The sequence below is a fragment of the Micropterus salmoides genome, unplaced genomic scaffold, assembly GCF_014851395.1.
Source record: "Micropterus salmoides isolate LMB-PRFRI ecotype aquatic unplaced genomic scaffold, ASM1485139v1 Ms_hic_scaffold_20, whole genome shotgun sequence".
NCBI classification, from domain to species: domain Eukaryota; kingdom Metazoa; phylum Chordata; class Actinopteri; order Centrarchiformes; family Centrarchidae; genus Micropterus; species Micropterus salmoides.
The window spans coordinates 17,371,087-17,513,447 of NW_024041151.1; the positions used below are offsets into that span (position 1 = coordinate 17,371,087).

General features: G+C 40.8%; 8 protein-coding genes, 2 long non-coding RNA genes and 2 pseudogenes across 17 annotated transcripts; 10 read left to right on the forward strand and 2 right to left on the reverse strand.

The window, feature by feature from the left end:
- Window positions 1–247: 247 nt before the first annotated feature.
- nfkbil1 (nuclear factor of kappa light polypeptide gene enhancer in B-cells inhibitor-like 1) lies at window positions 248–4,284 on the forward strand. The gene is made up of 4 exons (XM_038734378.1): window positions 248–764; window positions 847–959; window positions 2,774–2,885; window positions 2,969–4,284. Exons 1-4 carry the CDS (start codon window positions 491–493, stop codon window positions 3,556–3,558), a joined length of 1,089 nt encoding a protein of 362 aa, XP_038590306.1. The 5' UTR covers window positions 248–490; the 3' UTR covers window positions 3,559–4,284.
- A 689-nt stretch (window positions 4,285–4,973) lies between these two features.
- On the forward strand, window positions 4,974–14,391 carry atp6v0a2a (ATPase H+ transporting V0 subunit a2a). 2 transcript variants are annotated; one of them, XM_038734561.1, is made up of 20 exons: window positions 4,974–5,632; window positions 6,111–6,189; window positions 6,365–6,462; window positions 7,094–7,231; window positions 7,601–7,698; window positions 7,797–7,923; window positions 8,596–8,678; window positions 8,768–8,861; window positions 8,958–9,170; window positions 9,891–10,041; window positions 10,146–10,285; window positions 10,376–10,533; window positions 10,637–10,727; window positions 10,829–10,947; window positions 11,425–11,635; window positions 11,730–11,849; window positions 11,942–12,058; window positions 12,573–12,690; window positions 12,821–12,992; window positions 13,352–14,391. In XM_038734561.1, exons 1-20 carry the CDS (start codon window positions 5,522–5,524, stop codon window positions 13,452–13,454), a joined length of 2,541 nt encoding a protein of 846 aa, XP_038590489.1. In that variant the 5' UTR covers window positions 4,974–5,521; the 3' UTR covers window positions 13,455–14,391. The 2 variants fall into 2 exon arrangements, with proteins under 2 accessions (XP_038590489.1, XP_038590490.1); XM_038734562.1 differs by having other exon boundaries at window positions 7,622–7,698.
- Window positions 14,392–15,718: 1,327 nt separating this feature from the next.
- LOC119914474 (oxysterol-binding protein 2-like) lies at window positions 15,719–27,858 on the forward strand. Of its 2 annotated transcripts, XR_005446781.1 has the most exons (15): window positions 15,719–16,220; window positions 17,279–17,484; window positions 20,964–21,214; window positions 21,357–21,525; window positions 22,027–22,138; window positions 22,239–22,305; window positions 22,479–22,616; window positions 22,720–22,965; window positions 23,072–23,192; window positions 23,366–23,469; window positions 23,780–23,875; window positions 24,409–24,593; window positions 24,720–24,940; window positions 25,724–25,934; window positions 27,634–27,858. XR_005446781.1 is itself a non-coding variant. In XM_038733788.1 (14 exons), exons 1-14 carry the CDS (start codon window positions 16,060–16,062, stop codon window positions 25,864–25,866), a joined length of 2,220 nt encoding a protein of 739 aa, XP_038589716.1. In that variant the 5' UTR covers window positions 15,719–16,059; the 3' UTR covers window positions 25,867–27,858. The 2 variants fall into 2 exon arrangements, 1 of the variants encoding a protein (XP_038589716.1); XM_038733788.1 differs by having other exon boundaries at window positions 25,724–27,858.
- A 1,082-nt stretch (window positions 27,859–28,940) lies between these two features.
- Window positions 28,941–36,273, forward strand: slc35e4 (solute carrier family 35 member E4). Of its 4 annotated transcripts, XM_038733792.1 has the most exons (4): window positions 29,436–29,651; window positions 29,783–29,969; window positions 30,108–30,718; window positions 32,725–33,257. In XM_038733792.1, the coding sequence occupies exons 3-4, from the start codon at window positions 30,127–30,129 to the stop codon at window positions 33,255–33,257; spliced, it is 1,125 nt and encodes a 374-aa protein (XP_038589720.1). In that variant the 5' UTR covers window positions 29,436–29,651; window positions 29,783–29,969; window positions 30,108–30,126. The 4 variants fall into 4 exon arrangements, with proteins under 4 accessions (XP_038589718.1, XP_038589719.1, XP_038589717.1 ...); XM_038733790.1 differs by having other exon boundaries at window positions 28,941–29,969; XM_038733791.1 differs by lacking the exons at window positions 29,436–29,651; window positions 29,783–29,969 and adding an exon at window positions 28,941–29,203.
- A 1,481-nt stretch (window positions 36,274–37,754) lies between these two features.
- Window positions 37,755–41,158, forward strand: smtna (smoothelin a). The gene is made up of 8 exons (XM_038734758.1): window positions 37,755–38,002; window positions 38,586–38,671; window positions 39,091–39,166; window positions 39,265–39,393; window positions 39,496–39,553; window positions 39,964–40,081; window positions 40,192–40,343; window positions 40,538–41,158. The coding sequence occupies exons 2-8, from the start codon at window positions 38,588–38,590 to the stop codon at window positions 40,683–40,685; spliced, it is 765 nt and encodes a 254-aa protein (XP_038590686.1). The 5' UTR covers window positions 37,755–38,002; window positions 38,586–38,587; the 3' UTR covers window positions 40,686–41,158.
- Window positions 41,159–41,882: 724 nt separating this feature from the next.
- LOC119915144 (inositol polyphosphate 5-phosphatase K) lies at window positions 41,883–55,593 on the forward strand. The gene is made up of 13 exons (XM_038734742.1): window positions 41,883–42,676; window positions 44,137–44,745; window positions 46,029–46,136; window positions 46,307–46,415; window positions 46,529–46,645; window positions 47,074–47,249; window positions 47,582–47,693; window positions 47,889–47,998; window positions 48,118–48,328; window positions 48,443–48,580; window positions 48,663–48,728; window positions 48,814–48,918; window positions 54,953–55,593. The coding sequence occupies exons 2-13, from the start codon at window positions 44,141–44,143 to the stop codon at window positions 55,391–55,393; spliced, it is 2,298 nt and encodes a 765-aa protein (XP_038590670.1). The 5' UTR covers window positions 41,883–42,676; window positions 44,137–44,140; the 3' UTR covers window positions 55,394–55,593.
- A 1,818-nt stretch (window positions 55,594–57,411) lies between these two features.
- On the forward strand, window positions 57,412–69,897 carry mat2aa (methionine adenosyltransferase II, alpha a). Its single transcript, XM_038733255.1, has 9 exons — window positions 57,412–57,715; window positions 62,013–62,090; window positions 62,731–62,853; window positions 63,144–63,256; window positions 63,390–63,533; window positions 64,591–64,809; window positions 65,431–65,613; window positions 67,318–67,451; window positions 67,560–69,897. Exons 1-9 carry the CDS (start codon window positions 57,622–57,624, stop codon window positions 67,660–67,662), a joined length of 1,191 nt encoding a protein of 396 aa, XP_038589183.1. The 5' UTR covers window positions 57,412–57,621; the 3' UTR covers window positions 67,663–69,897.
- Window positions 69,898–77,680: 7,783 nt separating this feature from the next.
- Window positions 77,681–97,466, forward strand: LOC119914169 (annotated as a pseudogene).
- A 6,458-nt stretch (window positions 97,467–103,924) lies between these two features.
- On the reverse strand, window positions 103,925–109,364 carry LOC119914170 (prosaposin-like). 3 transcript variants are annotated; one of them, XM_038733258.1, is made up of 10 exons: window positions 109,210–109,364; window positions 109,020–109,078; window positions 108,275–108,349; window positions 105,596–105,718; window positions 105,346–105,459; window positions 105,174–105,209; window positions 104,833–105,016; window positions 104,627–104,685; window positions 104,479–104,544; window positions 103,925–104,368 (listed from the first exon to the last, which is right to left on the reverse strand). In XM_038733258.1, exons 1-9 carry the CDS (start codon window positions 109,259–109,261, stop codon window positions 104,488–104,490), a joined length of 759 nt encoding a protein of 252 aa, XP_038589186.1. In that variant the 5' UTR covers window positions 109,262–109,364; the 3' UTR covers window positions 103,925–104,368; window positions 104,479–104,487. The 3 variants fall into 3 exon arrangements, with proteins under 3 accessions (XP_038589186.1, XP_038589185.1, XP_038589184.1); XM_038733257.1 differs by having other exon boundaries at window positions 105,174–105,248; XM_038733256.1 differs by having other exon boundaries at window positions 105,174–105,254.
- Window positions 109,365–115,586: 6,222 nt separating this feature from the next.
- On the forward strand, window positions 115,587–119,648 carry LOC119914171. Its single transcript, XR_005446736.1, has 3 exons — window positions 115,587–116,786; window positions 117,041–117,280; window positions 117,471–119,648. It is a non-coding gene; the product is annotated as an uncharacterized LOC119914171 (long non-coding RNA).
- An 8,251-nt stretch (window positions 119,649–127,899) lies between these two features.
- Window positions 127,900–130,093, forward strand: LOC119914987 (annotated as a pseudogene).
- A 6,295-nt stretch (window positions 130,094–136,388) lies between these two features.
- On the reverse strand, window positions 136,389–137,292 carry LOC119914172. The gene is made up of 2 exons (XR_005446738.1): window positions 136,832–137,292; window positions 136,389–136,612 (listed from the first exon to the last, which is right to left on the reverse strand). It is a non-coding gene; the product is annotated as an uncharacterized LOC119914172 (long non-coding RNA).
- Between the last annotated feature and the right edge of the window lie 5,069 nt (window positions 137,293–142,361).

Sequence of the window (142,361 nt, forward strand, 5' to 3'; positions counted from 1 at the left end):
ATGTGCACCTCCTCCTGACAGGTGGGATGTTGAAAGGAAGCTGAGGCACAGTAACCCACAGAGAGCGGGGAGGGTTTATGAATTCTGAATTATAAGCCATGTAGAAGATGGCAACAGAGTCCTGAAAGTATGAAGAACATCACTGTATTGCCAAAATCTCTCTGTAAGACAAATTACATAGAATGAATAGGTGGCTTTGTTTTCCCATCACAAAGACAAGGAAGGAACTCAAGTTGGATTTCAGTGTGCTGTTCAGTCGGTTGTAGTAGCATGCAACTGATTTAGAAAGATAGTCGATACTGACACCTAGTGGCAACACCGGAACCATTATGTCCCCGGAAGTTTGTTGTGAGAGCTGTTGTTAGCTTCGGAGTTATAAGGAGGAAGGACCGGATTAGCCGATGCAAAGGCCTTTGGAAATTAACACAACCTACCCAACCAATTAAAATTAACCGCGTCAGTCTCACAGTCTGGTCCGGTTTGACTCAGCATGGCGTCTCACAAACAGAAGCGGGTGTGGAGGTACGTGGAGGAGGGCAGTCTGCTGAAGCTGAAGTCGTACCTCCGGAAGCACCGGGACCTGGATGTAAACTTCTCCCTGGGCCGGAGGGAGCGGAGCCCGCTTCACCTGGCCTGCTGCCTGGGAGACGACGCTGTGCTGCGGCTGCTGCTCAAACACGGAGCCGATGTTCTCCAGAAGGACCGTAAAGGAGACACCGCGTTACACACCGCGGTCAACAGGGCCCTCAAACACGGGAAAACAGGTGAGGTGGGAGAGACAAAGAGGCTGCTGTTGACTTACAAACGTCAACTGTCATTTGCCATAACTTGGCTTTTGTTTCCCAGCGTACGGTGACCTGGTTGTGCCTCTCAAAAAGAGCTGTCCACAAGCTATGAGTGCTCCTAACAGTGCTGGAGTCACACCTGAAGACCTGCTGCAGTGGATGAAGCATACAGAGGTAATTACACATTTAGATCAATGTTATAATCAGGAGCTGATAGCTTTGATAGCTAAACATTGTACAGCTGCAGCTCATGGTGATCTTCATTGTAGATAATCGGTTTGTGATCTTTTCGAGTCTATACAATGTATGAAAATGTGGAAAATGCACATTCCTATTCCAAACAAACGCAAATATACAGTATATGTTTATGATAATGTAATTGATCGAGCTGAGATGAGGATTTGATTAATCACCAGCCAGCTGTTTATTAGATTATTGATTATAGATTATTGATTTATTGTTTAATTTGTATTCCAAACAAACATTCACATCAGCATCAACATCTTTGGGGTTTTGGGCTGTTGGTGGGACAAAACAAGACTTTTGAAGACATAACCTTGGGATTTCTTGTAGACAAAGTGATTTATCAGAAACAGGTTTATTGCAAAACAGGTTTTTCACATACAAAGAGTTGGCCATGGTATTTGGGTGCACAATAAACATAGTAAGAGAAAAGTACTGCAAAACTCGAGATTCAGAATATTGTTTAAAATGCAGAAGATGTAATGTACAACATAATGACTAAGTGGCATCACAATATGAAGCGATAATATGTGCAGTGTGCGAAAATAACAACTGAAGATTGCAAAATGTGCTTTTAATGTTACGCATTGAGTGGGAGAATATCGACAGATTAATCAATATTGAAAATAATTCTTATGTGTGAGAAGCTTGAAATGGGGAATGTTTGGCCATTTTGTCGCATGACAAATAGCCCAATTTCCTCATAAATTAGCAAAGGCTTACTTATTATTTTTCTGTCGATGGACAAATTGAAAAATCTTTTCAGATCTAAACCATCCATCACAGCCCTTTAAATTGTAATCCCAGAATAATTAGTATCTAGCCCTAATTTTCTAAACTGTTGGGCAGGAGTGTGTGAGGTTTCTATCAGTCAATAACCTGTATGACTGGTATATTATCTACTGATTTTATCCCAGATATTGATACAGTTTGTATTTTAGCCATTAAGTAACAAGAAATTGCAGAACAAAAATTCCAATTATATCTTGTACATATTGTGGTCACAATTCCTTAATGACGACATTTAAGAGACCTCATTAAACATGTTAGCCTATTTATGGGAAAAATTAATATAGGCCAATACATCATCCATATATCAGTCTATTTCCCATAGTTGTCCTACATGTCACAGATGACAGGTTCACGTTGTATTGTTCATAACTGATAAAAGCTGAACTTTAACGAAACATTATCTGAGACAGGATCTGAAGTAACACACAAACACAAAGACACAGTGAGTGAAACCAAAGTTGTGATTTAGCATGTGTTTTTTTTTTTAACCTTATGTCACCACTATTCTGAAAATCCCGCAGTATTTGAGATGTTGTTTTAGTACTTTCCAGGTGCTTGAGAAAAGTAGTGAACATGTTTTGAGGTGTTGAAAGACAGATGTAAATATGTGTCTATTTGTATGGTATTTTTTGGGCTGGCTGTCTTTCAGTGTTGATTCTATGAAAGAAAGTTTGTGAGTACTATTGTTAGAAAATTAAACATTAGAAAGTTTGACGTCAGATTCAGTGACATAAATCTTTCTGCAAGTTTCAGTTGTCTGTAAGTAGATTTTCACACCATATACAAATGTATCAAAATCACCTGATACCTTTTGATGTGTATGTGATTTGTTTGTAAAAATAATAAAAAGACTAAGCCATTTTAAAATGTGGTTCTTTAGCATCATATGTAAGCAGAACACATGCAGTGTCAGTTAGCGTTGGATCATAATAATTTCCTTATATTCTTCACAGACTGCAGAAAACATGAGCCGTCCATCTGAAAAAGACCCTGAGAGGGAGTGGCTGGAAAAGCTGTTTGGTGAATGTGAGGATGAGTTCTGTGAAACCTTTGGAGTATATGATGGTAAATTTAAACCCCATTCTTTAGAGCTGAATTTTATTTGACTTTCTTCACTTGACAGTAACGCGGATGTATTTGTTTCACAGCGGATGATTTTCTTCCTGTTGATGACGATGATGAAGACTTCGGAGACTGGGCTGATCGCATTAGAAGACAATATTTCGATAAAAAGCACGCCGAAGCCCAAAGACTGGCAGCGTCGTCTTCTGGATGGAAAAGGAGAAAGAGTAAACAAGAGAGGGAGCAGGAAGAGCAAAGCAACAAAGAACTGCACGAGAGGCTGCAGAGGGAACATGAAGAGTATCTGGCACGAGCAGCACGTAAAGAGGAAGAGACCCGGCAGGGTAAGAAGCGCAGGTACGAGGAGGGATGTGCGGCCACTTTTAATGCTGGCTCTTCGGCTGCGAGCACGAAGTTGAGCTACAGTGACATCCCCTGGCCAGCTCCTCGAGGCACAGTGCAGGAGATGGTGGACGTGATGCTGCACGGTGTGGACCGAAAGGACGTGCCGGTGTTTCGTAAAATGCTCCGGAAGCAGCAAACACTGTGGCATCCGGATAAATTCGCTCAGCGATGTGAAGCTCGGCTAGAGGAGATGGACAAGAAGCGGATCCTGGATACAGTTACAGCTCTGTCACAGGAGCTTAACAGACTGGCCCAGAGTCTGAGGACTTAAAATTTAGCAAATAAAATGTTGTGCTTTTCTGGAAATGTGTGTATGTAAAACTGTTCCATTAAGGCAAAAGAACCAAACAGTCCAGCACACTGTTGATCACTTGTAATCACTTTATTGACAATGTTACAGGCCTTAAATCTTTGTCAGGTGAAATTCATACTGGCAAAAAGCCAAGTACCATATATGTTAATGTAAACAAATCAGAGGGAATGGAAACCTTAACAGTAGGCGAACGAAATAATAAAAAAATACAATTATTCATGTCGCCTCACAAACAGTATCACCCCAAGACAGAAGTCCTCATTGAGACCGTCTCCCATAAATAAAGTGAGTGCTCGTGATTGATTAGTGTGCGGGACACACGTGCCCATAAGAGCGTCTGGAGTGCAACAACTGTGTAGTTTTCGTTCCACTATGCACAGATGTAACAGGAGCACATGCGTGTTCCACGGGTGAGTGCTGCACCTGTATCATTATTATCAGGGGGCTTTTTGTAGCCCAGTCTAATCAGTGATCAGAGGGCACAACAGTGGTTATCTGAGTAATGTGAATATTTGCAGTCGACCTCAATCTCATCTGATTGACATTTTGCAGAAGTGTGTGTGTGTGTGTGTGTACGTACGTGTACTTGCAGGATTTAAAAGGCATAGCTGGTACCCACTGAGCATAAACATGTTTTTGTTAAATTCCTGATTAAAAACAATAAAAGTAACAACAACATCCAGATTTCTCCAACCACGAGTAACATTTGTGTTGAAACGTGGGCCTATCTGATTTTTACTCCTAAAGTAGGCTACAACAGCATGCAGTCAAAGAGTCTCATCAAAAAGATGCTCGTGCCAGTGCAGGCCACTTAAAACACACATTGGTAATATATAATAAGGGAAAGTTTGCTCTTAAAACGCCAAATTTAACATATGACCCAAAAGCACCTTAAATAATGGATTTCACACAAAGAGGAGCAGATGTCGGCCCGCTTTCAGGGATGCGCTGGTTGCCAGGTTTGTGAACGACCTCCCTTCCCCCCCACCAATTCACGAGCATAATTTAAAACGAGACAAAGGAATTAACCGAATTATTTACACCCAAAGTTTATTATAGCCTATCGCTAATTTAATCACCCCCCCGAAAAGCAAAATGTGAATTAATTCAACACTGATAGTCGGTTAGAGGGTAAGTTTGTTAACAAAATTACAGTAGGCCTAGCCTACAAAATAGACGTTTAGGCCATTATTCTTATAGGCTATGTTAGTGGTTGTTGTACTCGACAAATCAATGTCAGTCACGCCATATTTGTGTACAGCTATAATGTAGTTTGTTGTCATCTTCACTGTCAAACCAAACCTTTTCTAAAACAAGAAAAAATACGATTATTTCAGCGGATGCGACGATATCTGGCAACCCGGAGACGCAATCTGTGTCAATTGCCTGGCGACGTAGCGCGAATAAAGGCCGTAGTCTATTTCTGACTGTGGCTTCTTTCTTTTTTTAACACGCGGGTCTGCCTTTAGCCCCGTTTGTCTACAAGTCGTGTAGGTGATTTGTCTTGTAGTTTGCCTGTTGCTGCTCTTTGTCCCGCTTGCTCTGCGTCGTCGCCGCGTTTTTGCGCTGTAATGACAGGTGTCCAAGGTAAAGTGCCTACAGCATGACGCCTTTCTCTGGGAACGCTCGATGCAAAAGGTGCATAAGGGAGGTTTCTGTCTTTGTTTTCATATTGTTTATCTAATAGGCCTAGACATCAGACGGATCTAAAGGGAGGCGAAACGATGCGACACCCAGACTCAGAATGAGAACAACCCCCCTTCAGAAAATCGTCATTGTTAATAGACAATAATTAATCCTCTGGAGGGATGTTAATTGGTTAAGGGGTTTTGTGATGTCCTATTTTCGCTTGTAGCAAACGTTGTGCAGGTTGAGTAGGCAGATTATAAGGCGGCGGAGGAGCTCTGTCTGGAGGGTAAAGATGGTGTTTCGGAGTGAGGAGATGTGCTTGGCGCAATTGTTTCTGCAGTCCGGGTCTGAATATGACTGCATCAGTGAGCTCGGAGAGCTGGGGCTGGTTGAGTTTCGAGATGTAAGTAGAGAGGCTGCACATACACTCGTTTTTTGAAAAGAATTAACACAATAGATTGATTTACCTTACATGTATGTCTGAGGGATGCATGGGAATAACTTCCTCCTATAAATAGACCTAAATGCTGCGCACTTCAGCTTGTTATAGGCTAAAGATCTATCTATCTATCTATCTATCTATCTATCTATCTATCTATCTATCTATATGTCTATCTATATGTCTATCTATCTATTTATTTCTGCATTATTACTGATTGTAAAGTCATAGGTCTATGTCTAATTTCTCTAAAGATTTTTTTCTAATTGTCCAGCATAGGACCTACATTACATCCACATTGCACTTGATTTTGGGGGAGGAGGATGTAGATTAATTCAAGTTTTTAACAATAATTATACAATAATTAACAATATAGCCAGACAAGATGAACCTTGTTATTGCACATGCATTGTCTGATGCAGTGATGCTCCTCTGGTTTCAGCTTAACCCAAGTGTCAGCTCATTCCAGCGGCGCTTCGTCAGCGAAATCAAGAGATGTGAGGAGATGGAGAGAATTCTGGGTAGGAGAGCACCTGGGATGGTTTATTTATGTGTAACCTGGACAATATATATTGTCAGGGTAGTGAACACCTCACGGCTGATTGCGTTTTGTTAACTGGTCCCTCAGAGATTTAGATTTCACTCCAGCAGTTATTGCCATTAAACAGACCAAATTCTTTTTTTATCTATGGACAGGCTACCTTCTTAGGGAAATCCAAAAGGCTAACATCGCAGTTCCAGAGGAGGATGAGAGTCCACTTGCTCCTCCCCCCAGACAGGTCCTTGAGATCATGGTAAGTGTCATTTCATCCACATTTTTTAGACCTACAGCTTCCTTTAATTTCCCCTTCAAGTAGCTTTACAATGTCTGACAGGATCATGTATAGGCTTACTGTATCATCTAGTTTCAGCTCTTCATTGAAGCTGCATGATGACTGCATTTTTATGGCTGCACTGATCCATCCAATGGAAATATTGACAAATTTGGACAAATCTTTGGAAACATTGGGATATACTGGATAATACCTCTCAGTTTTTGGTTGCCTGGGCTTTGCTAGATTAGCATCTTCATGCAATTGTCAGCAATAAGTAAGATGAGAGAGACAATAGAATTGGGCCTCTGCATTGCTGATTCTCTTTCACTTCAGCATGTCAAATCTCTGTTTTTCTGACCCACTGCTGCATAACCTGAGTTGACGAGTCGCCTGTACAAATGGTGCAGAAAGATTAGAAAACTGGATGAGTTGTTTACATGCCATAATATCCTGCTTTTGGCCCTTCATTTAACATAGGTCAGGTTCGTTACTTGTCACTGCTGTCAGTCAGTTTCAGTGTTGATTATTGGCTATTAAAATAACTGAACAAATAATCTCACCTCTGAATTCAGACTTTGACTGACAGTGTTCACTTTGTGGTGATGTTCAGGAGCAGCTTCAGAGGCTGGAGATGGAGCTCAGCGAGGTGGCCCGAAACAAGGAAAAGCTGCGAAGGAACCTGCTGGAGCTCACCGAGTACACACACATGCTGAAGATCACGCGGACCTTCATACACAGCCGCTCCAGAGTGAGTGTGTTTCTGTTCAGCTGCTCATTTGTGACACACAACCAACCGTCTGTCGTGTGCGGTTTTGCATCTCGAGCAAGATGCTTCCCCTCACCTCGCTCGCAGCATTTTGTTTTCTTGTCACTGACGCGTCTTGTTTCCCCGGGTGACAGAGTTGGAACTAGTGCTGACGTTAATTAAGCAAGCAGCGTTTGACTCATCCAGGTGTTAAAAAGGGAGACAGCAAAGAGCAACAATGGGAATATGTGGAGACAGGCATTTGTGAGAATAAACATCACATTTCCAGTGTGTCAACATCGCTTTGTGTAGAACCATATGAGGAGCAGTTAATGTAACATGTCATGAATGAAACGTGCTCCTTTTTATTAGCATGAGGCTCTTGGTCCCCAGTATGAAGAATTCCCCACTATGGAGACAGACTCGGTGACAGGATGCACCAGTATGCAAAGACTTGGAGCCAAGTTGGGGTGAGCTGCAAGATATGTCATTTACTCCCACACAACAGGATGTCATAAACTCATTAAGAAATGAACCTCAAACATACTCTGATCCCTCCTGGCTGCAGCTTTATTTCAGGTCTTATCCAGCGGGTGAAGGTGGAGGCCTTTGAGCGCATGTTGTGGAGAGTGTGTAAGGGTTACACCATCCTCAGCTACGCAGAAGTGGACGAGAACCTCACGGATCTCGACACTGTGAGTTAAATTACGTACTTCATGATGGATGCCAAGAGAAGTATTGTAACGATCCTTCTGCCTGTCGCAGTCTAAGAGGAATTCCTGGGTTTCGTTTTGGTTATTTCACATGAGAGATTTCTGCATTGGTGTTTCTGTCATTGCTTTTCTCTCTGGTTGGAAAAAGGTGATGCCACATATTTCCGTGCACCAATCACAGTTCAGAAACTTTTGAATCAAATTGTGATGGTATTTGTGAGGTTAAGATTGCTTATGTAAATCTGATCAAACCACATCCATAGGGATGGGTTTGAATAGCCGGTTTCATTTAGGATCCAGTCTGCGGTGGCAGAATATCCAGAGTCATGAAGCTAACAAATCTCCTAATTCTTTTTATATGCAAAGAGCAATGGAAAACAAATAGGTAGATATTTTTAGCAGACTGCCCCTGATTAAAATTACAGACATCACCGGGGCAGATTAGAGCTGCTGTAACTAATTAAAAGCGGCATGCCTTTTATTCTGTAAATATTTAAAGTTACAGAGAAATAGTGAGATAATTTGAAACCAACTTTTGCAGGACCAGGATTTAACAGGCATGCCAACAAAATGATTGAAGTACATGTGTACCAGTAAAAGGAAGTTAAAAAGTTTTTTGGAAGGGTAAAAGTCAAACGATCTGTGTCGTTTCAGGGTGAGATAAGCAAAAGCGTTGTGTTTCTCATCTCTTTCTGGGGAGACCAGATCGGACAGAAAGTTCAGAAAATCTGCGATTGGTAAGAGTGCCATCATCACGTGACTTTACCTTCCATATCCGTTGTGTTCTCCTTCATTATCAGCATGCATCTGCCTTTGTTGTCCTCAGTTACCACTGCCACCTTTATCCGCACCCTGAGAACGATGAGGAGCGGGCAGACGTGTTGGACAGCTTAAAGACACGCATCCAAGACCTCAACAATGTAGGACTGAAAAAGCCTCGAGGCTTTTGATTCAGACAGGAACATTGAAAATGTACACACACTCTCAGTGAGTTTGTAACTGTCGTGCTCCCCCAGGTGCTGCACCGCACGGAGGACTACCTGAGGCAGGTTCTGCAGAAGGCCTCGGAGTCAGCCTACACCTGGGTTGTGCAGGTGAAAAAGATGAAGGCAATCTACCACATCCTGAACCTCTGCAGCTTCGATGTCACCAACAAGTGTCTGATTGCGGAGGTGTGGTGTCCCGTCAGTGACCTGGCAAACCTGCGGGGGGCGCTAGAAGAGGGCGCGGTGAGTGAAAAAGGCTGATTTACGGCTAATTATTTTCTGTTCATGGTTATTTAACACTGTTATACTTGCTTAATAAATCTTTAAATAACACTAAAAATGTCTGAATTGTACATTTGATTTAACACACCAAAGCAGCCTCCCTAAACACAAAGCACTGATATCACAGTGCAATTTTATTTAATTGTATTTAATGTTTCATTAGTCTTACTAATTGCATAGCCTTAATAGTTCATTCGTGTTAGGGAGAATAAACCTTTTGCTCTCTTGAGCTGGTTATATCATTTTTGGTCTCTGAATTGAGTTGGCACTGCTTATCAGCTGTTAAACACTCAAATTGTATCACTAAGATGTATTTTTAATTCTTTCCCATTAACACTGGCAGGAGGCCTTTTGGATGACTCCCTGTCCTGAACCACTCCATCTGTCATGTTTTTACTGGCTGTGTCATTTGTTGTTGCTGTAGTTTGTTTCGCTTAGCATTTTCTTCTCTTGCTGTACAGGATGTGCCAGCAATTCCCTCTGCTCCAGGCTGCATATTTAGTTGTTTTCAGATCAAATGTGTCACCTGCAATGCATTAGAGAAAAACATTCTGGTCAGAGAATCACTCAAACCTGTGAAAATGTGACATGAGACGTCGGTGTTTCTTTTCTTTCTTTTTAAGGCTTTTTCAAATTTCAGAGTCAGCCTTCACGCTTTTGCCTTTTTTATTCTTCTAACAGAGAAAAGGCGATGCCACTGTACCCTCATTTGTGAACCGCATCCCAAGTACTGACACTCCACCCACCCTGTTAAGAACCAACAAGTTCACATCTGGCTTTCAGAGCATTGTGGAGGCTTATGGGGTGGGGGACTATCGCGAGGTAAGCCCAGGTAAGAACTCACGCTGTGTCTTGTGAAGAATGCATGTCTCTTTGTTAGGTGCAGCTTTGGAGAATTCAGAGTAAGTACACTGAATGTGTTTCTCTCATTGGCAGCTCCCTACACTATTATCACATTCCCCTTTCTGTTTGCTGTGATGTTTGGCGACCTCGGCCACGGGATGGTAATGAGTCTCTTCGCCTTGTGGATGGTGCTGACAGAAAAAAAGCAGAAGAAAAAGCCTTCCAGTAATGAGGTAGGAACCAGTTGCTCCTCTCATCCATAATGCAGAGCCTGATTATTGTCAATTACTCTCAGCTGATAGCTGCCTTTCTGCTGCGCTCAGATATGGGCGACGTTCTTCAACGGGCGTTACATTATCCTGATGATGGGGCTTTTCTCTATCTACACTGGGCTGATTTACAATGACTGTTTCTCCAAGTCTCTCAACATATTTGGCTCTGGCTGGAGCGTTAAGGCCATGTTCGCAAATCAGCAGTGGACGTGAGTTATCAGTAAAATACACACTTGTTACATACATACATACATATCGTTTTTGCACATCAGAGCATGTGGTGTTTTTCTAATTCTTGTTTTTATAATGCAGAAACAAAACCCTCCAAACAAACGCTTTGCTCACGTTAGACCCTAATGTCAGTGGCGTTTTCAGTGGACCGTACCCATTTGGCATTGACCCTGTGAGTATGTCCACTCAGACGCTACAATCAGAATGTAACTGACTCGTTTTACAATTTCCTGTATCATTTTCGCTGAGTTGCTTTTTTCAATATCCCATCAGATATGGAACATGGCGGTGAACCGGCTGTCCTTCCTCAACTCCTACAAGATGAAGATGTCAGTTGTCATTGGGGTCATCCACATGAGCTTCGGAGTAGTGCTGAGTGTCTTCAATCACTTGTAAGTGACTCAAGATATAAGGACCCTGGCAGTGACCTCACCTTTGTTCGTGTACTTACAGCATGGACGTCCATCTGTGTCAGGCATCAACATGCGCAGATAAAATTGAAAATGAGAGTGTTTGATGGATAGACATATGTCTACCCAAGACATCTGCAAGATATGGCACTAGTAGAGTGCCATATCTTGCAGATGTCTTGGCTTTGAATGTTTGTGTGAGTCTTTGTGCCATAGACCTCCATTATTGTTAAAACTATTAACAAGACCTAGTCTAACAAGACCTAGTCTACAACCATGCTAGCAGCTCCATGAGGTTGTGCTTTGATTTAATTGCAAGCATACTCATAATAACATGCTAACATGCTCATGTTTTGTATTGTCCATTAGTGTATTCATGCTTAAAACTACTTCTCCTTCATTCAATCATTAAAATCATTGTCACTTTCTTTATTCCCACACTTTGTTCTCTCCCTTCAGGCACTTCCGACAGAAATTTAATGTCTATCTGCTATTTCTTCCTGAGCTGCTCTTCCTGCTCTGTCTCTTTGGTTACCTGGTCTTCATGATTTTGTATAAGTGGTTGGCATTTGGTGCAAGAGATTCCAGCCAGGCTCCCAGCATCCTCATCCACTTCATTAACATGTTCGTCATGCAGGGGAAGGATATCACTCCTCTCTTCCCAGGACAGGTACGTGTTGACGGCATCATCTGAAACATTGTCTGTTTGTCTCTGGATGAATTTCAGTCTTTGTTAATGCATGTTTGTTATCTTGATTCCACAGACTGGGCTGCAAATTTTCTTAGTTGCGATAGCCATGCTGTCAGTTCCTGTGCTGCTGTTAGGAAAACCTCTTTACTTGTATTGGCTGTACCGTGGAGGCAAAGGCCTGCGCAGACGCAGAGTATGTGTGATCTAATACATTTAAAATGTATTCATACATTTATTCATTCAGGTTTTGGTTCATTTGTCAGTAATGCTGTTGTCCCACCTCAGGGTTATGAGAGGGTGAGGCGTGCAAGCGAGGACGACAATTCCACAATACCATCCTATGAAGATGATGAAGAGGAGGGTCTTGATGAAATGACCAGCAAAGAAGCTCTTCCCAAAGAGGTCAGAGATCCCAGCATTCTGCCTTTGTATGTGAAATGTTGCATTTCAAGGTGCAATATGTCACTTTAAATGACCTCACATTATACACTGTCAGTCTGTCTGTCTGTGATCCAGTGGTCGCAGGTCTAGACTTTCTTATTTGCTGACATTGTCAGTATTTATAACATTTATTCAACCTGTTTACTGCTTTGCAAGGCTGCACGTACTTTAGTGGATGTGGTGAGTGTATCGTTGCATCAGTGTTTTGCTTCTTCCTGTCAATCTGCAGGTCTCGTGTTCACTGACTTTGTTGCTTTTGTTGTTGTTTTGGCATCTTATTGTCTTATGTTTGCATTTCTTAACCTGTCACGTCTTTGGTTTTTGAACATCTTGCCAATGAGCTGCAGTTGAAAATAAGCCATGTGAACACAAGCGTTGTCTTTCTGTAAATTTACAGAAATGACATATGCTGCATTAACTTTTCATCAATATGAATTAAGTGTAATATCATATATGTTTTTTAACTGTTTTGCAGTTTAACTTTGCGGATGTGCTCCTGTACCAGGCCATTCACACCATAGAGTACTGCCTGGGCTGCATTTCCAACACTGCATCGTACCTGCGTCTCTGGGCGCTCAGCCTGGCTCATGCCCGTAAGTGCGGTGATAAAAATAAGCGCACACGGAGCTGCCCGTACTTATTCTTTTTTCACCTCAGATATGATTTGTGTGTCTCTATTTGTAAATTGTGCATCTTCATGGGCTTTGTTTTAACTGGTTTCAGAGCTGTCAGAGGTGTTGTGGGGCATGGTGATGCGCTTGGGTCTGAGGATCACCACGAGAGTCGGGGTGGTGCTTTTGGTCCCCGTGTTCGGCCTCTTCGCCATGCTCACCGTGTCCATCCTACTAGTCATGGAAGGCTTATCAGCGTTCCTCCATGCTCTCCGACTTCACTGGTGAGTCTCATTGTACCAACTGACCAGCAAGGCTGGGAGGATGTTGTTGTTGCTTTAAAGAATTACTCAAACAATTGATCGATTATCAGAACAACACAACATCTATTAATGGATTTACCGTATCATCATCATAACATTATCAAATTGCTTAAAAGATATTTTCCTTTAAGGGAGTGATATCTAGATTTATCTGACTTTTATAGATGAAGCAAAAAGACCAAATACTGACGCTACAATAATGTGCTTTTAAAATATAATATATATATATACAAAGATGCAGTGATCTTTGCATTCACTGTCCTCATCGTTTATTCTGCCTTCATTAATGTTCCCATGCTTGCTTGAACATTTGATTTCAGGGTGGAGTTTCAGAACAAATTCTACCACGGCACCGGTGTCAAGTTTGTGCCCTTCGACTTCTCCCTCCTGCCCTCCGTTTTTGAACAAGATGGCTTGCTTTAAAAACTCTGAAGGTACTGCATATGAGTGGAAGCAGACTTTATAATTGGGATGGATGCTGGAAGTTGGAACAATTCACACTGTGATAATGACAACAAACCTTCAAGACAATGGATTGAAACTCACTCTTGTAGCAACATTTTTCACCACAACGATTTTTAAAATGTTATCGGCTGTGCTGACTGCCTTACTACTGTTCCCAGCAAACCTCTGAACATACAGAGGCTCAAAATTCTTTGTGTTCGGTTAAGGATTTCATTTTGTAGGTGAGACATCGCTCAACACTCTTTGTCACAGCAGTTTGGGTGAACTTAAATGTTTTATTTTCATTGTGCTGAGTAGACTGGTTTTGTATTATTAAAACATGGTATTTAAAGTAAACAGTTATACAGTGCAATGTATAGTTCAAATATGTTACAACAATATCAGTGGAAGTCCATATCAAGCATCCTGCTGTAGTGCCATAGAGATTTATTTCAGATGGTGATATGGGGATGCCTTTGGGTTTTTAAAAAAACTGCCTCTCCATGTGATGAGAGAAAACCTGTCGGCATCGAAATCTAAAGAAAGAGCAAAACCATTTCAACCCTTTTTGTGAGGCATATTGTCACAAAGCACTTTGCAGAAATGATTGTACGATGAAAAGTTTTCACTAAGACTGTGATGATGCCAAATGAAAATAATCTTCAAGCTGTTTGCTTATTTACTTATTAATGCATTTATTTATTATTTATTAAGCGTAACCTCCCTTGTAATCGATAAAAAAAGATCAAGTACTCCAGGAAAAGTCAAGAAGCCTTGGGTCCTTTCTTTGATGATACTGCTTGTTACGTTTGTTAAGGGTAATTAATCATGGTATTTATTTAAATTATTGTCTGTACAAGAATCTAATATTTTACCATTCTGATGTGTTGAATAAAGGTTTCAAGAAATGCAAGCAAATAAAGCGTTTTTGTGTTCAGTGCGATTTCATTAGCTCCCTTATTTATTAATTTTTTTGTGGGAAGTTGTACCAAGAAATCCCTTCGATAATCATCATCTATCTATTAACTTCCACTTACAGAGCTCTTGTCTTGCCCTCAATTCTGGTGTGTGTTACTTTTGAGAGACAGTTTAGGAGGCTGGTGTCAGTAATTGAAATAACAGAACCTTGCAGATTAAGTTCTGGGAAAAATCTTTCAATTCAAAATAATGTTGTTTTAAATAATTTTAAAATGGCATTTAAATCAAACGTGAGAATAAAACTAGTATAAAAGCATTTTTTTTTTGTGTGAAATGTAACCCATCTTTGGAGAAATGGACAAGAGAAGGAGAGGGCATAATACCGCCATGTACAAAACATATACATCCTTATCCTCTTAAGGGCACAATTATCTGTAAGAATTTTCATTTGGTAGTTGCAATCACCTATACTCATGCCATTGTTTGAAGAAATAGCCTAGTTTCTATTTCTATGGAGGAGTTGGGGTTGTGGTAGCACTGATTTGCAATGAGGTGGTGAGGCTGTATTCTCGTTTGGGTGGATCAGCTTGTATTATTGTGTGCCTGCCTCTCTGGTATATTAACCTTAAATATGGTAATATGGATGGTGATGGTAATTATATAAAATATAAGAAATAACCATATACTCACTCACTCCATCAACAGCACTGCACACTCAAACTGTTACAGTAGGCATAGCAAAAGAAGCAAGATGCCCTCTGGTGGCTTTAACCTCACAGTGCAACTGAGTGCTACATACTTTACATTGTATGTTACATTTTATGTCCCACATAAATGTATGTGATTAAAACTTCTGACTTTAGTCTCAAAATTGGGTCTAATCTCTGACAATAATCTCAAAATTTTCAGAATTTCCTTATGTTTTATCTGCATTGTTTTTTTGTTTGTTTTTTTGCTGCTTCTTTGACTTGCTGTTATCCTGTAACGAATTTCCCACATTTTTTTTTATCTCAGCTCTTTTGATTTCTTTGAGAATTCTGCCTTTTTCTCAGAGCTCTAACTTTCATCTCTTAACTGTTTTCTGAAATTCAATTTCATAATTCCTACTTTTCTGAAAATTCAATCAATTTCTTGACTTTGTTTCTTTTTGTCACGGCCTGCTATCGAAATGGATTTTTTTTGCTATTTTAGGTAGTATTCTCCCTCCAACAGAGTCTTGCAGTGATGTAGAAAATCACAGTGAATACCATATGTGCGTGTCTCTCTCTTTCTCTCTCTCACACACACACACACACACAATCCTGCACCCATATGCTACAGTCCTGTGATAAGGACGTCATCATGATCTCCCCTCTCTCTCTCACATCCACACGCTTCATTATTACACGCTCACCCGCTGTATACTTATATGTAATAATGGATGCATTATCTGTCTCGTCCATGCTAAATCATTTAGCGTAACTAGATATTTTTAAAACAATCTCTTGTGGTAAAAGAGCTGACATAGCTTCACCAAACAGCTGCAAGCTAACAGTAGCTTCTAGCGGAGGATACAGTGCGGTGCAGCTAGCTAACGGTCCAGCTGTTGACAAGCTACAACTCTCTAGAAACTGCACCGGCTCTCCGTCCTTCCCGCTGGAGTAACGGTAGCGGCCAGGAGGAGCAAATGAACGAACTGGTGAAGAGTTTGCCCTCCCCGACCTTTCCGGGGCTCCACCTGCCGTGTTTGGATGCCCACAAAGGCTGGCTCTTTAAATGGACCAACTACCTGAAGGGCTACCAGCGGCGGTGGTTCGTCCTTAGTAACGGCCTGCTGTCCTACTACAGGTAACGGCAACTAACGGTCCTGCGACCAGACACCGTTTAAAGCTGCTTATTCGGTTAACATGGGAAGTTTGTAATGATTACATTTGTTAGCCGCATGTTGGCAGAGGTGGTCTGAGGAAAAAAGGGTTTTTTTAAATGGGGAAATAAAACTTTTTAACGTTAACGTTACCCTGACGGGTCGAAGAGGGAGTGCCCTAAATGACGACTAGCAACAACAACAAAAAAAACACCTGAGTCATTGCAATAAGATAACAATTTGCCATTGATGACTTGTGAATAATAATTACATATATTACTTTAACAACTAACCTAGATTACAAAGCATCCTTAAGTAATATTTCATGCGGATTACATACAGTGTAATACTAAGTTAACTATATATTTTATGTCAACTAGCTAGTTTAAGCTAACTAAAGTTAGTTGAGTTTGAGTTTTATTAGCTTCTACAATTTTAAATCAAACGACAAAGAAATTATATAGTGTTAACTGTAACCTTTATAAAACAATGATAAATTAACGTTATGGATGGAGATACATGCAAAATAAAGACATAAATAGGTTATGAAATAAAATGCAAAACAGAGGTTTGCTTCCAGTAACCTGACACAGCTTAAATGGCATGCAATGTGATACAATGTATGTCCTCTCTATATGTCTTGTATGTTATATGTCAGATACAAAACATGCCAAACAACAATGCTAACCTGCTTGTAAAAAAAAAACAGTACAACAGTATATTAAATCTGTATGAAAGAGCCACAGTCATGTAAGACAAAAAGGTCAAAGCTACAGTACATAGTGTCCAAAGCCTCTACAGAAATGTAGGCTACAAATTGTCCAAAGCTTGGCTTCACCATTGAGTCTTGATTGTTTGACTTATTGACTTATTGAATTATAGACTTATTGGTGATGCTATTTTAACTAAACTACTTTGAAATCATTCAAAAACGGATCTGCCCCGTTTTGTAAATGGGGCACAACAACATGGAAGCCGAGCAGAGTGTTCTGCGACCACATGCCACCATAAATAACTCACCTGCTTTGTTTGTTCCCCTCAGGACTCAGGCAGAGATGGCACACACCTGCCGGGGAACCATTCCTTTGGCAAAAGCGCACATTGAGGTGGGTGACACCTGCCACCTGGTGTTAACTAGTGGAGGCCGAAGCTACCACCTGAAGGCTACCTCTGAGGGAGAGTGTCAGCGATGGGTGTCAGCCCTGCAGCAAGCTAAGGCCAATGCTACTCTTCTGATGCATCACTCAGGTGAGATGGTCATTTTGTGTTCTGTGACCTGCATGTCTCACACAGTGTGTTTGCTTTCACTTGTTTTTTTTGTTGTTCTGATGTTTAACTGGTTTCTAGCTCTACTAATGTTTAGTGAATGTTCACACAGTACTGCCCCGGTGCAAAGAAATGTCTCAGAAATAATATGTACTTCAAAGGATCAAAATTGTTCACCTGAGAAAGCCTGAGGTAGACAAACTGTTTTTTTAACTAGAGCCTGAATGCAGACTCATTCAACCGAGACCCGCTTACCTAAATACATATTTCATTTATGTACAGCCTTTAGTGTTATGTAAACAATAAGCCACAAGAGGGCAGTGTTGTTCAATATTTTCTGATGGAAATGCAAAGTGTGTGACATGTGTAATCATGTGATTTTAAATTACATATTCCCTCAGCTATAATTCTTCAACATTCTCTACCTTGCGACCTTTTCATATAATATAATATGATATAATATAATAATAATAATAAATTACTGGATGTTTAAAAGAAAAAAACAGGAGAAAAGATGCACAGTGGGAATTTTCTCTCTCTCTTTCTTTCCCTCTCTGCTGCTCAAATGTGCAAAACACACATGCAGCTACCACCTCCCTCCCTCCCTCCCACTCTGTCTCCTTTCTCCCTCCCTGTCTCCTTCAGTATGACGACAGTGAGAGCTGAATGAAGTGACCTTCCTTTAGACTCCTCCTCCCGTTCTGGTAGCAGGACGAGTAAGAGAGAGAGGGTGTGAGCATTTTCATTGAAATATATTTTTCACAATACACTCTGTGGACAATAGGGAGGCACGGGTGCAGCCTTTTCAATGAGTGTTCCCTTGTAAGTAACCTGTTAATTATTTTACTATGAGCAGAATAAGGAAGGATTAATATAGAAGCTGTGTGCTTGCATGCGTGTGTATGTGTGTCTGTTTGTAATTGTTGCAGAGGCTGTGTGTTTGTGGAGTCCAGTGAGTTTGGCAGTAAATATGCTGATAGGATTTCTCACAGGACAGAATTCACAACAAAATGGGACCGTAATTTCAATCAGTCAAATGTGCCGTATGTTTCTCATTTGATTCGAACTGAATCCCACCTTTTCTCAGGATTATTACTGTAAACACAGCTGCTGGACGAATCCTTCCTAAGAGGTGTGTGCCTTTAAGCACACGTTAATGCTGAGTAAAAGGTTTGCAGCTGCAAGATGCAAATCATTGTTTTCTGTTGCTCTGACCATATTAGCATACGGAGACCATGACTGATGAGTGAGGTGTTAACACTGTATCTACCTTTTTTATAATAATGGACTTTGCCATAGTAGTGATTACAGTTAAAATACAAAACAGGATTTAAGGAGCCAAGCCCATTTATAAAATTGTACACATTTTTCCTGAGGTTTACCGCAGTTCTTAAATTGTGTTAAACAACTATTGTATATTTTGTCTTGATTGTTTTTCAATTCATTATTTTAATCAAAATTTATTATCTGACCACAGCTGTGCATGGTAATATCCTACTAATCTAATGTTTTATTCTTGAACAAACATTGGCAATACTGTTTGCGTCACACATTTTTAGAAAGTATAACTTGTGTTGTTATGTAGTCACAAACCTTTGTGTGTTTTGGTGAAGGGTGTGTGTGATGTGATTACAGATTATTATTGCATTAACCTTTGGTTATGGGTTTAGTTGCAACAATAGCAGGGCAAATGAATTGGCCTAATGTGTATTATAACAGCAGTAATTAAGTGGATGCTGCAACCACTGCATGTGTGCCATTTTTTAGAATATGCATAAATAAGTATTTGTTGTGAACCAAAATTCTAACCCCTCCGACAACCATTAAATCCAGGGTGAAAGTTTAACATGTGAGCGTGACAGTGAATCATATTAACTGTTTACAAGGAGGAAATGGGGTAGCTCAGGTTGTGCTGCAGCCAGATTTGAGCATATTACAGTCAGGCTTTGATTGCTTCATCTGTACTGCAGACGCTTACAGTTCATCCCTGATTTCTAACTCAGATTCTGTCTTCCCACTCTCTGTCCATATTGGTGCTCCCTCTTTCACATGTGGGTGTGTTTTCATGATTCAACGATGAGTCACCAGTTTATCTCAGATACTCCTATGTGAAAAAATAACCTGTTAGTATACAGACGAGACCAGTAAGCCTCCCCCCTACATGTATGTTGGTGGTCCATGGATGGTTTGTTATGGCTGTAAGAAGAAGTGTATGTAAACAGGTTGGATAGCATCTGGAGCAAATTCAGAATATAGTGTTTTAATGTAATGTAGTTTAACACCATGAGAACATAATTACTGCTACGAGAAAAAAAACACTATAAGTCAAGTGAGATCCTTTCCTCCCTACTGTATATGGGTCAAGAAACCATTACAGATGCCTGAAGGATTTTTAATCTTCTCCTCCTGAGACTTTGCTAATCCAGTTTGCCCTGATTGTTTTTATTTCTTTCCCCCTCTAATAGAGTGTAGTAGTTCATCTGCCTGCTTTGGTACTCACAGGCAATGCAGACACTGGCCTAGATTCAGTCAACATGATCGCGAGTTTTCAGATTACACACAAAATCAGTTTCTTTTAGCTGAGAAGAAATGTTTTGACCTAGAAAAGTTCCATTACATATGATGGAGGCAGTTGTTGGGTGTTTTAAAGTTGGATTATTTGTGTTGACGTTTATAACTGTCCAGAGTATGGTATGACACAAGCTGTGACAGAAGAGCTTTTTTAGGTGTCCTTTTAGGGTAAGAGGGTACAATGTACCCTCTCTAGCCTACAACATTTTGTGTGAACAAGGACTATTCAAAGCCTCAGAATTTATTTCATTCGATGTTGTGGTGCAGCCATACAAAATAGGGCATTTTTTATTCAAAAGTTGTACTTTTAATAGTGATTTAGTAGATAATGTTTTCTCTATCTTTTTCCTGAATTTTAAATTCAATATAAGGGGAATACCGACGACTGTAGGGTTCAAATAGTAAAGGAATTTTAAAGTTGATGTCATAATTGTTTCTTTTATGATGCCTAGTAATCAGTCCAGTCTCCCTGCTCTCCTTCTAAAATCCCTGAGACTGACGGTCCAGCTCATGTCAACCAAGGGGTAGAGAGAGAAAGAGAGGAGGGAAAGGGTAGTGCGTCATCTTTTTTTCTCCCTTTTCTTCTAAAAATAGCCTAGCCTCCTGATTGCACAGGCCTACGTTTCCAGGGCAACACTGTTCATTCACAGCTTTCCGATCCGAAGAAGGGGTGTGGGGGATCAGGGTGTGAAGTGTTATTATCTTCTTCCATCCGTTCCCCTCAAAACATTTCTCAATCTCAGTCTAAATTTAGAGTATTTAAAATGTTTTCATTTCATCACCACAAACACCCAAATTGCTCTGACACAATAAGCTATAATTATACCCTAGAATCTTTGGTTAATTATACAGTTTGTGCTCTCCCTTTACTTTTTTGTCTTTGTGTTTAGATGACTCAGGAGATGAAGGCCCTGTACCTCAGGAGGACCGAGCCCTAACCCAAGGGGTGCTCAAGACTCTGGCCAGCAAGCTAGATGACCTGAGCACCTGTAATGAGCTGATAGGAAAGCACGGTGCCGCCCTCCAGCGCTCCCTCAGCGAACTTGAGGAACTCCGCGGATCCACTGACAGCACAGACAAAGTGAAAGCTGTTAACGAGCGAGCCACCCTTTTCCGCATCACCTCCAATGCTATGATCAATGTGAGTTCACACAGGGCAAGTCTCAGCTGCTCTAACTACTGTAACTGGGAGGCTGATCCGTTGCAAGTGTCTCTTTTAATGAGAGAGTGCGGCTTGAGGGCTCTGCCGGCATCTTTTGATGTGTGTTGTGTTCACACCTCAGGCTTGTCGTGACTTTCTGGACGTAGCGGATTCTCACAGCCGGAGGTGGCAAAAGGCCCTGCAGCATGAGAGAGAGCAGCGCCACCATCTGGAGGAGACCATCGAACAGTTAGCCAAACAGCACAACAGCTTAGAGAGAGCCTGGAGGGAGAATCCCACCTCATATACAGGTGAGACATAACACTCTCTCTGTCTCTTAAGTATAGTTTCACAGAATAAGAGAACGGCCCTCTTCTGGCCAGTATTAGTGATGCACGTCTATCACAGAAAAGTGGCTCAGTCAGACATATATCTCAATTTTTAGTGCATTTTTCAACGTGGGAAGACAACGTAAAATAAACACCTAACGACAAAATAGCCCCCCTAAACTATCAGTTTAGTATAATGTTTGTTTGATTGTCAGATGTACAAATGTTGATGCCATAGTTTGAGTGTGTGAAGCAAAATATCTTAGTAAATGTCTACCAATTAATGGTGGCAAGTTGTTTTTTTTGACTTTTTTGAGCCACATTACATCATTTTACAGTGGTTCCAACTTGTAATCAGGACAGCAACTACTGTAAATCCCAGTTAAAAAGGCTAATACGGAAGTGATTTGTATATTGTATTGAATATTGTATATATATATATATATGATGTGTGTAAACCATCCCCTTGTCCTGTGTTTGTAGGTGTGGAGCGTTCTCAGGAGGGGGACGAGAGTGATGAGAATGACGAGTTCTTTGATGCCATGGAGGACTCCGCATTCATAACTGTGACTGCTAGTAGCGACATACAGCACAAGTGAGACATGATCTCTGTAGTAATCTCAGAGCTGTGGTCTAGAGCTGCCACAAGGACATTTACTTACTCACTGTATTTTAATTATGTTGCTTCCTCTCAGGCGCTCAGGGAGTAATCAGAGTGTGATGAGTGGAGGGATGTCCAATGACTGGACTCACAATGAGAACGTAGGTCCCGAGCAGTCTGATATCAATAAAATAAATGTATTTAAGGTGCCATACGCAACCATATGCACTTACACACACATTAAAAATATAATATCTTATCTGGCCTTTTCTTTGTGTGTCTCACTTTTTACATAAACTAAACCTTGGTGTTTTTTGTGTCTTATGTTTTTCAGGACACCTCAGGCACAAACCACATGCAGCTACAAAGAACAAGACGCACTCGTATTCCGGACAAACCAAACTACTCCCTTAACCTGTGGAGCATCATGAAGAACTGTATTGGCAAAGACCTGTCCAAGATACCCATGCCTGTAAATGAAAACTATATAGTATAAAACTGACTGTTAATATAGTTCTATAAATATATATACACACCACTTACAAGCAACATCTTCTATTTGCATGAGAATGCAGGTAAACTTCAATGAGCCGCTGTCGATGCTGCAGCGTCTGACTGAGGATCTGGAGTACAGCGAGCTTCTGGACCGGGCAGCTCGCTGTGACTCCTCTCTGGAGCAGATGTGTCTGGTGGCTGCCTTTTCTGTCTCCTCTTACTCCACCACAGTCCATCGCACAGCCAAGCCCTTCAACCCTCTGCTGGGGGAGACTTACGAGCTGGACCGATTGGAGGAGTATGGTTATCGCTCCATCTCTGAGCAGGTGAGACAAAGACTCATATCCATACAGGTATATTTCACACAAAGATACTTGTGGTTTCACCTGTATAGAGATAAGATTACCCCACTGTGAACATATTCTCTCTCAGGTCAGTCATCATCCACCAGCTGCTGCCCACCATGTGACGTCACAGCGAGGATGGACCTTGTGGCAGCATATCACTATTGATAGCAAGTTTCGTGGGAAATATATTTCTGTCATGCCATTAGGTAAAAAAGAAATAAAAGTCAGGAATTTACCTTGATGCGGTTCAGTGTATGGTATAATATATACCACTACAAGCCAGATATGTTCTGTAAAGACACAAAATATTTGATAGAACATGAATAATTTACCATCATCAGGTAATTATACAAGTATGTCTTTCTTCACTTCACTGCAGGAAACATTCACCTGCAGTTCCACTCAAGCGGAAACCATTATGTTTGGAGCAAAGTGACCTCAACAGTGCACAACATTATTGTGGGGAAACTTTGGATTGATCAGGTGTGTCCCTCTCAAGCGTCTTCCTACTTTTACTGTCAAAAACGCAACCCGTCTCTGACTTTGTGTGTGGGTTTGTGCTTATTTTTAGACCAATACAAACTGAAATTAACGTATAAGCTAGAATTAAAGACTAAAGACCTTCTACAAACTGTTCACTCCAACCAAAAAAAAAACAAAATTAGGGAACAGAAAGGTAATTATTATTCAGAAAGACAAAAACGGCATCAATGAGTAAGTGGGAGTGTGTGTATGTATGTGTTGTGTTACTGAGGGAAGTCACATCTGTTTTCCTGTCTGTTTCCGTTGGCAGTCTGGGGACATTGACATTGTAAACATCACTACCAAGGACACCTGCCGCCTCAAATTCTCCCCCTACAGCTACTTCTCCAGAGAAGTCCCACGTAAAGTAAGTCTGTTGTACAAAACAGCTAGCGTCTTTGTTGGCTGTCTTTGTTCAGATTTCACAGCATTACATATTTACATTTGCACAGTTGTATACTTGCCATGAGGCAAATGTCTACAGCCACACAGTCTGTGTCAAGAAGCAGATCTAACGTAGCTCTTGCCTAATATTGGTTCTTAATATATTCAACAAATCTTGTGTCCTCTATACTTAAGTGTTTATAACCTTCTAGAGATGTCCTATTCCTGAAATATGTGTTTGTCCGCATCTACTTACTGTAGAAAGAACTTGAAGTTACAGACTCATCAGCTAGTGAGGAGCAGGAGCCTAACTGAATATAAGATCCCTTAAACTTTTGTTATGTTTTTTATAGTGTTGTGGGCAAATTTGATAAATGATTCAAACATAAACTCTGAAGGAGCTGGTCAGAATAAAAATGTAAAGTAGTGCTCAGCTATAAAAATGTCAGTGCCTGGCAGTCAGAGCGTGCATGTAACTGATCTCTTCCTGTGTGTCATCGTCTCTGGTGTCTCTAGGTGACCGGAGTCATAGAGGACAAAGAGGGCACAGCCCATTACATCCTGTCAGGAACCTGGGACGACAAGATGGAGAGTGCCAAAATAGTGGACAGCAGCCAGGGATGCGGAGGCTCTGAAGGCAAACAAAAGACAGTTTATCAGACTCTTAAGCCCAAACTGTTGTGGAAGAAATATCCTCTCCCGTATGTTTATCTAATCGAACACCTTACTACCTCACCTTTATGATCTGTCCTCTCCTATTTCTCTTCCCTCTCTGGCTTACTGTTTGTCCTAATGTATGTGTGTCTCTACTATCTTTCCATCTCCAGAGATAACGCAGAGAACATGCACTTTTTCTCCTCCTTGGCCCTGACTCTCAATGAGCCAGAAGAGGGTGTCGCGCCCACTGACAGTCGCCTGCGGCCAGACCAGCGGCTGATGGAAGCCGGCCTGTGGGATGAAGCAAACAGCCAGAAGCAGCGTCTGGAGGAGTGTCAGAGGCTAGAGAGGAAAAGAAGGGAGGTGCAAGCCAATCAGGCCCTGGAGGAAGGTGAGAACAAGGAAAACAACAAGAACAATAAGGATTAATGTCTCCCTTCACTCAAAAATGGCTTTCGCTTATTGTAACTTCAGTTGGATGTTTGAGCTTCACTGTGCAGAATGATTTACATGCAGTATGACACTAGAAGGCTGTTTTCAAATTCTTGTGTTGAAGGGGGAAGGTTTCTCTGCTCCTTTTAAATCAGATTTTAACACATCAAAGTACGAGCATGATTATGTGACATCACAACTAGTTTGAAAGGTCCAATGTGCAATTACAGTGGAGTGTAAGATATTAATCTACAGCCTTAAATTTGATTTAATTAAAGGCAGTGGTAAAAAGAAGTCTTCAGTCTTGATCAGCAAACCTGCAGAGTAACTTTATATCTTAAAACATGTGTATCTTCATGATAGAGATTCTGCCTTTTACTACTTGAGATGTATTGCGGGTGGTGTTGAACTGCCTGTCTTTGGTCATTTTTAGTCTTGAAGTGAATCAAATAACGTTTTTGTCTATTTCTTGGAACATGTACATTCAAAAGCTAAAATGCAACTCTGCCACTAATTGCTAAGACTACTGCTTCAATTGGTGTTTATATGGAATTAATTGAAAAATCTTTTGGACAAACGAAATATCTTTAATCAAAACTTAAGTCCAGTAATCAGGATTCAGCTTTCTACTGGCAGTCTGGTTATTTTCAACAAAGAGTACAATAGCTCGCGTGGAAGCAGAAAGTAAGACAGAATAGCACAAATTCAAGTGCCTTAAGAAAACATGATTCTGTGTCATTAGGGCAAGACATCGAGGGTTACCAGCCACTGTGGTTTGAGAAGAGGACAGATGACACAACAAGAGAAAGCACCTATGTGTATAGGGGCGGCTACTGGGAGTCCAAAGAAAGGCAGGACTGGAGCCAATGTCCGGAGATCTTCTAGGACAAAAGTTCCGCTTACCCCTTGGCAACAGACAGGCTGAGTGGTTCCTCCTGATGAAAGGATATGCTGTGAGTTATGGACAGTGTGTGTGTGTGTGTTTGTTGTGTGTGTGTGTGTGTGTCAAAGAATTTCAAGCACAAAACAAGCTCCTGCTCCCTCAAGCTTCCTCCTCTACTAGAACTTGTGTTTTTTTAGAATGCATGGCCTCAGTTTGTGTCCGCTTACTGCAGAGAGGTAGTTTATGAGAGTACATAGAGTTCTCGTGTGTGTGGGGCTGAAATATTGACATATGCTTAATAGAAAAATGATTTCTGCACCACACCATGCCAATGCGTGTGTAAAGGGATAACTTGTGGGCAAGGAGTGCCGCGGATGTTTTAGTACAAGCATTGAATGTCTCATTCTCCTCAAAGCTGGAACAACATGTTCCTCATGCTGGGCTCTGACTGAGACGCCAGGCTTTAAAAAGGACCGTAGCAGGACAAAGCATTCATCTGCTAAAAAGCTTCACTTCAGAACTTTATTTATTGGTTTCCTTTGTTCTTGGGGACTTTTACTGTTCTGCTTCTTGAAATTAAACTATCTTGAAGGATTCACAGTTACTGTCCAGTCTTGGACACATTTTTAACAGACAGCCTGTGTTACAATCTGGGGATATGGAGTTTGAAAAGTTTACCAAGCTAACTAAAGACACTATTGAGTATGGGAAATGTAGGATCCGGCATTTTTGGAGCTTGAACCATACTAAGGACTAAAAGTCAGATGATCTCGACCTCTCCTGCATCTTTTTGACCACTCACTTTTAAAATTGACCCCAAACTATGGAGATACAACAGTAAGTTGCCACTACAAATATCTTAAGACTGAAGTCCCACTGAAGTATAAATCTGCTAAACCTCTGGGATTTTCTTCACCAAGGAATTATATCGGTGCTCGATGGTAATTTTAGCCTTATTTATATAATGAAGTAGTAAGTCCCTAGTAACCTGGCAGACTATTTTTTTTTTTTGAGGGGACTTGTATACTTCAGGGTGAATTTAATTAAATATCAAAATATCAGGGTTTATCATCTTGGTAAGTAGAAACAGACTTGTTTCCCCTTGTTAAAACAGTAGAAATGGCTAGCTCTATGAGTGGTTTCTATATTGAAAACTATGTTGCATTATTTGAACATGTCAGCAATAACACAACTCGCAGTCACTTAAGAAGAAAATACTCCCAAGTCAGAAAGATGTGTTTTAGTATCAGTATTCTATAAACCGAATGATAGTTATGTACAGAAGTCTGATTTATACACATCAGTCAATGACTGGAAAACAAGTATTATATTACAAATAAAAGGCTTAGCAATACATTTGCTAAGGCTTTTGTGTGAAAGCAAGGACTGATGTACATTAGTAGTAAATATACATTATATAACCAATATTAACCTATTTATTTATAGTTTTAAGCTTACTGTTTATTATAACATGTATGACTGCCTGGCTGGTTTTGGCCTGTATATAGCAAGAATATAATAGATATAGAATCAGCTGATTTAAATCACTGTAAGAAAATATTGTTTCACGTTACTTGAACGTTCACACTTTGATCACTACTTAAACTCTATTTGTGTATACATAATCTTAAATGGAGTCAAGATTGTATACCATTTAATGAGATCCTGGGGTAATTAAAATATGAACAAGTTTATAAGATACAGTATATAATACTGATGATGCAAATAAGTGTTGTTCAAATAAAGCACAATGTTTTGTTTTCCTGCAGGTAACGATACATGCTACATAAACTCCATGGCAGCGTATAGCTATGCATGATTTTAGAGTGCTGAAGCACTTCTGTATTGAAAAACCTCTTCACCCAGCTAACTGTTTGTGGACTTTCTGAAACATGATGTGAACTCACCTTTTGTGCCCAATGACCTCAAAAATTATCATTTTTGAGCTCAAATAAAAACATAAAGCTGTCACCGTGCTGTTGTTTACTGTCAAACCAATGTTGTTTCAATCTTTTACTCACGAGGGACAGATGATACAGAAGACGTCCCGAGAAACAGTGTCTGTCACGATGCCTCAAGGCCAACAACAAACAATGTCTCCTGGGACACTGTCTCTGGTCTGAGGTTGAATACCAGCTGCTGTCACAAGTACAAAATAACAAACCAGATGCCAGAAATGTCAATAAATAAAAGACTTGCTAAAGGATATTTGGATATTTAAACATCCCATAAACTTTATCTCATGATAGTACTCCATTATGTGTCACAGCGTATTTCCCAGAACTATGTAATAACATAATAACATTATTGTGGTTCCTTTAAAAACTAATTCCACAAAGTTCTTAACAAAATCAAGAAAAACTGAGACTGATTTCTGATGTCTAGTGTCTGAACTTCATGGAAAAAGGTTTTGTAAGCCTGCCTGGGTTTTTGCAGGAATTAAAGGGTCAAAGATGTAGCCAGTTAACTTAATTATAAATTCTACAAACAGATGCAAAACAAGCATGTGGATCACTAACTTCTTTGAATGGCCAACCTTCTAGGATGCCAACATGTATGTGAATTGTGAACAGTGTTGGGTTTTTTCGGTACAATTGTGGCTTATTTTTTAAAATGGTTTGCATTCATTTCAACGGGGCTTTCCTGCAGACTGAAAACTGTTGGTGCATCTGAAGCTGATTGTTGTTCAAATCCACAGTAGTACAGCATGATGAAATTGTGTGTCTGGTGTTTGTCCCAAGGAAAGCTCCTGTCCTGATGTGCCAAAGAAAAATCAGTAACTAAGTTGTTTAATTGCTGTAATTCCCTCGATGGTGAAGAAAAGGTAAAGACATTGCATGTACTTTCACCTGAACTCAACTGTCATTCAGTCACAAACCCCCATCATGATTTTCACGGTGGATATTTCAATAAAGTTTACTGCATGCCCTTAAATAGCATTATTAACCAACCCACCTCCTTATTTCCTTGGTGTACTTGGTGTACTATACTTACTTTAAACCAAACAAAGAACATATTTATTGGTTACGTCAATTATTTGCATTTTGAAAATTAAAGCCGGATGTTGCCACCTGTATGTTTCATTTATTCATCCTGTCATAGAACACGAGTACATCATTGTCATTGGATGGCTCATGATCATGTGAGGCTCCAACACTTCGAAACCTGCACACAGAGATGTTGCGTCCAGCTTGCACCATATGGTCTGAATACTCCTCCTGTAAATGAGTGGCATCGCCCTTTAAACTAAACCATCCAGTAACAATCGCTTCGGCCTGGCTGGCAACGCGGTGGACCGACTGGCGGAGATTTGGGGGGTGCTGCCAGTGTAATAACAAGGTAGAAACGATGAAAACTCATCTTTTCAGAAAACGTCAGTGACCGCAGTCGTGTTGTAGCTAACATTCATTGTACTGTAAGCTGACGCCGCGTCCAGCCACGAGCAGCGGCTGCTGCCTTGTTATGTAGCTGACCTAACGTTAGCTAACGAGCGTTAGCATGACAGCATATAAACCGAGAGCAGAGAGACATGCAGCTGTTTGGTGTCGAGTGACAGCTCAGCGAAGTTAACCCACCTTGCCCTTCCGGCAAGCTAACGTACTAACGTTTAGTGTGTTAACGGTTACAAAGCCGCCCTGCTGTGCGACAGAAAGAGCCGTTAATTCAAAGCCGCCGTCCAACGCCACACGGTGCGAGCTTGTGTTTGGGAACAACAGTTTGATTTGTCAGGCTTTCCCTCTGCTCCGGTGCCTGTCAAGAGAATCGCAAGATCTCCTCGGGCAATTAGGTAAGCTGCTATTTAAAGCCAGCCAAAACATAACTCATGTGAGCTGCTGCTGTCTGATATTACAACATTTAGACACAGACGTATCCAGTGCGTTACCTAACTTTGCTCATGATGTTTACTACGCTGCTGAGGTTTTTGGTGCATCACACCGAGTCGTCACCGTCAGTCCATTACTGCATGTCGGGATCATAACCAATCCCATCAGTCCTGTCGTGAGGAAGGCGCGTACTGTTTTCCAGCCCGCCCCGAGCGGCTCTCTTCATCCCTCCCTTCTTGCCAGTCCTCTTGGTCCGGCGTATGTCATTTCGCCTGCGCAGGGTAAGTTACACAACCAAAATAGAAAAGCGTCTGCAGGCGGTGCTCACAGGCAGGTTATATTCGCGATTTAAAGCCGGTTCGGTCATGCGTTGTATTTGGAAATGAGAGCCCTGGACTCAACATGTGTTTTCCTTTTAGAGAGAACAATGATACGAACATGATCAGCGCCGATGGCCTCTCTAAATGCGAGGCGACTCTCCAAGACAGAGGCAGGAGGAGGCCACCCGCAGAGATGCTCCATCTGCTGTCAGCTGTCATTGTTTGGCTGGTGACGGGAACCACCATCTCCAGCCTCAACAAATGGATATTTGCTGTTTACAACTTCAGGTATCCTCTGCTGCTGTCAGCGCTGCACATGCTGACAGCCATAGTGGTGGACTATGGGCTGATCAAGCTGCGGGTGGTCCGTCACAGAGGGGTTGGAGAGCAGGACCTGACCCCCAACGCAAAATGTAAGGTGTTCCTGTTGAGTCTGACATTTTGTGCCAGTATCGCCTTCGGGAACATGGGTCTGAACTATGTCCAGCTGTCATTTGCACAAATGATCTACACTACCACTCCGCTCTTTACTCTGGCCATCTCCTCTCTGATCCTGGGCAAGCAGCATCACTTCCTCAAATACACAGCCATGATGCCCATCTGCCTGGGAGCCTCCTTCAGCATCATGGGAGAGGTCCAGTTCGATCAGACCGGCTGCTTCTTTGTGTTTGCAGCGACTATGTTGAGGGGAGTCAAGTCCATTCAGCAGAGTAAGTAAGACTTCTGCTGTATCACTTCAGTGCTTTCTGTCCTGCTTGTCACCCCGCACTGTGGAACTTAACATTTATGTTTTGTTGTGTTTTTGTAGTTGCTATAGAAAGCAACCTTTGTAACTGAAATACTCTTTTTTTATATATACCACAGACATCTGAGGTTATTTTACTGTTTCCACCCCGGACACCACAGCAGTCTGCGGTCCTGGAACTTTTTAGTGATTCAGTGATTCACCCCTCAGTCCAGTAACACACTCACACATTAAGGTGGGATGTCACAGTGGTACATTTTCTGGTTTCTCAGGGAACAAGATACAAACATCAGTACGTGTCTATAAGTAACAGTGGGCAGGGTTTCTACACAACCTGAGGACGAGCTGATCAGTCTACAAACAGTCAGTTTTTGAAGGTCGGAAAAGCTCAGAAAGGCTGGAAGTGACAGATACGTTTCACCATCTGGTCAGCTGATAGATTCGTGGAGGCTTTTAAAAAGTTTCTCTTAATTTGCCACCCATTTTTTCTGAATAGACTACAAAAAATTCCAAAACAAATACAGAGGCCCAGAAAACACTGACTGCACTCAAAGGATGTGTTCTTTCTTGCAGAATTAGAAAGGAAGACATGCTGTTCCTAGAAAATGTTAACATGGTGAAATAAAGAGACTTTCAGTTCAAAACACCCATTTTAAGATTTGAATCTCAAAGTCACGTGAGTAGGGCCTTTACTGCCTCATCCAGTGTGCTTATTTATCTAATGTTCTGTGCTCTCAGGGAAGGAATTTGTGGAAGGAATTGCTTTAAAGTTGGTTCTTGTGTGCAGTGGATTAGGCTCTCTAACATCATTAGTCTACACAGCGCCGTAGTTGGCAGAGGGAAAAAAAAAAGGGAAAGTAATGTCTTTCTAAAAATATATAGAGGCCCTGCATGTAATTGTTACGTAACACTAAAGCAGATATTCAGTTTGGCTCAGAAGGATGTTCAGCTACATACTTTGTACCTGGAGGAGCAGAGGCAGGCTTGTGACCAGAGGGGTCACTAGTTCAAAAAAATCCAGTATAGCTGAATAGTGAAAACCCATACTGCAAGACTGTAAATGTGTTTAGAAAGTTGACATTTTTCTCAACAAGAAGGACGAATTTAAGTCCTGCTTTTGCTTTTGGAGCAGAATTTATAAACTATGTTGAGTAGATTGAAGCTGCTGCGTGTTATTTTATGTTTTCATGACTAAAACTTTTGAGTTCATCCTGAGGTGCCAAAGTAGCCGAGGGATGTTGTCTCAAGTTTCAACAAGCTATTTTCATCCTCTCTGGCTTGTTGTTGTAACAGTTTCCATTATACGTTCTTTTTTCTGACACACTTTGGTAGTGCACCTGTTTGTTGTTTCAAGGCCCAGAGTGAGAGCATTTTTGCAGGTTTGGCACATTATGTCGGTAAACGCAAGTGTTTACAGTGAGTGAACAGTGTTGGAGCTGCCTTCGCTCTTAATAAAACAAGGTTTCATGGAGTGTTTGACTCCTACATGTCCAGACATCCAGTTTCCAAATGGGTGTTTTGCATAATTTCCTGCTATCAGACAGCTTCAAAGCTTGTCAAACTTTTGAATGAGCTGATCAGTGAACAGAATAGAGTCTGGCCTCGTTATTTTGACACAGGAACCTTCTGTTATGTCACCTGAACAGTCCACTAAAATACTGCATGTTTCTTAAAATATTTGAAGTGAGAAAACAGGCCTTGTAGTTGCTGAATCAGATTGAAGGCAGCAGGAAAAAAATAGTTTTGATGTCTCTCTGGTCTTTACGCGCCCATACATTTCTGTGTTTACTTCAGGCAAAGAAAATCAAGTCTGCAAGCTATTTTGATCCTCTCTGTCACTTGTTGTTTCAGTACCCCATATAAATTTCTGTGACACACTTCAGTAGTGCAGGCCTTGACACATGATACTGTATGTCGATTAAAAACTACATCATGTCTCTAACCACCGCACATGTTTCTCTATGTACTCAGGCATCTTACTCCAGGAGGAGAAAATCAACTCTGTGTTCCTGCTCTACCTGATGTCCATTCCTAGCTTCTGCATCTTGGCCGTGGCAGCTCTGGCCTTGGAAAACTGGGCTGTGCTGGAGTCGCCGCTGCATTACGACTGCCACCTGTGGGTCTTTATCTTGCTCAGCTGCCTGGGCTCAGTCATGTACAACTTGGCCAGCTGCTGCGTCATCACACTCACCTCTGCCGTCACTCTGCACATCCTCGGCAACCTGAGTGTGGTGGGAAACCTGCTGTTGTCTCAGCTGCTTTTCGGCAGCGAGCTATCCGCCCTCAGCTGTGCCGGCGCGGTGCTGACATTGTCTGGCATGCTCATCTATCAGAACTCAGAGTTTATCGTCAGCTACATGGACGCACGGAAGGCCAAAGCTAAAAAGTCCAGAGAGGTGGATTTTCACACTGTAAGTGGAGAGGACTTGGACACAGGTAGTGCATCTGAACCAACATATCATCAGCAGAGAACAGACGGGAAACAGGAAGACAAAATGGACTGAACTGACAAGATGAAGGAGAGAATAAAATGTTGAAGGATAAAGTGGGAGTTCTGTGTCTTTAAAAGGGAGTGTGACCTTTTAAGGCCATCGTCACTGATGATGTTTTCTTCCTCACTGTGCCAATTTATTTCTCCTCTGGTCACACAGAAATGGAGTCTAAAGACAGGAAAAGGTGGCCTTTATTTATCACAGTGATGGTTAAATTCTCTCCTTCATCTGTAAATCACTCATACATAGCCTATAGCGGTATATGCATGCATGTGCACACTAAACTGTTTGATACCTCATGAGGTATTCACACTGTCACTCATACTACTCCACTGTGAAAATGTGCTCTTTTACAGAGGGCTCTAATCGATATTTTGGGTGGCTGTTGTGGATATTGCAGGCCACATGTGAAACTGAGGTGAGGCGGGGCTGAGAGAACACTCCCCCTCATATCTGAACTGGCACAATTTGTAATAAAAATGTATATTAATAGTACTGTTACCTGACATTCACCCGGCCCTGTCATGGTAGGGGACTGGGGTTTTTGGCAGCTTTTTTTGTTGTTCGTATGTGAAGCAGGGAGCTTGGTATAAGGACACTAAAACTTTTTTTAGAGACAGAAGTTACAGTGATGGACAAAGCCAACATTTCTGTGCAATGAGATGCCTCTTTTCCTCTACTGAAGCACATTTTAATAAGAGGCCTGAACGCTGTGTTTTGTCCTCTCCTGTAAACCTCTGGCTTCCCACTTAAGGCCTAGATTTTGTTCTCATACCATTTTTAAAAGATTGTCTCTGTAGAATTAGTTCAGTTATTTCCATCTTTTACAACAGCACGCTCGCTGCAGCAGTCCTCGATAATTAGGTTCATGAGGTCTCTAAGGAGTGTCACTCAACTTTAGCTGTCTTTTCCCTGCGGAAGACATGAGGAAAATGAAGATTGAGCTGTCCTTTAAGGTCGCTTCTTAAATCTAACCTGTGTCATTTGTTAGGTTGAATTTTTCCCTTTTTGTGGGTGACATTTTCAAAAAGAAAATTTCCATTTTTTTGTATGTATGTGGAAAAAGATATTTATTTTTGAATGGCCATAGCAATCACTTGCTTTGTAACGCTGTAGATTTTGGTCCTGAAGTATCTTGCCTACATGTAATATTAGACGGCACTAATGTCTCCTGTCTTCTCTCTTTAGGGAAAAGTCAGGTATATTAGGCAGAAGACTGCATGCCGTTGAAAGCATCTTAAAAGATCTGGGATGCCTGATAGGTACATTCCCTCCTACATGTAGGGCATGTCAAAAGTTTATTTTGAAAGTGTTCTTAGTCCACTGTGTGAAAATCAAAGACTGTATAAAAGTAGTGGACGTAGCCACTGTGACTTCACCCATTTGTTTGTGGACTACTGTTTTGAAGCCTCGAGTTTGATATTTTGGCGGTTGCCATCTTGATTGTTTGTTTGTTTTTGTTTTTTTGGGTGGGGGTGGAGCCAAAAGTTACCATATTTTGATGAGAGGGTGGAACTGGGGAGGAGCTAGGTGTGGAGCTGAGGTTATCAGCTAACAATAGTGCTAGCTAGCTTGTTTACCCAGGTGCATCTGTAATTCACATCTTCAAAACTATCATGTTAATGGGATACTAATTTTAGCTAGCAACAGGTAAATGTGGTAGTGACATGTCAATCACAAGGTATCCATTCTCTAAAGCATACCTTACTTTTTCATCTATTTCACTCTAAATGGGACCATATTTTAAAAAATGAACATTGTGCTATATTGAAGAAGACTTGAAACTAGTGATTGAGACCATGAATTCATTAGGAAGGTGTTTACTGAGGTAATAAATCAAGTGAGATCATTTTCTCTGTCACTTCTTTACAATACTTCTTTTTGTTGCATCCAGTGGAGTCGCCCCCTGCTGGCCATTAGGAAGAATGCAGGTTTAAGGCACTTTATACTGGCTTCACTTTTCAGACCCAGAGGCTACATCCACTTCTTTTGTACAGTCTATGGTGGTAATACTGGTTCTGTCAGTGACTAGACATGCTAACGTCCTGTTTTGAGCTCTCCCAAAACAACAAATAACAGAAGAAGTTTTCCGAACAGCCGCCACGTTTTCTGTATACAGTATTTTGCCGTAATGATAACTGCTGACAGGATTGTATGTTGAAAGGTTTTACTAAATGTATCACTGATAACATTTCAAGGTGCCATTGATAAAATTACACTGTCCTGAGCATCATATCATGTGATCCTTGATGCTTTTCAAAATATCCCAAGAAAGAAATGAACCAGTTTGCTTTGTTTTAAAATTTCAAAACACTAACTGCTGTTGTCAGCAATTCTCAATTACAAGTTTAAAGAGAATGTACAGCAGATCATTTCATTGGTTTTACCTTATTGATTACCTCAGCTGTTAAATAGGACTTGTTATGCCCTTGTGGTCATTGATTACTAACTTTTTGGACTGAGATCAAGGAGCTTTTCAATACCCAGAATAGAACTGCAGCATGTGTATGATGGATTTTATTGTGGTCAATAAAGAAGACATCTGATCACAGATGTCAACATATGCTAAAATAGAACCGCCTCAGCCATCATTGTTTTGGTTTTGTAACCTCAGTTTGGAAGGTTTGGCTGCTCATGTTGGGTAGATGATGAGCGTGGGGAAACAGACAATGTGTACATATTGGTTTGGATTGTTTGCAAAGCTACTTTGGTTGTAAATAGTTATTTTATTATATTTATGTATTTTCTAGTCATGTTACTGTTTTAAACTGTACTGGTTAAAGAATGAAACGTTTGCCTCATGCCTTATTTGGACATTATGTAGATAAGAAAGGATTGATGATTTTTATTTGTTGTTTTGGTCAAATTGTTTGTTTAATACTTTGAATGCCAACAGCAGCCACACTTGCTTCTGTTTAGGGGCAAAGATGTGGGTGATTCATAAAAACATGATCTGCAATTGCTTGAATAAAAATAAATGGGCTGGTACAATAATAAACAATAAAGAAACCAACCCCCTTATTACGGAGTCTGAGTTGTTGTCTGCATCAAATAATTCTGTCACTGTTAAACCTGCATATTTTAGTTAAAGTCAACATTTACTGTAGGTGTCCTGTACCAAAGCCAATCATTTCAGCCGTGCTTGTTATAGTCCTGCGACAGATACCGGAGTTATTTAATTTTTGTGTCAGAGCATTTGATTGCTGTCCAGGTGTAAAAATAATTTTTAAATAAATTGCCTACCCCAGCTTTTAGTGAAGATAGTTTTTTTCAGTCTTTAGTTTTTTGACGGTAATTTTCTGTTTACATATTAAACCATTCAATAACATACATTGAGATGGTGAAAACCGTTACAGGTAAAGCTGCCTTTAGGGCTGCATCTAATGATTATTTTTATTATCCATTAATCTGTCGATTTGACTTAAAGCATTTACTATATCAAACCGTAGAAACGGCAGTTGGATGTTTCCAGACCTCAACGCAACGTCTTCAAATTGCTGTTTTATCTGACCATTAGTACGAAACAAAAAAAATATTAAATTATGTAAATAGCAAAACATGAGCAAATTCTCACACTGGAAAGCTGGAAAATCTTTAGCATTTTTACTTCATAAAATTTCTTAAATAATGATAAAAAAAATGTTGCTGATTGATTTTCTGCCCATCAACTTATTGATTAATCCACCAATCATTTCAGCAGTACATGCCTTTTCAGAAACATGACTTGTTACAGTGTTAAAAGCACCCAGGTGTAATTAATCGAGGCTGAATTCCATTTAGCTGCTTCAGTTTCAGGATCCTGGTGTTGTGCATGCTGGCTCACTGTCACACTGTCATGGCTTATTGGGACACTTGGATCATAACGGAGCCATCATTACTGTTATCGGTATCCCCTTTGTGTTTTTTTACAACACCAAGTCAAAAAGTCTGCAGTGAAACAGGCCTGTTGAGCCATCAGCATGTTGTCATACAGTGACATACATTGAGGTCATTATGAAGCAGTTGTGAGTGTTCGACACTTGGTGGAGCAATTTCTCTGCATTGTACTTTATTAGATCATTCTCTAAATCTGCCTTAACATTTAAACACTAAGTAATCACTGCTGAAGTTGAAGAGTGTATTTTGCTAATGTTGTTTTCTTCCAGATTTGTGTATCTGTGTGTGTGCGTGTGCGTGTGTGTGTGTGTCCAAAATGTAAATCATTAGGGTAAGGGTTTGTGTGTGTGTGTGTGTAAGAGAGAGAGAGAGATTCCTTTACCTCTGTAAACAGGGGGCTACTGGTCAGCCTTTTGCCTGAATAAGGCAGTGCTCCTCACTTTTTTGCCCTTGTTAACTCTTTGTTTTCCAAGATTTCTCCAAGTGAAGCGTAACCAAGTGAAAACTGTGATTAAAATAAACTAAAGTTTGGCAAAGGGAATGCCCCATAAAGTTTCACATGACATCATCCAGGATGCAGTGACAAAGGGAGGAGAGACTCTGCTGAAGGTTGACAGAGACTGATGGATGAGGGCCTGATGTGTTTCTCCCTCCTCTTCCTCCTTCCCATCTTGGGTGGTTCATGTAAGCAACCTCCACTCGCTCTCCAAACATGCATCCTTATGAAGCACTGGGGTGTGAGGTGTGATCGAACGCCTAGCGCTCCACAGCTCTCCAGACAAGTCTTAAAGGAGCATCGAGGAGGAGGACGAGACTGCTGAAAACTTTTAAGAAGCCCAAAAGCTGCCGCGTAGACACACAAGTTTGCATTCTGAAAACTGGTGAGTGACACCAACCCCTTTTCTCAGTGTCTGTTTTTCCCGTTTTTATTGCTTTACTCTTCACATCTTGTGCCATTAGGCTTTACTGCAACTCCTTTCTCCCTGTCTGAGTGCATAGTTTCACGCTGTTATCAGATTCTTTTAGTAATGGTGTTGTTCCACTACATTACTATATTTGTACGCGTTTCTACCCCTTCTGTGCTCAGCCAGTTGCTGAGATACACTGAGGTGATACTTTAGTAGGACAAACATCTTCCCAATGGCTGCGCAGTTTGTGTCTGTTAAGACTCACACAGCTGTTTATATCTGAGTTACAGTGATGTGATTTTATGCTCTGTTTGTGACATTTGCACATTGTTTAGTGTAAACAATGAAAAATATCTGGTCTGTTTGGTCTGTATAAATAATTTAAGTCTGTGAATGATAAACTTGTGATTATTCAGAGTCTGAGTTTATGAGTAAGCTGATGGTCTCCCTTTCAAACATTATGCCTCTCTCCAACTGTCTCACAACACCAAGAGTCTTTAAGTTCTTGTCCTGTTCGATATTCTCAGGAGACGTATATCTTACTTTTACTCCTCAGACATGGAGTCAAAGACTGATGTTGCATCAGCAACGGTGACGAGCGAACTGGCTGCTATTGAGGATGAAGAGGTTCTCAACAAGATGGTGAGCCAGTGATTTGTGGCTTTCAGTTTGTTTATGTCTGCTCGCATCATATCAGGATAAATCTGGTGGTTAACTGACCTCATCATCTAATATCATGCAAACAGTCCTGAAAGAGGATGGAGGGAATCACGTCCTTACACATATTCAATTTAACTTAAAATCAACCTTTTAACGTTTAATCAACTTTTTTTCTTTTTTTAAAAAGAGTTGACCTTTAACCCAGTAATACAAGATTATGTATACGGTATATGTATATGCATGGGCAGAATATGTTTTTCTAAATTAAAGAAAAGTGATAACAGATCTCTTGTATGGGCTAACTTTGTTGTTCAGTCATTGTACACTATCTCTTAGAGCTGTCCAGAGGTTTGTGTCTCTTTTAGTCTCTCACTTTTTTAACCAGTGGTTTATCTCTTTAGCTGGACAATGCATCAGATTTTGAAGAGAGACGGATGATACGTGCTGCATTGAGGGACCTGCTCAAGAAAAAGAGAGGTAGAATCTCATAGCTGCTCCCATGCAGGAGGTAGCCATAAGTTACTATAATAATCTCTTTGTTATTCCTCTGGCGCTTTGCTCTCGTCTCTCCACAGATAAACGGGAGCAGGAGCGAGGGTCGAGGCAGCAGGACTTGAGACAGCAAGGCCTGAGCAAAGGAGAAACAACAGGCGGAGCTGTCAGCATAGGCAGAGCGTCAATGAATTGGCAGCCACCAGCAAACAGTACGTTTTTACAGACGCTCTAGGACACCCTGGGATATTTTAATGTGTTATCTAACTAATGTGAGCTTCTTTATATTAATGTCATTCTCTGCATCTTGTTAGAGCCGTCAGGCCAGCCCGCTCTATCAGCCTCTACTCCCTTAAACAGGACAGCAGGCGGGTGAGTCAGTTGTATGGTCAGTTTTGCATGTTTGGGCTCTACAAAGCAGGATTTTTAAAAAACAAAACAAATTTGAACAGGCAAATTATTCATTTAATCCCAGAGATGCCCACATATTTCACTTGTTATTTATTAAAACAATGTTGGCTATGCCTGCAAAACCATTTTAAGTAGCCACATGCCTGAAATGGTATATTGTGTTAACTGTGAGGTAAATCCTAATGGAATAGTGTTCAGATGGGACCTATTCATGTGGTGCCACTACTGATGCTGACTGCTGTCACACTTCTTGTATATTTAATATTTCCGCCCACCCAAAAAGAGGGAGAAAAATGTCAAGTTAAAAGATGAGGTGACGCATACTTTCTGTACATGCAGTGTATCTTCTTGTCTTTGTTTCTTCTCCTCAGCCAGGCCAGTCCTGCTGTAGCCCCAGTCCAGAAATGTCCTTCTGCTGCAGCACCCAATGCTAAAAATGTCAAACAGATGCTTCTGGACTGGTGCAGGGCCAAAACAGAGCCATATGAGGTAAATTTGACCTTACTTATTGCCTTGTGGAGCTATACATAGCTCTGCCCCCTATGTCTCATTCTCTGCCACTATATATTGTAAACTGATTCCCGTGTGTTATGAAACAGGGGGTGGACATCCAAAACTTCTCCTCAAGTTGGAAAGACGGCATAGCCTTCTGCGCCTTGGTGCACCGGTTCTTCCCTGACTCGTTCGAGTACTCCATCCTCAACCCCAACAAGCCCAGGGAAAACTTCCAGCTGGCTTTTAGCACTGCAGAGTGAGCTCTCATTCCTTATATGAAGAAGCTGTCTTGTCTTAATCAAGCTCGAGCGGTGCATTGCAGATAAGAACAAAGTGACTTTACGTGACTTTACGTGACTTTACTTTACGTGACTTTACACAAATTACGTACTTTTCTGTGTCATTGTTTGTCTTAGTTGTTTGTCAGTGACACTCACTTTCTGTCTGCAGAAGGCTGGCAGGCTGCCCCCCACTGCTGGACGCTGATGACTTAGTCCGGATGAAGGAGCCCGACTGGAAGTGTGTTTACACGTACATCCAGGAATTTTACCGCTCCCTGGTGGAGAAAGGCCTGGTCAAAACCAAAAAGCGACTGTAGACACGCAGAAGTCAGACAGCTTTCATGATTGGATGTGATTCAAATTTTTACAACTAGATACACATAAGCACGAGCTGAGGCCAAAAAGATAATAATATGCACCTTTTTCAACTGAATATTTACATATTGTCTGTGATTTTTGAGTTGCCATGAAGGAGAAGTATTTGATGTGTCTGGCTGACTCATCATGTTAATGTAAATGCACAGTGCCTAATGTATTTTTTTCAGTTTGTGTGTTACCAGGGACTTAAGGGGTGTCCATGTGCTCTCGGTGGACAGCTGGTGCTTAGGATCAGTACATTCCACTGAGATTACACATCTGCATTAATCCCAGTTTGGGAACAAATTTTATTTTTATGCTGTTGAGGGCCTGAATGTGTCATTATTAAAGACACATTTAATAAATATCCATTCCATTATACATGCTGTTGTTCTAACTGATGGTTAAACTAAAAGGTGCGGTAGATCCCAAAGTGTTGTATTTTCCTGACACCATATTCAACATCTCCTTGTGTTTCATTTAAAAGTGTTTAGCAAGGATTTTGTTATAAATGGTTTAGACTTATGTTGAGTGAATGTGGGGTGTATACAGTTAAAGGGGCACTCCACTGATTTTACACACAAAGTTCAGTTTACTTTTCACAAGAAGTACTACTGTACAAAGCTGGAGTGCTTCCTCTGTCTGAATAGTGTGCAATTTCTTTGGTGTTTTTGGAGGCTGTGGCTCTAGGGGGGAGCTTTGTACTGTGTCAGAAAGTAACCCTCAGGATGTCATTGGGGTTATCTGGGCTTGGGCTTGAGATTTCAGCAGAAAGCTTGTAAAAAGTTTGGATAGGTAATGCTATATAGGATTATTTAAATAATTCAACTGGCAGCACCTTTTCTAATGGGCATATTGAACATTGCACTGGCTTATAATTTACTTCACATAAGTACCACCAGAACTAAAGCTACAATCATTAATAATAGTAATCATCACATCTTTTGTTGTGTTAAAAAACATGCACACACGTATTGTTTGTAGGCTATTTAGGGGGAGAAGGTTTGGTCACCATGTCACTGTAACTGCAATAAATAGTCATTTTGAGTTTGTATTAGGAATCAGGACAATATTAGGAAAATCCCTTTCATAATGAAACACATATAGTCCCTATAAAAATTTAATTATTTGCAACAAGCACAAAAGTAGGCCAAGTTTTGATCGCAGCGGTACTTAAATGATTGCATTACATTGTAAGGGTGCCCAATGTGTCCAGTCCCGACCAGCTGAAGCGCTCTTTGCAGAGCAGCCCAGTTGATATGTACAGATATCACAGAGGGAGCAGATAGATAGCTATGCCAGACTGATATTGAATTATTAGCATGCTGATCAATTCTCCCTATCAGTGACGCACCACAATAATGCGTCACTGGTAGGAGATGTGGTCAATTACTTTTGGCCGGCTGTACTTTGCCAGCTGATTTTTGTTTTGCCTTTCCTCCTGCTCTGCACACCCAATTATCCACCACCCTCCCCCCAGGTGCTCACATGTTTTACCCAGAAAGAGAAAGAAAGAGAGAGAGAGAGAGAGAGCGTCATGGGTCGGCCGTTGTGCAGGCGGGATGCTGACTGTAAAGTGCACAGCTGCTCCGGCCAACTGCGCTGCTCTGTAGACAGTGATAAGTCGGATGATCAGCTGTTGAATTGTAGTACAAACATCAACATGCAGGAGTCCGGGCACATCAAGCGTGACCGCCTTCTGTCCTGACAGCGCTGCGGCGCGGTTTGCACCGTGACGGAGACGGCACCGACGGCGAGTCGCATCCGTCCCGCAGGCTGGCTGGGTCGGTCTGTCTCCGGACCGTAAATCGATCTTGCTCGCGCCTTTATGTGATATCCCTCTCTTGATTGGCGTGCGAGACGAAAGGATACAGATACCCTTCCCCTCTGTGAATTTGTGAGATAACCTTTGCGGTTCACCTTGGAAATCATTTCAAAATACGCCTAAAAGGTAAGACAGATGTTTTGATGAGGTATGTGACACACTGTGGCCTCTGCAGTTCGTGTTTATCTCGATTTCTTATGTCAAATTGTGCTTTTTCATGAGTCCAGGCTCTTTCCTTTAGATAGCCAATGGAGCTTTCATCAGACTTGAAGGCTCGTGGACTATAAATTATGAAAAGGGGCCCACTTGTATATACTGTGCGATTAAAGCTCTGAAAGTTACCTCTTCACCGTTAAAGTGAGTTCAGTACAAACCGTTACTCAAAGCTCTGTTTCGCAGGTTAGCTACTACTGTGGTCACATGAAAGTGGTCCTAATTTGCATATCATGAATGATTGATAGAGGTGTATGATGTCTGTGTGGAAGGGCACATAAACAAAATGGTGGGAGGCTTCTTCCTCTTCCTCGTGACCTACAGTATCTGTTGACATTGTCCGATGGGCTCCATTATCTGCAGCTGTGTGTCCCATCGCCCTCTGTCCCCTCTGACTCACCTGAGTTCCTGCTTTCTTTAGCAAGAGCTCAAATTGTAGTTGTACGGTGAGTAGTAAAGCGCTTTACACTGTGATACTATCCCATAATGATCACCAACAGTTCTGTCTTCTGCTTTTTAAAAAGGGTCAGGGGCTAATTAATGTTCCTATGCAACAATGATATTATTCAGGACAGAGATCCAAAGTTAGTTTCTTAACCCACTGGTGGAAATTAAGTACATTTACTCAAGTAGCCTGCTGTTAGTACACCTTTGAGGTATAGGCTACTTGTACTTGACTAATTTCATTTTTTGCTTCTTTATACTTCTACTCTACAATTCAAAGGCAAATATTGTACTTTTGACTCCACTACATTTATCTGACAGCATTAGCTGCTATTTACCTTGCAGAAATAAATGACCTAATACTAATAAATGATAAGGCACTTTTGTAGATTAAACTACCCAGCAGTAGGCATATATAAAGCAATTAAAATGAGCCCCACCTTTACTGGCTACAACATTAAAGTACACACTACACATTCATGCATGCAATTATTATCCAATGTAAAATGATTCTGAAATGGGCCATTCTGCATAATGAGTACTTTTACTTTGGGTACTTTGAGTATATTTTGATGCCAATACTTATGTACTTTCACTTATCTGGGTACATGTTCCAACTCTGCCTCAGCACAGTTGCTTTCTCGTGATTATGTCATTAGTGATGCATTATGTGAATGGATGCACAGTAAAATGTGATGCGTTCTCTCAGCTTTGCTGTTTCACCTGAGTACAAAGGCCTCACTGACTGAGATTGTGGGTCTGTGACCTAAGTGAAGGCATACAAGTTCAAGACAGGGTAAAAGGGCATGTGTACTTTTTTATGCTCTCTCAAAGCTACACTATCTTTGTTTTATCTCACATTGTCTTTTTTTTCAAACACTATTAAGAAATAGGTTGTGCTATACTTATCCACATACTGCCTGTTGCAGGTTGATGGAACACATGCAGCAGAAACAAATCAGCACTGACCCTTGTGGGCCCAAAGTGCAGCCGAACCCCTGTGCATTGATCGGGGCTGGTCCAGGTTTACCTCCGCAGCTTGCAATCCAGGAGCCCTCTCTCATAAGCCCGTCAGACGAGCTCAAGAGACAGTCAGGCTTGAGTCCCATGCAGGCAGCAGTTGCACCTATGAAAGAGACAGACCAAATGCAGTCAGGGTCCACTCCAGAAACTCTGGCAAGCATAAGTCGTCCGAGACCGACTGCTCTTGGAACTAAACCGACTCCAAACACGACCAGAGTCTCAGTGGACCCCTTCAAGGAAATAGATTTGATCCCAGTTTGTATCCCGGGACCACAGAGTCCAAATGTCCTGCTGCATTCCCCGACAGAGTCCTCCTTCTCCCTTCACAGTCAGAGTCCCCACAGCCCTCAGTCTTACGCCAGCCAGCCTTACCTGAACCCCAACCCCAGCCTGCCTCCCAGCCTCAGCCCTAAACCCAGCCTCAGTCCTCAGCCACAGAGGACCCCCTCACCTGGGAGCTCAACACAGAGCCAAGTGCAGTCCGAGAAGCCAGGTGGAGAAAACAATGACTTCAGGTGAGACAAATAACACCTTTATTTAACATTTTTATATTACTTAGCCTGTATGATTTCCACAAGGGGTCTTACCGCTGTGAATCTTTTGACCCTGTTACATCTAAATACAGCTGCAGAAGCTGTCCTGCAGTCAGCAGCTGTAAGAAAGCTGACGTGTGCCAGACCATGTCACATGATGAATCAAAGCTGCAAATTTAACTAAGAGCTTTATGAATCTGACAGAGTGACATGGCCACATTTTGTTGGCAGACTTCCCAGAGACTTACTTTTGTTGTGTTCCTCGCACATGAACAACGGCTACTTGTATAAACTGTTTAAATTTGTGGAACTGTGTTTATATGAAGTAGAAAACATGTCTAAAGGGCCTCAAATGACAGCAATAATTTGTTATTGCTGTTTAATAGCATTCTAAGCAGTTACTGTTTTAAAAATTGTACGTGGTCAGCATTCAAGAAATGAGAGGTTGCTTTTGAACAGCATTTCACTGATGAGCTATGTTGTGTGGAAGTTTGATTTTGTAAACAAACGTTTTGATGTGGATTTCGTCATATTTGACATTGAAATGCTGTTGAACAGCCAGCTGTCCACTTTCAAAACAGTCCATGTTCAGAAATAACATGACAATTATTATAGAACGACGATGATGGCAGAAATCATGAATCCAAATAGCAAATTTAATGATTGATGTAATGATATTGCTGATTTATCGATCGTCAGTTGAAAGAAAATGAGTCTTTCAAGCAAAAACAACAAATATTTTCTGGTTTCAGCTTCTCAAATGTGAGGGTTTGTTGCTTTTCTTTGTCTTTTATAAAGATAAACCAAATCTGAGTCTAACAAAATAAGACATTAGAAGGCATAGCATTTGTATTTTTCACTATTTCTTGGCATTTTTAAGGCAGACTGATGAACTGATTAATTGAGAAAATAATCAACAGTTTAATCAGTTTAATCATAATCAAATTATATTAGTTGCGACCCTAATATAAGCTGCTTGTGATGTGTTCTGTAGTGAAACAGTGTGGCTGGTAGTTTAATGAAAAATACATTTTGCTCTGGCTCTTTTTCTTTCCCTCTTCTAGCACTCTCGCTCTCTCTCACACACACACACACCTTAGTCATCATCGAGGTACAAAGAGGTGCTTAATTGTGCTTATCTTTTTGTTCTCTATACAGCAACATTGGAAGAAAGCTATTTCCCTGAGGATTACAGCACATCTTATGTCCTCTTTCATCCTACAGTATATATAGTACTTAATGCAGCAACTTTCTATCCCTGAAAGGGTCTACATAGTCACATGGAACGTGGGATCAGCTGTCCCGCCAGATGACATCACTTCTCTGTTCGGACCAAATGTTTCAGATGGGAGCGTCGACATGTTTATCATCGGGTAAGCATTTCTACCAGGCTCAGCAGTGCCAGAGAGACAGCCGCGAGTGCCCACTCAGTCATCTGTGTTCACTTTGATCCGTCCCCTCCTGTTACCCATCACTGTCCTTTTCATTTATGTTCCATTTTCACTCTTTAATGACATTTCTATGCTTTTCTGGCACCACACAGACTCCAGGAAGTCAATTCCATGATAAACAAGCGGCTGAAGGATGTTCTTTTTTCAGACCAGTGGAGTGAGCATTGCATGGACACGCTCTGTCCTTTTGGATATGTTTTGGTCAGTAAGGAGATGTTGTCTCATATCAGACATACTATGTACATTTATTTTGCCATTATAAAATCAAGTTTACTGTATTTATATATTATTTTTCATCTATCCCATCTGTTTAGGTGGCGTCCCAGCGTATGCAGGGAGTGCTGCTGCTGGTTTTCTCTAAATTCTGCCATCTCCCATTCCTCAGAGGCGTGCAGACAGAGAGCACACGCACAGGACTTGGAGGATACTGGGTACGTGCTGTGCATTGAAGAGCGTTGCTCTGAGTTCTGCTCTGAGATTTATCACATCGCAAAATTTGTGGTGGGTTTGTGTCAGTAGGGGGTTTTAGGTTGAAAGGTGGAGTGTGTGCTCCCTCCTGCCAGCAGCGTGCGTGGGTCCATATGTCAGTGTGTGACCTTCCCGTGCATGTTGATGTCAGCATCACCCCTCGCTGCTGCTGGTGCAGTCTCCTTCTCTTTGAGGTCAGTGCAGCAGCAGGCTGTCTGGCTCTCTGGTTCTGTGACTCAGGGGCAGAAAAAAAACATCCTGACTTTGTCCCTGAACACAAATTTGGTTGATACATGCCAGTGCTTTTATTTAATTTTAGTTTTAAGGCGCTGCGCATAAGGGATCCACTTCTCACTGCGTTCTCTCTTTGCCCTTGTTTTCTCACTCTAAGGGGAATAAAGGGGGCGTCAGCGCGAGGATGACAATTTTTGGCCACCCGGTGTGCTTTCTCAACTGTCACCTGCCAGCTCACATGAGGAACCTGGAGCAGCGGATGGAGGACTTTGAAAGCATCCTGCAGCAGCAGCAGTTTGAAGGAGGGACTGCCACCGGTGTACTGGACCATGAGTGGGTGACATGATTTTTTACATACAAGTTTAATTAATTCAGCTGAAGATTGGCCACCCATAAAAAAAGATAAACACTATCATTCACCTGTCATAATTTGAAAAAATAAATATCACACATTCATTCATAAAATGCACCAAAATTTCTCAGACCTGAATTGCAGCAGCCACTCACCTCTGATAAATAAATCTTAGCGGGCCATATTAGATAATAGAGCTTAAAAGCCTCTATATGCCTCTTTATGTGTCTTGAATTTGAAGTAACACACATTTTCTTATAATTAATACATTTATAAAATTAAAATCCTATAACATGTTTTTTTCTGTCCACAGTGTCGTGTTTTGGTTTGGGGATTTAAATTTCCGTATCGAAGACTATGACATCCATGTGGTGAAATGTGCCATCGACAGCAATAAGCTGCCTCTTCTGTTGGAGCGGGATCAGGTGAAGCACTTTCAGCACTTCAAAACATCTGCCACTTTACAGAGACTGATTGATTTTTCTGGAAGGGTTCACACCTGTCTGTCTCTTGATTACCAACCACATCCAGCAGAGGGCGCTGTAGCTCAGTGTGAACAAACTGTCACCTGTCAGGCATGTGACATGCTCTGTTTCCCCCATCATTTGTCCACTCTACAGCTCAACATGGCAAAAAACACAGAACCCATCCTGGAAGGCTTCATGGAAGGACCACTCAAATTCCCGCCTACCTATAAGTTTGATGTGGGCACTCATAAATATGACACCAGGTGTGTTCACTTGCCTACATACCAAACATACTACAGATTTAATTATTCTAGAAAGCGAGGCTCAGACCTGTTAAACCCCTGCCTTGACAGTCTGTCCCTCTTTGCTTCTTTTCTGTCAGCGCTAAGAAGAGGAAACCTGCCTGGACAGATCGTATCCTCTGGCGCCTTCGTCGTACCGGTTCCCCAGTTCCTACCCACAATGCAGCACTGCAGCGGGGTCTAACCTCATGGTTGGGTGGGGCGACCAAAGTGACACAGCATGTGTACCGAAGTCACATGGGCTTCACCATCAGTGACCACAAACCTGTTTCTGCCTTGTTTTCACTGCATGTGAGACTATGTTTCCTCAAATACGCTGTAACTAAATGTATTGATGTCATCTCTCTTTGTATTGTAACTTTGCTTGATTATGTTTTATTTAAATATCTATGCTCTCTTTTCTAGTTCCCATTCAAGGTGGATATGCCCCTGGTGGAGCTGCAGGTGAACAAGGAGTGGTGTAAAGTTTCTGATGCTACAGTCCGATTCACTGTTGCGTCAACTTATCAGCGCAGCTCATGGGACTGGGTAGCAATATACAAGGTAATTCTCAAAAGCTCAGGATTAATTCTTACAATATGATGCCGGGTGTCAGTGTTTGACGCCATTTGTTATTTCTGCACAGGTTGGGTTTAGACATCACAAAGACTATCAGGTGTACATATGGGCCAAGGGAGAGCATGCAACACAGGTGTGTCAAATATTCAAATGCACACATTTAGTTTGTGCCACCGCTGAATACAGGGTTAATTTCTTTCCATTCCTCTCTTCACTAGGTGACGTTTGCAGAGGAGGATCTGCCAAGAGATGATTGTGACTACATACTGGGTTACTACAGTAATAATATGAACAGTATTGTTGGACTGTCAACCCCAGTTCAGGTAACAAAACTCAGAGGAGCCATCTCACTGCTTCTTCCAAACAGACATTACATCCACATGTGACTGTTGAATATCTTATTCTAAGTCCATGGCCTTTAGTATGCTGCCATAACAGCTTCCACACTTCTGGGAAAGTTTTCCACAAGATGGGTGACAGGCAAACTCACAGTCAAGGTTTCAGTTCATCCCAAACTGGATGGGGTTGAGGTCAGGGTCCAGGGCAGGCTAGTCAGGTATATCCACACCAAATTGGGAGAACCATTTCTCTATAGACCATGTTGTTTTGTGCACAGTGGCATTGTCATGTTGAAACAGAAAAGGAACTTATCCAAACTGCCACAAAGTCGGTTACACACTGTTGTCTAAAATATAATTATGTCCTGTAACATTAAAATGTCCTTTGATCCTTGGCGGAAAGTTAAACTTTGGGATACTTGTAGTTAGAGATGAAACGATAAGTTGATGAATTAATTAGTCAGACAGAATTGGCATATAATAAATCTAACTATTTTAATAATAGATTTGTATTATTATATAAATCAAGCTGGCCTTTGGGAAGTTGCAATGGGCGTTTTTTTTATTATCTTCATTTATGGACTATTAGTAGATTACTCTGCTCATTAGTTGCAGCCCTTGTTGTACTGTACTTTGTGTTACTTTATTCTTTTATTCCACTATATTTCAGAGTACATTCTACTCTATGTAAGAGCTACAGTTACTAGTTACATTGCAGAATCAGAATTTACATTCAAAACACATGATCATTCTTTAAAATATAAGTTAACCTGTAAGAAATTAATAAAGGATCAAATTAGAGCCACCTCAATCATCTACAACAGGGCTATTCAATTTTTTAGCTTTTGGAAATGACAAATTTTAAACAAATGCAAATGAATGTAGTACAAAATAGAAAATTAAAGGCACTTGCCAGTCCAGGTAGGGTTAAACGGACTCTCATTGTCAAATTTACGTTTCAAGGTTGACACACACATGTATTCAGTAGAGAACTTCCCTACTTGTGTCTGTCAATAGCTAGATGTTTTCAAAAAGCTACTAAGCAAGACCGGAACTCACAAGAGAAAACATTGATTTGTGAAAGTTATGATTTTACTTGCCCCTATATAGATTGTTTTATTTATTAGCAGTGATCAAATAACAAGACTAAAGTTAATTGTAGTGCGTAATCTTTATAAATAATAAAGTAAATGAATCAGAACAAGGACACAGGGTCCCGTTTCAGGAAGCACAAACTCCAAGATGATTATGCCTGAGATGGAAAAGTATTCTGTTAGAGGAAAGCTGATCAGAATTAGTTCAATCGACTCTTGAACATGATGGAAGTGCGTGCATTGGCGATTAAAAAAACCCATTACCAATGGAGCTCCAGTGCAGTGCCAATGGGGACTATGACATTTATCTTAAAAAACAGTAGAGGAGGAAGGAGTCAGGAAGTTAACAGTATTACATGTTATTCAGCTTATTCATCATTTACCAGACTTGAATTTCCTTAATGAATCATAAAGTGCTGGAATCAGCTGTAACCTGACGGGAACAAGATGCAGGTGGCAATAACTGTTAATAACTGTAGTTTACTCATGGACCTATGATTGCAAATTCATAGTCTGATAATGATTTTGTTGATTTGTCATTGAAAATGTGTCTAGGTTCAAACTGACTGTACATTTCTAGACGTCTGTTGTACACAGAAAATAGTGCTCATGTTGCATTTTCTGAAATACTGTCAAACACATTAAGGCTATATGCAGCTAATATTCAAAAACTCACTTTTAAAATACATTTAGTTGTTTCAGCTGCGCCACAGTCTTCCTCACTCAGAAATATTCACAACATCTCCAAAATGATGAACTACGATAGGAATGTTCCATCAGTGCGACTAATCACAACATGACAAATGATTGCTCATTGATCACTTAGCTACAGATGTATACATATACATACATACAGATTTGTTACATTTTAACAGTGATTAATACAGCCCACAGTAAACATGGTAAATGTTTCAGTGCAACTCTTGACAACCGGACAGCTGCCTAAATGTTCACAGAGTCACAGTGTTATGAAGAAGGACAGTATAGCCTATAGATTTTATTTTGTGCTAAAGATGAATTTAATTAACTAATTAAACCCCACTGGGTTGCCTGCTTGAGTTAGTTCTAATCTGCTTAGATTGTGCATACCGGGATAGATGTGTTATAATATGTAGATTCTGTAATTCAATCATTAAGTTCATTTTGAGCATCAAAGTATTATTTATTCAGATTTACTGGCATGGTAAAGGAAATTAAGGCCTGTCCCAAATATAGGCAGGGTGAGTTTAGTGATTTAAGCAAATAAAAGCCCGGGCTATTAATTAGGGCCTGAGAACGTAACGTGTGAGGTCCCTATTGAAAGTGAAGGGATTTTTTTTTGAGTAACCTCAAAAAAACAATTTTGGGGGCCTAAACATACTCGAAAACTCACCAAACGTTGCACATAATTCAGACGCGGCGAAGAATTTCATATTTTATGGGTTTCGCGCAAGGGCGTGGCAAAATGGCTCGCTAGCACCCCCTACAGAATGATGAAACAGGAAGTCTGCCATTTTGGTCATTTTTTGCAATTGACACACTTTGTACTTTAACAAAGTCCTCCTAGGGATGCAGTCCGACCAACTTCAGATTTGTGCTGCGCAGTCAAAACCCATTGACTATTAAAAGTTGTGCAAACAGTGAGTTTTCGTGGAACAGCGTGCCCATGGCGTGGCGTCCAAAATCAATGATTCGCCATAAAACAGGAAGTTATTGTAACTTCAGTCTACATGCTCACATTCAATTCAATTCAATTTCAATTCAATTTTATTTATATAGCGCCAAATCAAAACAACAGTTATCTCACAGCACTTTTCATAAAAAAGCAGTTCTAGACCGCACTCTGTGGTGGTATTTACAGAAGCCCAACAATTCCCACCAAGAGCAAGCACTAGGCTACAGAGGCAAGAAAAACTTCCTTTTAAGAGGCAGAAACCTCGAGCAGAACCATGGCTCAGGGTGGGCGGCCATCTGCCTCGACCGGTTGGGGGTGAAAGAGAGACAGAGAGAGGGCAAGAGAGGAACAGAGAGAGAGGGGAGAGGGGGCAGAGAGACAGAGAGAGAGGGATGGAAGGCAGCCTACACAGTATACACACAGAGGTACATTCAGTAAAGGTGATGTTGCTATAGACTAAATGAAAAATGGTACAGATATTTATAGTAGTGTTAATGATAATAATCGTAATGTTAATGATTATTATAACAATAATAACAATAGGACCAGTAACAATAGTTGTTGCAGCAGAGGGTGTCGAGCAGGAACACGGGGGCAGCAGGTGACTCGCAACCACAGATCCAGACTCCACAGCTCCAGAGCCAGAAAACCTGCAGGAAGTGATAGGAGGAGAAAGGAGAGGGATGAGAAAGCACAAGACTACCGGAAAGGGGAGAAGTCGAGTTAGTAACATGCAATAATGGGATGAGGTTGCAAAAAGAGGGAGAGAAAGTAGAGGAGAGAGGAGCTCAGTGCATCATGGGAAATCCCCCGGCAGTCTAGGCCTATAGTAGCATAACTAAGGGATGGTTCAGGACTCACCTGAGCCAGCCCTAACTATAAGCTTTATCAAAGAGGAAAGTCTTAAGCCTACTCTTAAATGTGGAGATGGTGTCTGCCTCCTGAACCCAAACTGGAACCTGGTTCCACAGGAGAGGAGCTTGATAGCTGAACGCTCTGGCTCCCATTCTACTTTTGGAGACTCTAGGAACCACAAGTAACCCTGCATTCTGGGAGCGCAGTGCTCTGGTGGGGTAGTAAGGTACTATGAGCTCTTTAAGATAAGATGGTGCCTGACCATTAAAAGCTTTGTAGGTAAGAAGAATGATTTTAAATTCTATTCTGGATTTTACTGGAAGCCAATGCAAAGAAGCTAAAACAGGAGAAATATGATATCTTTTCCTGGTTCCTGTCAAAACACGTGCTGCAGCATTCTGGATCAGCTGAAGAGTCTTAATGGACTTTTTCGAGCAGCCTGATAATAAGGAATTGCAGTAATCCAACCTAGAAGTAACAAATGCATGCACTAGTTTTTCTGCATCATTTTTAGACAGGATGTTCCTGATTTTTGCAATATTACGTAGGTGATAATATTGCCTAAAGGAAGCATATATAAAGTGAACAGGTCCTTGGTCCAAGGATCCTTGTGGATCTCCATGACTAACTTTGGCATGCATGGAGGACTCATCGTTAACATGTACAAACTGAAATCGGTCTGATAAATAGGACTTAAACCAGCTTAGAGCGGTTCCTTTAATGCCAATGAAGTCTCTGCAATAGGATCTGATGGTCAATGGTATCAAATGCAGCACTAAGATCTAATAAAACCAGTACAGAGACAAGTCCTTTGTCTGATGCAATAAGGAGGTCGTTAGTAATTTTCACCAGTGCTGTCTCTGTGCTATGATGAGCTCTAAATCCTGACTGAAAATCCTCAAATAAACTATTGCTCTGTAGAAAGTCACACAGCTGTTTAGCAACTGCTTTCTCCAGGACCTTAGAGAGAAATGGAAGGTTAGATATAGGTCTATAGTTGGCTAAAACATCTGGATCAAGTTTGGGCTTTTTCAGAAGAGGTTTAATTACAGCTACTTTAAAGTACTGTGGTACACAGCCTGTTGATAAAGATAGATTGATCATATCTAGTATAGAAGTGCTGACTAAGGGTAGGAACTTCTTTAAGCAGCCTAGTCGGGATGGGGTCTAAGAGGCAGGTTGATGGTTTAGATGAAGAAATTATTAAAGTTAGTTGGTAAAGACTGAAGGAAGCTAAGCAACTAAGATCACAAAGATGCACAAAAAGTTTGTGGTACATGTATCATCCCTAAAACGCACAAAAAAACCTCTTGGAGCCATACCTGAAATCAGAAGGAAGTCAGCCATTTTTGATTTGAATGTGCAATGTACAGCCTGTTTATGGCCTTTTAAAAGGTCCTTACTTTAACAAACTCCTCCTAGGGAATTAATCAGATTGACTTAAATTTTCTACTGTGCATTCTAAAGGTATTGATGATGAAAAGTTGTGCTATCTATGAGTTTTCGTCCGGAGTTTTCGTCCGTGGCGTGGCATCAAAGATCAATTCTTCACCATGACACAGGAAGTTGTTGTAACTTCAGTGTGCTCACAATATTCATTTATAGTCATAGCGACAAGTGCTATTTTAGCGCCACAAAGGGGACACAGGAAGTGACGTATAACACCTTCATGCAGCGCCCGAAGTGCGTAGCAAATTCACAGCAGCACCAACAGAGCTCCAGAATATGCAACGCGGCTGCCTCACAACCTGACACGCTATCAGTGCAAGGGCCCGCCCAACACTGCTTGCACCTTTAATTGAAGTTTCATGTTAAGTGGAGGTTCTCTGCTGAGACACAGAGGAGGGGAGAGGTTGCAGCGTGATACTAACTCAGACACGTCGTTTTGGTGTAACTTTAATTCTTTTAGACCACTTGGCGCTGTTGCTACATCTATAAACATCCTGCCTGATCGTTACAGCACAACTCTCAACAGAGATGAGAAGGAAATAAATGGCTCACTCGTTCGCTACTTCCATACACTAACGTGTAGTTTACTTATTTCGTCATTTATCAGATTTATGTATGCTGGGCCACATGGAGGTTGCTTCTGTGCCACATGTGGCCTGTGGGTGATTGAATAGGTTGGAACATTAAAATGCTGCTTAAAAATGTATGAATCAATGATAATGATTCAATAATATCACTGACATGAGGCAATCTGTTGGACAATTAGTAGTTTTACTTTTGATACTTTTAAGTACATTTAGCTGATAATACTTCTGTACTTGTGAGTGTCTTTAAAATTCTTGTATTGCTACTTTCGCTTAAGTAAAGTACATGGAATGGTGTCCCCATATACTTTTGGTCATATAGTTTCCTTTTTAGAGTCTCCCCTCATGCACTTCTCTTCTCTTGAATCCTCCTTCCTAAACAGATCAAGATTCCAGTCCACAGCCCCACAGTGCAGCGCTCCGACAGCTCAGACATCAGCTCAGAAGACGACAGCACTTTGGTTCTGCTGGCTCCAAACTCCCGCAGCCCGAGCCCTAAAACCGGCAAACACCATCATCACCACCGTCGTAGCCGCAGCCCTGCTGTTCCTGCTCTTTCCTCCAACCCTCTCCCCTCCCTGCAGGGCCTCAGCCTAGGTCCTCGCTCTAAAGAAGGCCAGACTCGCAGCCGCTCACCCTGCTGTGCTGCAAAGAAGGAGCGCCTGGTCTCCCCCAACACTGTGCGGTCCCCCACCATCAGCCCGCTCAGTCCCCGCAGCCCTGTGTCTCCTGGTGGTGGGGTGACAGCACCGGAGGCCCTGATTGCTGCCATCTTAGGTGAACACAGACCACCTCAGGTCAGCCCCACGGGGTCAAACAAATAGGAAAGACAGGGGAAAAAGACACTGCATAGAATATAAACATCAACAGTTAAAAGGAGAAGGACGGCAATATCCATGTACTCAGTCTGATCTGATCCTACAAAGTCACTGTGCTCGCAGAGGCAGCACATTTAATGACTCCTAATGTAGTTTGCAAACATTCCACATTGTAGCCCTGCAGCTCTCTGTTTCTGAGTCTACCATCATCTCATACACTATGTGTATCTTGGAGTCATAGATAGTGTGTCCAGACTCCCAGACTCCTGACGGCAAGTGCTTTTATAGACTCATAAGCTAATATCATACGTAAAAACAAACATATTGAATGTGAAACCAAAGTCAGAGAAAACCTGTGATGGATGTGACCAGTTATTATTGACAGCAATATGGATCCATGTAAGCAGTCTCGTATCAAAATAAGAACCCTGGACCAGAAGTATTGATGGTATCATTGTTCACAAGACAGAGAGTGTGTTTGTGTGTATGTGTGTGTTGCATTGTGTAGGCCTGTGTGTTAAAACATAAATAAAATGTGTGAAACGTGTATTTTCGACCACACAATGGTTTACAATTACAGCTCTATAGTTCTTGGTCTGTATTCATAAAATTTTAGCAAATGTATCCAAAAAACGAGAGCATTTAAACCACCTCAGTCAGTCTGAGATTTACATGTGACCATGTAACTTGAACAGTAATCTTGGATCAATGATCTTATTCTTAGCAGCTTTGTGAATACAGGCCTTAATCTATAGAGTTGAGGGTATGTTTGGCTAATGTGTATGTTTTGCTTCAAGGAAAACAGTTTTGTGTAACTGTGTGAGTGTGCAAATAAAACAAGAACAAACAGAAAGTAAACTTTCTGTTATAATACTGTTTATTGGACAAACACTACTTCAAACGGTCAAGAAGAATTGTACATTGGTGTGTATATAGCCTACTGTGCACATAATACATAAGTGACATATTGGGTCTGTAAAGTATGATTTGATACAGGACAGCATCAGATGGAAAATAGAATGTCCAACATGAGATCATTGATGCTCTTCACTTCAAATGGAAACAACAAAAAGGGCAAACCAAACTGCACACACAGATTTGAGTCATCCACTCAGTAATAAATTTTATCTGATCGGCACCCAAAAATAAGGCATCTGATCCCCCGAAGTCACTCAATCATCATTACAGATCCACTCAAAACAGCTGCCATTCAGTGTGCTTTATCTCTCCACATATTGAGCAGAAACATGTTACATTCCCATTAAGTTTGGCAGTGGAGGAGATTATGTTTTAATGATATAAGTCTGTGGCTCTCAAACTGGGGGTTGGGACCAGAGGTAAATTTGACCAGATGAATAGAGGGATAAGGAAAGAAGATTTTTCATGTGAAATGATATCTCCCCAGGCCTCTAAAAATAGGCAAAATACTTGATACTCTTACCTCTTCAGACCTTTAACCTTAAGACCTTTATCCTTAAAATATGTAGAATACTAGTTGGTTTCTCCTCTTGAGCGTAGCAATCCCTCAAATGAGTGAAGTAGTCTACTTTCACATGTTCCGGTCTCTACAAACCAATCAGGGTAAGTGAAATACTAGACAATCCATGCAATTCTTACAATTATTGAAAGGATACTTTCACTCATAAAAATCCTGAAAATATGTGTCATTATTATAGATATTTTTTACCTCTTCAGTCCTCTAGAAAACTCTCAGATAATTTAAATACTTTGACCATTTCATGTCTCTAAAGATTGTTAAATTATGTAAAAAAAATATTTAAAGACTCTAAATGTCCTTAAATTTAGACATATTGAAGGCCCCAACATATGATTATGAGTAAAATAGGCATGCTTTTTGTTGACTTTACAATTAAATGCAGTCTGTAGGAGCCGGTCACCTGATTTTTTTTTAACCGGCTACGATTTAATTTTCGGTCTTAATTACAACACACCCACTTGCACCACATGGTCTGTGCTCAACAACAACATTGGCCAGCAGACAAATGACTTGAAGAGTCGGAAGAAGTAGAGTAGCTAAATAAAGCAGTCCGATCTGCTCCTCACTTCACCGTGTCAAAAAGCAGTGCGGCCACGTCGCGCGTGTGTGTGAGAGCAGGAGACCGAGGTAAAGACTTTAAACCCTGCCCGGCCTCTCAACGCTACAAGCAGCATCTTCTGGAGGCATCTGAACAGCTAGCTAGCCTGTTAGCTAATTGTGTCAATTGATTAAAAAAATGAACGGCCATCAGGACGGTTTCCATAACAACTCGCACATTGATGAGGACTGCTTCCTCTTCACGTCTGAATCAGTCGGAGAAGGACACCCCGGTGAGTTTTAATTTATAACTGCCTTACTGCGAGGTAGTTTCCCATTGTAACCATAATAATTAACCCGCTAGCCTCTCAAACAAGGTTTTGAGGCGTGTTGTTGTTGGCTGGTCTCTGCCCACTAAGCACCCTGTTCATCCTCTCTGTACCTCTGTCAACACCATTAAAATGGCTCCATGTGATGTAAAATGGGCATAGCTGCATGTAATTCAGACAACCCACGTCCCAGAAAGAACAACAGGCCTAATGTAGGGTAATCCAGTTTTACAGAGTTACTTTTGCTAACAACACGGCGGCTAGCTGCTGAAGCTAACATCCCCGTGGTTAGGACTGTCTGTGTCTGTCAGTCACATGTAGGTCCACACGGGTTGCTTAACGTTACATGAATTTACCACGCCATTTGGGGGTATTCTGTCGACAAAAGCTAACAATAGAGAACCATAAGCACTGCTAACGTTAATGTATTTTTTGTATTTACTGTTGAGTCAGACAGGATAGCTAAACTTTAGCTACCATACGGTGTTGCATCATAACATTGTCACCTAACTACATGAGACAACGTGGAGGGGCAGCAGGTTTGTTATTCTCTGTCCGAGAGAAAAAAAATCTCTCTTTACTTTGGCAGACCCATAGACTGTAACTATATATATATATATATATATATATATATATATATATATATATAATATATATATAATGAGACTTTTAATATCGTCTATTAAACTGCAGACAGTGGATACAGTCAAACACTCATTTGACAAGTGTACCATATGAAGAAGATATGCTTTATTAATCCCGCAAGGGGTATTCAATTTTTTTTCACTCTGTTATTACAAGTTTATATATATTTTAAGTGGGGCTGCAGCTAACAATGATTTTAGTACTCGAAGCTTCTATAGATTATTTCAACGATTCATCGATGCGTCGTGTAAGAAGTACTTTAGCTTGGCGACGGCGGCGCTCCCCCCTACCCCCACAGTAACAGGTTTTATTAGTCTTTTAGGAAATTCATAGTGTGTCATACAGCAAACATCAGACCAGAAACACTAACAGACCAACAACCAGACAACTGCTTTACCAACACAAACATCACCCCAGTGCTATACAAGTCATCCTAAGGTGCAGCTCCCCGACACCCAGTTAACTGATGAGTGTGACGTTACAACCCAGACTCATGGCCCAACCATACAGTCTCTGGGCCCAACCAGGCGGAGAAAAACAAATGCACCTGTGGACATTTACAGCTGAGGACTGCGGCTTACTTTGGCTGTGCTTCTACTCAACAATCAATCATGATTTCAGTTAAATGCTAAAGTTGCTGTTACTGTTACCTTGGCTGTGGTCCGCTGGCAGAACACCAGGTTCTTTCTGATCAGGTGTCCTCGTGCTGTTGGCAGGTGACATAAGTTTCGTGTTAGGGTGGACGGACTGTAAAATTACAGAGTTGTTTTAATTTAACTTGAAATAATCTTAATAATAATAATAATAATCATAACACTTTGGACACTTTCTTCTTCATCCCTCGCTATTTTCTCTCTTCCTCCACTTTGCAAACAGCACCATCATAATGAGTAACAAGTAGCTGCAGTACCAGAGGCTGCAGTTTCAGGACCACAATCCTAGGACAGGTGTGACACCAAAATGAGCTTCTCAACTCCGAAAACATTTAAACACATTTTTTATTCTGTCAATTTTCGTGAAACTGCCGCTACAGTATTTTAAATCTACACAGTTGATTTCTCGCCTAAAAACTTCTCAGAAGTGTATTTAAAGTTCTGTTGTTGGTCTTTAAAGAATAAAACTGTTTGCATTAGGATCTATACTGTACGTGAGCAACGTCATCAGGTTTTTTGCTTGGTGGCTTCTGGGACAAACCATATTTGGACGTTCAACTTCCGTCAGATCTGCGGGCTGCAGCTGGATATACTTGAGCGGGCTGGCTGGCTAGCTTGCTATGTTACTCTCGACAGCCCCCCGTAGCCAATTATCATTACCTCAACCATCACAGAGTGTGTGCCTAAACTTAAGATATTGATTATGTGCATGTCGACCGGTTAACCCTACAGCTGCGCATGTCGGCCGTGCTAGCAGACAGGGTTAACCTCCTACGTGTTGCTGTGCATTACCACCACCAGTCCACTAGATGGCTCTGTCGCAAAAGAACTATGGTCCTAGAACTGCTGTCTCAGGATTGTGGGGGTCCTGAAACTACAGCCTTCTGTACTGCAGCTATATAAAATTGTGTCATGCATAGGTCTCTCTGTTATGTGCGTGCCACGAAGGTCCGAGCGCTGCAATTCTGCCAGTTCCGCCTCTTGCGTTCCGTCAACATTATCAAATAACATTTAGATAATCAATTTGTTAATCGAGACAGAATCTTCCAAGTCCGCATCGCGATGCATCTAAGAATCGATTTTTTTGTATTTTATTTTTTTCTCCCACCCCTACTAATGATGTGCTTCAACGTGTTCCTTTACACATCGCCTTTATAGAGGGTGAGCTAAATATTTGGTATGCATACAAAAACAGTCCTTGAAATCCTCACACCAGTCCTGAAGTGTGTGTGTGTGTGTGTGTGTGTGTGTGTGTGTGTGTGTCTCATGGTTATTACGAATGTTGTATCACCTGCTGCGTTCAATCCAGGTTGGAATTCTGTGACTGTAACCTGTCTTTCATTTACAGAGCACAAACATGTAATGTGCAATGAAATTATTGACGGGTTATTAAATACTGTAAGTCAAAACACTCCCCAGACTCTTAAACCCAGTGTAACGTTAACTAAATAAAACTGTGACGTTGCATAATCAACAATAAACCGGTCTGTTTTTAACTTACAGAGCACAATCGTGTAGCCTAATGTACAATGCGTCTACAATTAATGACAACTTATAAACTACTGTAAGTCAACAAACCCTGCACACTCTCAAACCAGTGTAATATTATAACTAAATAAAACTGTAAGGCTACACGATCAACAATAAACCTGTAACCTCTTTCCAACCAACAGCAATAATTACGGTGATGGCAGCCAGCGGGACGTAAATAATTACGTTAATCGACCACCATAATTTTGGCACGTAAACAAACGCTCAAACATTCATTTCATAACGAAAGACAATCGAGTAACCTCTCGTAGGTCGTAGCTGTAACAAGAAGCAAGTTAACTTTAGATGGCCAATGCTGAGCTGGTGGTGTTTACTCACCACAGGTTACTAACCTATTTGCGTTCAGTATTTCTTTGTTTGGGTCTTGTTGTATGAAGTTTAAAAGCCAAAGTTTATGATGAATGGCACAGCAGCTGCCGGTGTTTGTTGTCCTCTCTCACGTGTGGCCGCGCGCAGCTGATGCTACGTGTTACGTAGGCAGGTTATAGGTAACGGAGGGAGGGAATAACAGCAAGCTCATCAGATGTTTCCTAAAAAAATACACATTGTTCACGAGTCCCGCACCTCGAGTCCAAGTCGAGTCTGAAGTCTTTTGAGGACGAGTCTCAGGTCGAGTCTGAAGTCACTGTGTGTGCGACTTAAGTCGCACTCGAGTCCGAGTCTCTAACTCGAGTCCCCATCTCTGATGTATTCAGTGAAGTTGAGGTCATCAGTACTGGTACATCAGTGATCATCAGACCTAGAGATGCCAGTGATCTGTACCATTTTATAGATCCCCAACAGATATTGTGAGTTAAAGGTTTCCTCATGTGAACCTTTTGTGGATGTGTGATTTAAACAAAGCCTTTCTTTGTTGTGTTTAGATTTCTCTCAAACTGGTGCCAGAAAAGTTGGGCAAAAAAATTCCAAACGTAGATTTAGAAAATCTTATGTCTTCTGTTAAACTCTAACTAAGAAATCACCTGTGACTATATTGTAAATTATTTCTTCTACAAGTTATCATTTCTGGAAAGTCTTTCCTGTGGAAATATTTAGTTTGCACTCACTGAATTTCAACACCACATAACCTGTTTCGTGACAGCTGTTACTCTACTGTCAGCCATTTTTTCTGTCCCTTTAAATTCTTATACTTTGGCATTTAGACTGTTGTTAATCCAATTCTGATAAATGGCTGTATCATTAAAACAGGTGCATGTTCAGGCTCGGTAATAAATATCAACACCTCCATTAGCCAACAGTATAAACTAATTCTACATGTTTTTATTTGTAGTGGGGTGAAATTCAGCTTGGTATAGTGTAACAACACGTAATAAGTCTTGTACCCTGTGTGCATATTTACCAATAAGAAAAACTTTAGGCATTGCCATGAATTGTTTTTATGTGTTTTGACAAGAGCTTGTGTTACCCCATAGATAAGATCTGTGACCAAATCAGTGATGCCGTGTTGGATGCACATCTCAGACAGGATCCTGATGCCAAAGTAGCATGTGGTAAGTCTTCAGACTGCAAAACACATGGAGGCTGTTGTTTACTGATTATTCATTGTTCAAACATGCATGTGCAAGCTGAGGCATGAAATAAAACAGGTCCATCCAATTCTAGTACAGCTTTTGTTTCCTCTATTGAGAATTGTTTTCAAATGTATCTTTTGGTTGCTGTGTGGGATAGGAAAATGCCAAACATTTGACAGTTACAGGTTCTTAAACGTGAGAATTTGCTGCCCTTCTTGGTCTAACATAATAGTAATATTTTGGGGGTTTGGACTGTGGACACAATTTATTGATGTCACCTTTGTGCTGTAGCATGTTGTGGTGGACATTTGTTTTTTTTCAGTTTTTTACAGTCCATATGATTAATCATTAGTTGAGAAAATTGACAGACAATAGTGAAAATAATCATTAGTTGCAGCACTAGCTGGTAACAAAGTTTAACATTACACATGATCAGCATATCTTTAAATATTAAGAATTAAAATAATTTTAGCCACAAATTTTAAGAATTGTTGGCATGCTATGTGCTACAGTATGACAACCTGTGTGCTCAGTTGTCTTTCACCTAGATCTTCTTAATGATCTATTATACTTAGTGTTCCACTCATCCCTCTGACACTGCATGTCATGTTGTCCTCAGAGACTGTTACTAAGACAGGGATGATCCTGCTGGCGGGGGAGATCACCTCCAGGGCCAACGTTGACTACCAGAAGGTTGTCAGGGACACAATCAAACACATAGGCTACGACGACTCCTCCAAAGGTACAGTGATGAAACTTGGTAGCTGTGAGTGTAGTTCACTTTGCGATTCACACAGTTAAAGCCTCTTTCTTATCTATAAACAGCTTTGCTTTGTGCAGTTATTCACATTTGTCTTTGAACCAGTTGGGCTACATGTTTAGGCAGGGCTGAAAGTTATGTACCTTTCTCAGGTGATGTTCCTGCCCTACAGGCAACTTACAATCCCCTTTTAAAGTGAATATTTGATGGAAGTCATGGTGATAATTGACAGTTGAATCATTTTACTGAGGCTCTGTTGTCTTGTTCTACAGGCTTTGACTATAAGACCTGCAATGTGCTGGTGGCTTTGGAGCAGCAATCCCCTGACATTGCTCAGGGTGTTCACCTGGATCGAAAAGAGGAGGACGTGGGAGCCGGTGACCAGGTTGGAGGCTTCATACATTTATGTTCTATGTTTGATCCCTAGCTGGGTAACAGGAGCCAAACGTGGCAGTAACTATGTTTGAAGTTATTCTGACCCCTTTTCATGCTGTGATTTGTGACCGCACCTCTCGCAGGGTCTGATGTTTGGATATGCCACTGATGAGACTGAGGAGTGTATGCCCCTCACTATCATCCTGGCTCACAAGCTCAATGCCAGGATGGCTGAGTTACGCCGAAATGGAACGCTGCCGTGGCTCCGACCAGATTCCAAAACTCAGGTTAGACAAGGAAACGGTACCTCCACTTCCACTCAGTCCCATCTGTATTATTTATGGCAATAAGTTATTTTTACCTTCTGTAATACTTTATTTAAATATGTTTTCTTTCCAAATATGCTTTTTTTTTTTTTTTTTTTTTTTTTTTTTTTTTTTTCTTTAAGAGGGCATACCGAGACTAGTGGTACTAATGTAGACTTACAAATAATACTACTATTACTACTACTAGAGCTGCATCAACATTTATTTTGATTATCTGTTGATATTATAGTTACTTAATGGGCTATAAGATGTCAGAAAATGAAGCATGCCAATTACAAGTTGTCAGAGGCCAGAGTGATGTAATTAGATGGCTTGTTTTGTCAGTTATTCAGTTTACAATGATGTATGTAAAACAGAAAAAACCTTCCAATCCTTACATTTGAGAAGCTCAAACCAGATTTGCATTTTTTGCTTTAGAAGCAATACAGCAATTGATAGTTTTCAGTCACGTGACATGCATGGTGACCTGGAGGGCAAAACAACAGACCAAGATAGCGTCTCACACCGGACTCCCTCGTAGAGACGCTGCAAAAGCAGTCAAATTTTATTTGGATCACCTTTCAACTTAAGAAAAAAGATATGAACACAAACTGCGTGTTGGGCAAAGTGTTGGGCATATCTGATCCATATAACATTACAGCATCCGCTGACGCATTTCTACCGTTAAAAACCCCCTGCTCCCTGCCGCCGCTCGGGCTGCGGTAATGTTTACTTTTACCTTCTGGGGAATCCCACACCCTCCATCCCTTGAACGAAAGAGAGAGAGAGAGACTAAATAAGTTATTGAAGTTAACATTAGTAAGGCATTGACGTCGTCTGATAAAATATGATACAACTTTAGGCTTGGAGGCATTTTAGAATCATTTTAGGAAAACCGGCTTTGTTTCTACAAGCTGTCTTACATGCCCTTGTGAAATCGTCTGGTCTCCTTTTTAGATTTGTTTTACCTCCAGGGAGTCAAACTTTACCATCCTGTTTTATTTCTCTTTTTAAATATTTGTTCTCTTTTTTTTCTCAGGTGACTGTTCAGTACAAGCAGGATCGAGGCGCCATGGTGCCATTGCGTGTCCACACCGTTGTGGTCTCTGTGCAACATGATGAGGGTGTAAGTTTGGACGAGATGTGCCATTGTCTGAAAGAGCAGGTGGTCAAAGCGGTGATTCCTGATGGGTACCTCGACGATGAAACCATATACCACCTGCAGCCCAGTGGCCGCTTTGTTATTGGAGGACCGCAGGTGAGACAAGAACGTCACAGTCGCATCAAGAGAATAAAGTTTTACAAACATTTAAGGAATTTAGATTGCGTCTTGAGATCTTGAAGCTAACTTACATTCCCACAACAATAAGTAGCTGTTCTTAAAGGTGGAGTAAGCAATTCTGGAGAAATCCAATTCCATAACAAATACCATAAACTACGACATCGCAATGTTGCACAGCTAACAAGCAGAGAGGGCGAGACAGTCCCAGAGCCCGCATACCAGCCTCCAACAGCGATACTCACTCTCAATTCTCCTGCTACTTTACCTTACATCACAAAAACAGCATGTCTTGGCAAACTAGAAAGAAAGCTGAACTCTGTGGGCAAGTCACTGACGCATCACGTATCATGTGGTGTGGTGCAGGCTACTTTGTTTTGTATTGTCAGCCAGAGCTGTGTACAAACCCTGGATTTTTTTTTTCAGTGCACACACTGCCACAGCTAGTGGACTGTGAGGAGATATTCGCTGAAAAGACATTTATTGGATTAGAATCCCTTGATCTCACCTTGGATGATTTGGTGAAACGGAACAAAATCATGCAAAATGTTTTTGTTTTAAACTGACATAAACCTCAAAGTTCTGTGTTCTGTCCCACAGGGTGATGCTGGTGTGACTGGGCGTAAAATCATTGTTGATACTTACGGGGGTTGGGGTGCCCACGGAGGCGGAGCTTTTTCTGGGAAGGACTACACAAAGGTGGATCGCTCTGCTGCCTACGCTGCCCGCTGGGTGGCCAAATCTCTGGTGAAAGCTGGGCTCTGCAGGCGTGTGATGGTACAGGTGGGTGTACAGTGTGTCCCAGTGTTAAAGTGACACTTGCCTATCTGTAGTCTATATTAGAGTATCAAAGACTCAACCACCTGTAGGCTTGAAGGTTGGTATTTTCCTATTCACAGAGAGCAGCGAATGTGGTCAGCTTCGTGGTCAAGTTTTGATAAAATTGGAAAATTCTTGCTCTGGAAACTTGTTTAAAGCAAACAAACGTAATACACTAACTTATTTTCATATACACAACAATAATATAAGAATGCTGTGTATTAGGTTATTAAAGACTAATTACTAAGAGATGCAATGAGACGGACAATTTACAGTTGTTCTCAGTCCTTTTACAGTATTTGGACAATCTATGTAATTGGGAGACACTGTTTCTAAATGACCTAAAACATATATTTGGCTTTTCTGCGCTGACATTTCGTGTTACTTAATGCCACCATGTATACTGCTGATAATAAGCTAATGTTTAGTTGCCAAAATATTGATTCGATTTTCAATGTTGGGATTTTAATATCGAGGTGGTTTGTTTTTCGCACGCCTGACCGCCTCTCACAGCGGTGAACATAACCTCCAATACACATGAAAGGGAAAACAAAATCTCAGCTGTGTGGGAGCATTTTAAATTGAGTGATGATAACTGCAGTGTGGCACTTATGGGGTTTATTGATTTTTACAATGGCTTAATTTTAGTACAGATCAGAACAGTAAAATAGCCTACGTTTTAAAGTTACTGTAGGTAACAACAAACAAACATGATGAACTCATTTAAGAAATTCTATTAAGCCTATCGTAAAAGAAGTAGGCTAAAAATTTAAGATAAAAGCGAATTTTGCATAGTAACGTGTTTTAGTTCCGCTAACAGAAATAGTGCTCCCGTCTGCTCTCCCTGGACCCCCGCCCGGCTGAACTATTTACCAGATTCTGCTCTGGTCCTTCTTGGCTCAGCCTCTCAGTCTGGACTCTCAGCTACAATCCCCCTGCTCTGCACAGCAGCCACCAACCCGGTTCTGCACGCATAGTCTTCCAGTCTGCCTCGCTCTTCCCCGGCTCAATTTCTGATCCCTTCAATCCTGCAGTAAATATTTATATTATCTAACTCCAGTCTCCTCCCTCTCTTAGTCCTGCACTTGAGACTACTAGCCTAACCGTAAAAAAGTTAAAATCATAGGTTTGGTAACAATAACTTGCTGTTTTAGTTAGCCTATGCTAAAAAAGGAACTGAGCGCTCTGTCTCTCTTAATCTCTCTGTCACACAAGCACACAGACATACTCTGTTATCTCTCCCCCACGCCATTCTCCCTCACTCATGTCATCGCCAGACCTTCTTGGGCATTCATCCTTCTTCTGGTGTTCTGTGTCTATCAAATACCTAGTACCTAAACCATCCCCGTAATGAGACTGTTGAGCTTCGATTATTTGCTGTTTATTACTATCGGAGCTTCGAAAAAATGACATACAGGACAGCCCTAGAAATCTCTTAATTCATCCTGGGAATGAGGATATCAAGGAAGTGTTTCCAAGACGTCTCCCTTTGGAGAATGAGTATGTCCTTATTACAAAACTCAGATCACATTTTTCACATTTCCTTTTTACCGAGTTCATGCCAGTACTTGATTTTGTTTAGAAATCCAGATGCAAATTTAAAAAAAATTCAGTGTTGATAAAACTTAGGGCAGTCTAGTTTTTTAAAATGTCTCTCAACTCTTTAAGGTATCCTATGCTATTGGAGTTGCACATCCACTCTCCATCTCCATCTTCCACTATGGGACCTCCCAGAAGAATGAGAAGGAGCTACTGGACATTGTGAAGAACAACTTTGACCTCCGTCCTGGAGTCATCGTGAGGTATCCGTGATTTTAATTTCAGATTTTAGCTTGTAAGATCTCATTATACACGTTTTTAAAATTTTTAATTTTGGTTTTCTATAAATGATCATTTTATTTCTGTCTCAGGGATCTTGACCTGAAGAAGCCCATCTACCAGCACACAGCAGCTTACGGTCACTTTGGTCGTGATGTCTTTTCATGGGAGGTGCCCAAGAAGCTGAAATACTGAACACCTCTAATCTCTCACAGGGCCTTAGCTGTAATCACAGATAAACCTCTGTGTCTGTCTACCACCCTCCCTCCTTCCTCCTCCCACCTCTTCCTTGTCATACACACAGCTCCATCACCACAGCCTCTACTAAATGGGAAAAAAATGTCTTTCTCCACCTGCTAGTATTGTACACATCTCTAAGATATTAAATTGAACAGACCCGTTGGCGGAATTGCCAGCTTTTATTGATCTTTGTTAACTTGTATCTCTGCAAATCTGCCAACTATTATTGACAGTATATATTTAAATCATATTTATAGCCTGTTTCCAAAAGGACCATATGGATATTTACCAGTAACAGTGGTGTTTTGTAAGACATTTGTGGAATTTCTCAGCTTTTAAATTCAGAATCTCACCGCAGTTTAGATTTAAAAGTGATTAGCAGTTTAGTGTTGAAGGAAACATCCCTTATATTCCTCTTAAAGCCCACACCACCTTCTTTTGAAGTTTTGATGGCATAAATAAGGTCAAGTACTTGTTGAGTGATATGTAAAATCTGCAAAAAATTTGTTTGTGCTGTCCCTTCAGGCCTTTATTTATTTTTTTCTGACGTTTTACAGAGAAGTCAGAAGCTGCTAATGACTTTTTTGGTTATGTTGGGCTGCACCATGACATTAAGTTTTGTAATTTATTTCATTGGTTTAAATGTCATTAAGTGTTCCAGATGATATATTGCTACTGACCAAGATAAAGGCGAGGTATAGTACTTCCCCTTCCTGAGACCGACTCTGGGTGTAGTTACAGAGAAACCCAGCTCTGTCACCTCTGGGGAGGGGGTCTTTATCCCACAGCAACACCATACTTGAAATATTTTATAGAATGGCGTTTTGACTATTGTGGGACCCAACAGTTTGACCAGCAAAAAAGGACAACTTAATAATGTGTGCCACATGTTTTTGTACCGAAACACTGTGTCGGTCCACTCAGTCGCACACATTTAGGGTCCTTCAGTCTCACCTGCACTGGCATGGAAGAACATGAAGAGCAGAGCCACAGACAAAGAGATAAGAGGCGGCGCACTTTCAGCTTAGTGAATGTAAGACATGGTATTACTGTTCTTGCCTTGTCAGTGTAGTTAGTTTTGTTCACTTAAGGAAATGGGATCAGATATATTGAATCTTTCACTGGAATTGCACAGCACAATGGTTCTTATAGTTACCAGAAGTGGAAAAGGCCTCTGTTTTTAATGTTCTATGTACAATATTTCCATAATGTATGTTGAGCTGGTAGCTGAAGCTTTTAATTATTTATAAAAACATTACTTCTTTTCACCATGGCTCATGGTTGGCAAAAGTCAGATTTTTTCTGAATGGTACACTTAAATCACCCCCGGTTTGTCAAGGTTTACCCCTCTCCTTGTTTTTTCAAATACTGTTGGCGAGTTTACTTGCAGGACATGCAGATAAATTGAGGAAGCATGTGTACCAGAGACCCCGGCTAGATTTTAACCCAAGAAGTTGTAAATGAACCGTATAAGCCTCTTTAATGCTGTGCTGAAGTTACCTTTCTACGTGACTTCACTCCTAGATGTGTATCCTCACAATATAGTTGCAGAGTTGAGGCTAAGCCACCTGTAAGCCTGAGTGAGATTGGTATTCACCCTTTAAAATCACTACAGTCCGTACCTGGTCTGAGCTGTGTGCACAGTAGTGTGCTCAAGCATGTAGCTAGGTGGCATATAAAACTGAATTTTATATTTATTTTTTTATATTTTTTCTCTGAAAACACTGATAATTTGTCTTTGGCCTCTCTGACATCACATTGTAGTTCCTTGAGTGTACTGCAGATAAAACTCAGGTGGGAGATGTTATGTCTTGGACTTTTATTTTTATTTTTTTTTTTACATTTCCAGCCTCTAGGTCTGACGAGGGAAATGATTGGTTGGTTGGTTTTGTACTGAGAAACCAGCCTGTTTGCACTGAGCATTTTTTTTTCTTCTGTTAAATCATATTTTTAATGATTACAGGTGGAGTTGGTCAATGTGGTTGCTGAATGTGTAAAAGTGCCTTTTCTCATTTTCTGCACTGCCCTTATCCCCTGCCCCCAGCTATCTGACTCCTTACCTATTGACCCTCCCCCGACACCCCCCAGTTTATTCCAAAATAAGCAAAATCCTCTTCAAAAAGTCATACTGAGGACTCTAATTTGGTGTTTCTTTTTTAAACCCTGCAAATAAACACTGTAAACACTTGTGCTTCTGGGCTGAGCTTTTGGCTATTTACGTTGTATCATAATGCAGATTTACATGTTAAGATCATACTGTAGATTGAATCCAACCATACTTAGTGTTATAGACCTTAATAATAGGTTAAATGATTTTATTTGTATATGGATGTTCTTGCATGAACTAATGAAAACATATGGAGGAAAGTAAAAATGGAAAAACATAAAGGCAAGGTCTTCATATAAAGAGGCTGGAAAGATCAACGCTTCCAGGTGCAGAATATAAATTCAGCGACACAAAACCATGAGAGTAGTTTACATTCTCACTTTAATTCATCTTATGCTGTTTGTTAGACTGACAACTGCTAATTAACAGTAGCAACAAAGCTATACACACCTTTTATACTATAAAAACATTGGGGTCACTTTTCTTTGGCACAATTAATACTGAGGTTAGACAGTAGAAACCATTTCCACTAATAGTTGGACTTGAACACAGCCTGCTTACAAAATCTATACTGCCAAAAAAACACATACAGGAGATGACAGAGAAAAATCACATACAGGCGCCATCATCATCCTAGAAAGGGTGGTGCATTATAACATACAATTATAGCTCACAATATAAAAGAAATGTTTTCCCAAAACAAATCTATGTAGTCATTGGAGATCCCTGAATTTCTTCATGATTACATGTATTTGTTTCTTGAATTGAGATCTGAGTCATGTTTAAGTAAGTTTTATATCATTAGAATAAATAACGCACACATATTGTGAACTACCACATCGTAATATGTGGATGTGATTTGTTGTGTGAAATATCATGTTACAAGAAATCAAAAATCAAGCCTACTCCTCTCAGGGCATCTGGAACATTTTGCAAACCATCGACATTCAAAGTCAAGTCAGAGCTGCAGTGGTAAAAAATAATCATTATTAATCCTCCTAATGTAGCAGTCTTGACTAAGGCCATCCTCTGTTTTTTTTCAGGCTTTTTGTTCAATGTCTACCCTCCTGAGATCTTGGAACAGTGAGTGAAGCTCATATTTGACAGGGCCTGTCTGCCCCCACCAACCAGATTTTTAGTTGGGAGATTACAGCCTCATACTTGTGATTTGTCTAAGCTAAGAGCTATTAGTCAAGTTTCATATTCAGTTCCTTACACTGAGGTGCCAAAAGTTGACGTTTATTTTAAAGACACAGATGTGTTTACAGATGTACTGTAATTACATTTAAAATTTGCAGTAGCTGCATTGTGTCAGATCATCCCATCCTATTGTTTGGTTCATTCTAGCGGTGAATACTGACATATATTGTAGGCTACAGTACTGTGCAAAGGTTTAAGGCAGGAGTGGAAAAATGCTCTAAAGTAACGTTAATAAATTGTATTTATTGATTAACAAAATACAAAGTGAAATTAAAGCTGCAAGCAGCGTTGGGCAGAATCTGCGAAAATGCCTCCATCGGTATTCCCACCATAGCTGCCCACATCGATGGCCAGGAAACTGTAATCGGCATCCACTAATGCGAGGAGGACAATGGAAAAGGTGTCTTTATAATTAAAAAAAGAGGGAACCTGTGTTTGCAGGGGCCTCAATCTTTCCATACTTTCCATGGAGAGCACCAATACAATTAGCAAAGTTCCACCTTTCATTGAACCTCCTCGCCGCGTGTTTCCAGATGTGCTCTGTTGGAGTTGACTTATAGAGTTCGGTAAAGTTAGAAATATATTCACAGATTCGAACTTCCGGAATCAATTACTCGTAAGCAAAACGTGTTTAAAACACAAACAACGCCTCTTTACTATCGTAGTTAAGTAGACAACAAGCTACAAGTACATTTTCACCTAAATGAGTCGTCCTACGAGCGGCACAAATAACATTGGTCTCTACGTGCAGCCGACTGTGAGACGAGTGCGCAGGGACCTCTACAAATTGCAACGCCGAAAACACATACTGCAGAAATATTCAATAACTTCACACTTTTACAATGTAGTGCCCCTAAAATCACCTTACACATTCATGATATACTACTGGTTATACTACAACACTTAGTTTGGAAAAAAATACTTTTACATACCTAATATTAGGTAGGCCTATTTTTAATATTCATAACTTCACTGTTATGAGCTGTAGTGTCTCCAAAATCACCTCACACATCACTGATATCCTGCTGGTGATACTACAATACTTAATTCATATAAATATTGGTTTGCATATTTTTGGCGAATTTTAATCTTCAATAAAATTCAATAACTTCACTATTAGAGGCTGTAGTACCGTCAAATCAAAGTTCAACCACTAGGGGTCACCTTTGTTTTATAACACAACACTTATTGAGAGAAAAAAACTTCTGCATAGTTTGGGGAAATTTTTGTCCTCAATAACATTCAATAACTTTACTGTTAGAAGCTGTAGCGTCTCTGTATTGTTTCATACAATACATAATCTGAGTATAATCTGTAGTGAACTTCAAGGAAAAACATGAAAGTGATTGAATATTGTAAACTTGTATGCATTGCAGGTTTTGCAAAGTAAATGTTTTCTATGTGTAATTTATTTATCCCCTCGCAGATTCAGTGTGGAACTTGTACAAGGTGGTTTCACACGCAAAAGACAAAAACAAAAAAACATATGGAGCAGGAAGTCTGAGGACAAAATTTAATAACATTCCAACAGTTTTCCTTCAAGTTTTAATTAAAAGCTTTTAATTTTGTTCCTGATTAAAACCCTTGCCAGTTGTAAGCGTACACTTCTGCCTAAATACCTAAGCTATCATTCATCTCAGATTCTTTCAACGTTCGTTTCTGGCTGGTGCCTCTTAGACATGTGGAAAACCCTGTGCGCCTTTGATAAATTCTTGAACGTTGCTTAACAAAGTAAGCAACACACCCTGGCTCTTATCATTCTCATCTTGCTTTGTTGTACATTACTTGTTTCATGTAGTTTTGCATCTGTCAAAAGCAAAGCTACACGCCTGTGTTGCATGTTACTGTCCTGGAGAAACTGGTCTATAATGTGATTGACCTGCAATGGCCTCATCAGAGGGGGCCTCTGAATGTTTTCTAAGCATATCTGATGTGATAATTTCTCCTTTTTCATTTGGGTTTTTAATTTCCATTGGGCCAAGATTTGAAAGGTTATTCCAATTTTGTTGGACATCGCCTCAACATTTTCAGCCTTTGCTGTATCGAGGGCACTTGAGGTAATCTCTGTATTTTGGGAAATGCGGAAGGTTTTGTAACCTGTTACTATGAATTATGTTGAATTTGTCATTCAAACCTGTTACTATGAATGACGTAAATTGGAAATAGGAAATATTCTGCCTGCCTAGTAGTCACTGTTTTTTAAGGAGACACAAAACACTGAAGGACTCATAAGCCATAGATAGGAATTATGTCCTTAGTTTTCAAATATCCCTTTTTCAGCAATTCAGGTAGGACTGGTCTTTTGATGTTTTATTAATCCAGTGTCCATGACCCAGTGGTGTGGACACTGAAACACCAGTTATTGAGAGCATACACCTGATGACCCTGCAGACTTGTTGGTCTTGCAAGACAAGTCAAGTGGCATGATGCATGTGTAGTACAGTTTGACACCATGCCTGTACATTTTAATCATGTTTCACATGACTTATTCTCTGTAACTGGATTTCCTTGAAGGCTTTCCTTTTTAGTCTCACCTTTGCTGGCTGCTAAATGAATGTGTTCAGACCAGTTTCCAATCCTGTCTATTTACATGAATCATAATGGTCCATTAACTTTCTGCTTTTAAAGCAAGCAAGTCACAGTTTCTGTTCAGTTACGGTTTAAGGGATCTGTTTAAGAACTTAGTCAGTGCATTTTAACATTAGCATCGCAACATGCCAAATGTGTCATGCTAACTGAAGGCATGTTAAAAATATAGCATTAAGCATATATATAAATTTCCCCCAATAAGCCTCATAGTCAGTTCTAGTAGAAATGAATAAGAATATCTGAAATGTTTTGCTGTGTACTGTCACTTAGTTGTTATTCTAAACTACAGAAATACAGGTTCCCCACAGTAGTGTGCACGTTTGCCTAATTGATGCCTTAATTACCATTCATCTTGATTTAAAATATTTCCCAAACATGTCTCTCTTGTATTATTTTTATTTAGTTTATGGCAGAGCAGGTTTATCATTCAAGTAATTCAAAACTTGACAGCAGGTCTGAGATGAGTGGGATTCATGAGATGCTGAAAGGACAAAGTACCTGTCATGACAATGGTTGTCTTGTAGTTAATTTATAGTATTTAATAGTTCATTTAGATATGTTCACAAATATTAAAGCTGTTTGCTTTCACCTCTAAATCTAGTGTGTCTATGATGTCATTTTTCAACCAATCAGTTCAGTGTGTAAGATTTAGTGGCATTTAGTGGTGAGGGTTGTGAATTGCAACCTTCGGTCCAGTCTACCACTGGCCCCTAACCTTTCAGAGTGTAGGACTGCTATCTCTTCTGAGACAGCAGAGAGTGACCAGTCAAGGCCAAGATGTCATTAGTTTTTTAAGGTATTTTTATTAAGAAATTATATTTACCTAATTTTTTTGTAATATATTACCATACCACATATATATAATATACCATATATTTTTGTGACTTGGCCACTGACAGATAACATGGAAAATGTAATCCAAGAGTGTATAACACGGTCACTTTTTCTGCACCATAGTCCATTTTAAACCACACATTAAATACATTTAATACAAACATTGACAACGGACTATGGATCATCGCCAAAACTGCCCGCCAACTATAATATCTGGCCTGCAGTCAGATTATGGAGCTATGATAGCTGCATAAAATATAAATAAATAAATAAATACTTTGATAGGTGCTGATAGATTCTGCAACTTTTTTGTTAAAGTGTTGCTCTGTAGCGCTTTTTTTGGCAGTACTATTTTATTTGTTTTACATTACAGAAAATAAAGCAATGTTAATTCTGTTCTATATTTGTTTCATTTTTTTCTCCTAAAAACAAAAAGAACCGATAACTATTAAAGTACTGGATTGATAAGCAGTATTGGTAAGAGTAGTAACACCATCCTTAGACTTCAGTGTGTTTTCATGTGCTCTTAAAAATCATGCTACTACAAAGATGTGTGGGAATAGCATTATCAAAGTGTATAAACAATACGGAGACATCTTATTCTACATGAACAGCAAACTAATTTTTTTATTTTTCCACGAATCAAAGTTCTGTATACTTCTTTATGTTCCATGTACACTTTATATCTCATTTTACAATAAAGATTTAAGTAGGAAAAATAGATTATGATTATTCTGACACCACTTGAATGCACCATCAATCTTCGCTCCCCCCCTCCCTTTCCAAGCATGTAGGAGAAGTTACAGTGGTGGACACGCTCTGTCGGCTCTTGTGCTAAATAATACGTGTGGTCCTCTATTTGACCAAATTTCTTTTCTTTTTTTCCCAACAAACACAGTTATGGATCTTATATCGACGATTCTCCTAAATATTACACACGGAACCTTTAAACGTTAACTTCATACTTTTTATTATAGGCTCCTTATCTAATACCTGTATGTTATGATGCTCAATGGAAGATGGCTGTGAAGGTTCTCAGTCATCCAGGTCATAGTTATCCAACGAAGGTTGAGGTCAAGGGAAACTGGACTTGGTTGATGATACTAGAAGACGTTTTGTCCCTCATCCAAGAGACTTCTTCAGTTCTGACTGACTGGTAGGGAAACTCAGCTATTGAACCTCTGGGATGATTAGCTAGGATCGTCGATACTGCTGTATCAGCTGTGGAAACGACAGTCGTCGTGGTCGTTAGAGTCACCCGTGGCCAAGTCTGAGTGACCATCGTTGGCATCTTCACCTTAGGCCAAGAGGAAATGCTTGTTCAGTTTCCTGGGAAGTGATGCAAGGACAGCATTGTAAGTGGGGGATAAGCGGTGGCCTAGACCCCCTCCTCTGTTCAACAACGGCTGCAATGGAGGCAACATAAAGGAATCGCATAAATGTGCGCACTAGTGCATACATGAAATCTGTTGAGTATGAAACAGTTGCGTGAGTGTAAAGGATAATATATTACAAAATAATTATAAGAAGTGCCCCTGCCCTCCAAAATGTCTGTGTACCTCCCTGCTCTGAAGCATCTGATTCATTGAATCAGCAAAAATCAGCTTTTTACAGGCAGATGGACTTTTCTCAAACCTCTGTTCCTTGTTTTGCGTGACAATTATAAAAATGCCATTGTATAATCAGCAGCCACAGGCTCCCCACCCAAACACACATATTTTCAAGGTAAACAAAATGTTGTACCATGACCTATTTCTGACTTTCCTTTTCCTCATTGCACAACCACGGCTTAGAAAAACATCTCAGATTGTCTACATAAGTAAGTACCTGTGTTGTTCTATGGTTAACACCCTAGGTTAAAAGGCAGTGGTTTGAACCTCTAACTGCACCCTCCAAAAAGAAAAAAAAAAAAGTGAATTTGTGTTTAATTCAGAGCCTAAAGATAGATAAAATCTTAGTTTAAAATTTTGCATTAGGAAGAAGTTTGAATTGTTTATTCTTTTTAAAGACTTTCTTAAGTTCACCTGTGTGTAACACTGTATGCCAGCAGCCACAACATCATCAACAACATCAGTAAGCTTGTGAAAAAAAGAAACTCTCTAGCCATCTCTCTACTGGCAGCTATCAAACTAATAAAACACCCCAAAAAGTCTTACAAAAATTAGGGCTAAAAATATAATCCAGTGAGAAAGACTGGATCCAGTTATGTCAGATAATGTCATGAAAAAGGACAGTGAGTGTGAAAAGCGAACTGCAAATACTAACACAGGCCTGCTAGTACAGTATAATGATGACGACTATCACTACCACCACTAGCAGCTGCTTGCTATGCTGCTTATTAGGCATATATAGTTTTCTAAGAGCATCAATCTTAGTTCGTGAGAAACATGAACTGATCAGCGGTGCTTTAAGGGAAAAAAAACTCTGTCAGTCGTCCCCATTCATATGTTTATGTGTGTATCTTTTGGTTTGAGTAGGCCCTACTGTTTTTATCAAATGAATTTGTACATCCCTTTCTTTGCTGATGCTGGTATCATAAACTTGTAATATTTTGCAACTCACTAGTTTAATTCTTCTTAGACAATTGTTTACTATCATTTCTTCATATAACAGAGTTAACATATTAAGCCTGACAATCTCAATCTGACAATAAAAACCATGACATATAGGTAAGAAAAGATAATGACACTTGCCTTTTTTTGCAGCATGTTCTTCAAGAGACTTGATGTCACTTACTCAATATGATGACCCAGGAACTCGTTAAATTGTTTTTATTGGGGGTATATAGTTGGCATGACAGGGTTGAAAACAAACTGGGGGACGTGTTTCAATATTGTAATTTAATAATAATTCATGTCTTTTTATATATGTATATAGATTTTGTTAAAGTATACAAACGCGATTATATTAGCAGCAACATTTTCATTTGATATTCAGTGAAAATGTAATGATGGTTAGTGAGGACATACAAATGTGTTTATTGTCTACTACTTAGACAAAATAATAATAATTTGTGTTGCATTATAATGCAAAGACACCTGATTCTATTCATTGATGGCTTTAAACTGCATTTTGTGATTTACTTTAATTGAAAATCTTTAAAGTAAGTTTGGAGGACTTGAAGGTCACTGGATTCAGAGAATCACCCAGCTACTATTTGTGCATTCATTATAATTTCAGATAATAGCAGGCAATGTTATATAGGCTACAAAATAACTTACTAATAGTGTAATATTTATTCCAGTTTGACAAAACGGCTGCATGAAAGGCACCTGAGCACTCAAGCACTGCTGATAAAAATAAAATATTTCCTTCAGCAGAGAGAGGAGGACGAATAAACTGCTCTACAGATGCACCTGGACAACCCCAGGGGCAAGGCAAGCAGGTGATAATATTAGACACAACACCGGTAACTCCAGTTCTGCAAGAGCATCTGAAATCTTCACGGGAATACCCTCACATACAGGTATCGACAGCAGATTTTGTTTCATTTGTATTTTTGTTTGGATGTTCACGTATTTTTTATGTTACATGGTGCTTTTTAACAGACAGAATAAATGTAGTTTTTATAGCCTACTGACTTTTGTTTATGTGTTTCAGAGATGCTTTTCTCTGTCCTTGTGTTGGGTGTGTGCCTGGTGCATGCTCACTCCAAAACAGCAGGTACACTGCATCCTTCATATTGTGGACACATTTCTGATTCTCTTTTTTTATCTGAATTTGTCTGTCACATCACTGGTCAAGTTTAAAATCAATTTTGTCACCTTTGGTGAACAATATAATAAATGTGTTGTTTCTTTGCAGGAGAATATCTCGGCAGTCCTCTCCTTCAAAGCTGCTTTCAGGAGGCAAAGAAAATTGTGGATGATGCCTACAAGTACTCCAGAGAAGAGTGAGTTCATTTTATTAGTTAAGCTATTTCTTTGCCAGGCAAGCCATTCATTACAGTAAATCTGTCACTCAGTAATAATTTTTTTTTAAAGTTACAGAACCTCCAAAAAGACCACAAATTGGACTTCACTGGTCGCCTGTGTGACTTCTTCTCTTCCAGGAGTCTGAAACGAGTCCGCAAGGAGGTGGTGAGTCCTCATGATGCTGTTCGTCTCCTGAATCAGCCTCGCGGTGACACACGCTCAGCTGTGAGATCTGCAGACTACATGGCACAAACCCTCCGTCTGCTGCAAGAGAGGGTTCATCATGTGCACAAACGCTCACTCAACGCAACAGGTTTGACCTGCAGCACCCACAGACACACACAGTGTGTTGCATTGTTTCTGTGCCTACTTTTCTCAGAGGTTTCGAAATTCCATGAGATGTGTCTTTCAAATTTTTTCAGATTTGCTCTCTGATGTCGACCTGCAAACGCTTTCCGCTATAACAGGATGTGAGGCTCGAGTCAGATCTCCACATTGCAGCACCACACCAAACCTTAACAAGTATCGCACAATCACCAGCGTCTGCAACAACCTGTAAGAGAAACATTCAAGTGTGATAAGATATTGTTTGAAAAACTAATTTTTAAATTTAAGTAACAGTTGGTTTTTTTTACGGTTGACCTTCTTGGACATGAAAAACCGACATGCAAACACTTTTTAAAGACACATCAAACTGATGTCCTTTTTTCAAACATTAGCTACCCTCCAGGCAATCAATGGACATAAAGCTGTTACTGTGATGTAGAAATAGACCTCAGTTAAAACTTTCTGGATGAAAGATACATTTGTTACAAATTAATAACTCACCACTCTGAAACTCTTGCTCAAGTCCATGTTGCTGGGCTAGTAAGGGGAACATATACAGCTGAACTGAAGCAATGTTTACCGGCTTCTACGACCCGCCCTACTCTGCTTCTGATTGGCTAGTGTCATGTATTGGTTTAGAGATGTCATGTGTCTAGTGAAACAGGAAGTAACGGGAGAGATAGCGGGAAGATATGGTTGTAATAACCTGTGTTCGGGCAATAAAGCAAGTAAACGCAGAAGCTCCATGTGGAGATTAAATTCAGAATGTACCAGCTAATTCAGTATTAAGTTAGGTACACTACAATGGCGAAGAGGACGGTAGACATTTGAAAGAAAGAGAGAAAGAAAAAAAAGACGTTAGCATGGGAAAGTCGGGACTTCAGCCGTTCGCATGTTATACAGACCCAGCTACGCTGGGACCCAGATGGGCGTGGTGGCTGACATCGTTTTTGAGTTATATACGGATGGAAAAGGACTAATTATTAATGATGACACAACAGATGTCACAAAAGACGGGCTCTACTTTTGTACCTTGATGAACCAGATGTTCAGGATATATTTTCAACTTTACCGGACACTGGAGAAGCAACGGACTACACAGCTGCGGTGGGGGCACTGAATGCATACTTGGTTCCCAGAGTCAATACTGTGTTTGGCCACCAGACGTTTCACAAGTTGTGTCAGAAACAAGGTGAGACTGTGTACATCACATTATGTGCACAGAAAATTACTAGAGGAAGGGCATGGATTAACGCTAGCCCACACACTGGAACTAGCCTTGCAGTGTGAAAGCATGAAGGAGCAGATGGCGGCTATGTCTCTGAATGGCCAACAGAGGGAGACAGAGACTGTTCATCATGTCACACAAAAAGGACGGAAGGACATGAAAACAAGAGGAAAGATTAGATGTAAAGATGATGATAAAATCGAGAGGAAATGTTACAGATGTGACACTGATCATATGGGAAAAGATCCACAATGCCATGCACATGGATAGACATAAGTGTAATGAAAAAGACCACTTCTCAAAAATGTGTTGCACAAAATATGAACAGTGTTGAAATAGACCAAAAAGAGTTTGCATTTATTTTAAAAGAGGATGAAATGTCAAAGAGACTTAAATTTTGTGTGGGTGGAGTAGACTTGAAAATGTTAGTAGATTAAGGTCCTACAAGTAATGTGGTGGGAGAAAATGTATGGGGCAGGCTGAACACACAACAGATAAAGTGTTATTCAAATGTGCCAAAAGAACAGAGAAGTTTGTACCCATACTCATCCAGTCACTGCCAGTTAAAGGGGCTATATGTAAGTTTTTGATTTGAATAAATCAAATTTTCATTTTATTGTCAATGGGCTCACACCTCTCTCAGAAATGAAGCACACGCCTGTTTTCTCTGTTGCTTGCATCAGCCACTATTGTGCTTTTAATGTGAGGTCTCCGGGTCGGATTCAGCCCTGTGTGCGCTCCTGAGTCTCTTTCTGACTACAGCGACAACACGGCAGCTAACGACATGCTCTCCACTAACACCATAAAACAACCAGCTCAAAGCAAAACACAGGCTCCACGTAAGGATAAAAAACAACAATAAAGGTTTATGTGCTGAAGCCCATCAGACCAAACAGGTTCAGATGAGGTCGAGTAAGAACAAAGTGAATATTAGTAAAGGTGGAGAAACACAAGATAAAGTCACGTTAGCTCACCAGCTAACGCCGAGCAGTTGCTAATGTTATCTGGTGCAAAGTTATATCGCTTTCCACATTAATTGGTACACAGGATAGTAATATGGGTGGCGTTAACGGCACCCATATTACTATACTGTGTGCCACTATTGATTTAGCCTGCAAGAAAGGATGTAACGGCAAAAAGCAAATGTGGAGCGATCTGTTTACTAACGTTAGGCTATAGTGATGCAGCCAGGAGCAGCTAGCTAACGCTACAGTAGCTCGGACCTGCCGTTGTTTGCTTCGTAATGTTCAGTTTATGTTTATTGTGGTATTACCAATACTCAGGTGGACAGCTTCTCCAGCTCTCTGTCGCTGTAACTAACGTGACCCACATAACATAAAACACTGTGTGGTGTCCGAACAATAATGCTGCGATGATGTGTTGAGAAGAAATCCGCTTGACACTGTTCTTGATTATAAAAGTTTGTTACATCAAGGAATTCAGCATCAATTACAAGCTCTGCAGCAGCTTGGAGAGTGACCCAGCCCGATGGCCACTCTGTCTCTCTGTACATTGAACACAGCTTATATAGGACATGTTTAGGTATCTGCTAAATACCATAGAAGGGCACAGTGCTGTAGGATAAGTCAATAATAGGATAGGTCAAATTCCATAGGAGGGTTCACTCTTTGCACACCCATCAATCATTACTCCCCCTTAAGAGTTCACTGTGCCTCTCTCCAGCTGCTAGAGTATTATTTTAAACTGTAATGGTCAAATGCACATATGTTATACACCACAACTGCAACAAAACGGTCACAACAACACAGAGGAAGAGCCATCCACTATCACTAGTTACAGTAAAGTTACTTACTGCGGTCTAACTGTTATAAATTGTGACACAATGTCATTATAATATTCAGTCCAGCTCACTAACCGTTTCATTATCATCCAATACATGTTGCTGTGCAGAGATTGCTAAGCCTCCGGTGAAAGATACACAGATAATAAAGATACTGAAAGCAGCAGGCGGCCATTCAAGTGTGAAATCAAAATTGGTGATCAGGCGGAGTTGATTTTGATTAAAGGCAATGGTGAACCACTCCTGGGGGGAAAAGTCAACCATGAAGCTGGGGGTATTGAAAATAGGTGAAAATGTCTCAGTTGTTAAAGACATTAAACATACGCTCCCAGCAGCAATATCCAGATGTGTTCAAGGGAGTGGGAAAATTGAACAACAGGCAGATAATTACAATACATTGACCCAAAGGTAAAACCTGTCTCTCAGACGAATACCATACAACCTCTGGGAGGCGGTTGAGAAGAAGATCAAGGAACTGATCGACATGGACATTGTAGATGTGGACATGGCCCCATCTGGGTAAACCCAGTGGTGGTACTCCCAAAACCTGACAAGAACATCAGGATGTGTTTATGAATGTAAATGCTCCGTACTTGTATAGCGCCTTTCTAGTCTCTTCGACCACTCAAAGCGTTTTTACACTACATCAGCCATACACTGAGCCATTCATACACGGCTCAAACCGACAGTAACACTGACGGAACAGGCGTGTCATGGAGGTCAAATTGTAGCCAGACCTGACCCACCAGAACCATTGAGAACCACACCACTACCTGACGGTCCCTGGCAGGATCTCGCCATAGATTTGCTAAAACCACTGCTGACCAATCACTACATACTGGTAGTAGTAGATTATTGCAGTTGCTATTATGAGTATGATCTTCTGACCTCTACAATTACAGAAAACGCCATTGACAGTCTTGAGTCAATCTTCAGCAGACATAAACTATCAGTCACCTGCAAATCAGACAACGGACCGCAGTTCAACTCTGACTTGGTCAGGGAATATTGTGAAAATGATGGAATCAAACATATGAGGATGACACCAAAATGGACTCAAGCAAATGGAGAGTGGAGTGCCAAAATTCATTGGTGGTGAAAAGAATAGAATTTGTTGCCTATTTTGACTTCTTGCTTTCCAAAATAACAGTGTCCCACATATTTGTAGGGGGAAGATAATTGTATGTTTTTTTTTCTAAAAAGCAATCTGTGTTGGAAACAGGGTCTGTGACCTTGAGTGGTGCTTACATTCAGAGGAAATGCTTTTGAAATACACCTAAACATCTTAGGCCACAGAGGATGTGTACACTTCCCTGGGATTGTTAAAGCAGCGTTTCCAAACATGGACATCTCTTGTTTGTTTTTAGAAATAACCCTCGCCTTGGTGCCTCCAACACCCCATTCACCCGTTGGCTAACTCCTGAATATGATGACGGCATCTCCCAGCCAAAAGGCTTCAGAAAAAAAAGGATCAACAACTTCTTGCTTCCCCTGGTAGGCCTGTCTTTGGACGTATCCCAGGAGGAGGGCTTCTGGTCTCCTCTGAGACTGTGTTTTAACTCTAATATGTTTATTTGCACGTATTTTAATCAAATACTTTCCCACAATCAAACCTCAAATGTCAAACAGTTATACCATTCTTAGTTTTAAGCATTTGATAAAAGGAAACTCTTAAGTAATCATTGTAACGATTAGAATGGTTACCAGTTAAACACATTTTCAGGATTTCAGGAGGTAATCCAGCAGAAATCCAAAATCCAAAAAAACAGGGTGACAAGACGAGCAAGGCAAGCAAACAGGACAACATACTGCAGAACACTGGAACACACCACAAAACACCGCAATGACCGGACAAGGACTAGACAGAAACACTAGGTATATACACACACACACACACACACACACACACACACACACACACACACACACACACACACACACACACACACAAACACACACACACACACACACACACACACACACAAGCCAGGGAGAGAGCAGAGGGGAGAACTGGAGGGAACAGACATGACACAGGTTACTGAACACACAGCAGATCAGAGGAATAAATATAAACTAATAAAGACACAAGCAGACAGATCACCAAGAACTACAACCAACAATGAAAAACAGACTGAAGCTGAGATTAAAGAGAACACAGAGCAGACAAGGGCAACATTACACAGAGGTACACAGACCAAAAGTAAACACTAACACATGAACCGAGACACAGAACGAGGAGCTAAGACACAGAGCTAATCCTAAAATACAAGACACATACAAAGTAAACTTAAAGATGCGGATGAATGAAATAATAAACAAGGCTACATGGAAACTAAAACAGAAAGATCAAAGTCATAATGAACTAAACGGATCATAACCCCACAACCAGACTCACAGATAGTAACAGACCAACCAGCACAAGCACACAAAGTAACTGGACACAAGAAATAACTGAAACTCAAAACACAGACTAACTATATAACAGATACTGGACACCGAGCAATAGAAAGGACAGAACCCAAAACTCAACATACTATAAGACAGATACTAACAAGACTACAAATAACATGACTGATTGAAAACTAAATGACCAAAGCAGAACAGACACGCCCAGTGTAACAATATCATTTCTAAGAGAGTATATAAAGGTGCTGGAACAAAGCATTAGTTAAAACACGATTTAAAGGAATGTCAGTGATCATTGCTGTAAATTAAAGAGCACTGCAAAATTAACTTATTTATGGATTCTTCTTTTCAACAACAAAAACAACATGGTAATATAACTACTGAAATCGAAGTGGAGAGACCTACTAAGTAACTTAAAGATTCTTTAACTAAACAAGGTAATAGGCAAGTTTATAAGGAGAATATTAATTTGTCCAAACAAAGGAATTTCGGGGCAGCGTCCTTCTCTAGCGTCTGCCTTTCTTATCAGTTTTGCATATCTGCGTGAGAAGGAGGGGCAGGTTAAGAGTCGATGTTTATGGCTCCGTGGTGGGGTATAGAACGTCTCGGGTTACGTATGTAACCCTTGTTCCCCGAGAAGGGGAACGAGACACTGCGTCGGTGACGACACTATGGGAACGCCTCTGGGCGTAGCAGGGCTGAAATCATGAATGAAACTACTCCAATCCTGTTGGCGTTGCTAGAACGGTAGCTTGTGACGGCGTAACTGGAGGCGTATATAAGCACGCCGGCACACCGGACACATTAGCTCTTTGCTATGAAGCAAGGCACTCCAGGCAGGGCGAGGTGTGGCGGACCGACGCTATGGGAACGAGAATACCCACTATTCCACGCTGAAGCCTCCGCCTGCCCCCCAGCGTTCAGTAACCCGTAGGCACGACTAAGAGGAGAGCGCACGGGTGCCGGGTGCAGAAGGAAGGTCCAGACTGTAAAACCAGATGAAAGTGTGAGGAGTGGCCCAGCCAGCTGCCTCACACAAATCCTGGAGCAAATCCTCTACGAGGGCCCTAGAGGCCGCCATGCCTCGAGTAGAGTGCGCCCTTACGGCCATAGGTGAAGGTAACCCGCGCACCTGATAGGCCAGGGAAATAGTCTGAACAATCAAGTTGCTGATCGTGTGTTTAGAAGCGGGGAGCCCATTGATCACAGCATCCATAAAGTAGCCTGCGATGATCTTTGGGTGTTTGACTTTGACTGTGTAGTTATTGTTGGTGATTTTAACATCCATGTTGACAACCCCCAGGAAAGAGGGACTAAAGAACTGTTTTGTGTTCTTGATAATTATGGACTGTCACACAACACGTGAGAAGGCCCACGCACAATAAGGGGCACACTTTGGACTTGGTCATCTCCAAGGGTCTGGACAGTTCCACGGTTGTGGTGACTGATGTTGCTCTCTCTGATCATTCCTGTGTTTTCTTTGAGAGTGCTATCTGCGTGCACACAAATGTTAAAACAGAGATCACAAAACAGCATATCACTGAAAACACTAGTGAAAAATTTATTGAGGCTTTCTCCTCAACACCCGCCCTCTCACAGGTCTCAGTCAATGAGCTTGTAGATAATTTCAGTTCTAAAATTACAAATGTTATTGAGGCCATTGCACCAGCCAAGGTGAAGGTGGTCTCTGGTAAGAGAAGATCTCCATGGAGAAATGCCACGCTGGTTAGAACTCAAAAAAGAGAGTGTCGAAAAGCTGAACGCAGGTGGCGGAAAACAAATCTCCAGGTTCATTGTGACATCTATAAAGAGAGACTTCACATTTATAATTTAGAGCTGAGAAATGCAAGGCGGTCCTTCTTCTCTGACATCATCACCAAAAACACTAATAATGCACGTGCCCTGTTTGCTACTGTCGACAGGCTAACCAACCCTCCTGTGTCTGTAGCCTCTGAACTTCTATCCACCAGGGCCTGCAATGAATTTGCTTCCTTCTTCAAAGACAAAATTCAAACAATTAGACAAGCAATCAGTGCCTCCATGTCAGTAACAGGATATGTCTTGTCCCTGTGTCCACTTAAAAACAATTCATATAGCATGAGACAATTTGATTCTATTAACCATAAAAACCTGGAGGACATAATACAACATCTGAAATCCTCCTCATGCTGCCTTGATATTCTGCCAACAGGGTTTTCAAAAATGTGTCTAAATGCATGGCCTCAGATTTACTACAAATTGTCTACATGTCTCTCCTCTCAGGTTTTTTCCCACAGGCCCTGCAAACTGCCGTTATTAAGCCACTCTTAAAAAAGAGCAATCTAGACAGTTCACTAATGAGCAATTATAGGCCCATATCAAATCTCGCATTTTTAAGTAATAAAATAAATAAATAAAAATCTGTTTCAAATGTGACATTTAAAAACAAAACAATTACTAAAATATCAAGCAGTTTCCACTGGTTGTCCTCAGCTCGCGGCATGAGGAGATATATTTTGCAGCAATTATTTGACATTTAGGCATTTCTCCCAGTATCTATATAGTAAAATATTTTAGTTGGATGTTTATTATTATATGAGAAGGAAAACTTTAAAAACAATTCAATTTCAGGATATAGACATGTTTATGTATTATGTTTTGTAGTTGTAAAGTAATGAGTAGGAAGAAGGTGCCTTACATTATATTTTGTAAAGTTAGTTTTATTATTTCGGAAATTCCACATTCACAAGAAGAAATGGGCGGGCTGACATTAAGAATACAAATGCTTTTAAGACTAATTTTGTATTTGACAAATGTCTTATGTACAGATGATACAGTATTTTGAATTTGCTTTACTCTAGTATTTTTTTGTGTTTTGTCTTCTTGTCTTGCATTTTTTCTTTACTGTGTACATGTTACCCTGATATTTACACTGTTATATGTTCTCTAAAATAAAATAAAAAACTTACAATTGAGCTATAAATATTTACTCAGAAGCATTGATCCTTTTCTTTGGTACTATACCACACAGGACATGTACTGTGTGGTAAATGTATGGTATAGTACCATAGGACATGTACTGTGTGGTAAATGTATGGTATAGTACCATAGGACATGTACTGTGTGGTAAATGTATGGTATAGTACCATAGGACATGTACAGTGTGATAAATGTATGGTATAGTACCATAGGACATATAATTTGTGGTAAATGTGTGGTAGATCTATGGTATATTACCACAGGTTCTGTGATACACTACCACAGAATTTGCTTTACCTGTGGTACTGTAAAGTCGTACCACATGAATACCATAGGAACATTTTCTAGTACCACATTTTTGTAAGAATGTTCTACTTCAGATTTGTTAAGTGATCCACTGTTTGGCATCAAGTGTTGTTGTTCCGACCACAAAGCATTGTTTAAAACCATAATTAATCATTAGTGTAGTGAAGATCCTCAATTTATCTTTATTTTGTTCACTTCCTTTACCTCACTTCCTTTAGTTCCTGTTCTTATCACTGATTGGCTCCCACTTCCACCTTTCTTTCCTCCTAATTGAGTTGATTGGGTTCACCTGTTCACACTATTTAAGGACTGCACTCCCTTTCACTCACTCTTTCACTTCCACATGGAGCGGCAATTCTGGTAAGAGAAGTTTAATTTACTCTTTAGTTTTATCCTATGTCACCTGAGTCCAGAGCAACCTGTGCATACTGCAGATCACCTGAACATCATATCAGCAAATATCCTGAATTTACAGATATGACAAAGGATCAGAAGCTAAACTGGACAACAAACGTTGCTGGCGCTGCGCTTGGACCCATCAAGCTGCAAAGTGTGACCTCAAGAAATCCTGTGCCACCTGTAAAGGAAGACATCTGTGAATACTGTGAGGTAAATCAAAGATCTAACAATCATACTGGTCTTGCTGTGACGACGTATCTTGACCGACAGTGACTGCAATAGTGTACTCCTGAAAGTGGTAAAGGTACCTCTCCGCAATGGCAAAAAAAAAACTTAGAAACATATGCAGTACTTGATGATGGTTCTCAACGTACCATTCTGCTGCTCATAAGCTCTGTTTGGATGGAAGAGCTGAAAAACTGTCACTCAAAACTGTCCGCCAAGATGTTGAAACTCTTCATGGCTCATCTGTTAGTTTTCAGATCTCTCTTGTCCCACACCCTGAGAAGACTTTCACAATCAATCATGCCTTGACCACACACAGGCATCCCATTACCATCCATTAAAAGGGCATCACCACTACTGCTCATAGGCTCAGATCATATCCACTTCATCACTCCCCTTGCTCTGGTCAGACTGGGCCCTTCTGGATCACCTGTAGCAGTCAAAACCCACCTAGGATGGACACTCCAAGGCCCCATCAGAGACTTTCAGTCTCAGAAATCCTCACAGCCTGTCCAGTGTCTGTTTACATGCACTACAATGTGGAAAAACTCTGGAAACTCAACACTCTACCTGCACGCAGTGAGACAACTATCATCAGATCAAGGCAAGACCAACAAGCCATGGATCTTCTTGAACAGGGAACAAAGAATTCAAGTCAGTGGTGTTAACCGCTATGCCACTCCACTTCTCAGGCTAGCAAATTCTCCTCTTCTGAACATTCCTCAATCTGCAGTGATGTCACGACTCCGTAGCACTGAATCCCGGTTGGCCAAAGATCCAGAGAAAGCAAACTCTTACGGTGATCAGATATCGAAACTGGAGCAAGCTGGCTACGTGGCTAAACAGACCCCTGAGGTTTACGGCACCAAAGAAGCTTGGTACATTCCTCATCATATGGTGACTCATAACAGCAAAGATCGCATTGTATTTGACTGCTCATTTGCTTTCCATGGAAAATATCTCTAAGTATCTGTTACCAGGACCAATCCTCGGGCCATCACTCCTTGGCTTGTTGCTACGCTTCTGGCAACATGCTGTAGCAATAAGTGGTGACATTAAAGTTATGTCTCACCAGATCGGTCTCCTGCCTCAAGACAAGCCCCTTCTCCGGTTCCTATGCGGCAAGATTGATTTGATTTCTTATTTAGAAGGGACCATGTGCAATTAATATAAATGTAAACATTTGATGCATTACACCAGAGTTAGCCTTAGGCTAATTTACATCTGCAGTCCCCAAATGAACAAAAGTGTTCTACCTTCACTGTACCAATGTCAGGTCCTTCCCTTTGGCACCACATGCAGCCCTTGTTAAGCCCCTTATGCCCTTCAAAATCATGTGAAACGTTTTTCAGAGGATATTGAGAGGATATTCAAAGTTTCCTGGCTTCCTTCTACGCATTCTGACCGATGCGCCCAATGACAATAGCAAATGTACCCTTTTGAACCCCTCCTACTTTACAATTCGATTTCTTCAGCTTTCATTCAGGAGCAAAAATCAGCCTTTAAAGGGACTATGTAAGTTTCAAATCAAATTTTCAATGCCTTAATGTCAGTGGGCTGAAAACTCTTATAAATTAAGCACACGCCTGTTTTCTCCATTGCTTGCATCAGCCACTATTCTGCTTTTAATTTGGGGACTCAGAATTGGATTCAGCCCTGTGCACGCTCCCGAGCCTCTCTCAGACTATAGCGACAACACGGCAGCTAACGACATGCAGTCCACTAACACCATAAAACAACCAGCTCACAGCAAAACACAGGCTCCACGTAAGGATACAAAACAATAAAGGTTTATGTGCTGAAGCCCCTCAGACCAAACAGGTTCAGATGATGTCGAGACCATGTTACTATCCTGTATCCACTGATTTAGCCTGCAAAAAAGGATTAACGGTAAAAAGCAAATGTGGAGCAATTTTGTTTACTAACGTTAGCCTATAGTGATGCAGCCAGCTAATGCTACAGTAGCTTAGACCTGCCGCTGTTAGCTTTGTAACGCTCAGCTTAGGTTTATTGTGGTTTTACCAATACTCAGGTACGCCGCTTCTCCAGCTCCCCATCACTGTAACTAATGTGACCCACATAACATAAAACACTGCAACAAAATGGTCACAACAACACAGGAAGAACATCTACTATCACTATTTACAGTAAATTTACTTACTGGGTTCTAACTGTTATAAAGTGTGACACAATATCATTATATCCATTCCAGCTCACGAACAGTTTCATTATCATCCAATACACGTAGCTGTGCTGACATCGGTGAGCCTCCGTGACGGACTCACAGTAAAGATGTTTACTGAAAAGCAGCAGGCGAGCTAACGATGTAGCACGTTGGCTAAATGCAGTAAATGTAACATTATCATGTAACGAGCATGGATTAATTAAAGGTATGGCGCCGTTGAGCTGCCTCTGAGACGGGAATGTTGAAGTAACAGAGCCTGAACATGTCTGGAGAAAAGCCACAGCCTGCATGCTGGTGTTCCTGCGTTTATTGTGGTATTTCTGTGTGAAAGTGGTGGTTTTGGATTTAGGAGTTCAAGCGAGCACGGGTTTGAGCACACCTGGTTGCAATCTTAGAACCGTGCCTCTGAAAACTACATAATGCCCCTTTAAACTTGAAAGAAATAATGATTTGACATTTATCGTAATATTGATATCGAATGATATAAAATTTTATCGCCCAGCCCTACCTGGAAATAACCCAACAAACATCCTCTGAACAAAGTTTTATGTCCTTGTAGTGAACCAGCCAGCGTTGGTTTAATTATTTTATACCAAAAAAGGAATAATCCAGAATCTGTCTGTCTCCCCCTGAGAAAACGAATTCCATTGTGTGAACAAGAATGTGGTCTCCTTATAAAATTGCCTTATTACCTTGTTTAAATGAAATGATAGTAGGCGGGAATCCATGAAAGCATTTTTGTTCCATTTTCACTTTCTTCTATGCCAAGACTTTTTTATTTGTATTATCTTAGCCTGTGCAAACTACTTTGGCATTCTGCCTGCTTCCTCCGGTCTTTCGATCTCTGCTAGCTCAAGGTCAACTATGTGCTTTTCTTTGCCAAATGTAATGCACCTACAAGAAATGCCTTTTTGTCTATGCTGTTTTAGACTGAGCTGAGGACAACAATCACCACCACATGTAGGCTACACCAAAGATAAAATTAAAATTAAATTGAATCACTTCTCAATCTAATCTCCACTGCATGTGTTTTTTCACATAATCAACACATATGTCTGACGGTCACGAAACTTCTGTGTGCCTGTGATGTTCGAATACATTTTGGAAGATGTTGGAAGGCCAGAGGTGAAAAAGTAACCTTTTAGGAACATTTAAAACATGTGGACAAGCTTACTGGAGCATCTCCTTGGTCAATGAGAGTAATATACTGTAGGGTGGAGGCTGAGTTGTAACATTTTTCCCATAATTCCAGGCACATGTATCTAGTCTTTGTTTTTAAAAACACCTGTAGAAATAACAAAACACATGAGATTAGTGCACTGATACAAAATAAGGAACAAGCCACCACCCCAAACACAACCCACACCAAATTAAATCTGCTGGTAAATGATATTCATATCAACCTGACTATATATAAACATCTGTTTTATGTCCAGTAGTACTTTTTGTATATCTACTACTCTTATTTTTGCAATAATCCAATTATCCACAGAGGAATTTATTCCACAAACACTGAAGCAATTTTCTTTCAGTTCAGGCCTGATAAGTGTGAACATTTTACTTCAGCAAATTCTGTGTGTTAATGGCGTAATTACCAGTATTTGAACAATTCTTTATCATTGACCACTGCTTATTCATCAGGAAACAAACCTACCCAATAACCCATCAAAGATGAAAAATCTTCCTAAAACTTTCATCCAGATCAAAAAGGGTAGCAAAGGGAATCAGTGTTACATTTAGCTGACGCTTTTATCAAAAAGTGACTTACAATTGCTATACATGTCAGAGGTCGCATGCCTCTGGAGCAACTAGGGGTTAAGTGTCTTGCTCAGGGACACAATGGTGGATGTCTCACTGTGGGAATTGAACCCAGGTCTCCCACACCAAAGGCAAGCATCTTATCTGATCCGTTACATCTTGTGATATGGCCTGTGTTTAGTGTTCAGTAATCTGTGTTGTGTCTGTTACCCCAGTAATCCCTCTGCAGGTCAGTCTGTTTTCCCCTGCACTCTCCCTGCCTGCCTGTGTCTCGTTAGCCTTATGTCCCTCACCTGTGTCCCTCCTCCCAGCTCGTTAACCCTGTGTACATATCCTTGCTTCTTTCCCTCAGTCTTTGTCTGGTTATTGCAGTGTTGCATGTTTATGCTCTGTCCCCTGTTGTATGGTTGTAGCCTGCTTTGTCTCGTCTTGCTTGTTTCCTGCCTGTTCCCCGCCAGTTCTTTGGATTTCGGATCACACACCAGTTTCTGGATTTTTCTGTTGGATCACCTTTGTTTTCTTGGACTGTTATTTTGATTCCCTCTGCTCAGCCACCCTGTAAGTAAGTGTGCTCGCCCTCAGTTTGTTCCATTAAACCTTTTGAACTGTACCTGCTCCGCTCTGTGTCCTGTGTTTGTGTCCTCCTACCTTCTCCACACCACAAATCCTGACACATAACTTCAGATCAGAGTTTGGCTAAGTCACACAACCAAATGGGAAAGACGCATCGGTGTTCAACAATCATGAGCAGGCAAGGGTAGTTAAAGTTGAGATACATTCTTTTTGGTGCAATTTATTTATAGAAACATTTGTAATGTAATGAAGTATTTTATAGTGAGTCCTGTACATACAGTATGTCTCAAGATTAGATTAGGTTTTTTTAATGAAATGTACATGAACAAAAGATGTTCCTCAAACATCTAAAATAATACAGTTACCAACCTGACACTACCAAATATTTTGTAATGCTTTTGTGAACATGCTAAATGTTAAACCTATTGAACAGAGTTGCCATTCAAACATTCATTCTTCTGTATGAAAGCTCTTTGTTCATATCAAATTGCCTTTGCAAATAATGCCACACACTGGGAAAAAAATTATTTAAGAAAGTAAATTAATAATTTTTTAATGCTTCATAGATCGGTAGTAGAAAATTTTTGTTTGTGAAAAACTGTTGTATATCCTGCTCTAACCTGCTGTCTGTCTAAATTATCTGGTAACACTTTATTAATCAGGTGTTCTGTGAAAGTTTAAAATCCAATAATCAGAATTTTAGACCTTAACATGTGTTAAGTGTCTTTATAGTAGCTGACATTTTAAGTGTTATGTATCTATCAACAAGTATAGCTCTTACTACGCATCAACAAATGGATGCTGGTGGTTAACAGAAATGAGAGTATGATTTAACATTCCTATTTTAATAATTTAAAATAGGAATGCTACCAATCAGCTAGATGACTTGTTAGAAAGTGATAAAACCAGGACCCTTTATTGATTTACTAACATTTACATTAAAAGATATTAACTAAACTATCTAACTACTAACTACTAACTATAAACCCACAGTGGGAAAGCGAGACCCTCTATCAAGAGGCCCGCAAGATCATGGGTGCTTACTTGCAGGTAGCTAAACCTGAGAGCCAGGATTTATAATTCTGTATTTACATCTCCAAAGCAGGTGCCATATAATCCACTCAATTTACTGATTGTAAATCTCCCTGTCTCTCTCAGGTGTTCATGGTCAGGGACTATCTGCCACACATTTTGGGTACAGACGTGGTACATACAAAGCTTGGCCCTTACCCTGGTTACGATCCCAACGTCGACCCCAGCATCGCCAACATCTTTGCAATAGCAGCTTTCCGCTTCGCCCACTTGACCCTCCAGCCACTTATTCCCCGTCTGAATGAAGACAACAAGGAGGACCATCAGTTCCCCAATGTCCCTTTGTTTATGGCCGCCTTCTCCCCCTGGAGAATCATCTATGAGGGTGAGCTGTACAGAGAGAAGTGTAGTGAGCTTCAGTCACTGTCTTGAACGGTCACCCTAATTTTTATATTACCTCTCCAGGTGGCGTTGACCCTATCTTCCGTGGTTTGATCCACCATCCTGCTAAACTAAACGATCACCATCACATGTTGGTGACTGCCCTAAGGGATAGGTTGTTCCAGTTTGTGCAAAATCTGGCAGAACCTGGGCTCTCTCAACATGCAGAGGTCAAGTGACCATGGCCTGCCTGGTACATCCCTCACTGTGATTTTCAGCATTTTTTTTCTTCCAGTGTTTCATCCCTTTCTTGATTGATTGACCTCACTTTGCTGCTTGTTGCTCCTTTAGGCTACAAGGCCTGGCATAGGTTCTGTGGCCTGTCTCAGCCCAAGAACCAGGCAGAGCTCGCTCAAGTCCTGAATAACACTAAACTGGCTAGCAATCTGCTGCACTATTATGGTACGCCTGACAACATCGACATCTGGCTGGGAGGTGTGGCAGAGCCGTTAGTCCCTGGCGGCCGTGTGGGGCCTGCATCATCGCAGGACAGTTCCAGAGGATCCGCCTGGGTGACAGGTCAGTACGTGTGTGGACACAATGTGTAGGCCTATGAATTGTAATGTAGGTGTGAGATTCTGAAGACATAATTTGATTTTGTTTGTAGAAAAATGTCATCTGAGATGTTTGAATTTATGGGGGCTGCAGGGGAATTGGGGGGCAGTGTAAAATTCTACACATAATAGATTTAAATTGCACAATTTAAATACTTAAGAACATTACATTAAAAACATGTTGTTGTTTTGAATAAATACGTGATGCACATACTTTTTATACTATAGTTGAATGCACTTTTAAATTCAGATTTAGACACACATGGAGACTTGAACTAGTTGTTGATTCTTAATTTACCCAACCAGGACACCAGCAAACAAGTGAATTTACATTGTTTCCAAATTAGTCTTTGTTGTATCACTTTACTGTGGTGATTGTTACACATAACATCCTGCACTACTTCAGCTAAATATCTAAATGTCTGCAAGCAGCTACAACTGTGTCAGTCTGCAACACACTCTGAAACCTTGCTTTTTATAACTGCTTTAAAATGGTACTTTCTGTCTGCATAACAGCAAAATATTTATTCTCCTCTGCAACCTACTGCAAATTGTTAGAAACAATATAAATATTAAAGTTGCAAGCAGCGATGAGCGTGCCCAAACACCACCTGCTCATTGTTGTGTACCGCACCCACATAGCTGTCGCGTGGTAAGACTTCAATTGGGGGTGGGCTGCATCTATGTGTCCGTTGTGCGTTCTGTCATATATCTGACAATGTGTGGTTGATGTGTCAGTTAAAACTTCAATCCACTGTGGCTGACTTTCTGTGGGTTTAAAGGTACAGCTCTTAAAAAAACAGCTTCATGTTTCATGGCGAGTAATTACTCACCAGGGCGACAGCATTTGATAAGAACTCAAAGTTTCACAATGTAACATCCTTAAAGCATTATGGCTTTACTGTAGAACTTTGAGATGGATGTGGTCAACCTGCTATGCTATTCCTCACTGTGGAGATTTTTGTCCCTAAGGTGCTTAGGTCCTAAGGTGGCACTGTCACTATGACTGAATATTGACAGGTGAGACTCTAAGGTGTTGAGATGTGAAATTTGGAACAGATCTGAACATGTGTAGTCTATTTACATGCTACTTCCCTTTTATGGTTAATCATCAAAATCATAGCAAGGCCGTTAAGGTCACGCTGCCCACATTTGAAGTCAATCGAGTTAAAGCTCTAGGAAGAGTTCAAAGTATGGAGCCTATAAACAAGGTAAAATAAGAAATTTGAATCAATATGGCCAACTTCCTGTTGGGTTTGGCATATCGCTCCAGGAGACTTTTCTTTTAGTCCCGACATTATACACGTGCCTACAAAATTTGGTAACTCTAGGTGTAACAGGCAGCTGGGGTTGCTCCTTTGAAATCTTGCAGGGGGCGCTATAGAGCGGTTTTTCCACACACATGCCCTTGAGCAGTATTAGACATTAAAACACATCCATTCTGTGTGTGGAAAGTGTGAGATTTCAAGCTTCCTAGCCTCTCACAGCTTCCTCTTTCATGCCATGGCAACGCATTATTTTATTAAGTCACAACATTGACGACCTTATATCATTTACGTCTTATGGCTTTTTTGGAGAAAGTTTTGTGCCAAATCGGATTATCCTGCTTTAGAGGAGTACCGCAACAAATACAATATGTTACTTCCTGTTGCCAGTAGGTGGCACTTTCACTACCACTGGATATTTGCATTTAGATGACTTCAGGGCGGGACTCTTATCAAACATGTGACGTTTGGGGCAGATCTGACAATGTCTAGCCCATTTACACAATTTTTCCTTTTTCATGGCAAACCATCAAAATTGCACGCCACGCCATGGACACACTGTTTGATCAATCAAAAAAGCTTCGCAGTTTAACATTGCAAGGACCTTGGGATAGCACAGCCCACATTTGAAGTCGATCTTATCATATACCTAGGACAACTTCATTAAAATACAGAGGGTGTAAATGGAAAATCGTTGGGTTTAGGTTATTGGTCCAAGAGGCTTATTTTTAAGTCTGGAGATGATACATATACCTACCACGTTTGGTGAATGTAGGCCAAAGAAAATGGAGGGGGCTTTGGTTTTGAAAATTGTTAGGGGGCGCTATTGAGACATTGTTAGGGGGGGCTATCGAGCCAAAATGCGTCCAACGGGGACAAACACAATAGGGACCTCACAGCAGTCGTTGTTCGGGCCCTAATTACCTGGGTTGTGGCCTGCAGTAGACAGAGGTTTTGATACTGTCTTTCTAGCATTTGTTTACTGCATTCAGCTCGAGCTGGTTGCTGCCTTCCCCTCCTGACAAATCTTAAATTATAGCTAAAAGTTCAGTGCAAGTAACACAAATTTATTAAAAATATTTTTGCCTGACATAGTCAATTATCTTCATTTATATCAAATGCCAGCTGCAGACGGATCACACAATCTCAAAAATAAATGCATTTCAAATACAGTACCTGTTGATACTGATCACTTTTACTGCTCCTCTTGTTTGAAATGATCAGGCTGTGGTATGAGAAACCGGGTGTCTTCACCCCAAGTCAGAGAGCTGCTCTGTTCGCTGCCACCTTATCCAGGATCATCTGTGACAACACTGGTTTCAAATTTATCACCAAGGACCCTTTCAGCGTTCTCAGACAACAACCCTATCATCCCTTGCAACACCATCCGAAGGGTGAACCTGGAAGGAGTGACCCTGCACAGCCAACTCAGGTGAAACAGCACTGGACCAAACCTTTTGATCTTTGGGGAGATTCTCAACACCAAATTAACTATCATTAGTTACCCACTGTGTTTTTCATTCTGCAAAATCGGTCTAATCATTCTTCATTGTGTTGTTACATATATATTATATATAATATATATATTTTAATTAGTTCCTTTACTTATTCACCTTTGTAATAATTGCCTTATTTATTTATTCTCCGTTATAATCTTCAACTTTATTTATTAATTACTTATTTTTTAAATGTATTTATTTGTGTGTTTAATATTTTTGTATTTTTTTAACCTTATTTTCACCCATGGTATTTATTTCTGCCTGTCCTTTTTACATTTCTGTATGCATTTCTGCCTCATTATGCAAATGAGGAGGGGCTGTGGGGGGTCAACTTCTGCCCATTGGTGGACCAGTCAGACGGGAGAGCTCTAGGCCTACTCTGCCTGCAGACATCAACGATCTGCTCTTCATACAGTCAGATGGCTTCCTTCAGTGCGCTGAGGTGTTTAGCAACTGTTTGAAAACACTACCAGCCAGAGTTTTCAATTAGCGACTTATACGTACACAGAACTGCAGGAAAGTGAGCTGTTGTTTCTGAGAGCAGTTAGGCGCAGCTAAATCTGGAGTGCACTCCTATTAGAGTATTTACGGTAAATGCTCCCACACGGAGCTGCCTGTTGCTCTGCTGTTTTCAATTTCAATTTTAAATTCAATTTTATTTATATAGCGCCAAATCACAACAACAGTTATCTCACAGCGCTTTTCATAAAAGAGCAGGTCTAGACCGTACTCTGTGATGTTATTTACAGAAGCCCAACAGTTCCCACCAAGAGCAAGCACTAGGCGACAGAGGCAAGGAAAAACTTCCTTTTAAGAGGCAGAAACCTCGAGCAGAACCATGGCTCAGGGTGGGCGGCCATCTGCCTCGACCGGTTGGGGTGAGAGAGAGAGAGAGAGAGAGAGATGTGAGAGAGAGAGAGAGAGATGTAGAGAGAGAGAGAGAGAGAGAGGGAGGGAGGCAGCTGCTGTTTCAACAAAAACGCCATTCAGGGTGAAAATTCAACCGTGGTGTTGTGTCGGGAGATGCAGTGACTTCACCAGCGGTGAGTATTATGAATAATACATGTAATCTGTTAAGCTATGAGGAGAGTAAAAGTCCGTTAGCTGCTAGGCTAATTTATGTAGTGCTAACATCATATAGGCTAAAGCTCTTAAGCTAGTGGTGGTGACTAACAAATAAACTAATCTTAACAGTTACCATTAAGAAGAATTTTATGCTTCTGTTAAATGTGATTGCTATTAAGCCATGTTTTATGTGTGGTGGTGAAGTCAATTTAAAGTTAACTTTACTGCACTTCACCAGTCGAAATGACTTAATGAAGGCTAACGTTAGTTACTGTACTTCTGTCTCACACAGAAAACACAGGAGGAGGCATGCGGAGAACATAACCATATTACTCAGAGGAAAAGAAGGAGAAGGAGAGCAACAAATAACCCCCAAACAATAAAATAAATTCCTTTTATATTTCCCTGCCTTGTTGTTTGTGTACATACAGAGGAAGAATGTGAGAACAGCACACATTTCATCGTTACTGTGTGTTAGAGCATGGGAGAACAGTGGATACTTTTAATACAGCCCACACCCCTAATACTGTGTAACTATAACAAGTAGAGAACAGAAGAAAAAGATGTTCTTTCTTTACAACTGTCTGCATTGCTATATTATCTTGTGTAAATAGACTGGAGACTCCAAATTGACATTTAAGACATTTGTTTGATCCACCTTCATACACATGTGACATTACTGTACAACTTGAGAAAGGTGAGTAGTTTTCTGCTCCAGCCTGCCTAAAAGAGAAGCGTTTTTGGGATTAAATGGACTTTATTAGCTGCTGCAGTGCAGGATGAACTCAGAACAGACCCATTTCTCACCTTATTATTCTAAATCATGCAACGAAGAAGAAATGCATAATAAATCAAATTACAAATACTGTACAGCATGTAGTCTAATGGACAAGACTTGTGTTATAGCTGACTTGGGCAGTGAAATGTTGGTCATGTGGTCATAGTTGTCCACAACTCAAATCATAATTTAAGAAGAAATGTTTTATTCCACCTCAAGAAGGCTTCCTATCAGAAAGGTAGGAAGGTATTCAAATGTACAACTGCAATTTCCCTGACATTTTTGTGTTACTTTACTTTTAATAGACGCATTTAACAGGTTTTATACTTCCTGTGAGTATAATCCAATCAATCTTATTTTCATACTGTATATCCGTTGTGTAATTTGATAAATTGTGTTGTATGTGGTGCTCGCATCGTGTACTACTGAGACTTCATTGCCCTCTTCAGAGACTCTGACTGCAACATGCGTCTTTGAAAAGAGAGAAACAGACAGGCAGTTAGAGACTTTTTCTGTCAGCTCGCTCTGCTCCGTTCAAACTGAATTTACCATACAGAATTGAATACGAGTGCACTCCAGATTTAGCTGCAGCCAGCTGACCGTGTACTTCTCCCTATACCGCAGTTCTGCGTCCATGCATGCAGCAAACTGAAAGCACTGCCTGTCGGAGCGTCTACATGAAAAGAGAAGGAAGACATGCTGGTAGTATTGTCTTCAGAGTTGTTAAACACCTCAGCGCACTAAAGGAAGCCATCTGACTGTGTGAAGAGCAGATCGTTGATGTCTGCAGGCAGAGAAGGCCAAGAGCTCTCCCGTCTGACTGGTCCACCATAGCAGAGAAGATGACCCCTTGAGACACAGCCCCTCCTCATTTGCATAATGAGGCAGAAATGCATACAGAAATGTAAAAAGGACAGGCAGAAATAAATACCATGGGTGAAAATAAATAAGGTAAAAAAAAATACAAAGGAAGAATAAAAGACAAAAATATTAAAACACACATAAATAAATTTTAAAAATTGTAATTAATAAATAAAGTTGAAGATTATAATGGAGAATAAATAAATAAGGTAATTATAACAAAGGTGAATAAGTAAAGGCACTAATTAAAATATATACATTTATGTCTCCTTGTATAATTTAATTACTACCTACATTTATTTATTTACTTTATTTTTTGTGTATTTAATTGGATGCTTATTTATTTATTGAGCATTTATTTATTTCTGTATTTATTTCTGCCTGTGTCAGGATCGGTCCTCCATAAACATAATCAAGTAACTAAAGATGGGGGGGGGGATTGATAGGCTGTTCAGGGAAATGCTAATCGCTGGTTCGTGTCCCTTTGTCAGTTTAACAGTCAGGCCCCGCGTTATCAGCTTCGGAATCAAAAAGGTGCCAGTTTTATGGTCATTTACAAAGCACTTAGAGAAAGCAACCTTCACCCCCCACTTCCGTTGGGGTCTCCCCAGCAGTCTGTTGAAGTTGATCTTTAACACCCCCTTCTCCCCTCTGGGAGAGGAAAGAGGAATTTGGAGTAGCTCCTAATTTATTCAATATAAAATGCACAAATCCACACCGTTGTCCCACTACAGCGTCTCCACAGTGCCATCACAAGCCCCTACTGGCAGCTCCTAACCACTTGAGAGACCTCTGGAGCCTTCTTAAATAACTGGGAGAGTGAGTCTTAGCTTTAAGAAATTTGATAACTTGCTTTTATTTTCAAGTTTAAAAGTAGGAGTAAATTTCATGAATTCTCAGCACTTAAGACTAAAATGGCACTTTGAAAAGCTTGATAAATATGGGCCCTGATTAGCACGAGCCCTCCACCGGCTCCTTTGGGTCACAGACAAAAACGTGATCTTAATGCCATGGTATGGGGTGGTGATGATGCATGGATAAGACACATGCCTTTGGTGTGCAAGACCTGGATTTGAATCCACTGTGAGACACCAATGTGTCCCTGAGCACCCCTAGTTGCTGTTTGAGTTTAACAGCAGAGGGGTTGATTAAATGTTCAATCTCAAAAGGGCCAATAACCGAGGAGACACTTTTCATGACTTGACCAGACTGACCTTGTTTGTATTTAGTCCAATGGCAATGTAGTGGTTGTTCTTAGTGGAGAGTAGCAGTGCTGTCCAAGTGTCTCTCCACACCGTGCGGCAGCGTCAAAGGTGGAGCTGGACTGATGAGATCAATGATTCACTCTCCTGGGAGGGAGGTGGTTAAATGCAGAGAGAAGTTTCAAAGGGTGATAAACCTGTGGCTAAGCACCGCAGGGCAGATTCTGGGTATAGATTAGCTATCTCAGCTTGTCTAGTTGTCTGAGAATGAAAACCAGAAGAGTGACTCACATTGGCCCCCAGAGCCTGACAAGATGCTTTCCACACCTGGGATAGGAACTGTGGCCCTCTGTCAGAGACAATGTCCAGGGGGACATGCTGGCAGAATACATGGTGGACTAGGAGATCTGCAGTTTTCCGGGATGTGAGCAGTTTCTGCTTCTGGGTCATATTGGTGTCTGACCCAGAAGCATCCTCCAGAGAAACATATTACCGCGATAGAACGTTAGGCTTAATGCCTGACAGGAGTTCAGCCTTTTGGCTGTCTGAATGTATTAAAGATTTTTATCATTGGTCCGGATCACAAAAGGAAGTTCTGTCCCCTCATCCAGTGCCTCCACTCCTCTAAGGCTAACTTAGTTGTGTTCAGCTGGGGATACGCGACAAGAGAAAAAAGCACAGGGATCTAATTTCTGATCTAGACCAAAATGTTGGGAGAGAGCTGCCCCCACCCCTATGTCTGAGGCATCCACCTTAGCAATAAACTGGTGTCAGGCGTCCGAGTGGACAAATATGGGATCTGTGAATAAAGTTTTTAACTTAGTGAATGCCTTTTCAGACTCTCTGGTCCACAAAAATAGGGTCTAAACCAAAATAAGTTGTGTTAGGGGGGTGCCAACTCGGCTACAGTCAATCAGATGAATTGCGGGTAAAAGTTAGCAAACCCCCCCAGAAACGTGGCATTGCTTATGTGTCTCCAGAACCGATCACTCTACCACTGCCTGGATCTTCACCTGACGTCTCTCAATAATGTATCCCACAAAGCTGAGCATGAAACTCACGTTCCTTCGCCTATGTGAAAAGCTTTTTTTCCAGTAACCTCTGCAGCACCTGGCAGACATGAGAAACGTGGTCAGACTAGGAAGATCATGATGTCATCGAAACAAAATGATTCAGAAAAGCACTCAGGACATTATTCACTAGATTTTGAAACACTGCCGGAGCTTTGGTTAGCCGAAGGGCATCACCAAATACTCAAAATGTCCCAAGGGAATGTTGAATGCTTCAGTCTCATCTGCACACAATGTGAAAGGTGGACTGGTATGGAAGAACATGAAGAGCAGAGCCACAGACAGAAATAGAGATAACAGGTGGCACACAGTCAGCTCAGCAGATTTAGTTTGTTCAAATGAGGACATGGGATCAGATGTTATTTAATTCTTGTGGATTTGAAACTTTCACTGGAATTGCACAACACAATCAACCGGGGTTTGGCAAGGTTGCCCCTCTTCTTGTTCTTTTATAGACTGTTGGAGAGTTTACTTGCAGAAAATGCTGATACGTTGAGAAAGCACGTGTGCCAGACACCCTGGCCAGATTTGAACCCAAGATCTTGTAAATGAACCATATGAGCCTTTTCACTGCTGAGTAACCTTTCTCCTTGACTTTACTCTTCATAATATAGTATAGTAACAGAGTTGAGACTAAGCCAGCTGTAAGCCTGAATGAGATTGGTATTCACCCTTCACTATAGTCTGTACCTGTTCTGAGCTGTGTGTATGTAGCTAGGTGGCACTGTGTCCCCATATATAATAATACTTTGTTTTACATTGATAACATTGATGTTGTGTTTGAGTGACAATCCAGTAAAATGTTTCCAGCCTCTAGGTCATCTACAGACAAGACAAATGATTGGTTTCTGTTGTACAGATAAAGCAGCCTGTATACACGGATCCTTTTTCTCTGTTGAATCTGGTTGTATCATATTTAAATTTTGAATGTGAATATCTCACTGTAGTCGCTAAATGTGTAAATGTGCCTTTTCTTAATTTCTGCTCTGCCCTTATCACCCGCCTCCAGATATCTGACTCCTTACTACTGACCCTGCCAGCAAAACCCTCTTCAAAAATCAATACTAAAGAGTTTGATGTGAATTTTCTCTTTTTAAACCCTTCATGTAAACTACACTGTTACTTGTGCTCATGGGCTGTGCTTTTGCCTATTTACTTCATAAAGCAGATTTATGTGATTCCATGTTAAGGTCCAGACATACTTTAGCCTATATGTTACTGCAGTTCTTTAAAAATATCATTTCTATATGGAGTTTCTAGCTATAACTACTGAAAATGTTGCGGATGAAAATAAAAATGGTCATACAAAGGCAAATGTAGGTCTCCATATAAAGAGGCTGGAAATAGCAACACATGCTATGGCAGAGTATAAATTCAGTGACACAAAACCATGAGTGTAGTTTCTATTCCAGCTTTCACTCTACTTTGTTGTAAAGACCACTGCTTATTAACAGCTGCAACATCTTTGGAATTTAGACCTGTGAACACAGCCTGCCTACAAAATACAGAGTGTGAAGAAAGTATAGATAGGCCAGACTATGACAAATTAATATACAAGAGATGAAACTGAATAAAATTTACCTGATCCCTTAATGTAAAGAGGGAAGTCTAACTCTGATCAAGTGATGTTTCACAGCCCATAATATCCAAACGTTATAACATTTATTCAGATAATTCTCCTGAGATCATCTGTGGGAAAGATTACAAGAAGGAACTTCAAAGATAATATACAAAATAAAGGTTATTTAGTACAAACATCTGAAGAAAAATCTTAGTTAGAAATATTAAGTATACTTAATAATTGTGAAACATGCTCTTCCTTTGTAGCAATCATTCAACTTTCTGATCTAACAGTCAAGCTTTCATATCTTTTCAACATTCCTTCTCCTTCTGAAGTTCACTTTATTCACTTTACTATGTACCATGCCAAATCCCAAAATGCAGTAATATATCAAATCAGTATCATCATATAGTATATGAAAGAAATCCGAAGTGTCAAGCAGTTAGAGAAATATTTTGATATTTTGACAATGAAAGATCTGGGTCATCCAGGCAGAGAGGTTGACTCATATTCTTAGTCCCACCTTGAAAACAGAAATTTGGAGATATTATGAAATTGTCTGTGAAGGTTCTCATGATATTGTATATATATTTAATATCACTGATTTAAGTTCCCAAAATGTTTTCCACTCACCCCAACATTTTAAAGCGTGTTGTAGTTGAGAGGTTTCCAGGCAAATCTCTGACAGTAAAACACAGTCTGCATAGAGATAAGTCAAATGTGATCACTACCAAGCATCCATAAGCTCAAAAAGTTTATAACCTAATAGCTGTTTACTTACTCCACATTTGAGAGCGGTCTTGAAGTCTCTGCACCTGTACGTTGTCAAAGTGCATGGATCTGAGAGTGAAAAAACAGAAGCATTTGAATTGATGACTTGATAATCGATTAATTGTCCTTTTTTCACGTAAATATTTGGTTTGAACTTGAGGATTCAATATTTGAAGACAAAAGCCTGCACACAACTATCCTTCAAGGCAGACTGACCTACAAGAGGAGCCTCTTGTCCTTCACACAGGTGGATGAGAGCGCAGATGGCCTGAGGGGTGGCGTAGCCTAGGATTGCGTCTAGCACAGTCTTTCCAAACTTGCCAATGACCGCCTCACACTGATCCCGGTATGAGGAGGGCAAAATGTGACAGATCTCCTCCAGCAGCTTGATCACAGCGTCCTGCAGAAGAAACAGAGAGAAAGGTAAGCGTGCATGATGTCACCAGCAGTGCTGTCTGGAGGAATTTTGGTGTCTACTTGCATGAATATATGTGTGTGGGGGGGACAAAGAGATATTGTGTTTATTTGCACATGTATTCCTTGTGAGTATGACACACCTCTGTCCTTTCTTTAGGCAGCAGGCCCTCCAAAGTCTTTAAAAGAAAAATGCAGAAGGAGCATTGTGTTGATGGCTGCACCTTATAGACAGACACAGAACAGAGAGAGTAAAGCACAAACTGGGGCCTTTTCTCAAAATATTATTATTACTCGAAGCTGTACTTTACTGACATTTTCATTTGTCACAGCGACCTGAAGGGCCTCCTTGACAAAATAGTGGAGCATCTTCTCCTGCTTGTCACAGGAGCCACACAGCCCAATGATTTTGCAGACCTCTGCTGGTTTCTACAAAGAGACAGGGCGATTTGTGTTGAGAATAAACAGCTCAATAGCATCAGAAACACAAAGACAGACTACAGAACACACCATTATTATTTTACTCCTGATATATCTCTGATGATGATTCCAGCAGGCAACTTACTACAATACTAGTAATGAAGTTGATGGCCAGTGGAAGCATCTTCTCCACCTCGTCTTTGCAGAATTTGCCAGCTGGCCCAGGCAGGTGGGCACACAGATTGTCAATGCCATCCATGATTTTTTTCTGAAATAAAACATTGTATTGGGTGTTTAGTCCTCAGGACAAGTGAGCTATTATGGATGAGTTAGTGTAATGACTACTATATGAATCTAAACACCAGTAAGTGAGAGCATGATCATTGATTCTGAGAGACATGCAAAGTTACTCCCTCACAAGATTGAATGAGTAGTGCTATTATTTAGATCATGCACCATTGTTTAAAAGGGCATTTCATTCCAAGATCGGATGTATATGTTTTATAGGTCATTCACTGAGTTAGTGTGCTATCTTTTTCTTAGTTTAGAGCTTTAAATGGATATATTCACATTTTAAGGAGATGCAGATGCTGCAGAACATTACAACAGGAAATAAGAGAGTGGTCAAACAATGTCAATTTGGTATCATTTGAACAAAAGTGCAATGCAAAAGCAGTAACATTATGGACAGTCACCCTTTAAAGGAAGAGTTTTAGCTTTTGTCTTTGAGGCAAAAATCATATATATATATGATTGAACATAGGGGACAGTGGGGATGGTTGTACCACGGATCAGTAACATGTCCAGTTTCTCCAATCAGGAACAAGTTATGAATCACCTGATTCACTCTGCATATGCTTGTCCTTATTCCACATGGGGAAGAATAGCACACTGTGGCAGGCACAGACAGTTTTAGAAGTACAAAATAATTTTGAGGTTAAATTTTTGAGGTTTAACAGAATTTTTAAAATTGGAATTCATTTTTATTTGTTGTTACTTGTGACGTCACAATGAAAACCTTCATAAAGCTTGCCAAGCGGCTAGGGGGTCAGGCACGCCCTCAAACCAAGCTAGTCTGAGCGGAGGCCCTTAGGCTCGACTTGCCTTTGTTTGGTTTTCCATTGTAGAAATGTTGTACCTGTACCTGCTTCCAGGTACTTTTTTTAATATCGCCTCACCTCCGTCGAGGTTCCAAGTGAGCTGAGGGATACTAAAATGTAACGTGAAAACACGACAGACTGCTGATTGGTCAGAGAGAATATTCACTATTCACTGCATCATCATTGCCTGCGCCAGACAGAGGCCAGTTTTTTTATGTAATTCCATTACTAAATCCACTTCTGAGAAGTTTTGAGGTGAGAAATCCGCTGTGTAGATTTAGAATATTGACAATTTTACGAGAAGTGATGGCGGAACAAAAATGTGCTTGAATATTGTCGGAGTTGAGGAGCTCCGCAAGTGGCTGCGGGGGAAGCCTGTGCCAACCCGCGCGAGGAGCGTGTGAGACCGGCCAGCCGTCCGCTCACAGAGCCCTCTGCTCCCGCCGTCACACAGACCGCTGCAGCAACAACAGCAGAGGAAAACACAGCTGGAAGGTTTTCATACTGCTTATCTGTCTTACATTCTGAGGAATGTTGAAATGTTTTAACTTAAAAAGAGAAAGCTGTGTGGATCGCTGGTGTGTGTTGCATTGAACATAACGTCGCGGCAGTTGTGTGTGCCGTCGCTATGACGACAAGCTACATACTATCTCTGGGTACTATCTGCAATGGTTGTAGTGGTTTATGGTAAGATTGTGGTCTGGTAATAACTTATACCATCGCAGTCTGAAGCGGCTTTGATTTGGATCACACTACCTTGTTTCTTACGACCCGCCCTTCTCTGCTTCACATTGGCTAGTAGTCCTTACCTGGGAACTGCGCATGTGAAACTCCCAACAAAGATTTTGTACAAGTAAGATGCATCACTCTGTAGCTCAAGAGTGGAGCGTACAACACATAGGGTGAAAAGAGGAGCTTCAGCAATGTGCAGTATGAGAAAAATATGGTGTTTTTTGAAAATTAAACCATGTAAACCTGTTCTGGTACAACCGCTAATTAAGATTTTGAACATGAAAATGAGCATAATACCACCTCTTTAATATTGGTGAATTTGGAGTTCCATGCACTTCTAGGGGGCTTCTAACCATGCAAATGTGATATTTTCAGCTTTATTGATTAATATTGAAGTAAATGGCATTTGTTTTGTGGCACTCATAATGTAGCACAGCAAAATTACATTTCACAAACCAGGCACAGATAAAGTTTTTCACTAAAATGATGTGTGACTCAAAATAGTTAATAAAGTTTTTATAAATCAGCCAATTTAAGCGTTCTCTCTTTGGTCTCAGAAGGGGTGCTGCACAGACCGGATTACAATCAGAGGAAGAAGGATGTTTGAGGTCAGCTAAGAATCAGAAATTGTATGTGAAATTTCATTTAAACTTTTGTTAGACATAGAAAATAGGAAGTGGCTATGCACCCGTTACAAAAATGGACCCCACCTTTAGTTTCTGTGTGTGGGTGTGTATGTGTATTTCATTGTATACACAAATGATTTGCATCTCTGAATGTGCTTCAACTGATAAGAGAACAGGTGGAATAAACTCTAGGAATTTGAAGCATTTCTTTATTTGATAAACTATTCAACTACTGATCTCAGCAAACACTTCAGCTATTTTAATCTTGATTTATGAATTTGGACATTCATAGTATCAATAATAATCAGTAAGCAAATATTAATCCAGTGGAATGTGTTTGCTGTTTAGTCGCCTACTTGTACTCACCTGGAGGTCTGCATTGGAAAACAGGTCAGCAAGTAGTTGAAAAATTTGTGTGCAGTCCTGGCAGACGTCCCCATTCTGAATATAAGGTCAAACAATGAAAATAAATGAACACCGTAAACTGATTGAATAACTTACACTTACCAGTGCCTCATTCTAAGTTATTGTGTACATGAGATTTATAATGTATAATTAGAGTTAATCTAAAGTGTATTTCATGAGGAAGAAACTTATTTGTGGCTGGATTAGTTCCACTATAGATTCAAAACTGAAACATTAGAAATGAAGGTACTTCCTGATTTTGAAGAAATGCAAATCTTAGTTCCCTCTATAACAAGTCAACATTATTTCCTTGCATTTGTCACGTTGTTTCAATTTAATTGTGTGGAGTTAATGATGCATGCTTTCTCTTAAAGAATGGAACAATTGTGTATCATACTGTAGCGTCCTCATTACTCCTCCAAGAAAGAGTGATGCATTAAACATACAATTTTAGCACACAAGATACAAAATGTTTTCCTAAAGTAAATCTAGGAAGTTATTGAAAATCCCCAAATTTCTATATAATTACATGTATTTGTTTCTTGAATTGAGATCTGAGTTGTGTTTCAAGAAGTTCAGAACAACACGTAACACACATCATATAAAAAACCAGCACATCATAATCATCATATGTGTTTGTGTTTATTTATTTATGTTTTGAGTGAAAATATATATGTTATTGCAAGAAATCCAAAATCAAACTTACTGCTCTCAGGGAATCTGGAACATTTTGCAATCCATCGATATTCAAACCCGAAGTCAGAGCTGCAGGGGGAAAATTCATCATTATTGATCCTCTTCCTTGTAATGTAACTCGGCACTTAACTTTTCTACTATTCATTTCTTAAGTCATCATTATTCATATCATAAATTATTACAATTAATTATAGGCTTACCACAGCCTTCAAGACAAATGAAGAGAAGCAAAGCGGTCTTAAGCAAGGCCATCCTCCGTTATTTTCAGGCTACTTCAGAATCTAATGTCTTCCCTCCTGAGGTCTGTACAGGGAACTGAGTGCAACTTATATTTGACAACCCCCACCAACCAAATTTTGAGGGGGGTGAAAGCAACCGTGATAAGATTTGTCTTCAATATAGCGGAACCGTTTCTTTCTCTGCCCTTCAGTAAGCTAATATTAGTCAAGTTTCATATTCAGTTCCTCACATTGAGGTGCTAAAACTTTGACATTTATAAAGACTCAAATGTGTTGACAGATGTACTGTAGATATTTAAAATGTGCTGTAGCTGCTTTGTGTCACATCATCCCATCCTGTAGTTTGGTTCATTCTAGCTGTGAATACTGACATAGATTTTGCAGTTTTGTTTTTATCAGCTGCTCCACTATAAAAATTAACTGAAGTATATCTCAGGACAGTCAGAGTCGGTCTGATGGTGAAAACGGCCTTGTTACCTTGGCCCTGTCATGGTGAAAAACAGCAGCACAACTCCACATCATCTCTCCTAGTACTTCTTAAAACTATAACCTACTACATGTATACTACTGTGTGCTCACATCGGCCCTTCGCAACACCATATACTTATTTCTAATCTCAGTTTTTGGTCAGTGAAATTGTACTTTATCAGCAAATAGTATAAATCAAATATGTAAGGCAGTCAGTACCTTGGATGTCTTTTACACCTAATGTTTATGCTTTCATAACTGTTTACCTCTGGTAGGTCATTCTCTGACAGTTTACTTTCATACATTTAAAGTCCCTAAAATGTTTAGTGGTGAAGATTTTCTTGTTTTGTTTCAAGCCATGTTTTTGGACATGCACATTTTACTGGTGACTCCTGGTGGTAGCTTCATATAAGACACTGTGGCAGAGAACAATGCATGCAGCTACCTCCCTGCCCCATAGATCTGACCTGGGGACAGTAAGATGAAGGGGCTGAAAGGAACACAGAGTGCACCAGTTTTTTTGTATTGTACTTTTTTTACAAAGCAAAAGCATTTGCCATTATTAAGTTGAAAGATGCTATAAATGCATAAATATGAATATTAGGGCCTAAGGGGGAAAAAATTATGATGAATGTTTTTGGGGTTTTTTGCATTTCGAGATTATTACGAAATGTCGAGCATAAAGTACACATGATGAGAATAAAGCTGAAGTACCATTTGAAGAATAGAGTCGAGATTAAAGTATTATGAGTACACTTCTGCCTTCTGCTCTGCCATCATACAGCTCAGATAGATTCCTATAGCCTACTTTCAGTTTTTCTTTCAACCCAGACGCCTAGCTCTGCCTGCCTGTGAGGTCTTCACTCCACCTGTTTTTTCTTTTTCTGTTTTGTTCCATGCAGATTTACTTTCATTATGAGCATGGCATCCACAACCAAACTGGTTTGCCTGTTATGTCTTAGACCTATAATGAAATACTTTAGTGTTAATAATTTAGTGTTCCTGATCAATAATTCATACTAACTAAGTTTGGTTTGTTGTTGAGCCTTTCTTAAACCCTTCATATAAACACAGTTGAGAAATCACTGACTGCTCAACAATGTTCTGTGCTTGATGTGTATGTTCACATTTACTACAGTATATAGCGTGTTGTTTCATCCGAATAAAGCAGATTAAAGCAATCTCATATAATATACCAGATTTAATAAGATTATTTAATGTCAGTAATGTCATGTTAGTAACAATTAATGTGATTATTTTCTAAAGAGAGGCTCAATGAGAACACATGACTTGAAGGCAGAATTTAGTGTCAGTAGAAAGAGGATGTAAAAATGATCACATCCTCAGAATCCTCATGAGAGTTTCCTATTCTGGCTTTCACTACCTTTGATGTGTGGTGTGTAGTAATTATTCTGGTCTATGTGGAGAACAACAATTGTGAACAGTCACAAGTTTAAAGGAAAGATTAGGTTGATAAAATGTTGTCGACAACACAGCTCACTTATTTAATTTTTACTGCAAATACTAAGCTCAACATTTCGGGGACTTGAATTATTACTTCTACAGCTGTTTGAAACAAGGTTCAACTGTTGAGTACACAAAAGACAGGAAATATGGGTTCAGGCTGACTTTAGACTGAACCAGACACCAGATTCAATTCAATTAAATTTTCAATTCAGTTTCATTTATATAGCGCCAAATCACAACAACAGTTATCTCACAGCGCTTTTCATAAAAGAGCAGGTCTAGATCGTACTGTGATGTTATTTACAGAAGCCCAAAAATTTCCACCAAGAGCAAGCACTAGGCGACAGAGTCAAGGAAAAAAATCCTTTTAAGAGGCAGAAACCTCGAGCAGAACCATGGCTCAGGGTGGGCGGCCATCTGCCTCGACCGGTTGTGGGTGAAGGAGAGAGAGAGGGCAAGAGAGGAACAGAGAGAAAGAGAGAGAGGGTTGGACAGAAAAGGTGATGTTGCTGTAGACTAAATGAAAAATGTTACAGATATAGACAGTAGTGTTAATGATAATAATCGTAATGTTAATGATTATAATAACAATAGGACTAATAACAATAGTTGTTGCAGCAGAGGGTGTCGAGCAGGAACACGGGGGCAGCAGGTGACTCGCAACCACAGATCCAGACTCCATAGCTCCAGAGCCAGAAACACCTGCAGGAAGTGATAGGAGGAGAAAGGAGAGGGATGAGAAAGCACAAGACTACGGGAAAGGGGAGAAGTCGAGTTAGTAACATGCATTAATGGGATGAGGTTGCAAAAAGAGGGAGAGAAAGTAGAGGAGAGAGGAGCTCAGTGCATCATGGGAAGTCCCCCGGCAGTCTAGGCCTATAGTAGCATAACTAAGGGATGGTTCAGGACTCACCTGAGCCAGCCCTAACTATAAGGTTTATCAAAGAGGAAAGTCTTAAGCCTACTCTTAAATGTGGAGATGGTGTCTGCCTCCTGAACCCAAACTGGAACCTGGTTCCAGAGGAGAGGAGCTTGATAGCTGAACGCTCTGGCTCCCATTCTACTTTTGGAGACTCTAGGAACCACAAGTAACTCTGCATTCTGGGAGCGCAGTGCTCTGGTGGGGTAGTAAGGTACTATGAGCTCTTTAAGATAAGATGGTGCCTGACCATTAAAAGCTTTGTAGGTAAGAAGAATGATTTTAAATTCTATTCTGGATTTTACTGGAAGCCAATGCAAAGAAGCTAAACAGGAGAAATATGATATCTTTTCCTGGTTCCTGTCAGAACACGTGCTGCAGCATTCTGGATCAGCTGAATTCTTAGCTGAAGTCTTAATGGACTTTTTCGAGCAGCCTGATAATAGGGAATTGCAGTAATCCAACCTAGAAGTAACAAATGCATGCACTAGTTTTTCTGCATCATTTTTAGACAGGATGTTCCTGATTTTTGCGATATTACGTAGGTGAAAAAAGGCGGTCCTTGAAATTTGCTTAATGTGAGACTTAAACGACATGTCCTGATCAAAGATAACTCCAAGATTCCTCACAGTGGTGCTGGAGGCCAGGGCGATGCCATCAAGGGAAACTATATCTTTAGATAATGCGTCACAGAGGTGCTTGGGCCCCAGAACAATAACTTCAGTTTTATCTGAGTTTAACATTAGAAAATTACAGGTCATCCAGGTTTTAACATCCTGAAGGCACATTTGAAGTTTAGCTAACTGATTAGTTTCATCTGGCTTGATCGATAGATATAACTGAGTATCATCTGCATAACAATGAAAGTTTATGGATTATTTACAGAGAGTACAGATTCCTTAGTGGAGCATATGCATAAAATGCTAGATGCTGTTTATATTATCTAACCCCTTAGTTTGAGTTAAAAGGTGAATAGCAGCATACGTATTCTCATATTAGGCTCTGTCACTTTAAGAGGGTAACCTCTGACCCTGAGTTGTAACAGACTGTGATGTTTATTTTAGGAGAGACCTCTGATTCGTCCATGTAGATGGCATTCACGTTTCAAAAATTGTGGTTAAAGGGCGGGACAAACAGGCAGAGTACACCGGTGTTGTGACGAATGTGTGTGTTTTCTGTGGAGGCAGCAACAAGCTGCAGAAGAAAGAAAAGTCTAATTTAATTAATGTACAGAGACAGTTAGTAGCCTGGCTATTTTAAAATAAGTTTGTCACACTGCTACACAGTTTTGTGTATTGTACTGCGCGTGTGACCGGCTGTTAACGTTATGCTTCGAAGGAGACCGTCCTGTGCCTGTTTTCATATACACCTTTGTGAAAGGACTGCAAAACATGAGAACAGCGGAAGTCATTTGGACGATGCTGTGAAACTGAACGTTAATTGTGCCCAACAGGCGCTCCATTGAGCAGCACAACAAACACTGTGGGGCCACAACAAGTCGGCGGGCTGTCTGAGGATATATTGGCTGACATTCTTTCCGTTTTGATTGCGGGATCTCTGTGGAAAGCGGCTATAGAAAGGCTCTGGATCCCTAAAACATTGTCTGTGCGACTCATTTTCTTCATTGACTGCTCTTTGCTTATGGCCCTGTAGGCTCATTTGTTCTGAGTTTGGTTGTGTCTGCTTAAATATTGCATTCTTAATCTAGGTTTGTGACAGTGGTACTTTAACTTGTGTTAATGTACTCCTCTTTCTCTCTGTTTCTCTCTCTATGTTAAGTGTTTTGTGGAGCCATGCTGTTTGTTGACATGTTAAAAAACAGAAGCAAGAGAGAGTATTGTAGTGTTACTGGTATTTATGTTTTGAAATGTCATACATATAAATATGACACTGGTCAAATCGGTTGTCAAAAAGTGGAATATTGCAAGAATAACTATCCTAGTTAGTTGTAACAAGAATAACGCCAAATTTAGTAGGTTACCAAATAATTACACAACTCTATAAAGATACATATTGTATTATTTCAATTTGAATTTAAAGAAAAATACACCAGGTTAGTGCTGAATGCAGAAGATGCTCTTTATGTTACAGCCTAATAATTTGACATCAGCAGCTGTTTGCACTGTTTTGTCATTACACGAGTTACATTGGCGTGATGTGTGAATTGGCTCTGACATATCTGAATAATCATGTATGCACAAATCATCCACCCGCACTCAACTCAACTAATTATTTTCTTGCATTTATCCCACCTCTACTTTTCCTTTTAACTTTCCAGGTGATTTTTTATTTTATTGTGTTGATGTATGAGTGTTTTTGTTTAATGGTTTACCTTCATGATTAGAAAGGCATCTGTGAGTCATTTTAAACATTTCCATCGGCGCTGTAATGTCACAGCAAATACCCTGGGACATTTATGCAGCAAAACTAAAAAGTGTAGCTATAAACTTGACAGGACAGGCACAGGAAACTCTGCAAAGGAAACAGAATTCAACTTTTAGCTTCTGAAATAATTTAGACGCTCTGATGGAGTTCAGGATTGATCAGGAGGCTGGCTGCTTTACTCCAAACAGTTTCATTGTATGAACCTGGACTGTGCGTGAGACATTTTGGATTTGGAGAAGAACACACAACATTAATCAACGTTAGATTCTGACTGATTCATATCGGTGTGTCAATATAAATATTATGGGTAAAATAGGATGAGTCGTCTCCCCATTAAGAAAGACGCTGTGCGCATTTACACACGAGGTACAGCAGCATAACGTCATTGATTATTTGACGGGAGATGGCAGGATCGGTCAGGATGATCAGCCTCTCTGATCATGAAAGTAATTCTTTAAAGCACAAACACACAGCCTATAGAAATGTATTTAGGCATGATCCATCAGGGGAACTACCATCTTGTTAAAAGGAGCTGAGCTCCCCTGTAGTTTGCACCCTGCCTACAAGCTCGACCGTCGGATTGCATCAACAGGTAATGATGTTAATATTTTACTCAAAAATTGCTTTTTCTGGTGCCAAAATCTTTCTTGGTATTGATGAATTATTAAAAAAACATTACTTTATTTCGGCTTAAAATAAGTTGTAACATGCGTTACCTAGATTGTAGCAGGTAGCCTGTAATATTGCCGATTTATTTTTTTATAATGCGTTATAGGCCTATAAACTGTGTTACAGCTGTGGTGTCCCAACAATAATGCTGCGATGATGTGTTGAGAAGAAATCCGCTTGACACCGTTCTTGATCATAAAAGTTTATTACATCAAGGAGTTCAGCATCAATTACAAGGTCTGCAGCAGCTTGGAGAGTGACCCAGCCCGATGACCACTCTGTCTCTCTGTACATCAAACATAGCTTATATAGGACATGTGTAGGCATCTGTTAGACACCATATAAGGGTCTGAGTCTGCAAACTAAGGCACCAATCCAAATAAGGGCACAGTGCTATAGGATATGTGTAGGCATCTGTTAGACACCATATAAGGGTCTGAGTCTGCACACAACCACTAACCTCTGCTCTCCCCTTAAAGGTCACTAATCCTCTATCCAGCTGCTACAGTGCTATGTTAAACTGTTATGCCTCAAATGCACATATGTTACACACCACACAGCAAAAAGCAGAACCCTACTACTCTTCTCTACTACTCTGCAGAACCCTGAAGCCAAAAGGTCTTCCCACGCACCTGCAAGCAAAATAGCCTAAATGGCCATAATACTGCCATAAATGGCGGAATTGCAGTATCTTCTTGAACAGTACTCTTTGGTGGCATTTTTCAGGCCATTGCAACTTAAACTTTAAACTTTGTTGCAATATTGGGGCAAGTAGCTTATTGGACTGCGTGTTTGTGTGTTTGCGTGTGAGAGGGAAATGGAAACTCCTTATGAGCAATGATCTCTCTCTTTTTGAAGCTAATATGCACAGACAGCTGTTTAATTCACACAAACATCCCGCTGTATATTTGACCAGAACAACGTATTACTTATTTAACAGATAAGAAGTTCTTCTTCCACGTAGGCCTACATTTGCTAATTTGGCAGACACTATAATGCGGGGAAAAGTCACATTACAGTTTTTGCCCGTTGCTTGAACACTATAGACCCATGCTTAGACTAAAGTAACACAACTTGAAGCTTTTGTTACCATACCTCAAACACATGTACCCATACCTTAAACAAAAGCGCTGCTTTGCATTCTAGTTGCAATTCTGCAACACACTTACTCCTTTATGGAACACACTTGCATACTGCACTCTATTTCATACATAAGACACTTTGTTCAAAAATGAAATCTCAGGGTGCCATTTGGAAAACGCATGTATCCAAAATACAAAACACATCAGGTAATTGCTACCACTCAAATACACACCTGAAGGCACTTACTTGCAAAACTGAACACCAATCAGCCAGCTGCAAAAAGCCCTTAGTTTAGCCATTTCAAGAACTTTGCAAGCATGGATGGAGGGAGAGCAAGAGGCAGAGGAAGAGGAGGAGGAGGAGGACAAGGTCAAGGTTAAGGTCGAAGAGGCCATGCATGGACCCCGATTTCTGATGATATAAGAGCAACTTTGGTGGACCATGTCATCAACCATGGCCTGACTACGAGGGAAGCTGGGCAAAGAGTCCACCCAGATCTAAGCCGCTTCACAGTGGCATCTGTAATAACATTCCGACTAGAAAACAGGTATGTCTTCACCTCTCTACCTTCTACTCCACTCAGATGTATTTACAGCACTGTACTATAGTATAGTCACGTGTACAGGGTATTGCAGGGTGCTAATGCTCCTTTTGCAGCCAAAGTGGTAGTTTTTGTGAAACATACCATGCATGATTACTTACAGTATATTGAGATGTTTCAGTACAGTGGTTGATAAATTATATACAGTAATGTAAGAAAAAGAAGCAAACCGATGACAATTTGTGGTTGTATTTCTCTAGAATGACTAGAAGACCTTCTGGGGGGAGGACGCCAACGCCTGTTCACACAACAGCAGGAACTTGCTGTTGTGGACCTAGTGACAGAAAATACTTGCAGACAGGCAAGTGTTCAACATAAACCATGTGAGCATCACCACCATCAGACGCATCTTGGGAAAACACAACATCACCATGAAGCAGCTCTACAGGGTCCCATTTGAGAGGAACAGTGTCAGGGTCAAAGGACTTCGAGCTGAATATGTACGGATAAGTGTAACTGTCCTTTACATTTACAATACAGTATTGGTGAAATCCAGTAGCAGTTGAATATGTACCATATCAGTACCACATGGATCCATTCGGAGAACTACACAGGTTCCTGTGTGATGGGGTGAGGGTTCTGTATGTGTAGCACTGTAGTGTAGTAATATGATGTTTTTTTTTGTTACAGAGAATCTTGGTCATGGATGGAGCTGCACAGCCTCATGAATTAATTTTCATTGATGAAGCTGGATTTGACCTGAGCAAAACAATACGATGGGGTCATAATGTAATTGGCCAAAGGGCAATTGTGCATGTCCCAGGGCAGCGCGGGGGAAATATCACATTGTGTGCTGCCATATGCCTTAGAGGGCTTCTGCAACATCATGCAAAACTAGGTCCATACAATAGCCAACATATACTCACATTTCTAGATGCTTTCCATAATATAGTTGTACAGAACAGACCAGGTTTGTGGTGGTATGGGATAATGTCAGTTTCCATCGGGCTGCTCTGGTCCAGGCCTGGTTCACCAACCACAATCAATTTGAAGTGGTATACTTGCCCCCTAACTCACCATTTTTAAACCCTATAGAGGAATTCTTTTCGGCTTGGAGATGGCATGTATATGACCGCCAACCACATGCCCGCATGCCTCTTCTGCAGGCAATGGAACAGGCCGGTGACAGCAATCCATGGATGGTTTCGACATGCAAGGGGATATTTTCCCCCGGTGCCTAGCGGGAGAAGACATTGCTTGCGATGTCGATGAGGTCCTGTGGCCAGACCCCAACAGACGGCGGGATCCATGAGCCCACGTATGCACAATTTCCATGATTTTCTGTGTTTACAATATAGTGTTTTTTGCATTATCATATATTTTTTTGCTTTATCTGAATTCATGTTACTGCAATTTACAGTGATGCAATGTCCAATATTGAGTAGGCCTATTTGCTTTTTTTGATTGTTTGAAAATGTGCCTCCTGAAAATATGCCTTCTGAATAAACAGTGAAAATCAAAGACTGCAGTGTTTATATAAAGTAGTGTGCTCCCGCTGATCTGAAAGTGTATGCATATGATGCAAGTATGTGTCATTTTGTCATCAGAGTTACATTTTGATAGTAGAGTTTCAATTTGACATAGATGTGAATGGTATATTTCCCAGTGTTGTCATGTTTACTTGTGTGTAGAGTTTTGGCACTATGAGCAAAGTTTTGCAAAATGTGTTCAAGCAACGGGCAAAAACTGTAAGAAGTAGTCTCGTTCCATGATTCAAACCCAGACCTCCTGAATGCAGGACAGCCACATTGCCACTGTACTATTATGTAGTTGTGTTCTTCAGAGAACAGTTATTGTTAGAACTGTTACTAAATGTCTCTTGTTGTCAACATCCGTTGTGGCTTTTGGTATTCGTGTTGTGGCTTTTGTATTTGGCCAGAGACCTAAAGGCCACCGTATTTAGGGGTTTATATTTGAGAAACAAGGAGTGGCCGGTAGACTTGATTCCAGAGGGTGAAGGGAATTGGTCTCTTGCAAAATTGGGTCGGTTATCTCTCTTTAAGAATTGAATAATTTAATATCAATATAATGTTAAGTTTAATGTCCAATGATTCTAGTAGGCTAATCTGAGTGAATTTGAGTAATCTTTAGGATTTTTGTCTAGGTTCTGAATAGGAGGAGTAATAAAGTTAACTACACTTCTATTTTTCCATTGTATTTTTATTATTTTCTTTAATTATAACTTTATGTAATCTATATTAATTGTCATTTTCATAAATATTTGTACTTGTATGTTAATAAATTATTGAAAAATTAAGATACAGACTAATTATTTGTGCCTCTTGTTTATGATATGAGGGAATCCCAGCCCCACAGGTGTAAAGAAAAAGTGGTGATTACAGTTTTTCTCAAATGCTAAAACACAAAAGCCAATCCTCTAAACCAAATGACCAGTTGTCTAAACACATTTACTAAATCTAGCCATCATTTTCCAATATCATAAACACATTTCACATGAAGACACAATTCACAAAACACAATCCTCCGTTCACAAATCTTAACACATTTTTCCTTGCTAAAACACAAGTTGCAAAAGAACTCTGCTCATATTCTCAAATGAAAGCTCATGTGATGCAAAATGCTTGCCACAGTCAGCAATATTTGAACAAAATGAACACACCTGGCGTCATTCATTACACACAACGATTCAAAATTGAAAACACCTGTTGCTAATGCTGTGACCACATGTATAAAAGCAAGTTCAGAGTGCACAGTTTGCTGAAGATTTCAAACAAACACAATGGATGAAGGCAGAGTCAGGGGAAGAGGTAATCGAGTCAGAGGAGGGAGAAGAGCTGGCCAAGGAGGAAGAGGAGCAGGCCAGGGAGCAGGCCAGGGAGGAAGAGGAGGAGGCCAACAAGGGAGAAGAGGAGGAGGCCAACAAGGGAGAAGAGGAGGAGGCCAACAAGGAAGAAGAGGAGGAGGCCAACAAGGGAGAGGAGAAGGTCCAGGAGGGAGAGGAGAAGGTCCAGGAGGGAGAGCAAGACAACCTCGCACCATCATTACGGACGAGATGCGAGCAACAGTCATTGACCATGTCATTGTCCATGGCATGACAATGGCTGAAGCAGGACTAAGAGTCCGTCCAAACCTGAGTAGGTTCACCGTGGCCACCATTATCAGGGCATTCACACAACAGGTATTGTACTCTATTGCTTTCTTTGTCACAATACAATTTTACAAGCCTGTGAAAGTAGTCTATTAGTTTCAAATCAGTTGTTACTGTATTGTAAAACATGTCAATTGACAACACGTTTCTTTCTTTAGAGTTGAAAGAATGCCACATAGAGGTGGGAGGGTTGCCATATTTACAGCGGCACAAGAAACCCTCATTGTGGATATGGTTCGTGAGAACAACCTCATCAGACTCCGGGAGATCAGAGACAAAGTCATTGCCGATAATGTGAACTTTGAGGGCATTGATGATGTCAGCTTGGCCACAATAGACCGAGTTCTCCGGCGCCAAAAGATGCGGATGAAACAAGTCTATAGGGTTCCCTTTGAGCGAAACTCTGCACGACACAAAGACCTACATTACGAGTATGTGCAAGTAAATATACATCCATGTTCACAGTACAGTTAGTGAACATACTGTGTTGCTCAGTGGCCTACATTACTTCTGGACAATACTATGCTACCTGATTGACTGTTGTTCTGAACACCTGTGCACTTTCACATTTTCACAGAGGATATTACAGTTGGACGCGATGGCCAGACCTCATGAGTACCTCTTCCTGGATGAGGCTGGCTTCAACCTGCAGAAACGAAGGCAAAGAGGCCGTAACATCATTGGCCAAAGAGCCATCACTGAGGTTCCTGGCCAACGGGGGGGGGGGGTAATATTACTCTTTGTGCGGCCATGGGTTTGGAGGGGCTTGTCCACCGGCAGGCTGTCCTTGGGTCTTACAACACCCAACGTCTCCTAACCTTCCTAGAGGAGCTAAAAGATATCCTCCTGGACCGCCAACAACACCATCCTGGGCCCGAACATCCCATTTATGTGATCATTTGGGACAATGTACGCTTCCACAGAACAAACCAAATCAGAGAGTGGTTCACCACCAACAGTAACCACTTTTTAAACGTCTGTCTGCCACCCTACTCCCCTTTCCTGAACCCTATAGAGGAGTTCTTCTCATCGTGGAGATGGAAGGTTTATGACAGACAACCATACACTAGAGAGAACCTCCTAAGGGCAATGGAGCTGGCGTGTGTTGACATCCCAGTGGAGAACTTCCAAGGATGGATCCGCCATTCCAGGGCGTTTTTCCCGCGGTGCCTGGCAAGAGACAATATAGCCTGCGATATGGATGAGGTGATGTGGCCCGATGCAGCTCAGCGACATGATGCCGCACAGTGATTGTGGTGTAAATAAAATAAATTAAAAAAACTTCACACCCTGATCATGTTTTCAAGAGTACTGTTGTGTGCAATAGATTCTGTTTTTGCATTGAGTTGTGTTACAGTAGTGTACAGAATTTACTATAGATTTATACTCTTCATATGAAACTCACAAATCTAAATGCCCAATCCTCTGCAGAGATCTAAGAAGATCCATTATTGTAAAGTTTCTAAATATGCATTGGCAGTTATGAAACAAAGAACCTTCTCACAAATTGAGCATTGTGTTTTCAATTGTTTTGCTGTAGTGTGTAATGATGTGTATAGTGTTTACATTTTTCAAAGCTTCGAGCTGCTCTTTTGGTGTGAAAGTTTGAGTTTTGAAGGGAGAAGGTGTGGTTGTGTTTATGTAGCTTTAGAAAAGGGTGTTGTGTTTAGACATTGGAGAACATGGACAAAACGTTTGTGAAATGTGTTTTAGCATTTGAGAAAAACTGTAAGATAACAGTAGTACTTCAAACATCTTTACATGCAGTGATGCGAAGTGTTATAAAAGTATTCATGATTCCTGATACATAACCTGATGATAAAAGTTCACAGCCAGATTCACAAAAAATCATATGTAAAAATGGAGTTTATTGCAAATTTAGAATCACTTACTAAAAGCAAATTTTAAAAATCTAACCAAGCACAATATTTGCCAAATTATTACAATAATTATTTTTTACCCAGTATGTTTTTAACATCCCTTTTATCTGAAGATCAAATCATCTTTTTGTCTATGATATTTTGTCAAGCTAAGTTATGGGCAATATAGGCTATATTATGTAACGCAAAGTCACAAATTGCAGTACCACATGAGAAGCCATTTGTCAAACAGTTAGACAAATATTTGTAGTTTAGGGTTGTAAGATCTGGGTCATCCATGGAGGACTGCGTTTGATTCATAATTTTAATTCCACCATGAAAAAAAGTTGGTGGTGAATGTTTTATTGAGTATGACATTTATCAAAACATCATAAAATTTCAGCCATAAAGGATAATCTTGGGCCTTATTTTCACGTATTTTGGTGTGGAAATGAAAAGTAGGTATAAAGAGTTTTGGAATCTGTGCAGTAGATGGCAACAGCTGGCAGCCACGAACTGGCTGCAGTAGCTGCTACATATTCCTTCAATTGTGCCCGTCAAAATTATGTTCACAAAAAGTGCTTCTTTTTGCCACAGACAGGCTCAGACTGGTGACTGTCTTACAACATTATGAAAAGGATTCCTTTGAGTGTTTCTCAAGGACAATTCTCGCTCTGATATCTGGTGATGCATAAACATAACATAAAAATAAGTTATACTAGAATGCATGGAGGAAGGGATAAATTAATGTGTTTATAATAACAAATTAGTTTACATAACAGGTGTTTTATGTCATGCACTTTTGTTGTTGCACCTTTCATACTTTGCACGCTGAAGTGCTTTGTAATGACAACACAGACAAATAATTTGACTTACTTGGACTAAAGACTTAATTATACAGTCACTCACTTTTTTATTCACCACAACCCAGTCTCAATGAAAGACTGTAGTTTTTGCTAAGATACTGAAGAGGTCAATGTTTTTGGAAAAGGTCACTCAAAGTTGTTGTAATGGCAGAAAATTCGAGAGAGCGAGAGCGAGGATCCTCATACTAACGTTTCCGCTCTAGGATCGATACTCATAAAATGAATCAAGAATCTAAACTCAGTAATTTGGAGTGAGTGTGTGTTTACTGTGAGTAAGTATCTTACTGTCACCAGGATGGTCTAATTATACTCGGTTTATAGGAACTACTTCTCCATCCTCCTGTCAAAGTCATGCTTGTGCTACAGCTCTGTGACGGAGCTTCTTTGAAGTGAGCCGCTGCAGCCCTTTACTTTTCCCACGAATGAATACAGACTATGGCTGACTGTAAAAGCAGTCACGTCTGGCTGTATTTTAGCTGTGAAGGTAATAATGACGCTGTATGTGATGTGTGCGCAAAGACAGTGAAATACTTTGGCAACACCGCAAACTTCGCTAAACATCTGAGATTATGTCAAAATAATATTATGATGCTATGAAGCGGCAGTTCTGAGTAGGATGTTTTTATTATAATTAAAGGTTCAGTGTGTAATATTTCTTAGCATCTATTGACAGAAATGCAATATAAGATCCATAACTATGTTTTCAGTGGTGTATAAAGACCTTACATAATGAGCCGTTATATTTTTATTACCTTAGAATGAGCCATTTTTATCTACATAACCGTAGGCAACCCCTTCTATGGAGAAGCTGCATTATACAATAGCCGACAACAGACAAACAGCGCTGCTGAGCGCATTTTGTCATCACCGTGTTCTTCTTCTACTTGTATAATTCCGGCAGTGTATACGCCAGTCACTACATTAAATGCGTCAAATGCGAGGAAATAATAATAACATGCAGTGTCGGAGTAGTCTTCTGGTTTTTTAGAAGTAAGAAGAGAAGTGACATTGGGACAATTGAACGAGCATGTGTTATTTAGCACGAGAGCCGACAGCCTGTGGATCTTTATACCATTGTAGCATTGTACCTACTGTTAATAAAAATGATGAATATTAATTATTCAGAAATCTTAATTCGTAAATCCTCGGGGTACCACCGGAAATTCAGTTCACCCAGGGTCTCCGGGCTCCCTGGGTAACGTTATGGGTTTAATAATTCCGCAATTATTCCTAGTGATCAGTTAGTTGTACTTGCTTAATTATTTCTATAAATCAATCAGTCAATCTCATATCGAAGGCAAAAATCCTCTGTTACAGTGACCTGGAGTTAAACAATACACACACACACACACACACACACACACACACGTTTCCTGTGATTACAGTGAAATTAATTAACTAACTAAGGGTGAATATAAATGCGGTTAAATATACATCAAAGACATAAACAATGGCTAAACAAACAGGATGCACACAATAAGAATGTAGTGGAGCTCAATGTGAATTTAGTTGGCCTGAGTTATTGTGGAGAAGGATTTGATTCTAAGAAAAAGAGAACTAATAAACTCATAGTGATATGATAATTGTCACGGTTTGGTGTGGGTGAGGCAGGTTGGAGGACCCAAACGCAGGACGCAAGGCAGGAAGAGGTATAGTACAAAGGGGTTTTAATAAACAAACAAAAGGCGAGCACACTTACAAACTGAGTGGCTGATGACAGAGTCCCAAAACAAAGGCTGTCCAACAGAAATCCAAAAGGGTGAAAACCAGAATCCAAAACTGAGCAGGGTAACAGGGAGACACGGTGAGTAAGGCTGGAGACACGAGACACACTGCTACACAGGGTGACAACATACAATGACCCGACAAAGACGAGACAGAAACACCAGGTATATATACACACACACACACAGGGACTAACGAGCAGGGCAGGAGCAACACAGGTGAAAGACATGAGGCTAATGAGGCACAGGCAGGGAGAGAGAGCAGGGAAAACAGAGACAGACATGCAGAGGGATAACTGGGGTAACAGACATGACAAGGGTTACCAAACACTAGACGACAGACAAGACAGACCCCCAAAACCCAACATACTATAAAGAAGATACTAACTAAAAAGTGCAACACAAAGAAGAGCTGTCCGGCAGAGTGTGACAATAATAACTAGGTTAAAATAAACTAACCGATTAAAAGACTATTGGACATCAACTTAACCACAGAATGCCGTTGGTTCCTTACAGCTTGTTGTTTCTCCAGCCAGTTGTTGTTCGGCTGGCCTCACGACACTGGTTCCACAAGAGAACAATTGATCCTCTCACTAGGGAAGAAATGGTTATTTAACTTTAATTTCGAGCTGGAAAATTAATTAAGTAGCACAGGATAATATTTCTGTATCATATCATTTATAAAGGAAGTGTCAGAAAGTGTTGGGGATAAAGCATTAGTTAAAACATGATTTAAAGGAATGTCAGTGATCATTGCTGAAAATTAAAGAACACTGCAAAATTAACTTATTTGTGGTTTCTTCTTTTCAACAGCAACAACATGGTAATACAACTACTCAAATTAACGTGGAAAGACCTACTAAGTAACTTAAAGATTCATTTAATTAAATCATGTAATAGGCAAGTTTATAGGGAGACAATATTCATTTGTCCACACAAAGGAATTCGGGGCAGCGTCCTTCTCTGGTGTCTGGAGTTTCTCACACCTAGATGTGAAAGTGAGAGGGCATGTTAAGATTCCAAATTAATGGCTCTTTAATGGGGTAGAGAGTCAAGACTGAAGAAGGAGTCTTTGATGCCCTTTTGATCTTGGGAGTGTTTAGAGGTTGTTTAGTTTATGGCTGCTGAGGTCCCCACAGCCTGGTTCAGGCTGAAGTTAGTCTCTGTGTAATGTTAGTATTGTCAGCATAACAGTCATGCATAGATGTCTATGCACAGAGTCTGTTATCTCAACTTCACCAGAGTTGGAAAATTTTATGATTGGACTGTCCAAAACAGCACATATAGGAAAGCAAACCTTTCACTTTAGGTTTGATCAGCCCGTCACCCCCCTTTTCCTCAGGGAGAGACAAAGAGATTTTTGGACACTGGTACACCATGAAGCCAGAGGAGTCCGGACAGATGCAGACAGATGACGGCAGAAATCACTGATGTTGTGGATTTTCCTAGATGGAAGGCTATAATGTGGGACAGATGTTTTCAAAGCTGGACAGGTAATTAACTAAAGTTAGACTTTAGCGATGCAAATGATATGTAGAAAATATATGTAGTTGGATTGTAATTTCATGTAGTTCTTCTCCAGTCTCTGTTACGGCTTTGTTATGTGGACAGAAATGTGCCCTTACCTTCCTGAGTCAAACAGCTGATGAATATTATTGGCAATAAAACGGAAACAGCAGCTCATATCAGCCAGCTAAGCTTCACATTTTACCGCCCTGGTGGAAAACATGTATTTCTTTTTACTGTTAGTGGTGATATGTGACTTGAATTTGTTTTTTTGGACATTGCTTCACCACTGTGCACACATGTGTAATTTGTACTTTCACATGCTAAATGCCCATTAAAAACGTTTTACCACAAGCTAAAATTATGGCTGTTGTGTATTTTGGGCTACAATGAGATCCGTAGTGAGATACGCCTAACGGATTGTGGCTAACCTTCAGTCTCTCTCGTAGTTGTGATGAACCATGCTGTTGCTGTGACATGCGTTGTAACAATAAACGGTTAATGTTACGTCGTAGTCCGGGGTATGATTATTATATCAAGTAACAAGAAGATGGAAGGATATAACAAAAAGTGGCGACGAGGACGTCTGGACCGACGCTTGCTCTACGCGACGGAGGAATTTTGCATTTTCTCTGCGGTGCCACCCGCTGCCAGGTGATAGCCAGGCAGGGTAGCCTGAATACCACCCGGTGTGAACTGTAAGTAGCCCCGGATATTGACAGGACTGAAGTCACAGGCAGGAGCCGTCTGTGAGGACAAGAGTGCCGTATAGCCAGGAGACCAAAATGGCTGGAATTATCGGCTCAATCGGTCCCTTTGATGAGAGCGTGGAGCAATGGAGCGTTTTTGACTATTTCGTCATGGCTAATGGAATAGATGATGATAAGTTGGTGCCCACTTTCTTGAGTATGATAGGCCCAAAGACTTTTAACTTGCAACGCAACCTTTTACAGCCAGCAAAACCAGGCAGTAAAACCTACAAAGACATTGTGGTAACACTGACTAACCATTTTTCATCCAAGCCTCTGGTGATCGCAGAAAGATTCTGGTTCCACAGACGGAATCAAGAAGAGGGTGAGTCTGTCACCATGTTTGTTGCAGCATTACGCAAGCTAGCTAAGTACTGTGACTTTAAGGATGTTTTAAATGACACATTAAGAGACAGGCTTGTGTGTGGATTAAGAAATGAAGCAGCATAGAAGAAATTACTCATAGAAAGTGACTTAACGCTTGAAAAAGACATCAATATCAGTGTCACAATGGAAATGGCATCAAAGGAAGCTTATCAACTGCATGCTTCTGGCAGAGTGCATAAATTTAGCGGTGACACAGCAAATGCACAAGGGCCATGTTTCTGCTGTGGCCAATCAGGACACCTTGCTACTGACTGTTGGTGTAAAGAGATGGATTGTCACAATTGTGGGAAAAAAGGCCATGTTGAGCGGGTATGCACAAACAAAAAACGCAAAGACAAAGGCTCAAATACTGGAAGTAAAAAAGAGACACTAAAACATAAAAAGGGAAGACATGTTCACACACTTAAGCATGGTAACAACAGAGCGAGTGATTCCTCAGTGGAAGAGCTGTCCACTGTACGGATGAAAGCTCACAAGGGTTTTGGGCCAGACCCAAACTGGAAGGACTGTAAAGATGCAGATAGACACAGGATCACGGGCATCACTAGTGTCATACAGAATCTACAGGAAGTTCATGAAGCACCTACCACTATCTCCTTCAGACCCAGATTTTAAGGGGTATACTGGTCATCGAGTGCCCATAAAAGGAATGACTAAGGTGACTGTTCAGTGTAATGGCCACACTGCCAAGTTGCCAGTTTAAGTTACTAAGAGAAATTATCCTGCCATTATGGGGCGTGCTTGGCTAAAGGAAATCCGTCTTGACTGGCAATAAGTGAGGAAGCTGTCGCACAGTTCCACTTGCCTGCAGGCCATACTGGGAAAGCATGATGAGGTTTTCCGAGATGAGTTAGGCAGAATGAAAAAAATCACAGTAAAGCCACATGTGAAACCTGTGGCAAGACCAGTGCCATACGCCATCCAACCCAAGGTGGAGGCTGACCTGGACGCTCTGGCCAAGAATGGGGTTCTGGAGCCTGTGACAACCAGTGAGTGGGCCACGCCTATCGTTACGTTACCCAAGAAGGACGGGGGGATCTGGACCTGTGGATTAAGGTAACACTCGATCTGGTGCTAGCAGCAGAGCAGTACCCCCTTCCCCTGATTGATGACTTGTATGCTGGACTGAGTGGGGGACAAAAAATCAGCAAAATCGACCTCAATCAGGCTTACTTACAAATGCATGTAGAAGAACAGTCACGGGAGATGCTTACTATTAACACACACAAAGGACTTTTCAGATACTGCAGACTGCCTTTTGGTATCACGTCAGCCCCAGCACTGTTCCTAGACGATATCCTGTGCACTGGAGCAAATGATGAAGAGCACCTGCGCCACCTGGATGCTACTCTCCAGAGATTGAAGGAATATGGCTTGAGAGTCCACAAGGAGAAATGTGAGTTTTTCCAAGTATCTGTGGAATACTTGGGACATGTGATTGACGCTAAGGGGCTTCACACTGCACCGTCAAAAACCACAGCCATTGTGGATGCACCGCCGCCCGAAAATATCAATCAGTTAAGGTCTTTCTTGGGGCTGTTGAACTATTATGGACACTTCATTCCAAACTTGGCATCACTACTGAAACCAGTGCATGACCTTCTACAAAAGGAGAAAGCATGGAAGTGGACGGCCAGCTGTCAGGAAGCTTTTCAAAGGGCGAAAGATGCACCAACATCATCTGAGGTACTTACCCACTTCAACCCATCGCTTACAATTCAGCTCGCCTGCGACGCCTCTCCTTACGGTGTCGGGGCGTTGATCTCTCACATTTTGCCGGATGGCATGGAGAAGCTTTTGCGTCAAGGACATTAAACAAAGCAGAGACCAATTATGCTCAACTGGAACGCAAAGCTTTGAGCATTGTATTTGGAGTCAGGAAATTCCATCAGTACTTGTATGGAAGGAAATTCTCGCTCCCTACGGACCACCGACCTCTCACGACCACTCTCGGCCCATACACTGGTATACCATCTCTTGCTGCCTCCCAACTACAGAGGTGGGCGTTGCTGTTGTCAGGACACTCATATGACATTAAGTATCGCAAGTCAGACTCCCATTGCAACGCGGATGTTCTATCCAGATTGCCGCTTCCTTTCATGAAGCCGGAGTCAACTAGGGAGGACATTTTCTACTTCAGGGAGGTTGAAAAAGCACCTGTTTCGGCTCTCCGGGTAAAAAAGGAGACCAGAACTGACCCTCTGTTGTCTGCTGTCATGAACATGATTGCCGGGGGTCAACCTGCTCGGGGTGATGCAAACTTGAAATCCTTCCTTGGACGGCGGTCGGAGCTGTCTGTTCAGTCGGGCTGTTTGCTGTGGGGGAGGAGAGTGATTATTCCCTTGTCACTCCGAACCCAAGTATTGCGACAACTTCATGCAGGACACAGTGGGATAGTGAGAATGAAGGAGATAGCGAGGAGAAGCTACTTTTGGTGGCCAAACATGGCCAAACAGATTAAAGACTTGGCAAAAAACTGTTCATCTTGTCACAAGGTTAGGAACAACCCACCACTAGCTCCTCTTCATGCCTGGGAGTTCTCACAGGAGCCATGGCATCGTGAGCACATTGACTTTGCAGGTCCATTTGAGGGCAAAATGTTTCTTGTCGCTGTTGACGCACACAGTAAATGGCCTGAAGTGGCTATCGTGAAGTCAACTACCACAGAAAAGACAATAGAGAAGCTAGGAGAAATGTTTAGTCGTTTTGGATCTGCTTCACAGTTCGTCTCTGACAATGGACCTCAACTTGGCTCAGAGGAAATGCATGCCTTCCTGCAAGCGAATGGAGTGCAACACATTAAGTCAGCTCCATACCACCCTTCGACAAACGGCCTTGCAGAAAGGTTTGTCCAGATGATGAAACATGCACTGAAAGCATCTCAAGGCCAAGGAACACTGCAACAAAGACTGTACAATTTTCTGCTAAACTACCGCAGCAGTCCACATGCCACAACAAAGACATCTCCTGCCAGCCTGATGTTTAAGAGAGATCTGTGCACCACTTTCGATCTCTTGAAACCATCAGCAGTGAAGGACACTGTTCGGAGGTAACAAGAGAAGCAGATTATGCGAAGAGATCATCAGGCCAAGGACAGAGTTTTCACTTAAGGAGAATCGGTGTTGGCCAGGAACTACAGAGGCGAACCTAAGTGGGTTCCTGCAACTGTTCTTGCACAAACTGGACCAGTATCTATCTCAACTCTTACAAACTCCTACTGTGCACGCAGAGCCGTCTCTTGGAGATTCGTCAGATGCACCTCCACACTCACCAGTTCACCTACCTACACAAGTGCAGAACTCCACTACACCAGAAACAAGCTTTCCAGTTGTGAACGAGACTGTGACACCTTGTTTTGCATCAGCATCAGAACTCAGCCCTCCATTGGAGTGCAAAAAGACTGATGTTCCTGCAGACTGCCGATACCCCACCAGAGAGTGCCAGCCTCCTGCATGCCTGAATTATGAGGCAAGATAGTAGCTGACCTAAGTCAACGGGGCAGAATAATCCCCATAGGTACAGTCAGGGGCCGAGGTAGTCTACCCTCACCCCTAAGGTAGCACAGAGAAACAGATGTGAAGTAAAGTTGCACTATAGTTACTTACTGTACACAGTAAGCTGGGCAGCAAAAGAGAAATGTTGTAATGTTCATGTTTTAAAGAACATGTATGATGTTATTTGGAATTGGTAAGCCTACAGCCTACTCTTTATTTCCCTCATAAATACAGAAACAGAAGGGGGGAGGTCACATTAAACTAGAAATAAAAGATGTTAAGCAATACTAGCCTGAGTATTACTTGTTTTTGGACCGTATAGGAATTAAGTGGTATTGCACATCACTAATATTCATGCAACTGACTTTTTTAAATATTGCCACTTCTTTTAACTTTAAACATGGCTATGGTCAAACACATTACCGTGGTCATACATTTGACTTGGTTTGTAAGCATTTCCTCTGTGGAATTACTGGATATGACCACATCTGACCACAGATGGATAGTTTTTAACTGTGAATCACCAGTTACTCATACTGCCTCATCAAGCTCCTTGTGTCCTGGCACCCTTAATGAACAAAGCATTTTAAAGGTTTGCACATTGTTTTAAGAATCAAAGCCAACACCTGTTTGATTGTCACACCAATGATCTGGCCAACCATTTCAATCAGATTTGCTTGTCCTCATTAAACATTATTGCACCTCTCAAGGTTAGCCTAAGTCTACAGCTAATAAGCAGACCAGGATAAACAACAACATTCGCAGCTGTAAAAGTAAATGCAGAAAAGCAGAGTGCAGATCCAGTCTCAAAGTTCATTACCTCAGTATGGAGGACTACAATAACGTGGTTAAGGATGCGAGAACACACTATTTTTCTGAACACATTGCCGGTAAATTCAGCCCCTCTGTGCCTCAGCTGAAAGTGTTGATGATTATGAATTGTTTTCATCTTATTTTACTGATACTATGGTGTCGAATAGAGCCTCTATTACCCTCTCTGCCTCTTACTCAGAGGTCCCTCACCAGCAACAACATATTTTTAACCAATTTTATCCCATTGACTTGTCTGAGTTTTTAAAAACAGTATCACAGATGGGAGTGTCTTCCAGCCCACTTGATGTAATACCAACAAAGTTTTTATTGAAAGTGATGGACTTTGTTGGGCCCTATTTGCTTTCTGTTTTTAACAAATCCCTATCTACCATTTGTGTCCCTGACTATTTTAAAACAGCTTGTGTGAACCCACTATTAAAAAGCCTGGTCTGGATTACTGCCTCCAAAATTTGAATCCAATTTCCAAATTATCTTCCATATCAAAGATGTTAGAAAAAGATGTTAGAAAAAAATGTGTTGAAACAACTGCTCTGCACGCTGGAAAATAACAAAATGTTTGAAAAGTTTCAGTCTGGTACCCAAGCGGGAAGCTTCCGGTCAGCAATCTGATGCGAACGGCCAGCAGGGGGTGACTCTTCTGGTTGCAAAAAGAAGTTCTGCTCCATTAGAAATAATGGCAAAATGACCGTACTTCCCAGCTGAATAATTACCTCAGTAAACACTTTCCTGATGAGTTTATGATCTCAATCACTAGTTTCATGTTTTCTTCAATACAAAATGATGTCCATAAATAATGTAAGTAAATAATGGTCCCATTTATTTTAAAATAGACCATAAAGCATTAAAGTAAAGACCATAAAGTATGTTTCAGGGCAGGATTATCTATGATTGACAAGTCATTACCATGGCATGATCTGTCAATCAGGCTAGAGCTGAGTCGTACCCACGGCACTGTGTAAATTTAACCAGCTTATAAGGAGCTGTTCACTTTCTCTGGTGAGTACATTTAGTTTTAAGACTGTTACTACACAAAGTTATCAGCCCTGTTAAAATGAATTACAGATGAACCTAATTAAGCAAGCTAGCTAGCTCCGCACATGGCCGTTAGTGCCGCCATCTTGTCCAAATAAGGCACTTCCTGGTTGCCGAACTCGAGGCTTCAACTGCAGTCCACAAACCAACAGGTGACATCATGATGATTACGTCCACTTCTTATATACAGTCTATGGAAGTACCACAGCACTGAGACTGACCTGCTTATAGTCGCCAATAACCTTTTAATGTCTGCTGATGATGGCTTCCAGTACCAGTACTCCTGGACCTTAGCGCTGCATTTGACACCATTTATCCCAACATTATGTTAGACAGACTGAGGCACTGGGTGGGGATATCTGGTACTGCTTTAGAATGGTTATCATCAACCCGTCATTTGAGGTTCTGTGTGTGTGAATAACTATGTCTCTTCAATCTGTTCGGTTAAATATGAAGTGCCTCAGAGGTCAGTCTTAGGACTCATTTTTATTTTTCTTGTGACACTGAGACCATCTTACACGGGTTTACTCATCATCACACCTGGATTACTGCAATAGCATTTTTCCTTGTTTGATCTATCTATTGATCGACTCGAGACTGTCCAGAAAAATTTGATGATACCACCCCGTTTTAACATTACACTGGCTCCCAGTATATTTTAGTATAGATTTTAAAATTACTTCATGGCTTCTCCCTGTTATATCTCTGACCTTTTAGTCCCATGCACGCCAGCGCAGCCTTGAGATCCTCAGGCAGAGGTCCGTTGTCTGTTCCAGAGTCTCAACTGAAAACTAAAAGGGACAAAGCTGTTTTGAAAATAAAGATTTTTTATATTTTTTTTATTATTTTTATTCTTATTATTACACAGGTAGCACTGGCACATGTATGGAATGGTGAGAAAAGTTTCTGTCAGCTGGGGTTTAAAATGGCTGCTGTCATCCAGTTGACCAACGTGAGGCAGTAATCAACTCTGCTAGTCCAATCCATACATTGCACGTCTTCATTCAACGCGCCAACAACACAGCATAGTTCAAACATAGTTTAAGCAGCACTGGTTCAGAAAAATATTACTCCAATTGGACAACATACATTTGCATTAGCGCAAGTAGGACAATGAAATTAGGTAATACCCCATAAACTGGCATTTTTCATCATACAATGTTAACAAGTGCAGATGAATTGTATTTCATGCCCGGACCTAGCACACACATGCACACACAGGAGCATAGAACACGCACACACCACATACAAGAATACAACGCGCATGCAGACAAACACGCACAGACACCCCATACACATACACACACACACACACACACACACACAGGTATTTAGGATTGGCCATTTAGCCATTTGTCCATTTAGTCATTTGTCCATTTAGGATTGGCCATTTATGATTGGGCATTTGGGCATTTAGGCATTTAGGACTGAGTCATGTATGCAATGAAGAGGTGTGGCCTGAAGGCTGGAGGGAGGGTTTGAAACGGCTGAGGCGAAGAGGCACTTTATGGACTGCTGGGGGGGCTCTGACTGCCAGCACACTGCTATGAAACCAAGCAGAGCAAGTGAGCAGGCCTGAAGTGAGGACTATAATTTTTAATACCATAACTAAAAGCGTACAGCATTTCTGTCCATGTGGCCTCACACACAAAGTCAACAGTGAAAGGAGCGCTATCTGTCTGACGAGAAAGCAGCGGACAGTACAGCAGGTAAGATATGCTAACATTAGCAATTTAGCTTTAATAGGCTAAATGTTGCTGACATGCATGAGTAACGTTAGTACATGCAGGTTTTTAAAAATGCGGCTAACCCCGCTGTGGGCTGTGTGCATAAACTGTAAAAATAAGCTGTAGAAGCTGTGTTTGTGATTAACAGCACCATGCTGGGTAGGTGACAGGTGTGTGTTTACAGTGTTTGTGTGCTCTGAAAAACACAACAAGTCTCATTTTGTTTTTCACTTCCCTGTGTTTCGAGTCTTCTCGTCTGTCCCTGTTTGTTATTGTCCCATACTCAGTCTAATGGCTCCCGCTCAGCTGCGTCTCTACCAAGCGGCAACCTCCGGCTCTCAGTTCCGATACCAATACGGAAGTATCTGAAACTGCAATTCATCGAGTGGCCACTTGAGGCTGGCTGCAGAAGTGAGTCAATCTCCATTGACCCCCATGTTAAAAAGCCCAACTTTACAGCAGAATAAAACATGTTTACAGCCTGGTTAAAAAAATGGTTTTAGTGCATATCGCTAATTTTGCCCTTCGTGACAACTGTGAGGGGGGTGAATTTTTTTATAACTCACCTGTTTAAATTATATTAAGCCTTAAAGTTCTGCGTTATTAGGGGCGTGGCCGCTTTGATTGACAGGCAACTTTAGCCACTGCCACTCCTAGCACTCGGTCCGCCGTCTGTTAGCCTCACTCAGCCACACGAAGCTCTGAGGCTCAGTCTGTCCGAGCCTTTTGGACATTTCTACATGCAGATACTGGATGAATAATGGCAGGCTGTGCAATTTGTTGGAGAGAGAACCTCCAGGAAATCCGTGTTCTACTTGGTGAGTGAAATTCCTGTATTTTATTTATGTGTTAACATTTAACAGCTGTCGCTGTCGGCATATAGCTTGTTAGCTTAACGTTAGCTTGTTAATGTTACGCTAATTAGCCAGATACGAGCAGCCCCAAGCTGCTAAGTTAGTGTAAGTAAATAAGTTAGTGTGTTCTAACCGCAGCTTTTAATGAGTCAAAAACAAGTCAGCAAGTAGAGAGAAGCCAAAATGTAATGTTATTAGATTAAAGGAGAACTCCGTACAATTTTTTAGTTAATCTTGATCGTTATACCTAAAGAGTGTCTTTGTGCCTCTTAACAGACACAAAATGCAATGAAAATGTCTGTCCAACATGAACAGGGCCCTTACATGACAACAAGATGCGTTTAGCAACTTAGCCATTGTTTAAATTCACCTAAATAGTGTTTTAGACGGCTAGCTGTAGTCTCGTGCTGAAATCCTGTGGGAACTCAGTTGTTGCCGGAAAAAGGTAAAGAGCAGTGTGCAGGTGGGGGGAGCGTAGTGCGTGAAGAGTGATGATCGGAGTTGCTCACAAGTGAAGAAGCTTGGAGTAACGTAACTATGGAAAATATTGAAGATTTTGAACACATGGAAGAGGCTTTTGAGTTTGATGGTCGTCCTTATTCATTCGAACCCGAATATACAGACGAAGAACTAGCCTCACAAGAGTTGGAAAGAAGGAGACAGACAGAGGGGCAACTGGCAGATGAAGCATATGCTTCAAGGACACGGATTTCGGACAACTGGTGGTGTTTGTGTGGGTGTTGTGACCCAATGCCTACCAAGGAAGAAAGCCTGTGCTGTAAAGAGTGGGATCTCATACAGCCAGGTAACGAAAAATGTGTCACCTGTACCGAGGAATTGCCTGCTCTTATCCAAAAGGCAGTCCTGGACACTTTCTTCTTCATTCCTAAAATAAACTGGAAGAGACGTCCAAAACTGGAGAGACTACATGGGCAGCTATCCATAGAGTGAGTTGAATATCTGATGGATTACATGACATATACCTTTTCCTTTCCATTTTATTAGTATAAATTTTTTTTGCTGTAAATACATTAGCCACTTCTCTAGTGAACTCACCAAACATCTGCTCTCTCTGCCCCCACCCCCATTCCCTATAGCCATTCCACACTGGTGGCCTACTGTGTTGTATTAGAATGGGCACTAAAAGGAGCGCGCCTTGGGCGTAGCAGTAGAAGACCATTACCTAGCTGTGTTGTATCAGTGATCAGAAGAATTTATCCCTCCCCCACTGGTACTTAACATTGGATTTCAGGAGGCAGAGGAGATATTCTAAATGTTTGGTCTGAATTGTACATTGTGCATGTTCAAAAAGATTGCATCATGTCATTCATTATAATAAAGATAGTAAATCAAAATCTTGTTATTCTTGTGCTCCTGTGTTTTTACTCGAACTATAAGAACACAGTATTACAGTTACAAACAAAACTTTATTTTACAACAATAAATTACAGAACAGTGTAAGCTTTATATAAAAAATGTCAACATGGTCAGATAATAGTGGTGTTGTCAAGCTCAAAAGCGATGTCACTGGTCTCACTAACTCCGTAGCTATCCAGCCATCTAAACAGTCATCAATAAAGCCACAGGAGACACTGTGCCGTTTGTGGAGTTTATCAATAAAGTTTGTGAAACTGAAACAGATACAACAATACATATCAATAACAGCGTTACAGTACAGTCAATGAAAGCTACCGTATATAGCTAAGTAGCTAAATAGCTAAATCAGTTGAGTGATAGCTGTGTATAGTACAGCACCAGCATAAACAGCCATAAACTAGCTTCAGAAATGTCTACATGACAAATATAACAACAGACATGCGGTGTTAATGTATACAAACATCATTACTTACAGACATTGCGTTTAGCAAGACTTATGAAGGAGGATGCGAGAGACGTTACCGCAGCACCTACATATCTGAACTGAATCCCTTGTGCATGCTGAAAACAACTTCCGGGGTCACCCAGCACAACTACTTCCTGTATCACTAAAGCAGCTACTTCCTACTTCAGAATACAACACTTAGACATTGAAATGGCCAGTAGGAGGCAGTAAACCCATACATAAATCACTCTGAACATAAGAAAGCACAGTCCATAACAAGCGAAGTTTTGGTATGAGCGACCAGATCACCCTTGTCCGGCCTTGGAATTGGAGCAATGTTCTGGAGCAATTTCCTTGGTCCTGGTTTACGAGGGGGTAAAGTGTAGGAGAAGATGACAGTGCTGTCCTCTCTCCTTCTCAGCACACGCTCAACAAGATCATGACGAAAGGCCTGTGTGGTGTTGTCAAACATGGGTTTTGCAACCCATTGCTGACTCTGTCTTGAGTGTACAGCTTTGTACCGTGGTTGTCCTAAAATACATGAAATTACATATTAAATACAGCATCTCCATGGAAAACCTGAAGAGACTAGGTAGTATACAATGAATGTGACGTCATGTAAAACATTGATGTAAAGGAGCATATATTATATGATACCTTCTTTTGTCTTCGCCTGTGGTCTCCCAACATTGCTATTATGGTCCACTATTGCGAGTGGGGTACGAGCCCTCATGCTGTCGTAACTGAAGTGAAGTCGCTTCTCAGCATACTTCAGCATGACCTGATGGTACACCTCCAAAGATCCTGTATAAATGTAATGTCACACACTCAATGACCCAGTGTAACTGGTGTTATTGCGTTGTAGGCAGTAATGAGACAAAACTGCTTCTCTCAAAAAATTTATAGATGTTGCAACAATAATCATCATGACTGGAAAAATATTTGAATCAATGTAAATAGATACCAGTATGCTTGAAGAGTGACATCTGCCTCAAGTCTCTAAGGAGATTTTTGTCCAACACCACTCCCTTCAATGCCACAATAGCTGATGAATCTGGTCTCAGCCACCTTTTGCGCCTCTGGTCATCCTCTGTCAGGGTTGTGTGATGGCAGGTGTACTGAGCACCATCCACCTCCCACCTGTGAATGCCACACATGTGGTGCAGAAGCGACTTCCATGTTCGAACACATTCCTAAAAAAAAATTAGATTGAAGTGATAGTTGGTGAAATACTTTCCTGGTGCAAATATTACACTATGTGCCAGGTAAATACTATTAAAAATATTTACTACTACTATTCACTACACCGACAGGAACATGTTTTGTTATTGCTGATATAACAGTAAATATTCTATACCAAAAATACTGTATCTATGTTATGTACTACTTAATATTCTTACCTCTTTGTCACCTTTGCTTGTGCTGCATGACCAGTACAGATGGATAGTCATTGACTTTATCCATGGCTGCAAGTCTTTGTTGTTCTTCTTATTGGATACAAGTACAAGTTTCTTCTTCACACCTGTACAAAACAGCCAAAAATTATGTCTAAAAAGTTAGTGATAAAATGAAAGAGAACACACTTATCTTGTGCAACAATTAAGTGTCTTTTCCACTAAATTTACTTGCTTTTCCTCACATGCCAGGGATTAAATTCATGTTGGATGCTAGTGTAGTTGTCCTTCATGAGTTTGCGGATGGATGGCAATCTGTCAGTGGTCACAACACCAACAACCACTCCCCTGTCAAGCAAATAATCCAGACCCCTCTGAAATCCCAACACCTCCATAGCAACCGAGCTGGTTGTTTCTGTAACCTAGAGAATAATATTGACCGATCAGACAAAGCATGTCTACATTTGTTTTTGAAAACACTTAATAATAATAATACCACATAATTTGGTGTTACAAAACATAGTAGATAATTTACCTGAACCAATTCAAAATGAATGATCTCTTTTGTGGCATCATCTTGAAATGAAAATGTACAGTATTTGCTACTGAAACCTGTTGTGAGAAAAAAGCAGAGACGAATTGGTAACTATGTTGTAGGGTTGCCATGTGTCATACAGTATAATCAGAATAATCAGAATAATTTCTATTATAACTCCTGGAGTTATGATTAACATTTCCAGCAAACTGCTTACCTGGACTGTCACTTCTAGCATCACCACAGAGCTGAACATTCTGTCCTGAGGCATAAAGTTGCACGAGACGGTCCATTAATTTCTCATGTTGATCTCTGTACGCTTGTTGGATGACTGGTATTAGGTAGACAGATTGCATTGAATAATATTGAGTTTTCTTCTGAATTGGGGTATGAAGAAGCTCAGACCAGTCAGAAATGGTGGGATGGGTGGTTCCTGTGAAAAAAGTGGATGCGCTGATGAGCAGGTTATTTTCTGCCATCCCTCTAATGTCAGGACATGAAGCCCAACTTCCAGGGTGATCATTTAAGCATGTCCTAAGAACTTGGATTTGGCTGCCATGGGTTATAATCCTTTTGTTTTCCACCGCTGAGCCGCAGGTCTTGCATGTGTTGAACACTTCTAATAGTCTGGATTCATTCACAATCCACTTTCTTTCGTGTTCCGGTTCTTTTCCAGAGCCAGAACCTGAACCAGAGCTTGATGTTGGGGTGTCGCTAGAAGGCGAAAAACTTGTGTCGGATAAAAGCATTTCCCCAAAGCTTCTGCTCATATCCAACGTTGCCGAATGTTCTTTATCGTCCTGTTTGTGAAATTTACAGTGTAGTTGCTGTGTAAATACATTTACATTTATTTCTTTAGTAAACAATAAGCATTATCACACAAAAAATAACAGTAGTACAGGCTCAAAAGAAAAGCCATTCAACTCACTTGTGCCACATCTCCACTGGCTGTGTTGGGGACAAGCAAATATGATGCCATGGCACCCTGGTCCTTGATATTAGAAATGTATAATATTACACTCTAGTGATGGCAAATGTGTTTGGAAATTTATGAAAAGCTTTGATCATTGCGAGGCTTACCACTGATTGTTCCCATGAAAGAGGTTGTGCTATATATGTCCCAGTTAGTGAAGGTTTTGTGCGAGGTCTTACAGATGATGTCTCTGGACTAGAGAGAAGTAGGGTCAAGCAGGAGGACAGACCAGACCGTCTTGATCTGGATTCACTTCCTCTTTGGAGAGTTTTCTTTGGAGTTGACTGTGGCACTCCAGCTAATTATGATTTGTTCAGGGTCACACCAGTAGCATCAGTCTTCTGAATAAGTAGTAAGTAATAATAAAGAAAATAATAGCTTTATTCAACTGCATAACACAGTAACATTTGCTATTTGTATGTATAACTATCATTTAGTGTGGTCATTCGGACAGTATTTTCCCAGAGAGGTCGTAGCCTGTGTGATCATCATACACCTCCCCCTCCCCCATACTGCAGCCTCCCACACACTTTATTCTCTTTGGTCCTCTAAAAGATTCCTCAGTGTTTTAATGTTGACAGCACTATTATGTCACATATGTGGGAGAAAATGGAACAAGGGAGACAGTCTTTAATTTTTTTTGTGTTGTCCTTTGTAGACAGACAATCAGCTGTCAAATGTCCAGTAGCCAAGTTCTAGTAACGTTACGGTTAAAGCAGGTGTGGAGGCATCAGATCCTTAACAAGAATCTTGTGACAAATATAAAAAGTACCTTTCTCTCTCAAGTGTCCTATTCCAGACAATAATCCCACGCAGCCCTGCCGACAGCAGCAACATTACTCAAAATAGTGGTGTGGGGAATTAATTAACGTGATAGCAGCCATGTCTAACGTTTTACAAGTTATATTGCTTCCATCATGTAACTAAGGACTCCGCTAGCTTATTATGTTTATTACAAGTAACATACTGAGGTGACGTCCAAATAAACGACTCGTAACCAACAGTATGTAAAAGGGTTTATTGATTTGCTTGAAAATTGTTTGTTTGATCTGTAACATTAAGTAAAATTAAGGTAATTAATAACTGATTCAGATTCAAATTGATTCTTTATTGTCCTCAGTGGAGGAAATTTGTTTTCACAGTCTGTACAAAGAGCATCACTACACAAAGTACACACACATATGGACAATATACACATAATTACACATAACACAAAAGTCACATTATTAATTTGTCTGTAAGTTTAACGCTCTTATAGCGCAGGGTACAAAACTTTTTCTGAAGCGTACCTTTTTGTAGAGCAGCTGTCTGTATCTATGACCAGATGGGAGACGGTGGCTGGGGTTGTGTACTATGGTAGTTGCTCTTCGAGCAGTGGCAGTATTAATGAGGGCTGGCAGGTTGGGAGTGGGAAGACCTATTATTTTGGAGGAGGTGTTAGTAATTTTAAGAAGCTTATTCTTATTGGTGAGAGAAAGCATGGTGAAGTAGATGGTAGCACAGTACAAGAGGATGGGTTCAATGATACTACGGTACAGGAAAAGCAGTAGGTTTGGTTTGACTGATAGAGTCCTGAGTTTCCAAATGACAAAAAGTCTTTGTTGACAGTGTTTGTGGATGTCTGTGGTGTGGTGATCAAAACTCAGTTTATTGTCCATAGTGATGCTGAGGTACCTGAAGCTGTCAACAATTTCTACTGGCTGGCTGTTTATGGAGATGGGGCAGTGAGGGGTGGAGAGTTTACGGTGTGTGTCCAGGATGAGTTCCTTTGTCTTGGTGACGAGGAGGAGGTGACTGTCCTTACACCATTTTGTGAAGTGGGCAATGGATTGGTGATACGCTGCAACTGATTCTGAGAGGAGGGTGAGTATGGCTGTGAGTATTTGAAGTATTTTGTAATGGGAGAAGGGCTAATGTAGTCATTGGTGTACAAAGTGTAGAGAAAGGGGCTCAGGACGCAGTGTTTACAGTAATGGTGGTGGATGTGGTGCTTCCCACCCTCACTGCCTGTGGTCTGTCACTGAGGAAATTATGGATCCAGCGAATGAGGAGAGTTGGCACATGGAGGTGGTAGAGTTTAGTTATCATGGTGTGACGTTGAATTGTGTTGAAGGCAGAGCTAAAGTCTACAAAGGGAATCCTGGCATAATGGCCAGGCGAGTCCAGATGTTGAAGTAGAGTGTGAAGGAGGCATGCTACAGCGTCTTCTGTACCTCTTTTGGCCTTGTAGGCAAACTGTTAGGGGTCCAGCTGTGGGCAGACAGCCGGAAGGATGATGTTCAGTACCAGTTTCTCAAGACATTTAGCAATTATGGAGGTGAGTGCTACTGGTCTGTAGTGATTCAGTTCAGAGTGGCGGGGTTTCTTGGTGACAGGGATGATGGTGGCTGTTTTCCAGAGGGTGGGGACGGTTGCAGTTTGTAGTGATTCTTTGAAAAGTGAGTGCAGAACAGGAGAGAGTTCCAGGGCACAGTTTCTGAGCAGCCTTCCAGTGATCCGATCAGGCCCAGGGGCCTTGCCAGTTTTGCACCTCCTGTGTGTGTGTGGAGGTGTGGCTGCTCAGGGGTGGGTAGGCTCCTAAGCAATCTTACACACTCAGCGGTGAAGTTCTTTTTGTCAAACCTGGCATAAAATTTGTTTAGGTCTCTGGTGAATG

Excerpts from the sequence above, each read along its gene's own strand:
- nfkbil1 (XM_038734378.1), top strand. The coding sequence starts at position 491 with ATGGCGTCTCACAAACAGAAGCGGGTGTGGAGGTACGTGGAGGAGGGC. Across the intron at positions 765-846 it reads CCTCAAACACGGGAAAACAG|CGTACGGTGACCTGGTTGTG; the intron begins GTGAGGTGGGAG and ends TTTGTTTCCCAG. Across the intron at positions 2,886-2,968 it reads AACCTTTGGAGTATATGATG|CGGATGATTTTCTTCCTGTT; the intron begins GTAAATTTAAAC and ends TTTGTTTCACAG.
- atp6v0a2a (XM_038734561.1), top strand. The coding sequence starts at position 5,522 with ATGGTGTTTCGGAGTGAGGAGATGTGCTTGGCGCAATTGTTTCTGCAG. Across the intron at positions 7,924-8,595 it reads ACCTCACGGATCTCGACACT|GGTGAGATAAGCAAAAGCGT; the intron begins GTGAGTTAAATT and ends GTGTCGTTTCAG. Across the intron at positions 8,862-8,957 it reads GCATCCAAGACCTCAACAAT|GTGCTGCACCGCACGGAGGA; the intron begins GTAGGACTGAAA and ends GTGCTCCCCCAG.
- LOC119914474 (XM_038733788.1), top strand. The coding sequence starts at position 16,060 with ATGAACGAACTGGTGAAGAGTTTGCCCTCCCCGACCTTTCCGGGGCTC. Across the intron at positions 21,526-22,026 it reads GAATCCCACCTCATATACAG|GTGTGGAGCGTTCTCAGGAG; the intron begins GTGAGACATAAC and ends CTGTGTTTGTAG. Across the intron at positions 22,306-22,478 it reads ACTGGACTCACAATGAGAAC|GACACCTCAGGCACAAACCA; the intron begins GTAGGTCCCGAG and ends TATGTTTTTCAG.
- slc35e4 (XM_038733789.1), top strand. The coding sequence starts at position 30,091 with ATGTGTTTTCCTTTTAGAGAGAACAATGATACGAACATGATCAGCGCC. Across the intron at positions 30,719-32,724 it reads AGTCAAGTCCATTCAGCAGA|GCATCTTACTCCAGGAGGAG; the intron begins GTAAGTAAGACT and ends CTATGTACTCAG.
- smtna (XM_038734758.1), top strand. The coding sequence starts at position 38,588 with ATGGAGTCAAAGACTGATGTTGCATCAGCAACGGTGACGAGCGAACTG. Across the intron at positions 38,672-39,090 it reads AAGAGGTTCTCAACAAGATG|CTGGACAATGCATCAGATTT; the intron begins GTGAGCCAGTGA and ends TTATCTCTTTAG. Across the intron at positions 39,554-39,963 it reads TTAAACAGGACAGCAGGCGG|CCAGGCCAGTCCTGCTGTAG; the intron begins GTGAGTCAGTTG and ends TCTTCTCCTCAG.
- LOC119915144 (XM_038734742.1), top strand. The coding sequence starts at position 44,141 with ATGGAACACATGCAGCAGAAACAAATCAGCACTGACCCTTGTGGGCCC. Across the intron at positions 44,746-46,028 it reads GGAGAAAACAATGACTTCAG|GGTCTACATAGTCACATGGA; the intron begins GTGAGACAAATA and ends TATCCCTGAAAG. Across the intron at positions 46,646-47,073 it reads CAGGACTTGGAGGATACTGG|GGGAATAAAGGGGGCGTCAG; the intron begins GTACGTGCTGTG and ends TCTCACTCTAAG.
- mat2aa (XM_038733255.1), top strand. The coding sequence starts at position 57,622 with ATGAACGGCCATCAGGACGGTTTCCATAACAACTCGCACATTGATGAG. Across the intron at positions 64,810-65,430 it reads TTGTTATTGGAGGACCGCAG|GGTGATGCTGGTGTGACTGG; the intron begins GTGAGACAAGAA and ends TCTGTCCCACAG. Across the intron at positions 65,614-67,317 it reads GCAGGCGTGTGATGGTACAG|GTATCCTATGCTATTGGAGT; the intron begins GTGGGTGTACAG and ends CAACTCTTTAAG.
- LOC119914170 (XM_038733256.1), bottom strand. The coding sequence starts at position 109,261 with ATGGCCTTGCTTAAGACCGCTTTGCTTCTCTTCATTTGTCTTGAAGGC. Across the intron at positions 109,079-109,209 it reads CATTTGTCTTGAAGGCTGTG|CTCTGACTTCGGGTTTGAAT; the intron begins GTAAGCCTATAA and ends TTCCCCCTGCAG. Across the intron at positions 105,460-105,595 it reads ACTTCATTACTAGTATTGTA|AAACCAGCAGAGGTCTGCAA; the intron begins GTAAGTTGCCTG and ends GTCTCTTTGTAG.